This window comes from Monodon monoceros, unplaced genomic scaffold (genome assembly GCF_005190385.1).
Source record: "Monodon monoceros isolate NGI ecotype Baffin Bay Population unplaced genomic scaffold, NGI_Narwhal_1 Super_Scaffold_11, whole genome shotgun sequence".
NCBI lineage: Eukaryota > Metazoa > Chordata > Mammalia > Artiodactyla > Monodontidae > Monodon > Monodon monoceros.
In genome coordinates, this window is record NW_021703767.1 from 116,608,468 (window position 1) to 116,752,646 (window position 144,179).

Here is a 144,179-nt window from a genome sequence, read left to right on the forward strand (position 1 = left end):
GACCCCTCCTACACTGTTGGTGGGAATGTAACTGATACAGCCACTATGGAGAACAGTATGGAGGTTCCTGAAAAAACTAAGAATAGAGCTACCATATGATCCAGCAATCCCACTCCTGGGCATATATCTGGAGAAAACAATCATTTGAAAGGATACATGCACCTCAATGTTCACTGCAGTGATGCTTACAATAGCCAAGACATGGAAGCAACCTAAATGTCCATCGACAGATGAATGGATAAAGATGAGGTACATATCAATATATACAATGGAATATTACTCAGCCATTAAAAAGAATTAAATAATGCCATTTGCAGCAACATGAATGGACCTGAAGATTATCATACTAAATGAAGTAAATCAGATAGAGAAAGACAAATATCATATTATATCGCTTATATGTGGAATCTAAAACAAAAATGATACAAATGAACTTATTTACAAAACAGACTCACAAACTTAGAAAACAAATTTATGGTTACCAAAGGGAAAAGGTCGGGGGGAGGGATAAATTGGGAGTTTGGGATTGACAAAACTATATTTAAAGTAGATAACCAACAAGGACAGACTGCATTGCACAGGGAACTCTGCTCAATATTCTGTAATAACCTAAACAGGAAAAGAATTTGAAAAAGAATAGATACATGCATATGTATAACTGAATCACTTTGCTGTATACCTGAAACTAACACAACACTGTAAATCAGTTGTAGCCCTATATAAAATAAAAAAATTGTAAATATATCATTTAAACTGCTGCTACCCAAGTCAGCAGTATTCTAAATAGAATTGAACTTTGTCTTTCATGTAACATTCTAAGCTGGTACAGTGACTCTCATCATCAAAGCTGTCAGAGATCTAGGCTCCTGTTTTGTTGCTCTGCCATCCTCAACAGGCAGCTTCCATCTCATGGTCCCAGAAGGCTGTTCTGCCTCCTTGTTGCCATGGCCACATTCTAGCCAGCCAGGTGAATAAAACAGGAAATGGAATGCTGGCCCCCTCCCTTTAAAAGCACTGCCCAGAAGTTGCATACACTTCTATCTACTCCATTAGCCAGAACTTTATCATATGGTCACACCTATCTTCAGGCAAAGATAGAATATGACATATTTCTCTGTGTTTAGCAAAAATTTCTATTGCATAAAAAAAGTTGTGGCTAGATATTGGGGACAAGTTACATTTTTCTCACATATAAACAGCTTATAAAGGATTTTAAAATGCATTATCGTATTTGATAAAGAGATACCATAAGTAACCAGTAATGGATACCTTTTAATACTCATGAAATCTATTATTTATAAAGAAAAATGATGTGTCTAAGAGGTTCTTGTATTAAATACCAGTTTATTCTCTTTCACCCTGTCAATATATCTTTGTCTCACAAATTTCCTGTGAATATTAAATGCATTATTATACGTGAAGCCTGTAAAAAATGCCTTGACTCTGAGTGCTATCTGCAATTATTATTATTTAAAAAGAACCTATTTTTTTCTCAGTTTGTAGACAAATTCAAATGTATAGTTAGCAAATTGGTACTTTCCAGTCAAAAAGTATACATAAAAATAATTTTCTTCTAACAATGAAAAGGACAATGCCCTGATTCTATTGGTACAAAATATTGTTTATAATAGGTAAGGATAGAGAACATATATTTTGAAATGATATGTTCACATCTTCAGGGAAACAGCTTGTTTCCTTATTTAAAACCATGACTATGACTATTAATGAGTAGACAGCACAAAATAAAGGCTCAGAAGTTTTTAGAAACAGGTATGTAATTAATGTACATAAAATTTGTCTTTATAGAGAAAAAGTGCATATTAAGTAAATCTAATCAAACACAAGCACGGCTAAATTGTCTTACACTTGCCTAAGACAGGCACACACCTGCTTAACAGAAGGAATAAAATGTCTTGTCCCTAGGAAACTACTGCAGTTAATCAACATGTATAATATTTTTTTTAATTTAATTAATTTATTTTTTTATACAGCAGGTTCTTATTAGTTAACTATTTTATACATATTAGTGACTATTTTATTTTTGAACATTTCTTTTATCCAAATCCAGAGCAGCACCTAATTAGAATATAGAACATAGTGATACCATAGACTATTACATTTGAAATGGTTATGTCTGATCCTTATCTCAACTTTTATGTTCATATAGCTGCTTAATAATGTAGATCTTTAATAAATATATTTAAATTTTATTCTGAAATAATACTTTATGTAATGGACTAAATAAAGCCAATAATTCCCCAAAGAAAATTGTATAGTGTAAAATAGAATGAAGGTCAGTTCACTTATCTATATGTTTTACTTTAAATTATACATATGAATTTTTACAAATCCCTGATGTTACAGGTCTAAAAGTCTCATGTGTTCTGTGCATTAATGAGTGTAAATTGTTTTCATCTCAAACTAATGGGAATTAAAACCTTAATAATGTTTCCATCAATACATCACACTTTTCCCATCCTAGTTTAAGATTCTTTCCTAAATTTTATCAATCTTAATCCAATTTGGAATTATTAAATAAAAATAACATGCTAAGTAAATCTGTTTATTTGTTATGCAGTGCACTTTTAATCTAATAGTATTGCATCTTAACAGAACACATGACACCATTCTAGTGTTTCAAATTCCAAATTATACTTAATAAAATTTTATAACAGAAATGCTGAGAATAAAGAAAAATTAAGTGAATACTGATATTAGAAATAATAGGAATAAAAATGGATCAACTTCCTACAAGCAATTTATATCTAGGTTTCAAAAACTTTAAAAAGGATATTTTATTTGACCCAAGACCTCTACATTTAGGAATCTATATTATAAAAATAATCAGAGACATTGACAATGATATATGTTCAAGGTCAGTTACCTACTAGAAATTATAATAAATAAAATAACATTTTATGTATTTATAATACATATGCTTTATGTATAGTTATATATTACTATTATATAATATATAAAAGTTGAAAATAGTTTATATATCCCAAAATAGGGACTTTCTACTACAACAGTATGATGAAATATTCAGCAACCACTCAATAATGGTGAATTTGAAGAAATTTCACTGACTTATGAAAATGTTCATGAAATAAAGTGACAAAACCGTAAATATTTCCCTATTTTAATATATTCATATATTTTTATCTGCATATGTTTTTCAGTTATAGTTGTCTATAACAAATCTTTTTCTCTGAAGCCTAGGGCTCCTCAAGCAAATGTCATGTTATAATGAAATTTTTTTGGTCTCCTGTCAACAAGAGAAATTCAAGCCCAGAAGACTTAGATATTAAATTGGTTTAAGCAATTTGGTTACCACATAACCAGCTGAATTTAAAGACCAGCATAAGTTTAGAAATGTTAAGTGTATGATTGGGTTTTAGTTTTATGTTTGAGGAGGCCTGGGGGATTATTTTGCTCTGGAATCCATAGCTCCTGGACCAACTTTGATATGATCAGGAAGTGTATTTCCTATTGCCTTACCACTCTTGGCCAGTGTAAGAACTAGACCCAGCTGTCTCCATAAAACTGAAGGCCCCCTGACCAACTTTCTCTGACAGTCAAAAGTAAAAGGATCTGCACTGACCACTGGACTCAAGACACCATTTCATACCTAGACCTGCTGATATAAATGCAGCTCCTCCTTTGGTCAAACAAGACAGAAAATTGTCGGGTTCCCTCTATTCACTCTTCTATTCCATTAGTAAAGCATCCTGGAATAGTAGGAAATTGCAATTACTAACTCTCTTTGACTAGACATCTTGGTCAGTTTGATTTACTGTTACCAAATACCATAGAGTGAGTGGTTTAAACAACAGACATCTATTTCTCACAGTTCTGGAGGCTGGGAAGTCCAAGATCAGGGTGCCAGCATGGACAGGTTCTTAGTGAGGGCTCTCTTCCTGCGTTGTAGACAGCCCCCTTCTCACTGTGCCCTCACTTGGCAGAGAGACAGAGAGCTATAGTCTCTTCCTCTTCTTATAAGGATACTAACTCTATCATGGGGGCCCTACCTTTATGACCTCATCTAAACCTAATTACTTCCCAAAGCCCCACCTCTAAATACCATCACATCAGGGGTTAGGGCTTCAACATATGAATTTTGTGGGGAGGGAGGGGAACACAAACAGTCCATAAGACTAGAAATCTTCTTTTTTTCCCCCTCAGAAGAAAGCTGGGAGCTGTCAGTAAAGCTTATATATATCTTAGCAATAGACTTTTGAGTTCATTGTAAAGGCTTAGGAATTTCGAGAAAAAGAATCTGCTAGTGACTGCACTTCTGCACCTAGAAATCATGCACTTAATCATATAATACATATACACATATAGATGGATGTGGAAGTAATGGAAATAAATCACCAACATGTCTCTTGGAAGTGGGATTGTAAGTAAAGAATTCCCCTCTTATGCTTAAAAATATTATTCTGTTATTTTTTTGCAAAAACTTAATCATAAAATATATGTAGTTCTAAAGATCTGGTGTCTAGTACAGCCATCAAAGGCTGAAGATTTGGACCTAAGTCTATGGTAAAAGCAACCATGTTAAAGAAGTGATCCATTAAATAGATTATAATCCTATTGTTTCTTTGTATCTCAGGTTTTATGTGAAAACATATCAAAGAATGCACTAATTTATATCATGTTAATGCTAATTCAACTCAGAATTCTGTCTCTGACAGTGGTAATGAGTGTCACTTTCCACATTATTATAGTACCTCTAGCTTCACTTTTGTAGACAAAGTCCAACTGAAGTAAGACACATTAAAAGATGTTAGATGTGTCCATGGTATTTACCTGTCATTGAATCATTACCTGAGTATTGAATCTTCAATTCAATTTTATTCCATATTTAAATATAAAGGCTTAAATTTACTTGCAGTATGTTCAGATATATAAAGAAAAACATTTCTTTATTATGTCTTTAAGTTATTTGATCTTCCTCTTGAACCTCCTGAACTTTGGGAGAGGGGAAAAGTCTTATTCAGTAAATCACATACACTTAGCTCAATGTGGTAATGGACAGTCACTTTAAGCAAAATGCTCAATTTTCTCTTTTCACTTCTTTCCTCCTTTTCTTACCCAAGATGGCGTTTGACATATAAGAGGGGCATTGTACTAGTGGAGAAAAGTTTCTGCTGTTGCTGTTAATCATTGTGGCATTTTCTGGTCACTTTAGCCACCTCTCTCCTAGTATTTATCCAGTCACCCTGTCTGATAAGTGCTCACCTTGTTGCTCCAGTATAATGTATGGACTAGCCCACCTCTCTAGAATTTGTCAGAGCCTTCAGCACTCATAGGTGACAATCCTCTCTAATGCTCTACCACACCTTCTGTCTAGACCCTGGCCAAGAGGTCCTCTCCTCAGCCTCTCCAGTGCCTTTGGAAGGCTCCAACTGCTTCTTGTGCATACCATCCCCAAGGAGCCTGGGAGAACCTCCGAGTCCCATCATACAAGACAGAAACAAGAGGCAGTTTAGGACAGTTAAACAGTAAACCTTCCTTTCCTTAATTACACTGAGATGCCAGGTTTACTTGCTATGGAGTTGCTCTCCAAGTTCATGCAAAGGCATGGCTGGGGGGTAAGAATTGGGGGAAAAAACAAGCTAACATTAAAGGAAATGTGTCCAAATCTTAAGTCTTATACTAATACTTACACTAATCTAATACTAACACTAATCTTATATTAATCTAATGAGCAAAAGTCTCTTTCCTTTTTTGTTTCTTTCAACTCCTTTTTCTTATGCCTTCCTTCCTCTAGGCTAAAACCCCCAAAAAGTGAAGATCAGAAACTACTGGTCTTATTCTCTGCCTCTCTTTTGGATCTTATTCTTCCTATTACTATGATTTTCAGTACCTGAAGGAGCCAGAATCTCTTTTTTGATGTTTGTTTTATGCCATATCCCACTACTATTTTCTTCCCCCAGCTCTGGTCCTACTCTAGACTCCTGTATCTCAATGCATGGCAGTACTATCCATCAACTAGGCGTGCCAGAAATCTAGGAATCATCCTCGACACCTCTTTATTCTTCATTCCCTACATCCAACTCTACCAAGTAATTTTGACTCTTCATTTTAAGTATCTCTCAGTATTATCCACATCTCCATTTCTACTGCCCTCAATACCCAGCTCTGTGTAATAATAATCTCCTTCCCCCAGCATTATTGAGGTAGTCTCCTAATTGTTCTCACATCTACTTTTTTTGCCTGCCACGAATTCATTTTGTATTCTGCATCTAGAGTGTTCTTTAAAAACCTCCTGCTGTATGAGGCTTTCCATACCTAACTCCTGTCTCATCTTCTCATTTTCCCTCCTCACTCTCTGTGCTGCCCCATATTGACTTTCTTTTCCCCTCCTTGTTCTCAGGGTTTCAGAGACTAGAATGATTTCCTTCATTGCTCCTGACTCACTCTCATTCTTCAGATCTGAACTCAAATAGAATTTCTCCAAGGAAACCTTCCTTGAATTTATTAGGCTAGATCAGGTACTCTTATAGATCACTCTAACTTTTCTTCAGTGCAAAATAGAGGTTATAATTATGCAATTTTTTTCTTTGATGTCTGTCTCCTGTACTGTCTTTATTACTATATTTTTATTAGTCCTAGCATCCTACTAGAGTGATTGGATATGGTGGGTGTTAAATAACTATTTGTTAAATAAATCAAGTGATATTGACATGATTTTAAATTTGATTGGATATAGAATATAAAAAATATGGAGAAGTCAGAGATGATTGTAAGTAATAGAAGGCTTGTATGCATGATGTTCCTTTGTCATACATTAAATCCTTTGCTTTCCCAGTCATAAATATTAGAGAAAAGGGTACACTTCTTAAAATAATTTTATTTTGATCTTCACTGAGTTACAATTGGCATTTTATGAGATATTTTGAGGTTTATCATGAACTTTGTAGATTTTTTGATGATGGCCATTCTGATCTGTGTGAGATGATACCTCACTGTAGCTGTGATCTGCATTTGTCTAATAATTAGTGATGCTGAGCATCTCTTCATGTGCCTCTTGGCCATCTGTATGCCTTCTTTGGAGAAATGTCTATTTAGGTCTTCTGCCCATTTTTTGATTGGGCTGTTTGTTGTTTTGATATTAAGCTGCATGAGCTGTTTGCATATTTTGGAGATTAATCCTTTGTCAGTTTTTTTGTTTGCAAATATTTTCTCCCATTCTGAGGATAGTCTTTTCTTCTCATTTATGGTTTTCTTTGCTGTGCAAAAGCTTTTCAGTTTAATTATGTCCAATTTGTTTATTTTTTTCTTTTTATCTATTTTATTTTTTTATACAGCATGTTCTTATTATTTATCTATTTTATACATATTAGTGTACATATGTCAATCTCAATCTCCCAATTCATCCCACCACCACCATCCCCTTCCCCTGCTTCCCCCTTGGTGTCCATATGTTTGTTCATTTGTTTATTTTTGTTTTTATTTTCATTACTTTAGGAGGTGGTCAATGTTCATTGCAGCACAATTTACAATAGCCAGGACATGGAAGCCACCTAAATGTCCATCAACAGATGAATGGATAAAAAAGATGCAGTACATATATACAGTGGAATATTAGCCATAAAAAGGAACAAAACTGGGTCATTTATAGAGACGTGGATGGACCTAGAGTCTGTCATACAGAGTGAAGTAAGTCAGAAATAGAAAAACAAATATTGTATATTAACACATATATGTGGAATCTAGAAAAATGGTACAGATGAACCTATTTGCAAGGCAGGAATAGAGACGCAGACATAGAGAATGGATGTGTAGACATGGGGGAGTGGGGTGGGATGAAGTGGGAGATTGGGATTGACATATATACACCACCATGTGTAAAACAGATAGCTAGTGGGAACGTGTTGTAAAGCGCAGGGAACTAAGCTCGGTGCTCTGTGGTGACCTAGATGGGTGGGATGGGGAGGGGAGGGAGGTCCATGAGGGAGGGGATATATGTATACATATAGCTGATTCACTTCATTGTACACCAGAAACTAACACAACATTGTAAAGCCACCATACCCCAATTTACAAAAAAGTACTTGAAGAAGTATTCAAATTATTATAGCAAATCCCAATTAAGATAGATTTGACAGTTGCTAATAAACTCTTCTTTGCTTACTTTCCCCAAATTTTATGATAAATTGGCACTTCTTAAATGGTGAGACTGGGAAAAGACTGAGTGGGTAAAAATTATTTTTGTAAATGACTTTAGGATTTTATTACTAAATCATTTTCAATTTCATAAGAATTTGTTAGCCTTAATTTGGTCTGAGATTAAAATACACAATAAATGATTTTTCAGACATTCCCAAGTAACTGCAATCCACATTTATTTGTATTTTTAGTGATACTAAAATGTCAGTCTGCTAATTTTAAAAAAAGTATAGTATTTTTTTAAGCTCCAAGGAGGCAAAGATCATGTCACTCAGCATAAATTTCAGTTTTATCACTACTTAAAACATATGATTTAAAAACTTTCCAAATCACTATTAACATTTATATTTAGAATAGTAAAATCTGCCTGAACCAACTTGGTAGTATTTTTATAATTTTAGACACACACACACACCTCCCCCAAAATAAACAGATTGTATAATATTAAAATTGACCTGGGTACATTTTTCAGTTTCCAAATTACATTCTGATGAACTTTTTTTTTCCTATGGATGCTTTCATATATTTTAAAGGGTTACACATAACTCTTTCATAAGTAACGATATGAAGTTTGCCTTCTTAGGCAAAAAAAAAGTGTTTTTCCCATTAAAATCAAACCAAAAAACAGATGCACCACTGCCTGTTTCACAGCCACAGCCAATCTGAAATGGCTGATGCTAGCTCAGGGAAGTCATAAAGAGATCAAATGACTTCCAGGCCAATGGAAAGCCATACTGTCTAAATGCTTTTCAGGCCAATTTGAAGACGTAATTAGACTTACTGGAAGCTTGTGTGAATAATGCTGCAAGTACGATTATGAACTGCCCAGACATATTGCTTTCAATATAGAAGAACTTGTCTGCTTATACTGATGGTATATATGTAAAACTCAAGATCTTGATATTAGAATGGGTAAAATGATGGCAACATCATGATATATCAAAAATTGTGGTTCATTCCTGGAATTGGTTGTCATTAGGTAAAAAGCCAGCTATCAGTCAATTGAAATAAAATCAAGCTCTCCTCCTATATGTCTTTGGCACTCAGCTTTTCTTGTTCTAAATGTAGACAAGTGACTGTAAATCAAAGGAGTTTACAGATAATAATAGAAAAGGCTTCTAAGAACTGAAATCAATAAACAAATGGCAATGGCAGGATACTGTAATGTAATTAAGGAATGTTGTGTGGATGTCTCTGAAGTGTCTATAAATGAATGTGACTTCAGTACTGCTGCCAAATGAGTCCAATGTCCCACAAATGAACTGAAAACCAAGTGCATGGAATACTGTCTGTAGTGTCACTTTAAGATGACTGCCATGCTGTATTACTGTGATGATTTGCAGGAAATAGCATGGCACATATATATACACCAAGACACTGTATTTAAGCCTTATCTTATTCTAATGAAAAATGTGTTCACCATTCATGAGAGTGCATATGTCACCAGAGTTAGTATTCAGCATGACTGAAAAAAATTGAAAGGATGTTTTACTCAGAGTATTACTAGAAGCTGATTCTGACAATATTAAAGATATTTATTATAAAGTTGTAACAATGAAGAAAGCAAAAACAATATGGAATGCAACTTCAGTTTCTATTAAATTCAAACATGGAATCATAGTGTTTTATTCAGTATGTAGATATTTTCTGGGGAAGATTTTGTTTTTCTTTTTTTAATGGGAAGCTTGTAAATGTTAACCATGATCTGGCAGTTCCAACAGACAGGTATATTATTTTTTATTATCCTTACACAAACTCCTATTTTGATTAGTGCTTACTAGGTGCCAGGTACTAACTGATTTACAAATATTGATTCATTTAATACTCAAAACAACCCTGTGACATAGGTAGATCAGCCCCATTAACAGCTGATGAAACTAAGACACAGAGAGACTAAGTAATGAGCCTGGGGTCATTACTAGGGTCACAGAACTAGTGAGGGAAGGAACCCAATTTAAACCCGGGAAGTCTGCTTTAGAGTCCTGGCTTTGAATGTTGACCTGCAACATATATATACACACACACATATATATATTTATACACGCAATGAGAATCACTGCAGAGTTTTCTTAATGTTTTGGTTCACAGCTTCCACCCTCACAGATTCTGACTTAGTGAATCTGGGACCCGGCCCAGGCGTCTCCATTTCTCATAAGATTTTATAGTTGTTTTTTTGGCTACTCTTGGAAACATATTGATTTAGAGGTACCTGGTTATACAACAAGATTGGATTCCTTATTCTTGTTCCATTCTATGTTCATCCACAGTAATTTCTGTAACTAACTGACGAAAGCTACACCAGCACTCATTCTGCTCCTAAAAAGAGCAAGTTCAGAGACAAAAAGTACATATGGCTCATGCTGCCATGTTTAATTGTCACTGAGGTCTGACCCTTCACAGATCAAATGCTTTTAGGGATATTATTTATTAACCTAGAGTAATTAGTGAGCCAAAAACTATATAAATTTTTGTTAACAGAAATAGTCATGAGCATCTTTCCTTAATACGACGGAGACACATTCATCAACAGTAATTTCTGTTAACTAACTGACGAAAGCTACACCAGCACTCATTCTGGTCCTAAAAAGAGCAAGTTCAGAGACAAAAAGTGCATATGGCTCATGCTGCCTTTTTAAATTACCACTGAGGTCTGACCCTTCACAGATCAAGCACTTTTAGGGATATTATTTATTAATCTAGAGTAATTAGTGAGCCAAAAACTATATAAATTTTTGTTAACAGAAATAGTCATGAGCATCTTTCCTTAATATGACTGAGACACATGCTTCCTGAGTCTTTGTATTCTCTTATATTAAACTTTTTTTTCACTTCATCCATGATGATGTAGGCTGAAAATTTCTTTTCGTTTTTCATATGAATACTCCCTACTAGCACTACAATAGTTAATTGAGTGTTTCCATTTTATAAAATATCTTTGAGTGTAATGACTGCAAGTACTTTGTTGAATATTCATTAACTATCCTTTTCTCAAGGGCATATAAATCCTCTGCAATGCAATACATATACACTTTAAACTTTGACATAAAATACTCATATTTCTAAGATAAAGGAGTTTTCCTTCTGTAAGCACTCTCTCAAATCATATATAATCAGGAACATTGGCAACACTGCTGCTATGAGAAGGACCGAGAGAACATCAAGAAATCCAAATGAATTCAAACCCATTAAATGTAATGGTGTGGTAAATCTCAATGTACCATCTGCTGTAGAACACTGATACACTATTGGAATTCCACATCTTATTTACATAACAGATAAGAATGTGCTAGGAGATTTATATGGTGATATAACCTGGAGACAAAACTAAGTTTTTCCTGTATTCACATCTGGGGATATCCACATGTGTATAAAATTTAATCTATTTCTGGTTAGCTATTCTACTGTAAAATTTAAAATGCCACCTTATCCAAATGTTATCAGCAATACTGTCAGTAAAAACTAAATAATCAATAAAAAAGAGTTCTTATACAATGCTATGTAAAATGTGAAACGTACCCAAAGAATTCCATCTCTTCTAGACAGAAACTGAAGGAATAGGACTGTAAGACTATGGTAGATGTCTAATATATCTGTGCTTACATTTAACAAATAAATTGGTAGTAATCCTTTCTGAGAGATGTTTGACTCATATTTATTCAAAAACACTTTAGAAATCAGGGTAGTAATTAAAATTACATTAAATTTATAGAAGTATTAATAATTAGTTGCAAACACTTTGAAATCTCCAATATTTAAGTCAGTTCCTAAACAGTAAAACAAATTTTGAAAGAAACATAAAATCAAATTTTAAAGTAGAATACTCTCTTGTCCTGGAATTCAAATTAATATCCTCCTTTTCTTTATTTTTTACTTAAGGATTTCCCTCAAATATACATGAATCACAAAGTCTGTAGATGTTTCCATGAAGCATATCTGACACATAATTATAAGACCACATTATCTATGTCTGTATGTGTCTTTTTTAGCAGCTGAAATTAGTCAGCTAGGTATTTTATGAATTATTCTTACTTTCATCTGCATTCTTTCAAATGTTTTTTTAATTTAAAGGAGGTAAACAGGAAATTGATACTTTTCAGTATTGTATCTCAAAGCTCATGAGACACCACATTTCTTCTAGATCCTCTCCTGTGACTTTCCTCACCAGCAATGTTGAATAATTAAGCACTTTTGCATTTACATTCAGCAACCAGGATTTAATTAAACACAGTTCCCATCACTTCAACTGCTCTTACCAAACCTCCAGAAGTTGAAGAGTGCTGCTGTTGACAATGGCAGTCCACCAAGTGGAAAATTATGCAAAGAAAATTGAGAAAGTAGGAAAAATGCCAGGCCTGGTGCCTTAGGGAAAGTAGAGAATATGAAAGTAAATACAGTACAGAGTATTTTGGTTATTGCTGTTGGCACTCTTCTTGATTATGTAATTGACTTTGTAAATTGATATATTACATGTTTATTACTTACTATCAAATCATAGGAATAGGAAACAATTTTGTTCTTGAAAGAATGATTGCCCATTACAAAAGTCCCATCAAGAATGTATTTGGCTATGTAATTGGCCATGGTGGTATACTGAGCTAATTTCAACATAAGTTTTGTAAAGCAATATTTACCTGTGATTACCAATAGCTAGAGTCAATTTTTTAAATTATATTCACATATTTCATATCATACACAGGCCCATTTCTTTTTCATACAGTTAGAAATTTGCTAACAGGGACAATTCATTAGTATATAAGCAGAATCTTGATTCACATTGTGAATAGTGTGAAACCATGGTATTCTACTGATGTATCATTTGTTAACTTAAAAATTAGTTTAACTTCATCATTTAACAAACTTCTAGAAAAACTTTAATTACTGGTCACAGATGTGTTTCTAATTCTTGCAATATTTATTAGGTACCTATTGTGTGCACTTATGTTGCAAAATACACAATGACACAAAAGTGAAGATAGTCTTTGCCCTCAATTTGACCCTTAATTTAAATGTGTTTAATCAATAAACAGTGTATAGTGTGTTGAATGATGAGCCTCTGCCCCAAAATATATCCATGCCCTAAAATCTGTAATTATGATATTATTTAGAAAAAGGCTTTGTAGATGAAGGTTTCTAATATGAGATCATCCTGGATTTGGGTGGGCCCTAAACCCAATGAAAAGTCCTTATAAGAGAAGACGTGGAGTCTTTTAAGAAGATACTGAATCCTTAGAAGAGAAGACACAAACATTAGGCTAAGGGAAATAAACCAGACACAGAAAGACAAATACTATATGATTTCACTTACATGTGGAATCTAAAATAGTCAAACTCATAGGAACAAAGAAGAGAAGGGTGATTGCCAAAGGCAATGGGGAGGGGGAAATGGAGAAGTGATGGCCAAAGGGTACAAAGTTTCAGTTATGCAAGACAAGTAAGTTTTGGAAACATACTATTCAGCATAATGCCTATAGCTAACAATACTGTATTGTATATAGTTTTTAAATAGATCTTTATAGGAGTATAATTGCGTCACAATACTGTGTTAGTTTCTGTTTCACAACAAAGCAAATCAGCCACATGCATACACATGTCCCCATATCCCCTCCCTCTTGAGCCTCCCTCCCATCCTCCCTATCCCACTCCTCCAGGTCATCACAAAGCACTAAGCCGATCTCCCTGTGCTGTGCTGCTGCTTCCCACCAGCCAACTATTTTACATTAAGCAGTGTACATATGTCGATGCTACTCTCTCTTCGCCCCAGCTTACCCCTCCCACCCTATGTCCTCAAGTCCGTTTTCTATGTCTACCTCTTTATTCCTGCCCTGCAACTAGGTTCATCAGTACAATTTTTTTTTTTTTTAGATTCCATATATATGTGTTAGCATACAGTATTTGTTTTTCTCTTTCTGACTTACTTCACTCTGTATGACAGACTCTAGCTCATGAGACACCACAATTTACTCAATTTCGTTTCTCTTTATGGCTGAGTAATATTCCATTGTATATATGTGCCACATATTCTTTATCCATTCATCTGTCATTGGACATTTAGGTTGGTTCCATGTCCTGGCTATAGTGCTGCCATGAACATTGTGGTACATGTCTCTTTTTGAATTATGGTTTTCTCAGGGTATATGCCCAGGAGTGGGACTGCTGGGTCATATGGTAGTTCTACTTTTAGATTTTTAAGGAACCTCCATACTGTTTTCCATAGTGGTTGTATCAGTTTACATTCCCACCAATAGTGCAGGAGGGTTCCCTTTTTACCGCTTGCTTTCCAACATTTATTGTTTCTAGATTTTTTGATAATGGCCATTCCGAACAGCATATATCTCAGTGTAGTTTTGATTTTCATTTTTCTAATAATTAGTGATGTTGAGCATCATTTCATGTGTTTCTTGGCCATCTGTAAGTCTTCCTTGGTGAAATGTCTATTTAGGTCTTCCACCCATTTTTTAATGAATTGTTTGTTTTTTTGATATTGAGCTCCATGAGCTGTTTGTATATTTTGGAGATTAATCCTATGTCTGTTGATTCATTTGCAAATATTTTCTCCCATTCTGAGGGTTGTCTTTTTCTCTTGTTTATGGTTTCCCTTGCTGTCCAAAATCTTTTAAGTTTAGGGATTCCCTGGTGGCTCAGTGGTTAAGAATCTGCCTCCCAATGCAGGAGACACAGGTTGGAGCCCTGGTCCAGGGAGACCCCACATGCCACAGAGCAACTAAGCACGTGTGCCACAACTACTGAGCCTGCACTCTAGAGCCCGCGAGCCACAACTACTGCAGCCCGTGTGCCTAGAGCCCACGCTCCGCAATAAGGGAAGCCACCGCAATGAGAAGCCTGTGCACCACAGCGAAGAGTAGCCCCTGCTCACCGCAACTAGAGAAAGCCTACATGCAGCAGCAAAGACCCAATGAGGTCAAAAATAAATAAATAAATAAATATATTTTTTTAAAAAAAGCTTTTAAGTTTAATTAAGCCCCGTTTTTGTTTTTATTTCTGTTACTCTAGGAGGTGGGTCAAAATGATCTTGCTGTGGTTTATGTCAAAGACTGTTTTTCCTATATTTTCCTCTAAGAGTTTTATATTGTCTCATCTTACATTTAAGTCTTTAATCCATTTGGAGTTTATTTTTGTGTATGGTGTTCGGTAATGTTCTAATTTCATTCTTTTACATGCAGCTGTCCAATTTTCCCAGCACCACTTATTGAAGAGGCTGTCTTTTCTCCACTGTATGTTCTTGCCTCCTGTGTCGTAAATAAGGTGATCATATGTGGGTGGGTTTATCTCTGGGCATTTTATCCTGTACCATTGATCTATATCTCTGTTTTTGTGCCTGTACCATACTGTTTTGATGACTGTAGCTTTGTGGTATAGTTTGAAGTCATGGAGCCTGATTCCTCCAACTTTGTTTTTCTTTCCCAAGATTGCTTTGGCTCTTCGGGGTCTTTTGTGTTTCCGTAAGTATTTTAAAATTTTTTGTTTTAATTCTGTGAAGAATGCCATCGGTAGTTTGATAGGGATTTCATTGAATCTGTAGATAGCTTTGGGTAGTATAGTAATTTTCACAATATTGATTCTTCCAACCCAAGGAAATGGTATATTTCTAAATCTGTTTACGTCATCTTTGATTTCTTTCATCAGTGTTTTATACTTTTCTGAGTACAAGTCTTTTGCCTCCTTAAGCAGGTTTATTCCTAGGTATTTTATTCTTTTTGTTGCAATGGTAAATGGGAGTGTTTCCTTAATTTCTCTTTCTGAATTTTCATTGTTGGTGTATAAGAATGCCAGAGATTTCTGTACATTAATTTTCTATCCTGCAACCTTACCAAATTCATTGATTAGTTCTAGTAGTTTTCTGGTGGCATCTTTAGGATTTTCTATGTATAGTATCACATCATCGGCAAGCAGTGACAGTTTTACTTCTTTTCCAATTTGTATTTCTGTTTCTTCTCTGATTGCTGTGGCTAGGACTTCCAAAACTATGTTGAATAAGAGTGGAGAGAGTCGGCATCCTTGTCTTGTTCCTGATCTTAGTGGAAATGCTTTCAGTTTTCCACTATTTAGCATGATGTTTGCTGTGGGTTTGTCATATATGGCCTTCATTAGCTTGAGGTAGGTTCCCTCTATGCCCATTTTCTGGAGAATTTTTGTCAAAAATGTGTGTTGAATTTTGTCAAAAGCTTTTTCTGCATCTATTGAGATGGTCATATGGTTTTTATTCCTTAATTTGTTAATGTGGTGTATCACATTGATTGGTTTGCATATACTGAAAAATCCTTGCATCCCTGGGATAAATCCCACTTGATCATGGTGTATGATCCTTTTAATATGCTGCAGGTTTCTGTTTGCTAGTATTTTGTTTGGGATTTTTGCATCTATGTTCATCAGTGATATTGGTCTATAATTTTCTTATTTTGTGGTATCTTTGTCTGGTTTTGGTATCAGGTGATGGTGGCTTCGTAGAATGAATTTGGGAGTGTTCCTCTCTCTGCAATTTTTTGGAAGAGTTTGAGAAGAATAGGTGTCAGCTCTTCTCTAAATGTTTGATAGAATTCCCTGTGAAGCCATCTGGTCCTGGACTTTTGTTTGTTGGAAGATTTTTAATTATGGTTTCAATTTCATTACTTGTGATAGGTCTGTTTATATTTTCTAATTCTTCCTGGTCCAGTCTTGGAAAATTGTACCTTTACAAGAATTTGTCCATTTCTTCGTGCTTGTCCATTTTGTTGGCATATAGTTGTTTGTAGTAGTCTCTTATGATGCTTTGTATTTCTCCAGTGTCAGTTGTGATTTCTCCTTTTTCATTTCTAATTTTATTCATTTGCATCCTCTCCCTTTTTTTCTTGATGAGGCTGGCTAAGGGTTTATCAATTTTTTTTATCTTCTCAAAAAACAAGCTTTTAGTTTTTTTGATCTTTGCTTTTGTTTTCTTCGTTTCTATTTCATTTATTTCTGTTCTGATTTTTATGATTTCTTTCCTTCTACTGACTTTGGGTTTTCTTCGTTCTTCTATCTCTAGTTATTTTAAGTGTAGGGTTAGATTGATTATTTGAGATTTTTCTTGTTTCTTGATGTGAGATTGTATTGCTATAAAATTCCATTAGAACTGCTTTTTGCTGTGTCCCATAGGTTTTGGGTCATCGTGTTTTCATTGTCATTTGTTTCTATGTACTTTTTTATTCTTTCTTTGATTTCTTCAGTGATCTCTTGGTTATTTAGTAGCACACATTTTAGCCTCCATTTATTTGAGTTTTTTACAGTGTTTTTCCTGTCATTGATTTCCAATCTCATAGTGTTGTGGTCAGAAAAGATGCCTGATAGGATTTCAATTTTCTTAAATTTTCCAAGGCTTGATTTGTGACCCAAGATGTGATCTATCCTGGAGAATGTTCTATGTGCACTTGAGAAGAAAGTGTATTCTGCCACTTTGGGGTGGAATGTTCTGTAAATATCAATTAGATCTATCTGGTCTATTGTGTCATTTAAAGCTTGTGTTTCCTTATTTATTTTCTGTTTGGATGATCCGTCCATTGGTGTAAGTGGCGTTAAATTCCCCTACTATTATTGTGTTACTGTTGATTTCTCCTTTCATGGTTGTTAGCATTTTCTTTATGTATTGAGGTGCTCATATGTTGGGTGCATAAACATTTATAATTGTTATATCTTCTTTTTGGATTGATCCTTTGATCATTATGTAGTGTCCCTCCTTATCTCTTGCAACAGTCTTTATTTTAAAGTCTATTTTATCTGATCCGAATATTGCTACTCCAGCTTTCTTTTAATTTCCATTTACATGGAATATCTTTTTCCATCCCTTCATTTTCAGTCTGTATGTGTCCCTAGGTCTGAAGTGGGTGTCTTGTAGACAGCATATATACAGGTCTTGTTTTTGTATCCATTCATCCAGTCTGTGTCTCTTGGTTCGGGCTTTTAATCCATTTACATTCAAGGTTATTATTGATATGTATATTCCTATTACCATTTTCTTACTTGTTTTGGGGTTTTTTTGTAGGTCTTATTCTTCTCCTGTGTTTCCTGCCTAGAGAAGTTCCTTTACCATTTGTCGTAAATCTGGTTTGGTTGTGCTGAATTCTCTTAGCTTTTACTTGTCTGAAAAGCTTTTGACTTCTCCATCGAATCTGAATGAGATCCTTGCTGGGCAGAGTAATCTTGGTTGTAGGTTTTTCTCTTTCATCACTTTAAGTATATCCTGCCACTCCCTTCTGGCCTGCAGAGTTTCTGCTGAACAATCAGCTGATAACCTTATGGGGATTCCTTTGTACGATATTTGTTGTTTCTCCCTTGCTGCTTTTAATATTTTTTCTTTGAATTTAATTTTTGTTAGTTTGATTAATATGTGTCTTGGTGTGTTTTTCCTAGGGTTTATCCTGTATGGGACTCTCTGTGCTTCCTGGACTTGGGTGACTATTTCCTTTCCCATGTTAGGGAAGTTTTCAACTATAATCTCTTCAAATATATATATATTTTTTCTTCAAATATTTTCTCAGACCCTTTCTTTTTCTCTTCTTCTGGGACCCATATAACTTGAACGTTAGTGCATTTAGTGTTGTCCCAGAAGTCTCTGAGATTATCTTCAATTCTTTTCATTCTTTTTTCTTTATTCGCTCCTCGGCAGTTATTTCTACCATTTTGTCTTCCGGCTCACTGAATAAGTTCTTTTGCCTCAGTTATTCTGTTATTGATTCCTTCTAGTGTAATTTTCATTTCAGTTATTGTGTTGGTCATCTCTGTTTGTCTGTTCTTTAGTTCTTCTAGATCTTTGTTAAACATTTCTTGTATTTTCTCAATCCATGCCTCCATTCTATTTCTGAGATTCTGGATCATCTTTATTATCATTACTCTGAATTCTTTTTCAGGTAGATTGCCTATTTCCTCTTCATTTATTTGGTCTTGTAGGTTTTTAACTTGCTCCTTCATTCGTGACATATTTTTTTGCCATCTCATTTTTTTTTCTTTTTTTTTTAATGAGTGGGATTGGCTGAAGCTCCTGCGGTGGGAGCTCCAAGTCTGAACCACTGAACGAACAGAGAGCCTCAGATCCCAGGGAATATTCATCAGAGTGAGGTCTCACGGAGTTCCTCATCTCAGCACCAAGACCCAGCTCTACACAATAGCCTACAACTCCAGTGTTGGAAGCTTCAGGTCAAACAACCAGTAAGACCAGAACACAATCCCACTCATGTATTGTATACTTAGAGTTTTCTAAGAAAGTAGATTTTATGTTAAGTGTTCTTAACACACACATCATCATCATCATGCAGATGGGAGGAAACTTTGGAAGGTAATGGATATACCTATGGCCTTGATGGTAGTGATGGTTTCACCAGTATTACTGTCCTGAAATGCATTCAGTTGTGTTCATTAAATAGGTACAGCTTTTGAATGTCAATCATATCTCAATGAAGTTGTTTCAAAGAGAGAAAGAAGACACAGAGACACAGGTGGGAAGGCCTTGTGAGAGGGTAACAATGATTAGAGTTATGCAGCCCCAAACCAAGGAACTCGTGGGGCCACCAGAAGCTGGAAGGGGCAAGGAAGGGTTCTACTCTAAAGTGTTCTTAGGGAACATGGCCCTCCTGACATCTTGATTTTCAGACTTCTGTCCTCCAGAACTGTGAGGAAATTTTCTATTATTTTAAGCCTCAAAATCTGTGGTAATTTGTTATGGAAACCCTAGGAAAGTAACAGAACACGTTTAACATAAAACATTTACCACTGTGGTGTAGGAAGTCATGGGTTTTGAAGTTAGAAAGAATGGTTTTAATCAACTATTTATTACTTATGATCTTAGGCAAGTTATGTGACTCTCCCAAGCCTGGGTTTTCTAAACTATAGAATGGAAATGATAATGTTCAATTACTGTGAGGATTAAATGAAATTAGCTTGTGGTATGCCTAGCACAATAGTGCCAATATGTTCTCAGTATATTCTCCTTCCTTCATCCTCCTTCTCTCTCTTCCTTTTCTTTTTTATCCCCCTCTTCTCGCTCCCTTCCTCCCATCCAACTAATTAGTTAAAATACTAATTTGTTAGCATTCGATATTTCATTTGTTATCAATTTGTGCGAAAATGATATTGAGAAGGAAAAGATAATTTAACATTAAAGGAAAATAGAAAGACATTTAAAACTCCTGTATTCTTTTTATAATTCAACAATCATAAATAGTATTGTATAAGAGTAAGTAGAAATGATAGATAAAAAAGAAATTTTTTTTTCTATTCTCCTCAGGGGGAATAATATATTCTTTCAAAGTAATTTTTATACTATTTTAACTCATAAAAACCAAATATGAAACATAAAATATGCTTCCCTCAATTTAGTGAACTTAGTCTCAGAGAGGTGAAAATAAAAATAATTGAAAAGAGAAATACAGCTTTAGAGTCTGTGATTTGCAGAATAATGGACTCCAAGATGTCCATATCTTAATGCCCAAAGCCTGTGAATATGTTACCTTACATAGTAAAAGAGATTTTGAGATATGATAACTTTAGGGATCTTGAGATAAGATTTTCTGGGAATATCTGTGTGGGTCCAATGCAAGCACAAGGGTCCTTATAAAAGGCAGGCAGAAGGTCAGAATTAGTAAAGGCACCATGATATACAAGCAGAGATGAAAGAGTGAGACAATGGAAGATACTGTGCTACTGGCTTTGAAGATGGAGAAAGCAAGGGGTTATGAGCAGGAGTGCAGGTGACCTCTAGATGCCAGAAAAGGCAAGAACATTAATTCTCCCTTAAACATTCCAAAAGGAATGCAGCCCTGTCAACACCTTGGTTTTAAGACTTCTGACCTCTAAGACTATAAGACAATAAATTTGTATTGTTTAAGCCATTAAATTGGTGGTGACTTCTTAAAACAGCTGTAGGAAACTAATATACAGCCCATGACTGCTTTTTCATAATTACATCTATTCCCCTCTCAAAAACTGCCTCCTAATGTGATTGAAGTCACTCATTTCATCAAGTGAATAAGAGCTACATTTTCATTCAAAATTTTTCTGCCCTGAATCTCAGTTTATGAAAACAAATGAGAGGATTAAATATATGTAGACTTAAGTAGTAATTTCTGCAATTAAATTTAGAAAAAACTATATTTATCTGGCCCTTCATGGCTGAAATGAATTGACTTCAGTCACCCCTTTGCTTAATTTAACATTTTTAAACTTCTTTTTTGGAACATTAGCCCTGGGGTAAGGAGTTTGGGGTCATAGATATTTGAAAAATTCTACATATTCCCCTTGTCCCTGGGAGGTTCACAGAGAATTTCCCTGCAATGTCTTATAGGTATGAAAGACTCTGCACATGATATGACCACTTTTTCACTTCCTGTTCACCCCTGATGGCCATCTAATCTGACTTACACTCCTGCTACTCTACTGAAATTGTTCTTGTTGAGGTCGTTAAGGAAGACCATGATGTCAAGTCCAAGTAACAGCTTTTTCCTGATGTTTCTCATATTTTCAGGAGTAGTGGACTTAACCAATGATTCCCTCCATCTATTCAATAATTTATACTATATTTTCATATTTTATCTAAAGAATGAAGTTGACTTAAGATATTCTTATACTTATAGTAAATGACTACCATCAACCTATATAAAGCTCATCTCTGGCATTACTTGTGTTTATTTTCATCTTCATCTCTGAGCCCATCCCTATTCTTATTGCCACAATAGGCACCCACTCTAATATATCTGGTATATGCTCTTGGATACATATGTAATTTTGAGAAATATAGATTATCTTTGTGTATGCTCTTTAAATATATATAAATTGCATTGCGCTATAGACTCATTCTATAGCATTCATTCTGTTTCTTACTTTTTTCTTTCAACATCTGGTTTTAACATCTGTTCATGTTGTTAAATATAATTCTAGTTCATTCTTTCCAAATTATGCACACTTTTTTCTAAAGAAATCATCCACCAGTTTTCACTTATTCATTTCCCCTTTAATGGGCACCTAGGTGACCTCTAAATCTTTACTATCACAAACATAAATACCTTCACACTCCTTCCCCTGAGACCTGCACATAGGTGTCTCTGGAGTATACATCCAAGAGTGGGATAAATGTGGGGTAAATGCAGATATTTTCACTGAGAGTGGAGTGAATCTATAAATAAATCTGTGAAGAATATAAATGTTACACATATTGAGTTTTCCAATCCATGAACATGTGACATCTCTATTATATAAATTTTCTTTAATTTATCTCAAAAATAACTAGTAGGTTTTTGAAGAAGTCTAGAAAATATTTAATAGATTATACCTAGGTATTGGATAATTTTTATACTAACGTCAGTGCTTTATTTTTTAATTTCATTTTTGAATTTTTTGACTGTTATAGAGAGATGAAATCAGAGGTGGTCTATATTGTTTCCATTTTACCATCTGTCTCTTGGGAGATGGACTGGCTTATATTTCCTTCTTGTGTCCACAGGAAGGAACACATTGCATATGCTAAACAAAATTTTGTTGAATAAATAAATGAAGATTTTGGAGAAGCATAGATGCTTATGTAGTTGGGGAGCTCACTCTGGGGTTGTGCTGGTGCTCCGTCTTGTGGTTTTAACCAATAATCCTTAGCAACAGCTTCCTCTCATGCTAAAATAGAGATGATTTGGCCCAAATGCATAGTGTTAAATTATTTCATCATAAATCATAAGTCTCCACTTTCAATACCAAAGACAAGCATTATTTCCAATACTAAACCCACAAAAGAATGTAATACACAGGAGCTGCATAAAAAATCACAGCCTTGTCTACTGACTTTCAAATTCTGTCAAACTGACATCTCTGAAAATTTTTAGAGATTGTGCAAAAGCCAAAAGCACAAATAAGGCAACAATCCTCAAAGTTTAATTCTCTCAACAAAGCACTTCCTTTTTTAATGAAAGAAAACACACTGCTATACTATACACCTGTGAGAAAGCCCAAGAACAGAACTCTTGATTCCCTTCATTTAGAACCTGATAACCCATCCAAAGTTCCAACTGTTTTTAATAAACATTCTCACATAATCCAAGAAACAGAAAATGCAAGCAAGTTGGTCATGGGCATTAAAGTGAGACAGTTTCTGGGTGATTATTCAAATCAAATATCTGGCTCTGTTTCTTGGGATGAGGTATCTGCCAACTGTCAAATGTCAGGCTGGATGAGGCTGGAGGAGAGAAGAGGAAGAGCAGACTGGGAAAGAGGGGTCCTTCTGTTTACATAGTCACATTTCAGCACCATCCATGCAATGTTGTCAAGAAGCATCAGTGTCTTTCGCCTAATATTCAGTTCAATCCTACCATCTGGACAGTTCAACCCACTTCTGCAGATTAAAGCCCAATGCAGTCAATATGTTTGCTTTGCTTTTTTTTTTTTTTGGTCATTGTTTAATAGAAAGGTGAATGATTGTTACCCTTATTTCTACAATTCTCGATTTCTGCCTCAAAATAGAAAGCAATAGTCACTTGCTTTCCTTTCAGAGACAATGGACAAAAGACATCTTTTGGCATTGCATTAGATGAAATATTTTTCTAATGAGAGAAGTGTTCCTTAGTGCTATCTCATTTGACTTAAATTTTTGGAGCATGTTACCAATTGCTGTTTTGTACATAGTATTTTCTACGAAAATTCCTAACCCTCAAAATCTGTCAAGACCTTGCTTCAGTGACAAATATGCTGATTGTATGGGAAACATATTTGAAGGCAAGTCCATTGTTTAATCCTTTCCAAGATACAGAGATTTTGTAAAATAGAACTGAAACCAAAGAAAATACACTAAACTTGAATATAAACTTTATGTGTCTGACAAAATCTGTACTCATTATCAAAATTGTGATCCAAAAATAGCAAATGGGCTCTTCTGTTTAATAAATTAGATAACATGATATTGAGTAAACCAAAATGATTATTTACATTTTAATACAAGCTTCATCATTAAAGGAAGATAGTAAAATCCTCTTCAAGACTTCAGCATAAGATTTCATCTATACACATAGAAAAAACTTGAAATCCATTATTTTGCATAAGAAATTTTGTAAGAAAAATGAACTCGCCATTTGAAATGGTTCAGAACTTTTTAAATGTATGAAATGTACAGGGACACAAGATAGAACACAACAAATTGTTATAAGTTCCAGTGACAAATTTTGAGAGGTCCATTATTGGCTTGCAATCCTACAAAATACTTAGTCTTAAAAACATTTTGTTGTTGTGATGTAGACAAATGCACCAGAAGGCTTTTAATCAAATTATATTAATTAATGATTTTTAAAGATACAATCTGAAGACAATGTAGAAGAGCTTATATACTAAATTATATATTATGTGCAATATTATATACTTATATTATATATTATTATTATATATTCAATATTTATTGAAGGGGAAAGCCAATTTATCTATGAAAACTTTCCGGTACTTTTTACTTTTTTATAAAATAGCATTTACTCAATGAAACTAAAAGCTGATTCTTTGAAAAGATAAACAAAATTGATAAACCTTTAGCCAGACTCATCAAGAAAAAGAGGGAGAGGGCTCAAATCAACAAAATTAGAAGTCAAAAAGGAAAAGTTACAATAGACACCACATAAATACAAAGGATCATAAAAGACTACTACAAGCAACTATATGCCAATAAAATGGACAACCTAGAAGAAATGGACAAATTCTGAGAAAGGTACAATCCCCCAAGAATGAGACCAATCATAAATACTGAAATTGAAACTGTGATTTAAAAACTCCCAACAAACAAAAGTCCAGGACCAGATGGCCTCACAGGCAAATTATATCAAACATTCAGAAAAGAGTTAACACCTATGTTTCTGAAACTATTCCAAAAAATTGTAGAGGAAGGGACACTACCAAACATATTCTATGAGGCCACCATCACCCTGATACCAAAACCAGACAAACATACCACAAAAAAAGAAAATTACAGGCCAATAGCACTGATGAACATAGATGCAAAAATCCTCAACAAAATACTAGCAAACAGAATCCAACAATACATTAAAAGGATCATATACCATGATCAAGTGGGATGTATCCCAGGGATGCAAGGATTTTTCAGTATCTGCAAATCAATCAGTGTGATACACCACATCAACAAATTGAATAAAATCCATATGATCATCTCAATAAATGCAGAGAAAGCTTTTGACAAAATTCAACAGCCATTTATGATAACAACTCTCCAGAAAGTGGGCATAGAGGGAGTCCACCTCAACAAATAAAGGCCATATATGACAAACCTACAGCTAACATCATACTCAATGGTGAAAAGCTAAAAGCATTTCCTGTAAGATCAGGTACAAGACAAGAATGTCCACTCTCACCACCTTTATTCAACATAGTTTTGGAAGTCCCAGTATGGAAATCAGAGACGAAAAAGAAATAAAGGGAATCCAAACTGGAAAAGAAGAAGTAAAACTGTCACTATTTGCAGATGACATGATACTATACATAGAAAATCCTAAAGATGCTACTAGAAAACTACTAGAGCTCATCAATGAATTTGGTAAAGTTGCAGGATACAAAATAAATACACAGAAATCTGTTGCATTTCTATACACTTACAATAAAAGATCAGAAAGAGAAATTAAAGAAAAAATTCAACTTACCATCACATCAAAAAGAAAAAAATATCTAGGAATGAACCTACCTAAGGAGGCAAAAGACCTGTACTCAGAAAACTATGATACTGATGAAAGAAATCAAAGATTACACAAACAGATGGAGAGATATACCATGATCTTGGATTGGAAGAATCAACATTGCCAAAATGAAGGTTCCTTAAAAAACTAAAAATAGAGTTACCATATGATCCAGCAATCCCACTCCTGGCATATAACTGGAGAAAACTCTAATTCGAAAAGACACATGCACCCCAATATTCATTGCAGCACTATTTACAATAGCCAAGACATGGAAACAACCTAAATGTCCATCACAGAGGAATGGATAAAGAAGATGCGGTACAGAGAGACCTTCAAGATGGTGGAAGAGTAAGACGTGGAGATCACCTTACTCCCCACAAATATATCAGAAATACATCTACATGTGCAACAACGCCTACAGAACACCTACTGAACGCTGGCAGAAGATCTCAGACTTCCCAAAAGGCAAGAAACTCCCCACGTACCTGGGTAGGTCAAAAGAAAAAAGAAAAAGAAGAGACAAAAGAATAGGGATGGGACCTGCACCAGTGGGAGGGAGCTGTGAAGGAGGAAAGGTTTCCACACACTAGGAAGCCCCTTCACTGGCGGAGACTGTGAGTGACAGAGGGGGGAAGTTTCGGAGCCACAGAGAAGAGCACAGCAACAGAGGTGAGGAGGGCAAAGTGGAGAGATTCCCGCACAGAGGATCAGGGCCAACAACACTCACCAGCTCAAGAGGCTTGTCTGCTCACCTGACAGGTGGGACGGGTAGGGGCTGGGACCTGAGTCTCAGGCTTCTTTGGAGGTCAGATCCCAGGGATAGGACTGGGAGTGGCTGTGTGAACACAGCCTGAACGGGGCTAGTGCACCACAGCTAGCTGGGAAGGAGTCTGGGAAAAAGTCTGGACCTGCCTAAGAGGCAAGAGACCATCGTTTCGGGGTGCGCAAGGAGAGGGGATTCAGAACACTGCTTAAACGAGAAAAAGGCACGAGCCGCGGCTATCAGCAGAGACACCAGAGACCAGCATGAAACGCTAAGGCTGCTGCTGCAGCCACCAAGAAGTCTGTGTGCAAGCACAGGTCACTATCCACACTTCCCCTCCCGGGACCCTGTGCAGCCCACCACTGCCAGGGTCCCATGATCCAGACACAACTTCCCCAGTAGAATACACCCCGGGAGAACACACGGTGCACTTCAGGCCATTGCAACGTCATGCCAGGCTCTGCCGCCGCAGGCTCATCCCGCATTCCATACCCCTCCCTCCCCCTGTCCTGAGTGAGCCAGAGCCCCCTAATCAGTTGCTACTTTAACCCCATCCTGTCTGGCCAGGTAAAAGACGCCCTCAGGCGACCTACACGCAGAGGCGGGGCTAAAACCAAAGCTGAACCCCAGGAGCTGTGCGAACAAAGAAGAGAAAGGGAAATCTCTCCCAGCAGCCTCAGGAGCAGCAGATTAAATCTCTGCAATCAACCTGAGATACCCTGACTCTGTGGAATACCTGAATAGACTAATCATCCCAAAATTCAGGTGGTGGAATTTGGGAGCAACAAAATTTTTTTTTTTTCCTTTTTCTCTTTTTGTGAGTGTGTATGTGTATGCTTCTTTGACTGATTTTCTCTGTATAGCTTTTCTTTTACCATTTGTCCTAGTGTTCTGTCTCTCCATTTTTTTTTTCTCTTTTGGTGTTTTGGGTTTTTATTAAGATAGTTTTTAGCTCTTGTTATTATTGGTGGATTTGTTTTTTGGTTTGGTTGCTCTCTCCTTTCTTTCTTTCTTTCTTTCTTTTCTTCTTTCCTTCTTTTCTTCTTTCTTTCTTTCCTTCTTTCTTTTCTTTCTTTCTCCCTTTTCTTCTGAGCCATGTGGCTGACAGGGTCTTGGTGCTCTGGCCAGATGTAAGTCCTGTGCCTTTGAGGTGGGAGAGCCGAGTTCAGGACATTGGTCCAGCAGAGACCTCCCGGCTCCACACAACCAATGGCGAAAGCTCCCCCTGAGATCTCCATCTCAACGCTAACACCCAACTCCACTAAATGGCCAGCAATCTACAGTGCTGGACACCCTATGCCAAACAATTAACAAGACAGGAACACAACACCACCCATTAGCAGAGAGGCTGCCTAAAATCATAATAAGTTCACAGAAACCCCAAAACACACCACCAGACGTGGACCTGCCCACCAGAAAGACAAGATCCAGCCTCATCCACCAGAAAACAGGCACTAGTCCCCTCTACCAGGAAGCCTACAGAACCCACTGAACCAACCTTAGCCACTGGGGGCAGACACAAACACCAATGGGAACTATGAGCCTGAGGCCTGTGAAAAGGAGACCCCAAACACACTAAATTAAGCAAAATGAGAAGACAGAGAAACGCATAGCAGGTGAAGGAGCAAGGTAAAAACCAACCAGACCAAAACAAATGAAGAGGAAATAGGCAGTCTACCTGAAAAAGAATTCAGAGTAATGATAGTAAATATGATCCAAAATCTTGGAAATAGAATGGAGAAAAAACAGGAAACATTTAACAAGGACCTAGAAGAACTAAAGAGCAAACAAACAATGATGAACAACACAATAAATGAAATTAAAAATTCTCTAAAGGAATCAATAGCAGAATAAATAAAGCAGAAGAACGGATAACTGACCTGGAAGATAAAATAGTGGAAAGAACTACTGCAGAGCGGAATTTTAAAAAAAGAAATGAAAAGATTTGAGGACAGTTTCAGAGACCTCTAGGACAACATTAAACACACCAACATTTGAATTACAGGGGTCCCAGAATAAGAAGACAAAAACAAAGGTACTGAGAAAATATTTGAAGAGATTATAATTGAAAACTTCCCTAACATGGGAAAGGAAATAGTTAATCAAGTCCAGGAAGCACAGAGAGTCCCATACAGGATAAATCCAAGGAGAAACACACCAAGACACATATTAATCAAACTATCAAAAATTAAACACAAAGAAAAAATAGTAAAAGCATCAAGGGAAAAACAATAAATAACATAAAAAGGAATCCCCATAAGGTTAACACTGATCTTTCAGCAGAAATTCTGCAAGCCAGAAGGGAATGGCAGTACATATTTAAAGTGATAAAAGGGAAAAAACTACAACCAAGATTACTCTACCCAGTAAGGATATCATTCAGATACGATGGAGAAATTAAAAGCTTAACAGACAAGTAAAAGCTAAGAGAATTCAGCACCAACAAACCAGCTTTAGAACAAATGCTAAAGGAACTTCTCTAGGCAGGAAACACAAGAGAAGTAAAAGACCTACAATAACAAACACAAAACAATTGAGAAAATGGTAATAGGAATTTACATATTGATAATTACCTGAAATGTAAATGGACTAAATACTCCACCCAAAAGACATAGACTGGATGAACAGATACAAAAACAAGACCCGTATATATGCTGTCGACAAGTGACCCACTTCAGACCTAGGGACACATACAGAATGAAAGTGAGAGGATGGAAAAAGATATTCCAGGCAAACGGAAATCAAAAGAAAGCTGGAGTAGCAATTCTCATATTTAACAAAATAGACTTTAAAATAAAGACTATTACAAGGGACAAAGAAGGACATTACATAATGATCACGGTATCAATCCAAGAAGAAGATATAACAATTGTAAATATTTATGCACCCAACATAGGAGCACCTCAATACATAAGGCAAACGCTAATGTCCATAAAATGGGAAATCGACAGTAACACAACCATAGTAGGGGACTTTAACACCCCACTTTCACCAATGGACAGATCATCCAAAATGAAAACAAAGAAGGAAACACAAGCTTTAAATGATACATTAAACAAGATGGACTTAATTGATATTTATAGAACATTCCATATAAAAACAATGGAATACACATTCTTCTCAAGAGCTCATGGAATATTTTCTAGGATAGATCATAACTTGGGTCACAAATCAAGCCTCAATAAATTTAAGAAAATTGAAATCATATCAAGTATCTTTTCTGAACACAACACTATGAGACTACTTATCAATTACAGGAAAAAATCAGTAAAAAATATAAAACACATGGAGGCTAAATAATACACTACTAAATAACGAAGAGATCATTGAAGAAATCCAAGAGGAAATCAAAAAATACCTAGAAACAAATGACAATGAAAACACGATGACCCAAAACCTATGGGATGCAGCAAAAGCAGTTCTAAGAGGGAAGTTTATGGCAATACAATCCAACCTCAAGAAACAAGAAAATCTCAAATAAACAACCTAACCTTACACCTAAAGCAATTAGAGAAAGAAGAACAAAACAAAACCCAAAGTTAGCAGAAGGAAAGAAATCATAAAGATCAGATTAGAAATAAATGAAAAAGAAATGAAGGAAACAGTAGCAAAGATCAATAAAGCTAAAACTGCTTCTTTGAGAAGACAAACAAAATTGATAAACCATTAGGCAGACTCTTCAAGAAAGAAAGGGAGAAGACTCAAATCAACAGAATTAGAAACGATAAAGGACAAGTAACAACTGACACTGCAGAAATACAAAGTATCATGAGAGATTACTAAAAGCAACTATATGCCAATAAAATGGACAACCTGGAAGAAATGGACACTTTCCTAGAAAAGCACAACCTTCAGAGACTGAACCAGGAAGAGAAAGAAAATATAAACAGACCAACCATGAGCACTGAAATTGAGACTGTGATTAAAAATCTTCCAACAAACAAAAGCCCAGGACCAGATGGCTTCACAGGCAAATTGTATCAAACATTTAGAGAAGAGCTAACACCTATCCTTCTCAAACTCTTCCAAAATATAACAGAGGGAGGAACACTCCCAAACTCATTCTACGCGGCCACCATCACTCTGATACCAAAACCAGACAAAGATGTCACAAAGAAAGAAAACTACAGGCCAATATCACTGATGAACATAGATGCAAAAATCCTCAACAAAACACTAGCAAACAGAATCCAACAGCACATTAAAAGGATCATACACCGTGATCAAGTGGGGTTTATTCCAGGAATGCAAGGATTCTGCAATATACGCAAATCAATCAACGTGATACACCATATTAACAGATTGAAGGAGAAAAACCACAGGATCATCTCAATAGATGCAGAGAAAGCTTTCGACAAAATTCAACACCCATTTATGATAAAAACCCTGCAGAAAGTAGGCATAGAGGGAACTTTCCTTAACATAATAAAGGCCATATATGACAAACGCACAGCCAACATCATCCTCAATGGTGAAAAACGGAATGCATTTCCACTAAGATCAGGAACAAGACAAGGCTGCCACTCTCACCACTCTTATTTAACATAGTTTAGGAAGTTTTAGCCACAGCAATCAGAGAAGAAAAGGAAATAAAAGGAATACAAATCAGAAAAGAAGAAGTAAAGCTGTCACTGTTTGCAGATGACATGATACTATACAAACAGAATCCTGAAGATGCTACCAGAAAACTACTAGAGCTAATTAATGAATTTGGTAAAGTAGCAGGATACAAAATTAATTCACAGAAATCTCTTGCATTCCTACACACTAATGATGAAAAATCTGAAAGTGAAATTAAGAAAACACTCCCATTTACCATTGCAACAAAAAGAATAAAATATCTAGGAATAAACCTACCTAAGGAGACAAAAGACCTGTATGCAGAAAATTATAAGACACTGATGAAAGAAATTAAAGACGATACAAACAGATGGAGAGATATCTATTTGTATATAGATATCTCTATATATCTATATACAAATATATCTATGAGTCACATTCTATTGTAAATCTGAGTAACGTGTTTAGAGACTCTGCATTCTTTTATCTTCCTCTGAAGAGTGTTGGCATGTGTTCTAGCAGAGAGTAAAGTTAGACTAATCACATTGATCTTGAGGAGCCTCACTTTTATACTTTGTTACGATGAGACTATTGCCTGCATATAGATTTTCTTCTTAAACTGGAGCCTTTCTGGTATTTCAATAGACAGCCTGAGGTTTTTGTCTAATCTCTAACTTCGTGAGACTGAAATTCCAACACTTTTTTCCCTGGTAGTGGGAAGCAGTTGAAATCTCTGCCCCACTTTTTCTAATTTCCAGCTATCCCTTTCTGCTTGGCTTCTCTAAGTACTCCTTGGTCTTGCTCAGTTCAGAGGACAATTAAGGATCTGGAGAGAGTTTATATGTAGATATGGCATCCTTCCTGCTTTGGATCTCTCTCCTCTTGGATCAATGCCTGTTCAATTTTGCAGCTATTCTGGCAGTCCCAACCTCTATCTTTTGATAGTTTGTAGTACTCTGTTGCTTTGATGGCCCCCAAAGAACCATGTCCCCCTTTATTCATGTCCTTGTATAGTTCATTCTCCTTTTTTCCTAAACTAGTCCTGTTACTGCTTTGACCAATAGAATGTGGAGGAAGTGTTGTTTTGGCATCTCCAAGTCCAGGATTTAAGAAAATTTTGCCAAATTCTTCTATTTCACTTTGCAGGATGCCAGTTACCATTTGAGACGTCAACTATTCTGAGACTGTTTTACTGTGACATGACCAACCTTGTCAGATGGAGGGAAAATGGAGGAGAAACAAGATCCCAGATCAACAGCTCTAGCTGAGCTCCCGACTGAGAATGATCACTAACTTGACAGCCATGTAAAGGAGGCCATTTTAGAGGTAGATCCTTGAGTCTCAATAGTTTTCCCAGGTGACACATGGAGCAAAAATAATCTGTCTCCACAAAGCCTTCCCCAATTTGTAGAATTTATTTTCCCCTAAATATCTTCCTTAAAAAATAAGCATATATTTTTCATATAAAAATAAATATACTCACAATTTTAAAATATCAAACACTGAAATACATATATAAAAATGGAAATCACTCATATGCTGGTCACCCACAACTACTTCCCTGCCAAAATTAATTTCTAATGATACCTGGATTGTTGCATATACTTTCAAATGATCTTACATATATGTATACATTCATATAAACTCATGTATATATATATTTATATATATTTGTATTTTTATATATATTCACTTATATCATGTCAAATTACTATGAATAAAACAGATAAAAAGTACTATTTTGTCTTCTTTATATTATGTATAATATATATATCATTTTATACACCTATCAATAAAAACACATTTACCTTATTTGATTTAACTGTTGTATTATTTTATGCTATACTTTATATTAAGTATGTGACAGATTTTAAGAATAAGCATACGGGTATTTAGATTATTTTTAACTTTGGGGGTCACTAATACTGCTCTATTTAAATTTCTTGTTTGGATATGTATACATATACACACACACACGGTTATACACATACTTAGGCAAATATTTCTGTATAATAGAATCTTTCAAGTGGACCTCTTGAGTAAAGAAATTTTAGTCTTTTGAAGTTTAATTAGATATTGCAGGTTGCTTTTCATAAGACAGTAATGTGTAAGAGACTTTAATATCTCAAACCCTTATAACACTAGATACTGTGAATCTTAAATATTTTTGCCAATATTATAAGCAAAACTGACATCTCACTGCCATTTCAGTTTGTATATTCCTGACAATTAGTGAGTTATGCATTTTTTTACATTACATTGCCTTTGTGTATTTCTTCTTTTGTCACTTGGCCATACTTGAATTTTGCCCAATTTTTAAATTGTGATTATAATTTTCTATTAACTTCTAAGGGATTTTAGACAAATTATGTATCGCAATTATTTGTCTAATATATTTTTCAAGTATTTTCTCCAAATTTGTTACTTTTTGTTGATGCCACTTTGATTATTTCTCCTTTGTAGATAACCTAGGTTGTGTGTGTGTGAGAGTTTGCCTGCATGCTTGTTTTTTTCTGCAGCATTATTGTTTTTATAATTGAACCATTATCTTCTTTGTTCTGAAGTTTCACCACATTGAGTCTACTCGTCTGGTTTTTCATTAAGCGTGAAGACATGTCTTCCTTTCCTCTGAAGCATTTCATTCCTCATTTCTTGTTCCTGCCCTTTGGAATGCACACACCTTTGACACTGGGACTTCTACATCTATCAACATGTCTTCATCTACCTCTTTGGGCTTTTGTTTTACATATTGAGGTATATATTCCATCTTAATATCAAAATTCTATTCTTTTAAAAAGCGCTCTGCATAAAAATGTGAACTTGGAGGCTGACATTAGTTTTTAGTAACCTCTTTAAGCACCCAGAAAAACCAATATACTCATCCCTTTGTTGATACAGTACATACTTTAAAGTATCTACACATGATTCTGACCAGCTGCTGAATTATAATTCAAGATCTTCCCCACTTTACTTTGTTGAAAATGTTGTATTTCGGTTTCGGTAAGTAAATATACCTCTTTACTGTACAAACACCAGCCAAAGTAATACATTCTATGAAGTTTGGATATTAGAGAAACATTCTGTCCATTAGGGCTCTCATTCCTTAGCATAATCATTCCGCTCACTAATTTTATCTTCTGCTTTGACAATTTGGTTACATTTTCCATAATCGAATTTTATACTTTGATGATCAGTTTCTGATTTCTTATCCTAGCTTATTCTTGTTATCATTGCTGATGAATGTTGTTAATGAACACTGCCTTCTTTCCTCCCTTGAAGGTTACTGCTTATATTTATATTATTTTCTATTTTCCCTTTTAACTCTGTTCATTGGGAGCCATTTACTGTATTTACTCATTTGGTCCCTTTCTTTCATGGTGTTTTTTTCTCAAAAGGTAGTGATTTTAGATTAGCGGTTCTTATTTTCTGTTGAGGTTCTAATTTGAATAGACGCTTCAAGCCAAAACAGAAATTTTATTTTGTCTTTTTTGAAGCTTTACCTTGCTTATATTCTTTGTTGTGGTTTATTCAGGTCTAGCTTTTTTGTTAACTCAATTCCATCTATTTTCTATCTTACAGGAATTCCTCATAATTTCTAGTTTACTGTGTATTTATATCATAAGAGAGAAAGAGAAACTTTATGATATATCTTCTTTAGCTTTATAATACTTAAAACTTTTTAAAAATTAAATACATATTTTCATTTGGAAGAGAGACAAATTTGTACGCAATATGCCATTTTGGCCCAGTTCCTACCTGTTTTTCAACTGCTAGTATAATCATTAATGTAAGCTTTATATCTTTTCATTACACTAATATAGTTCTGACACCCAATTCCCATGTGTGGGTTTTTTTCTCACACTGCCAAACAATTCTAACACCAGCTGGGTGTCCTACAATTCAAGTCAATTCTGACACCATCTACCTGGAGATAGCATCAGATCTCACAGGTTAGGGGCTCAGTCCTACAAGACTGCCCCCCCACCATTAAGATGCCAATTGCCAATTGCCAGTCCAGGTTTTCACTTGTGCTTCTGAACAACCAGCTATAAGTTGGAAGTTCCAATGACCCTTTCCTTGGGTTCAATTAATTTGCTACAGTAGCTCACAGAACTCCGAAACATTTACTTACTAGATGACTGGTTTTCTGTAATAAAAAGCATATGACTCAGAAACAGCCAGATGGAAGAGATGCATAGGGCAAGATATGGGAAAAGGGTGAGGAACCTCCTTGCCTCTCTGAGAGAACCATGCTCTCCAAATCATCATGTGTTTACCAACCATGATTTTAGGAGCTCTACACCAGGAATGGGGATGAAGACCAAATATATATTTTTATGTATTTTATACATATCTATTATATATAACATATTATTATAAATCATAATATCACAACTAATCATTATTTTTGAAATTATACAACCATATTGATAATATGATGATCTAAGGGTAGTATTGTTGAAGTATTACTGGTCTCAGATGGTGATTTTTAATCCAAACACAATCATTTTTTTAGGTGAAAGAATTGGATGCCATCGACATTTCATTGTTTGTATTTCCAATATTGTTTGCATTTGTAAAATATAGATGCAATCTATGATAGAAGCCCAGCCCTATTTTCCTTACATCAAATAATAAATGATAATCTTCATGCCCAATGAATGACAAAATTGAAATTCTACTATAGTGTGAGATCATATATATGAAAAGTATTATTTCATTCTTTCTTGTTAAAATTAAATGTCTTCGAGGAAAAGGATGTTTTTAAATTTTTTATATGCATCTTCTATTTAATGGATGAATTACTTAGAGGTCATCAAACAGTTAACATTTTCATGTGTTCGATGTTTGTGCCTAGGATGACCCCTCTGCTTAGAGTTCTCATACTCCTCCTCTGCTTACTGACTCATATTCTTCTTCAAGGCCCAGTTAAAGGTGCGTCCCCTCATGGAATGGATCCTCTATAGCCCAACCTCCCCCAACTGTGCAACCTGCAGGTTAGATGCACTATATTCTCTCCAGAGCATAGGTTTATCACTTCATTTACTGCACTGCATTATGGGTCTCCCACCTGTGCCTGAGAGCACCTTGACGCGTACATCTTTGTATCTCCAATGCCTAGTTTGTACTAATACCTCAAAAACACCCAACTATCTTCTAAGCCAGATTATGAGCTCCTTCAGAGCAAGGACTCTGGCTCTTTTGCCTTTGATTTCCTGGCATAGTAGCAATCATTGCAATATTTGTACCATGCCATGACTCTTGTAAGTAATAATTGTATATACTTTTTATTCATCTATTAATTACAACAAACCTGTGAGATGGGTAATATTATTCTATACATTTTAAAGAGCAAGAAAATAAAGGCACAGAGAGATTAAGTAAACTCTCCAAGGTCACACAGCTAGTCAGTGTCAGAACCAATATTCAAACCCAAAGAGTTCAGTTCCAGAGTGTATGCACTTAATACTATGCCTAAGTACAAGCTTGATAACACTGATTCAATGAGTATGCATCAGAAGTGTGCAAAGCATACTGTGAATTCTCAAATTTCACAGTTTCTAAGGAACATTTACTATAAAAATTTGTATTTATAAAAGTGAACAGGATAAAGACACATAATTTATTCAAAGTTCTGCAGCAATTTTTCTATGATATTAACTAGTAAACAAGTATTTTAAACAATTTTAAATTAAACTTAAGAAAAAATTTGCAACATGTGCTGCTTATTGGGAATAAATTTTACCATATCACTATCTTTCTAAATCAATGTAAATAATCTAACAGTTGGATTTGGATAGATAGTATCTCAATATAAAGAAGTCCAGTTTAGGTACTTGCAAATGTTTTCTTAAATTTCAGGGTAAGATCCACTTATTCTTTGAATAAATAGGCATAAAAAATCAACTAGAGATTAAGATTCAAGCATCAACCAATTTTGTACTGCATTGGAAGAAATGCTTTTGTTTTTAACCCTGTATATAAATGCAGAATATGTAAATGTTTAAAAAATTGATCTTTGTTAAACTCCATATCTATGAATATTTGAGATTCATTTTTATATATGTTTTCAACTGTGTCTTGTTTGAGAATGGCAAATGGAGAAAAATGTGTACATGTCTTCTTTATTCTGACAAACATTCTGTAGAATAAGCTTTTAAAATACTGCTGATTTAAATAAATGTTAATTCAGGGTTTTTGCAACAGAAGTAAACTCATTAACTCAATAAACCAACACTTGCAAAGATCACACCCTACAACACACACTCACACACAAAGTTAAATACATGTTTCTCTGCAATGCTGAGGTATTTCATTCCAGCCGTCCTAACTCCCTGTGCATGGAAGTAATAATACTACATATCCCTAGGTTTATTTCACTTCCTTTTTTCTCTTCTCAATCACTGTCGTAAAAATAAATGAATATTGTTCCACTGTGCATGCTTTTTACACTGCTCATGATGCGAATGGATTCGTGATAACCCATTTATTTTCTTTTCTTCTAACCATCTTTGCAGCAAGAATGAGATGCCTGAATTTTAATGCCTAATATGATCTTTGGAAGACTATAAACTTTTAATAGACTTTAAACATAAAGTGAGGGAGAGGATAAATAGCAGGAAAGTCTGTGGCTTGTTCCAGGAAATCCTGATTAATAGCCTTCTGATTGTGTCAGACCACCCTGAATATTTTCTGAAAACAATCAGTTCATTTTATGGCCAAATAAATCGTAATTGAACTTATCAACTTCTAACCAAATAAAAATCTACATGAGAGGAAAGGGCAGAAGAACACACATTTCTTTATATGAGAAAGCATCTAGGACATGTCTCATTTTATCTGCACTCTGCACTATTTATTCCTGTTAATTTCATGTGATAATCACAACAGGTTTATACGACAGAGGTTTTCTTTTTAGACTTGCCCTCTCTGTGAATTGTTCTTGGGTAACTAAAAATTAACAGAAAGTCAGAAATATTCAACATTGTTTTTAAAATCTCAAGAGTAAAATATTGCCTAATTTCAGTGGTATGCAAGCACAGAATTTAAAGCCTCCTTGGAAAGAAAAATCCCTTCTGTAAGATCACCTTTAGCGATGTTTACTATGTGACTTGAAATTTTGTTCTCTGTTTCAAAAATTTTCTAAATAAATTTTAAGCATTATGATGTTTATAGCTTTTTAAAATACGTCAGGCTTTCAAGGCCTGAATGTAACAAAAATACAAGTGTGCTTTATAATCAGAAAAAAAATGGACTTAGGCACTGATAAGGTAAAGAAGGTTCAAATCACATATATCTGTTAATTTCCTTTTATTGACTCCTTTTTAAAATATAAAATGAATTTTTATTACATAAAAGAAAAGAAATGACATAATCTCTTTGAGTGATAAAATACTGTAAATGATCCTTCCAAAATTGCATCTCCCTTAAATAGATTGGAGAAGAAAAGAAAACCGTTTAAAAAAATTAGTTAGTATTGCTACAATATACACAACCCCCTGAGCTTTGCCTTTTAAATCAGCATTCTGCTGTTAAATAATAAAAGAAAAGTCCCATTATTTTCCCAGCTTCACTTTGCTTAAAGTGATTGATGTAGAATTTTACTGCCATCCAATGGCAGCCGCCTAATATAGCTCAAGTTAATGTCTAAAGCTTTTTGACCAAATTGCAGTCTAGGGAATTTAACTTATGTAGTACACTCAGAACTTACGTCAATACATCTCTGTTTGTTACACAGTGAGAAAGAAATATGACTACAGTTTCAATTTATTGTGCATTTTCCAAATTCAATTTAACAGTGAATTACTAATATTGCTGAACATAATTACCTAAATGAATAAATCAACCTAGGCTACTCACTAGAGAGAACATTCGAGCATAATATTAATTTTTACATGCACCTCATCATATTAGTTTAAAAGGTTTCTTTTTGCATTTAACAATCTTTTCCTACCAGGCAAAATGGCCTTTATTAAAAAACTATTCTCAGCTTTACTTCTGTTATTTGGAAGTCATTTGAATCTTTTTAGCTGCTACTGTACATCATATAATTTCTGATTAACATTAAATTGCACACTGTTTTAATTATAATCTCCATTCCTAAATGATTAGTTAGATCATTTCTCAAAAAGGCAAAATAAAAATTATGTCTGATTGATATGAATGAGTTTGTGCTTTAAATATCCAAGCTTAGTTATCTGAAATTCCCAGTTTGAGGTAGAAGAGTTGGTGGGTAATAAACCAATTTTATTTTTCAGTAACATTAACTAAAATATAATATGTTTGATATTATTGGTAAATTGATATTATTTGAATAACTCTTCAGGAAAAATATATTTTATAATTTATATATGAATGATCCTTTGTTAAAATATAAAAAGTTTAGTTCTGTAATTATTTTAAATATAAGGCAAATTCAGATAAATATCTAGCTCATAATTTTAAAAGTCCTGCCAATATTTTTATTCAACTGAATGTTTTAAAGTTGTGTGTGTGTGTGCATGTGTATGTGTGTAAAAACAGCCCCAGGCTTTAAATATGTTTTGGTACTCTTGAACATCTGAGACCAATAATTCAATGGAACTGAAACACAATAACATATTTATTTTAACTGATTTTGCATTAGAACATTTAATTCCAACTTTCCTTTCAGTTAAAACCTCACAATGTTATTGTTTCTCTAAAAGATTTCCAAGTTAAGTCCAAAACATTTTTTAGAAAATTCCAGGCAGACTTCAAGCTGAGAAAGATTTTGTATGGAGCTTAAAACAATTTCAGGAATTTTGGATGGAACTAGATAAATTGAAGAGCATTTTCTGATATTAGATGAAATTTGAAGATTTATTCTGTTTCCAGAATAAAGGAGGGGTGCCTCTGTGTTCGCTGGGAACCATAACGTTATAATATCTGATTGTAGAGGTATCACAAAGTTACAAATTTAAAGAAAACACTTGTGACTTTGACAGATAAGCAGTGAAGTTGGACATTTAATCCTAGAAATATCAAGCTAGTAGATACCAAAAAAAAATTATTTCTTTTTCAAATTTTCCATTTCTCTATTGGGTTTGATTTCTGTTTCACAGATTTAATAATTATACCACCTTTTAAGTCCTCCTTTCTAACCAGATGTTTTTGGTGTGGCAGCTGCAGATCTCAGTTTTAATAATGTCTGTAAAGGAAATCCAAAGTTCTCTCGACCTCAGGCACGTTATTTAGAAGATTAGAAACTAAACCTTAAAGATAATATTGTCAATAGAAAATTCAGTTGCTTAGTGTATTCTGGCATTTTAAGAAGTTTGAATAAATTTACACTAATTCCCATCAAAAGTTCCATTCTACCTGTACTATATTTTATACATTACCTATTTATATGGTGTAACTTATATACCATATATATACATAAATACAGATATATTTCTATACTAAAAACATTACCTTCAGAAATTTTTATATTTGACCTCCCTCCATTACTAAATTTTAGAAATTTGTGAATGATGTTTTAAAGGCACGAACTACAGTTTCACTTGATTCATATTACTCTACAGATTCTCTTTATAACTGAAGGGTCTTTTGCTTTGCCATCAAACAATCACCCTATCTAATAAGCACAAGTTAGTATTTTCTCCACCTGCATGTGTATTTAAGCAATTAAACCAGAGTATAAACAGCATCTGCAGTTTTACTACTTAAAACTCACTTGTGAATAAGAACATTTCCATTGATATGATTTCTATATCCCTGCCTATCATTTTCTCATCCAGTGCAACAAATAAGTGAGACAAGTTAATTTCTTTACTCTATGTAAACTACGGAGAGTTCTGAAATGTTTCAATTACTCGAAACATCGTGTTCTAAAATGATTTGAATTTCCTTTTCATTAGCAAGAATACAAAGGACTATTTAAATATTATTTACAATGTGTTCATTCACTATAACTTGCATAAATATCTGCTTTGGTTTTAACCTAAGATAATAAGGGACACAATAATCAACTCATATCCACATCTTTTGTTTAATATGGTAAAAGGACTGATATGAGAATCGGTACAGAAAAATATTTAATGAAACTGTGATCTTTAACAGTGGTATATACTACTGTATTAGTTCTTAACTCTAACTTTAGGAAACATAAATTTTAGTGTGTCAACGTATGACATACTATTAATTCACATTAAAATATACATTTGTGTACTAAATTTTTAGGCCCATAATTATCACGTATACTTATGGTGTCTTTTTCAGACGTAGAGAGTGAAGTAGGAAAAAAAAAATGCACATATGCCAAGAGACAGGAATGAGTAAATTTCTAAGCTGTACATCTTTGCTGATATAAATGTTCCAAGATGTATTTAGATGTCTACTTCTTTATGCAATATGCACCTTGTTGCCAAACCTTTGTTCTCATATTTGCATTACATTAAAAAAATATTTGGATCAAAACCTGTTTACATTAAAGCTGTAATTTGTTACAATATTCTGTTTGCTCCCTTCCTTGAAAAGAAAAATCTTACACCATGGGTAACACAGTTCCTATGCCATGACACACAAGTTCCCACAGCTTTCCAATTTCATCAGAAATGGAAGAGCCCATTATGTTTCTGCCAGACAGCATTGCTGAAGGCTTCTGCCAGCCATCTAATAAAATGATAGCTATTCTGAGTTAAGCATTCTAATATAAGGTCCTATCAAACCAAAGAATTTCAGAAGCACAGAACTTGGTCTTTCTTCCTCCAAAGACAGCATCAAAATCTGATCAAGATAAAAGCAAAAACTTCTGATGAATATACACTGCATGATTAAAACCCTAAGTCCCTATGGTTTAAACCTTGAAGACATTTTAATTATCTATTTAACATCTTGCTATTTCTGGAATTCTGACTGAGAATGTTTCTGACATAGTATTTCATGGAATGTCCTTTTCTCATACTGAGCCGCTTTTATACTCCAGATGTAAACACAAAAGCTTGCCTTTCATCTTTTTAAACTCCATCACATAAAAGGAAAGGTAAAAACCCTAAAGACCACTTTTTCACTGAGTCTCCTATACATAATATAGATTATAAAACTACTAATTTCTCTTAAATATAGAAATCTCATTATTTTCTTTAAATTTTTATGTACTTCTCAAGAGTATATTTAAAGTTCTTTGATTGCCATGATCTAATTTTATTTGTTTGAGAAGGAAAAGATATTTTAGATGTGATATGCACTGAGATGTTTGCTTCCTTCACAAATTAAGTCATTACTCAAAATTTCCACTAATTTTTAATCTTCCCAAAGTAAACAGATTATAATTTAAAAATTCCCTAAAATTTGAAAGTAGTATTTGCTAAATAAATTTTCACTTAAAACAAAGTTTACCTCAGCTAAACCAAACTCCATAAAAAACTGAAGAAAAGGTTTCTTTCAAGAAGAAAACTTGAAGTACCATGTTATTAAACATATTAGTATCAGATACTCAAAAAGTAACTTACTGATATTTTTACAAGGATAAAAGAAAAAGAAAACAAATATAAACCTTATTATATTGCTACAGTCTTTGAGTTTTCACATTTTTTGTCATTTTTTTTCTTGCCAGAAGGTTTAGTTGTATATCTCTCTATAACTCTGTATATGTCTGAAGGTTTAATTGTATGCTCTGTAATTGCATATTCATTTTACTTTTGAAAAGATGAATAGCAAACTATGATGCATTTTATATTGGCACACATATCCCAGAACACCATGGTCATGAAACTATAACTTTTTGAATTCGGTTTAAAAAATGGGTAAAGTGAAACAATACTTGTTTCTAAAATGTGTCTAATTTATAATGGAATTTGGACAAAAAAATATGTTCTCATTTGGGTTTATCGACCTTATGGCCCTGATGGTTACTCATAGGAGACAGATTTCATCTTAGAAGGGGGTATTTGCTAACTAGGATTGAAAGCGTCATGGTGGTGGCATGCTCCCAGATTACCACTTGAGATCCATTGCTGGCTGATCAACAGAGCAGCTTTGATTACAATTTCACAAAGCCAGGTTCCTGCTGTCCTGGCTGCAAGGTTTGTTTTCTTTTGTTTGGAGCAAGAGGGGAGGTGATGCTTGATTTTCTACTACCTCTAAACCTGAAAGCTTAATTTTGACCCAAGGAAAGAGGAGAGTTTCTTAAAACTACAGTGTTTCACCTAGTTTCATGAAAATGGACAATAAGAAACAGGCCTTGCTGTTTTCTTATGCATATTCCATCTACCAACGGTTGGATTGAACCTCCTTTTTAATTTCAGAAAGGCCTCTAAACCAAAAAACAAGATAGCCAAGGTCCAGAGGCCTAGAAATGGAGACAAAGCTCTCGCACAAAAAAGCAATACTGTTTTTAGTTTTTTAAGGAAACTCCATACTGTTCTCCATAGTGGCCGTATCAATTTACATTCCCACCACTAGTGCAAGAGTAATATTACCCTTTTCTCCACACTCTCTCCAGCATTTATTGTTTGTAGATTTTTTGATGATGGCCATTCTGACCAGTGTGAGGTGATACCTCATTGTTGTTCTGATTTGCATTTCTCTAATGATTAGTGATGTTGAGCACCTTTCATGTGTTTGTTGGCAATCTGTATGTCTTCTTTGGAGAAATGTCTATTTAGGTCTTCTGCCCAGTTTTGGATTGGGTTGTTTGTTTTTATGATATTGAGCTGCATGAGCTGCTTGTAAATTTTGGATATCGATCCTTTGTCAGGTGCTTCATTTGCAAATATTTTCTCCCATTCTAAGGGTTGTCTTTTTGTCTTGTTTATGGTTTCCTTTGTCATATGACTCAGCAATCTCACTACTGGGCATATATCCTGAGTTTGAAGTTTTGAATTATGAATCCATAATTCAAAAAGAGATATGCACCACAGTGTTCATTGCAGCACTATTTACAATAGCCAGGACATGGAAGCAACCTAAGTGTCCACTGACAAATGAATGGGTAAAGAAGATGTGGCACATATATTCAATGGAATATTACTCAGCCATAAAAAGAAACAAAATTGAGTTATTTGTAGTGAGGTGGATGGACCTAGAGTCTGTCATACAGAGTGAAGTAAGTCAGAAAGAGAAAAACAAATACCATATGCTAACACGTGTATATGGAATCTAAAAAAAAAAAAAAAGGTTCTGATGAACTTAGGGGCAGGACAGGAATAAAGACACAGACCTACTAGAGAATGGACTTGAGGACACGGGGAGGGGGAAGGGTAAGTTGGGACGAAGTGAAAGAGTAGCATTGACATATATACACTAGAAATGTAAAATAGATAGCTAGTAGGAAGCAGCTGCATAGCACAGGGAGATCAGCTTGGTGTTTTGTGACCACCTAGAGGGGTGGGATAGGGAGGGTGGGAGGGAGACACAAGAGGGAGGGGATATAGGGATATATGTGTACATATAGCTGATTCACTTTGTTATACAGCAGAAACTAACACACCAATGTAAAGCAATTATACTCCAATAAAGATGTTAAAAAAAAAAAAGCAATACTGAAAGAGAAAACACAGAGGTGCCAAGGTGTCCGCCAAATCAGTTCTAAGCTCCTTTGCCTGACAGTCAAGACCTTTCTGCAGTTGGTTGGTGTTTTGTTTTCCTTTCAGGACACAGTTTATGTCCCACTTCATCTGTGATTTTCTCCATCTTTTCCTTATATAACTTGACTTCCTCTGGCATGAATAAAAGCATGTAGAGGAGCAAAACATATTGAATAGGTTGTGAAATAAAATACTTGGTTGTAAGGTAATATAGAAAATAATGGAAGTTAGGATAAAAAATTTTTTAAGTGTTCCATTACTTAGAGATTTAAATGACAGCTCATGGCTAATTTAGACTTTAAAGAACCAGTAAAAGTATGCTTTGATATGATGCCTGTATTTCACACCTGTGGCATGTTTTTCAAAATGGATTACATATTTGATGTCAAAGATTATCATTTTCATATATTTTGCATCAATATTTTGATTTCCACATTCCAAATGTGCAGTACATGTTCAACAAACTCTTCTGGAACAGAATGATGAATGAATAAGACTAACTGTAATATTTAGTAAACTAACATTTTGCATTGTAACACACAACATTCTCATAAATCTTAATTGTTAATATTAAAATGTTAGTGAATGTTGGACAAGTTGGGAGATTAGGACTGACATATATACACTACCATGTGTAAAACAGATAGCTAGTGGGAACCTGCTGTATATAGCACAGGGAGCTCAGCTTCGTGCTCTGTGATGACCTAGATGGGTGGGATGGGATGGGGTGGGAGGGAGGTCCAAGAGGGAGGGCACATATGTATACATATAGCTGATTCACTTCGTTGTACAGCAGAAACTAAAACACTGTAAACCAACTTTACTACAATAAAAAAAACTAATTCACTGCAAACTCAGTCTCATTCATCTCATATAATAATTAGTTCAACAATCAAATTATTGAGAGTAGAATATTGTTTTGCTACTAGATATAAGTTATAGAAAGATAAATAGATTCTGTCCAAAATTGTCTGAGAGACTTCGTAGCAAAAGCATTTCCTACACAGAGTGTAAGATTATCTGAAACTATGGCCAACTAAACCCTGGAGAAAGCATATGAAGCATGCTTCTAGATGCTTCTAGATGGCCCACTAGAGATTATTTAATATTTCAACTTGGTCACCTTCATGGGCAGGCCAGGTTCTCCTGGGCTAATGGGGAGACAGTCTTTATGTCCAGATCAGTTCATTTTTTTAGAATAGCTGTTTCTAGAGTCACTTATGAGTCAGTCATTGTGTCTTTTCTGAAGTGGTCAGTCTGGAACATCTGCCTTTATGTATCTAGAATCATCAGAATGTTTAAGTGCCAGTGTATCTGGAATAGACAATGTGTCCAGGCCATAGGGCCTTCCTATTGGGGGTGGTCTACACAGTCTGCTGTAGGATCAGTCCATTAAGACTGGTGGACATCAATACCCATTTATGATGAAAACTCTCCAGAAAGTGGGCACAGAGGGAACCTACCTCAACATATTAAAGGCCATATATCACCAACACACAGCTAACATTATTCTCCATGGTGAAAACCTGAAAGCATTTCCTCTAAGATCAGGAGTGAGACAAGGGTGTCCACTCTCGCCACTATTATTCAAAATAGTTTTGGAAGTCTTAGCCACAGCAATCAGAGAAGAAAAATAAATAAAAGGAATACAAATTGGAAAAGAAGTAAAACTGTCACTGCTTGCAGATGACATGATACTATACATAGAAAATCCTACAGATGCCACTGGAGAATTACTAGAGCTAATCAATGAATTTGGTAAAGCTGCAGGATACAAAATTAATACACAGAAATCTCTTGCATTCCAATATACTAAGGAAAGGGCAGAAAGAGAAATTAAGGAAACAATCCCATTTACCATTGCAACAAAAAGAATAAAACACCTAGGAATAAACCTACCTAAGGAGGTAAAAGACCTGTATTCAGAAAACTATAAAACACTGATGAAAGAAATTAAAGATGACATAAAAATATGGAGAGATATAACATGTTCTTGGATTGGAAGAATAAATATTGTGAAAATGACTATACTACCTAAGCAATCTAGAGATTCAATGCAATCCCTATCAAATTACCAATGGCATTTTTTACATAACTACAACAAAAAATCTTAAAATCTGTACGGAGACACAAAAGACCCCGAATAGCCAAAGCAATCTTGAGGGAAAAAAATGGAGCTGGAGGAATCAGACTTCCTGACTTCAGACTAGACTACAAAGCTACAGTAATCAAGACAGTATGGTACTGGCACAAAGAAAGAAATATAGATCAATGGAACAGGACAGAAAGCCTAGAGATAAACCCACGCACATATGGTCACCTTACTTTTGATAAAGGAGGCAAGAATATACAGTGGAGAAAAGACAGCCTCTTCAATAAGTGGTGCTAGGAAAACTGGACAGCTACACATAAAAGAATGAAATTAGAACACTCCCTAACATCATACACAAAAATAAACTCAAAATGAATTAAAGACCTAAATGTAAGGCCAGACACTATAAAACAATTAGAAGAAAACATAGGCAGGAAACCCTTTGACATAAACCATAGCAACATCTGTTTTGACTCATCTCCTAGAGTAATGAAAATTAAAACAAAAATAAAAAAATGGGACCCAATGAAACTTAAAAGCTTTTGCACAGCAAAGGAGACCATAAACAAGACAAAAAGTCAACTCTCAGAATGGGAGAAAATATTTGCAAATGAAGCAACAGACAAAGGATTAATCTCCAAAATATACAAGCAGCTCATACAACTCAATATCAAAAAAAACCAAACCACCCAATCCAAAAACGGGCAGAAGACCTAAACAGACATTTCTCCAAAGAAGGTATACAGATGGCCAACAAACACATGAAAAGCTGCTCAACATCACGAATCATTAGAGAAATGCAAATCAAAACCACAGTGAGGTATCACCTCACACCAGTCAGAATGGCCATCATCAAAAAATCTAGAAACAATAAATGCTGGAGAGGGTGTGGAGAAAAGGGAACCCTCATACACTGTTGGTGCGAATGTAAATTGATACAGCCACTATGGAAAACAGTATGGAGGTTCCTTAAGAAACTAAAAATAGAACTACCATATGACCCAGCAATCCCACTACTGGGCATATACCCAGAGAAAACCATAATTCAAAAAAACACATGCACCCCATTGTTCATAGCAACATTATTTTCAATAGCCAGAATATGGAATCAACCTAAATGTCCATCAGCAGAGGAATGGATAAAGAAGATGTGTTACATATGTACAATGGAATATTACTCAGCCATAAAAAGGAATGAAATTGGGTCAATTGTAGAGACGTGGATGGACCTAGAGAGTGTCATACAGAGTGAAGTAAGTCAGAAAGAGAAAAGCAAATATCATATAACGCATATAGGTGGAATGTAGAAAACTAGTATAGGTGATCTTAGTTGCAAAACAGAAATAGACATACAGAGGTAGAGAACAAATGTATGGATACCTAGGTGGAAAGGGGTGGGGTGGGAGGAATTGGGAGACTGGGATTGACACATATACATTATTGATACTATGTACAAAATGGACAACTGATGGGAACATGCTGTATAGCACAGGGAACTCACCTAGTGCACCGTGGTAACCTAAAAGGGAAGGAAGTCTAAAAGGGAGGGGATAACTGTATGTGTATGGCTGATGCATTTTGTTGTGCAGTGGAGGCTAACACAACATTGTAAAGCAACCATACTCCAATAAAAATTAATTAAAAAAGAAAGACAGGTGGACATATGTTACATATTTTATTTATACATAGTACTTGGTAGAGTATATATGCTTTAAAAGATAGCCAGATAGACAAACTTCTCAGGAATGTTTCCTTAAGTTTTCAGCTGGTACAGGTTTATATGATCACAGTGTTTTCATAGGAATACCATGCTCAGTTGAACATGGGGCACATCACTGCTTCATATAATGAGGCAACGAAGTACACTGTCTACTCAATGTCTCACAGTTTTGCCAAGGTCTCCAAAATACTTGTTTATCATAGAGGGTGTATGTGTGGATCTCTATATATTTATATACTGTGAAAAGGTCTATCATAATACTAACAACAGTAATAACAATTTATCGAGAACTTAGTAGAAATCAGATGTCAAAGACAGACTTAGAGACAAAAGAACTTAGGGAAAAAAATAAGTTCACTTGCAGAAAAGTTTTCATTGGAGTGCAGATTTTAGCAAAACTAGTTAAAATTTTAAAAACAGAAAATTGGCTAGGCATTTATCAAATTTATAGTGAGTGTTCATGGTAGAAAATCAGTAACTTTCTTACATGATTATCATATTAACAAAGACTGTCACATATCTGCAGCATCACGTTAGAAAGATCAGGATGAAATTACAGAGTCAGTCACTTCCAAGAAAGCTCAAGATTTGGTTTAATTTGGGGACTAGAACTAGACAGAATGATTCTGTTTTTTTGTTGTTGTCATTACTGTTAACTCACTTTGTTTTTGTTTACCTTTTCTCTTTCCCTGATATAGAATATGATGGGAACCCTTATTCTTTAAGTGGAGCATGGCAGAGTTAGATTACATCTTCACAGACATTATGCTGGGCACCTTATTTCCCTTAAATTTAACAGTAAGCCTATGATATACATGGGGTGCTATTTACTCATTGAGTTTAAAATTACAGTACAGGTGAAGTTTAATTTCAATCAGTAATACATTAGGCTTAGTAAATAATTTAGTGAGTCCCCTTGAGAATGATCTAAAATGTCAGCACCCACTTGTACCATATGTATGGTCAATATTATTTTCTGTTAGAGCCTCATGATGAGATTACAGAGAAATTAGAAACTAATTAAGCATATAGAACCAAACTTTTCATTCCCTAGCCCATTATATGCAGCCTATTACTCCTCCAGGAGCTTCTTAAACTTCACTTTAACAAGCTGTAAAGACATTATGAAGATGAAAGTATCAACAGTTCTAATACATATTTACATATGATTAACAATGCAAAAATAAAACACACTCAGAACTATACTTGGTAGGTTGTGGTCCTTTTCCTTCTGAGATATCTCTTTCATGCCTCTTTATTGGTGAATGATAATATAACTTTGTACCTTCAACTTCCTTTAATATTATTATTGAAAGATTAGTTTAAGAAACAGTCTGAATGAAAATAGAAAACTATCTGTATTATGTCAATTTTACATTTTTAAAAGATGCAATTTACTTTTTTCTTTCAAATACATTCCATAATGAATTAGCTAACACACTAAGACCTCTTTCTGAGCTTGCGCCAATGAGCGGATCGAATTCTCGTGTCACTGGCATCTATTCATTCATCAATAATTAAAATGCTAGCATTCTTCACTTGATCTTAGTCAAAAGGCCAAGAAGCAATAAAAATGCTAGCATTCTTAAAAATAGTTTGTAAGGTAAGGTCTAGTAGAACCAGTACTGCCTTGATTATAAAATAAAAATTAACTTTTATCTTGCTCAGGTTGAACTAACACATTTTTCCTTTTCATCCCATATGGTAGAGGATCACAAAGACAGGACATGATTCTGGGCCTGGATATTAATGTTGGACTGGGGACTACAGAAAGCAAGTGGACTAAACCAGGTTGTTACGAAGTCCTGGAATTTCCACTGCCTTCCGGGATGACTCAGATTCACCTCTCTTCTCCATCCTCATAGCCTCTACTAGGATTCCAGAAGTATTAAAATAATCTCTTCTCTTCCTCACTGGTCTCTCTGTCTCTAGGTCCTCTCCACCACCATCTCTTTTCCACATTAATATCAAAGTTTATTTCTAATAAGAGATAAAATCAGATTTAACTTCCCTTTCTAAAAACTACACATTGAGTAAGTGCCTAATTTTAAAGTACCTAATCTCCATTTCCATTTTAAATTTTCACCACTAGCATCCCTCTCCACTCCCCACCGTGTGTGGCTTGGTTCACGTATGCTCTGATCTACTTTCTTTTCTTATACCTTTTTCCCTCTTCTCCAGTGGATCCCTGTATTCCACAGTACTGAACATTCCTTTCCTCTGCTTAGGACATGACTAAATCTCTCCCACATTATTAAATATTAATGTCTTTAAAACACAGAAACAATTCCTTGTTTTTGGAGATTTTTTAACGCTGAGTAAAATTAAACTTTTATTTCCCTGTCTCTGTTTCTTTATCTCTCTCTCTCTCCCCCTCCCTCCCTGTCTCTCCCTCTCAGTAGTTAATGGACAGATTGTATTACCTCTGTCTTCCTACAGTACTTAAGCAAGTCATGTTATACGCTAATGAAAGGATGATGCAATATATTCTCAAAGACCATTTTTTCCTGTTTAAAGAGTAAAGAACTGCCTAACCAAATGGTCGACAAAGATAAGAGAGTCGCAAAGGCAGAGCAATACAGCATCAAAGACAAGGAGATCATCTTTGCTGTCATTCGCCCAGAAAACCAAATTTTTCATATGAAGACAGGATTTACTCCTATGTCTACAGCGGTTCAACCACAATAAAGTATTGGCTAAACTGATTCCAGTGGGAAAGCGAGGGTCCAAATTATATGCAAACATTACATTTAAAAACCTGTAAAGCTGAAGTTTTAAGTATTCCAAATGTGAGCATCATGTCTTTTATATAAAATAAGGCAATGCAAGTAAAACACTTGCTTATGTTTTCATTGTGGCTGCTACCAAGGTCATCAGTGGATGCTGAACCTTGAACAACATAGGTTTGAACTGTGTGGGTCCACTTACACTCGGATTCTTTTTTCAATAAATACATACAGTACTACATGATTCAAGGTTGGTTGATTCCACAGATGCTGAACCACGGATACAGAGGTTGGACTATGGGACTTGAGCATCCATGGATTTTACTATTTCCTGTAGGTTCCAGAACCACTTTCCCGCAGATACCCAGGGAGGCTGTTTCTTCCCTTTACATCCACAGATCAGCTGCAGTTTGACTAATCTAAACTGGGCTTGGTTTTACCTCAGTTTGCTCCAATATGTCCTCTTTAAACCAACAGCTAACCAAGTTATTTTCTTCTCAAGAAAAAAGGTAGGATGGTAAGAGGGCAAGTCCAAGTGCCAAGCACATTTCAAGTCCCTGCTTGTGTTCCATTTGCTAATATCTCATTGAACCCTGCCCAGAGTCAAGGAGCTGGAAAATATAATTCTGCCATGGAAAGGGTGAATATTTGTCAAATAATACAATTATCGCTAATTTCATCTGATTCTAGTCAGGCAGTGAACACTCAGATTACAAGTGACTTGCACATATTTCCTCTCCTCCAAAAATCTATACCCTGAGAGCCTCTCCCTCGCTTCCGATTTTAGAGGTGGTCACTCCTCCCAACCTCTCCTAACTTATTTTAGGGTCAAAGTGAATCATGCCTTGGCTACAAAGGTTTATTGGTCTTATATCTTGTAATTATGTAATTTTAAAGGTTGCTGTATATGTTAATTGTACTTGTGACATTATTTTTATGAGAAAATATAGTACTGTGAATATATATGCATATATATACAAATATATTATATATAATTTATTTAACTAAATACTATCCATGGCTAATTTGTTATCTAGTATTATAATTTAAATAAACCATGAAAAATCGGAGAAGTTATCAACTTAAGTAGTAAGGATTTCTGGGCAAATGCAAGGTAATCTGAACTGTTAACAAGATATTTTTCTTATTGCAACCATTAATTTATGACCTATTTATGGGGAATTTTATTCTCAATGACCAGAAACAGTTGTCAAAATGATCAGTATATAATATTACACTAATTCCATATGACAAACTTTGACATTAATTTGTCTTCTAATTCTAAAATTCCTTCCTATTTTAATAGAGATACACAAGGCAACCTAATCTGTTTTCTACCTTTTTAGGACTTCTTTTAATAATGGCCCAGAAAATTAAATTAATGTATTTAATAATATTATTATAGTCTCATTTTTATAAGTAGGCTTAGTGTCCTTTAAATGATGATACATAATATGCAGGCAAGAGAATATTCTTGAGCCTTTACTAATTCTGTGTAGATGTTATGTATAGTTTCTGGTAGCTGAAGAGCCTGGGATTAATCAACACGTCATAGATTAAGAGAATTAAATATCTCAAATGAGAGGAATGTATTTCCCAGATCTGAGATCAAGTAAGTTACCATGGAAAATTATTAACAAAGGCCTCATTCAAGAGGATCCTACACTTAGTAGGATTAGTAGCATAATGTAGTACAAGGACACTGAATAAGATTTTATGATTAATGTTTTGTTGGGGGCTGCAGGTCAGCTCTTGTTTCTTGTAGAAAGAACTGTGCCCCACTCAAATGTGAATTGCAGGGAGGCACTGAAGTTTTGGAGGAAAACCTGACAAGTAGAATCAGAACACGAGGGCAGAGTCCTAGATTTGCTTGTAATTATCTATGATCTGTCACAAAGTGAATATAAAATGATGATACCAGACAGTCTATCTTTTGCTTGAAATTTGATATTTCAACTAAAAACATTACCTTAAATTTTGCTGTTCTTACTCTAATTGGTCAAGTCCAGTGTTGTTCAAGGTTTAAAATTTAATCCAAAGATTCTTTACTGTTACAAAGAAATATAAAGTTACCCTAAATTGAAATTGATTAATGGACATCAAAATAACTACAAACACCTCCAAAATTCTCCTTAACGGTGACATAAATAAAAGTATTTCAGAATTTCATTTTGGTTTGTGCTCCTCACTCCCTCAGGAGGCCCAAGACGTAAAGGAATCAATGGGTGCCAACCACACTGAAATGTTCCAAGAGACAGATTTACTTTTGCTTTAAAAAGTATGCTCTTTAACACTTTTCACTGGAGGTAATGAATTTCTGAAAGGAAAGAGCAAATGTTCTAATTCCTAAATACCTGACTAATAGTATCATTTTATATATATATATAAGCCATTTTCATTCATCATGAACTATTCATGCACCTACCTTAATTTTAATTACCAACCCAACAGACTTAAAAAATCACACGGCACCTAAAAATATAAACTATCACACTAAAGTTGGGAATGCATTATTCTTTATACATAATTGCTATCATGCTGAGGTTGGGTTGCTACCTTTTCCTGTGAAACCACAAAGAGGTTCTGTATGTATGCCTTCAACATATGCACATGTTAGTTAAAAACAGACCCTTCTGGAAACCTTCTTTCTTCTAATACTTTTCATCCTAGAAGGTTTATTAGTTTTACTTTACAGACCCATTCAGCAGTTATCGCTACGAAACAGACTTCTCACCAGATAATTGACTCAGTAATTCATAAGGAGGACAGAAACTGGGGTTCTAAGAACTCCAAATTAGAGGTCCTTCTAGGAGTTATAGTCGTTCTAAAGCTCTGGCATAGTTTGCTAGGAATGAAGTAGATCCATATGACTGTGTGTGCAGGACTGCCTCCTGGACACTCTCCCTAGCAAAGACTATTCAAGATTGACACCAGCTTCACTTATTCCATTTATATACCCATGAGCCAGGGACACAGCACTTTTAAATGGTGTAGGTTACCTTTCCATGAAACAGGGAAAGCAGGACTGCATGCTGCATTCCAAATATCCTGTATTTAACTCTCCCAAATACATTCAAACGAGTACTTATTTCTTGGTAACAGAAAATACATTTTAAACTTTAAATTCTAGTTAAAATGCAAGTATGCTATTAACCATTAAGTAAATGCCCTCTATTAAGGGCATTAATTATTAAGTAAATGACGCTATCAATAAGATAGTGTTTTTAAAAAATTGTAAATTGAGTATCGGCTCTAGCTATGTAACTATCATAACTTGAAGCACAGACGATCTAAACTAAGTAGGAATAATCATTTCAGCATTGTTAATAATAGCGGATGTTTGGGAAAATTTATGTCAAAATATATGTCAACACATATATCAGGAAGTTTTTACAAAGAATCAGGCTGCCAGGTGAAATGAATGAACTATATTACTAAGTCAGAAAAGCAAATTTCAGGGACTTCCCTGGTGGCGCAGTGGTTAAGAACACGCCTGCCAATGCAGGGGACATGGGGTCGAGCTCTGGTCCAGGAAGATCCCACTTGTCGCGGAGCAACTAAGCCCGTGCGCCACAACTACTGAGCCTGCGCTCTAGAACCCCCGAGCCACAAATACTGAAGCCGGCGTGCCTAGAGCCCATGCTCCGCAACAAGAGAAGTCACTGCAATGATAAGACCGCACACCACAAGGAAGAGTAGCCCCAGCTCATGGCAACTAGAGAAAGCCCGCGTGCAGCAACGAAGACCCAACACAGCCAAAGATAAATAAATAAATTTATTTTAAAAAATAAAAAGCAAATCTCAGAAGAGTACTTTTAGTATGGCATGATTTTTGTTAAAATATATACATTAACCCATTTAATCTTTGTAACAACCATATAGAGAAAATACTATTATTGTAATACTTATTTACAGATGTGGTAAATGAAGTACAAAAAAGTTCTTTAAAAATGGCCAAGGGGGCTTTCCTGGTGGCGCAGTGATTGAGAGTCCGCCTGCCGATGCAGGGGACACGGATTCGTGCCCCGGTCTGGGAAGATCCCACATGCCGCGGGGCGGCTAGGCCCGTGAGCCACGGCCGCTGAGCCTGCGCGTCCGGAGCCTGTGCTTCACAACGGCAGAGGCCACAAAAGTGAGAGGCCGCGTACCGCAAAAAAAAAAAAAAAAAATGGCCAAGGGACTGGGATTTCAATCCAGGCAAACTAGTATCAGAGTACAATTCTAATACAGCCACTCATTTTTATCTAGAAGCAGGTGATTTCACAGAGTTAATGAAAAGAAAAAAGAAATATATATATATATATATCAAGTTTATCAAAATGCAAAAATTTCAATATTCAACTTATAAAAACTCATTGCAAAAATTTCTCAAACTGATTTATGCCAAAATGTATCAAATTCCTCAAACTACTCCAAGTCATATATATATTTTTTGGAATATTTCTGGCTGTAGGCTCTTCTAATAAGGCTAGAAGGCTGTATCTCTTCTAATAATAAAATAAATCCTTCTTAAAACAAACCAAAAAAAAAAAAAAGATGAGAAACGTCATGAACATGTAGATTCTACCCAAACCTTGTCAAAACTAAACACATCTCTTTTTACCCATTTTTAATATAAAGATTGTACTCTTGGAGAACAGGTCCTGGATTTGTCAACACAACATGACAGTATTAAAAATATTAGTTTTGGGGTTTTTTTTTTTTTTTTTGCTTACTAATTATTTGGATGATAATTTTCATGGAACTTTGCAAAGCAGAAAATGAAACACCAATAACCTCTGTAATCAGACCCCTCTGTTCTATTCTAGAGAACCTGAAACCTTTCAGGTGCTTTATAGTTTGCATCTCTTGTCAATTCTCATGTTCCTTTTGACAATCAGATGCCAACAGCCCCAAACATGCACAGCCATCTATACATTTATTCTTAAATTCCATTGCAATTAGAAGCATCACCAGTAAGATGAACAGCTTAATTTAAATGGACAGAGTTATTTAAATGGTGAAATTACCCATTTCCTACTGTAATTTTTATTACTATATATTAGGAGTATTTAGCACATTTTTACCTTGTATTGTTGACTAAAACTGACCACCAACACTATGTTTCAATTTTGTCTAAATCTTTTAAGCTATTCTAAAAACTGAAAATTTACAGGAAAATTCCTATGCAACATAATCCAACAATGTTCTTACTAGTTTGTGAAAAGCAATAAAAAGCCTTTGAACCAAACTCCTTTTTTGTGTGTGTTTGCTAAACCATTCCAGGGAATGTCATGCCTATTGTATGTATTAGATTCCTTCCCATCATGACTTTGCAAGAAACTCATTCCATTTCAAAACACACCTGCTATAAACCGTAACTGTGCCGGTTATTTGCAACATGTCCAGAGCTGAGCTGGGGCTCACTAAATTGAGGCTTTGAGAGCTGAATTTTAAATATTCAGGAATTTTGCAAGCCTGTTCTTAAACTATTGGTAGCTTTAAATGGGCCATGGGTTACATGATGAAACTCTGCAAAGCCTACAAAATTAGACCATTTCCCCCTCTTAGAGAGTTATTTTACCAGTGTGCCGCTGGGTTTACCAGACGTGATCATTTCTTAACAATGCTATCTGTTAACCTTATTGAAACTAAGGAATTTGTGGATCACATACAGACTGTCACCCTCATGCTTTGTCACTCCTATATAAGTGGTTGAGCAAAATTATAAAGGATGATTTCCTGAAGGTTACTGGAAAAAGAAATTAATTTTCACAACTTTTCTAGGTTCCCATTGCCAAAAGGTCACTTCCTGTGAAAAAATAGGAGACAGTTCTGCTGATTTTAAAATGATCTATCAAGGTGTCTTAAATGTTTCCTTTCTATTTTAGCTGAGGTCTTATTAGTCTATGAGCAGCATATTTACCATATTGCCTTGTCTGTTCTTTCCTCCTTTATGCCACGAAAGTTATTTTTTTTAGTAGGCACTATGGAGCCAGAACAAGGTACTTTGCTGCTCAGTTAAAATTAACTGGGGCCACAAGTGGTCTTACACAAGATCTAGGGAACAGATGGGCCAGTAAAGCAGGGCCATGGTGACCAGCCATAAAAGAACTCCTCCCAGGGTGTCTTAACAACAGTCGAAGTATTAGAGGCATTTCCTCTAGAGCCATCTGGCTTTGATTTTTCTAGCTATTTTTTTTTTCTGTCAACACACAGAGCCACAAAGTTAAGGAAGCAATAATTCTTCTCTAGTTACTGTAACTGCTGATGCAAAACCACCAATTTCTCTAAAGCCACTCATCAAGTACAGGCACCCATCTCTCAGAAGAGTATTCTGTGGGTTAAAAGACTATGTTAGCTAATGGAGTAGTGGTACAAAGTGGCTATTCTGTGGTTTAAAGTCAGTGTACATATTCTTCAGGAGTTCTTACAATTATAAGTTCAAGTGATGTTCATTTATTTTATCCCAACTGTAATTGAAGACCCAGTTATTCCCTTCTACTACCTCCAAAAAATACTTTTTAAAAAGGAAGCAAAGTAATGGTTCTCTTTTGGAAAGTACTCCTTTCCCCACTCCCACCCTGATATTTATTCTGACAATAATTGAAGTCATTTTAATGGTACCTAGGTAATAAATTCAGTTATATTTACTAAAGCTTTATGAAGTTCTGATTAGACCCATCACTCAGATAAGGAAATCTCACGTACATTGTTGAAGAGGAAGATTCCCACTAGGAAAGGGGAAATGGCTGACAACGTCCAAATGTAAAAGCATTTAGAAGATGAAGAAGTCAATTAGAAGAGTGGGAAGAGGAGGTGAATGAAAATATATGGTAGTGTTTGAGAGTTTCTGATGAATAACTGGGCTCAAATCAAAGGTTACATGTGATTATAAAGACTGAGAATTGATGGTCCAAGATCAACCTTGATGCAGGAGAAAAACAAAAAGAGATGCTTGCCATTGTGATCTCTCCTAAGATACAGAGTTTGAGGAAAGAGACTGGATTCTAAAAAATAGTAAATAAGTTAAAAGGCTGAGATTGAATTGTAATCAATAAAACTAGATGTCCCTGAAGAAATAAAGCCATAAACAGAAAAATAAACCATACTTTAGAAGCTATAGAAACATGGTCAAGTATGCCATAAGGTACAAGTTGGGTCTGGTTAAAGCTATGAACAATGCATGGATAGCAGAGGTCCACTTCTATTTTGCACTTGCTTCATAGCACAAGTGCTAGCTTTCTGGTTTAATGGAGTCATATAGGAACAGAGGTGATGCTGATGGCAAGCTTTCAGTTATCTTAGGTTTTTGTAGCTCCTTGGATCTTTCTTTTGGTTTAAAATAGCAGTCCAATTGTACCATGCCTTGTGCTTATTCTGACACAAAGTACTGGCTTTATAGTGTTCCTGACTGGACCAAAATGTCAGGTGGTCAAGAGGAAGCAGTGATGGATTCAGTCTGGTTAAGTATCTCTTTGACTTGAAACTTAAGGTATTGAAATAAGATCATCTACAGCACCCTGAGTGGGAGTAATTCTGCTGAAGAACCAGATGATAATTAGCATATTAAATGATTCTAATTTAATTAACAAAATTTAATTTGGGGGGCAGTTTTAGCTTCAGAGCAAAACTGAACAAAAAGAACAGAGCTCCCATATATCCCCTGCCTGCCCTCCCCACACACACATACACTTCCCCACCATCAACAACTGCACCACAATGGTACAGTTGTTAAAACTATGAACCTACATTGTTTGGTTTGGCATTTATCGTGCTTGGTGTTCTCTGAGCCTCCTGGGTCTGTGGGTTGGTGTCTGACAATAATTTGGGAAATTCTCAGTCATTATTGCTTCAAACATTCTGTGTCTTTCTCTCTTTTTTCTCTTTCTGGTATTTCCACTGTGTGTATGCTAAACCTTTTGCAATTGTCCTGCAGCTCTTGGATTTTCTGTTCTTCTTTTTAAAATATTTTTTCTCTTTGCTTTTCAGTTTTGGAAGTTTCTATTGTCATATCCTCAAGCTTAAGAGATTCTTTCCTCAGCTGAGGACAGTCTGCTACTGAGCCCATCAAAGATATTCTTCATTTTGTTAGTGTTTTTAATCTCTAGCATTTCTTTACAATTCTTTCTTAGAATTTCCATCTCTCTGCTTACATTATCTATCTGTTCTTGCATATTGTCTACTTTTTCCATTAAGGCCCTTAGAATATTAATCATAGTTGTTTTTTCTTGAAATTCTTGGTCTTATAATTGCAACATTCTTGCCATATCCGACTCTAGTTCTGATGCTCCTTAAGTCTTTTCAAACTGTTCAAACTGAAATGCCTTTTAGTATGCACTGTAATTTTTTTGTTGAAAGACAGGTGTGAAGTACTGGGTAAAAGAACTGCAGCAAATAGGCCTTTAGTAATGCAGTGGTGAGGTGTGGGGGAGGGGAAGCATTCCGTAGTTCTGTGCTTAAAACAGTCTTTTAATCTGTGCTCCTGAAACTTCACCAGTACTTCTCACTCCCCTGCTTCCTCCAGGTGGGACAGGAACACTAGAAGAAGATGCGTGTCTCCCTTCCCCCAGGTAGAGTAGGCTCTGATAAGATCCCTGTAGCAGATTAGGCTCTGGTAAAATAGTTTCCTCCCAAGGACAGGTCTTATTAAAAAGAACAGAGTGCTCTGGTCTATTTCAAAATGTTTCCTTTTCCCCTCTGCCTGCTGGAAGCACATGGGAATTTTTCTGCTATTCACTTGATCTGGTTGAGCTTCTGGAGGTAAAACTCACAAAAGCATGAGGATACCCCTATGACTGGATTCCCCTGGAGTTTTTAACCCTCAGACTTGTTCATATTGAACCTCTAGAAATTTGTAAATCACAGTTCAGGTCTTCCTATCTAGGCACTGGTTCTTAAAGAAGGTTCTGCTCAAGGATTTCTGCTCTGGTAAATTGTGCTTTTCTGTATGTGCCTGTCTGTCTCTCCAATTTTTAGGGCAATGGTTTTCCCTGTGACATCAGTTCTCTGATGGTTCTAAGAGTCGATTTTTCAGTTTATACAGTTTTTTACTAGTTGTCAGAATAGAGTAGCAACTTCTAAGCTTCTAACATGCTGGCCTGGAAGCTGGAAGTTAGCCACTCTATTTCTAAATCTTGAAGAACTTAGCTGAAACAAAGACAGTCTATCAATAAAATGAGCTAAGACTTTGAGATCAAGCAGAGGTAACACATAGAAAATTTTGAGTTGCTAAAGCTGATATTCTGTTACTAACTTTCTCTGAGAAAATGACAGGCAGTAGGATTTATGAATATGAAGCAAGAAAGAGCTGCTTAATTCAATTAAAAAGAAGGCGGGGATCTTAACACACTGATTTAAGGTATTCTGAAATTATCTTTAATGTTACAAAAAATAAAATTACTTATAAATAAATTGATAGTTTTCTTTTTTAAAAAAAGCAATTTGTTTTCATTTTTAACATAGTATACTCCACACCCACATGTAGTTTTGTTAGTTAATGAAAAGAACACACATGCTACCTATTGATTTCGTGGCAAAATATAAAAAGGAACTAACATACCAAATTTTTTACACAAACACACATATATATTTTAAGTGACTTAGAGGGTCACCTCTGTGTAAACACTACACAAAAAATTTCCATGTGTTCTATATAAAAAATAAAAAGGCAGAACAAGGAAAAACTGAAGAAAAGGAAACCAGTTTTTAATAGAAATAAGGGATAAGTCTGAACATTGTCACTGGGAAGTCTATAAGGGCTAAACTTGAATGGATATGCATAAAATGCTGAGGAATGTGTCTTAAAGCTGTATTTGCAAAGTAAGCACTCTTTTATTTAATTTACATATGATACATTGGGTGAGGAGTGTTAGCTAAGCCACCACTTGCCCCCAACACTGATCATGTACCATATGCTGAGATATGGCTGCCAGGGGTGGTAAAATTAGACCCTGGGTGTAATGTAGAACATTCAGAGCAGGTACTCAGTTACATACTTGTAGATATCACACGGAGTGCAAAGTTCTTCTCAAGGAAGTAGCATTCTTTGAGTCATATAAAGAATACCTCCTTCCCTGGGACAGCCAGGTCTCAGGATGCTATTTGGAGTATAGTACAGTCTTCAGTCTTGTGGGACTTTGTAGAGTAGCAGAGAATGTGGGACTGAAAGGAATAGTGGAGAAGTGCCATGTTACAGGAATAGCTATTGGTTTTTAGGAAAATCAAGAAATACTGGAGAAGAGAATTCCCAAGATGGCAGAGTAGGAAGACCCTGAGCCCACTTCCTCTCATGGGCACACCAAAATGACAACTATTTACAGAAAAACTATTATGAGGAAGACTAGAACCTACCAGAAAAATTCTTCTGCAACTAAAGACATAAAGAAAGAACCACAAGACAGATAGGAGGAGCACAGTCGCTGTAGAGTTAAGACTCACACCCCTGGGTGAGCAACCCACAAATGGGAGAATAATTATAATAACAAGGGTTCTCCCAAATGAGCACAGGATCTGAGCCCCACATTGGGTTCCCCAGGCTGGGGGTCCTGCACCAGGAAGATGAGCCCCCTAGAATGTTTGGCTTTGAAGGCCAGCAGGGCTTGTATATAGGAGAGCTGGAGGACTGGAAGAGACAGATACTCCACTCATAAAAGATTCATACAAATTTTCACATGCTCTGAGACCCAGCATGTAGGCAGTAATTTGAAAGGAGCCTGACTCTGCTCACCAGTGAGCCAGCAATAGCCCCTGGGCACCTAAGGGTTCCACAGCTAGCCTCCTTATGACCCAGCCCTGCCAACTAGCAATGAGCAGCCTCTGCACAAGGCAGGGCCTGGCAACCAATCAGACTGGGGGCCAGCCCCACCTACCATAATGCCCACAGAAGTCAGCCCACCACAACAGAAGGATGCACCCAGCCCACAAAGGGGGCACCCCTAGAGTATATAGCTCTGGTGACCAGAGGGGAGTGCGCTCCTCGGACATATAGGACATTTCCTATGAGAGGCCACTTCTCCAAGGTCAGGAAACACGACCAACCTTCCAGATACCTAGAAATAAAAACAGCAAATCACACAAAATGAGGTGACAGAGGAATATGTTATAAATGAAGGAATAAGTTAAAACCCCAGAAGAACTAAGTGAAGTGGAGATAGGCAAGCTACCAGATAAAGTATTCATGGTAATGATCATAAAGACAATCAAAGAACTTGAAGAATGGATGAACAGAGTGAGAAGTTAGAAGTTTGTAGCAAAAACAGACGTAAAAACTACAAAAACTGAAATGAAAAATATACTAGAGGAAATCAACAGTAGAATAAATGATACAGAGGAATAGATCAACAAGCTGGAAGACAGAGTAGTGGAATTCACTGAAGCTGAACTAAGAAAAAGGATTAAAAGAAACGAGGGCAGTTTAAGAGACCTCTGGGACAACATCAATCATACTAGCATTCTCATTATAGGAGTCCCAGGAGGAAAAGAAAGAGAGAAACGGATGGGAAACATATTTGAAGACATAAGAGCTGAAAACTTCCCTAACCTGGGAAAAGAAACAGATTTCCAAGTCTAGGAAGCACAGAGAGTCCCAAAAAGGATCAACACAAAGAGGACCACACCAAGACACACTGGAATTAAAATGCAAAAGTTAAAGATAAAGAGAGAATATTAAAAGCAGCAAATTACATAGAAATTCACATAAGGCTATCACCTGACTTTTCAGCAGAAGCTCTGCAGGCCAGAAGGGAGTGGCATGATATATTTAAAGTGATGAAAGGGAAAAACCAAAAACCAAGAATACTCTACCTGACAATGATCTCATTCAGCTCTGATGAAGAGATCAAAAGTTTTTCAGACAAGTAAAAGATAAAACAGTTCAGCACCAGAAAACCAGCTTTAAAAGAAAATGATAAAGGAACTTATTACCTAAGCAAAATAGAAATGTCCACAGTTAGAAACATGAAAATTATAAAAGGAAAAAGCTCATCAGTAAAGGCAAATATCAGTACAGGTAGTAAACCAACCAGTACTATTGGTAAGAAGGTTAAAAAAAAAGCAGTTAAGGGATACACAAAACAAAGAGCTGTAAAATATGACGTCAAAAACAGTAATTGTGGGGGGAGTGGAATAAAAATGCAGGGTTGTTAAAATACATTTGAAATTGATCAGCTTTTGAAAGAGATCAACAACTTAAAATAATCATACACCAAACACACAAACACACACATATATAGTGCTATATCTTGTTTAAATCTCTTACTGACCACAAACCAAAAAACTATAATAGACACACACACAAAAAGAGAAAGGAATCCAAATATAACAACACTGAAGATAGTTATCAAATCACAAGGGAAGAGAACAAAAGAAGAAAGGAACCGAAAAGAACTATAAAAACAAACCAAAAATTATTAACAAACTGGCAATAAATATATACCTATCAATAATTACTTTAAATGTAAGTAGACTAAATGCTCTAATCAAAAGACATAGAGAGTTTGGTTCAAGATGGTGGAGCAGAAGGATGTGCGGTCATTCCCTCTTGCAAGAGCACCGAAATCACAACTAACTGCTGAACAATCATCAACAGGAAAACACTGGAACTCACCAAAAAAGACACCCCACATCCAAAGACAAAGGAGAAGCCACAATGAGATGGTAGGAGAGGTGCAATCACAATAAAATCAAATCCCATAAACACTGGGTGGGCGACTCACAAACTGGAGAACAATTATACCACAGAAGGCCACCCACTGGAGTGAAGGTTCTGAGCCCCACATCAGGCTTCCAAAGCAGGGGGTCCAGCAATGGGAGGAGGAATTCCCAGAGAATCAGACTTTGAAGGCTAGTTGGATTTGATTGAAGGACTGCAGGACTTTGAAAGGACTGGGGGAAACAGAGACTCCACTCTTGGAGGGCACACACAAAGTAGTGTGAGCATCAGGACCCAGGGGGAAGGAACAGTGACCCCACAGGAGACTGAACCAGATCTACCTGCTAGTGTTGGAGGGTCTCCTGCAGAGTCTGAGGGTGGCTGTGGCTCACCACAGGGACAAGGACACTGGCAACAAAAGTTCGGGGGAGTACACCTTGGCGTGAGCCCTCCCACAGTCCGCCATTAGCCCCATCAAAGAGCCTGTAGACTCCAGTGTTGGGTAGCCTCAGGCCAAACAACCAACAGGGAGGCAACTGAGCAACACCCATCAGCAGACAAGCGGATTAAAGTTTTACTGAGCTCTGCCCACCAGAGCAACACCCAGCTCTACCCACCACCAGTCCCTCCCATCAGGAAGCTTGCACAAGCCTCTTAGATAGCCTCATCCACCAGAGGACAGACAGCAGAAGCAAAAAGAACTACAATCCTGCAGCCTGTGCAATGAAAACCACATTCACAGAAAGAAAGACAAAATGAAAAGGCAGAGGACTATGTGCCAGATGAAGGAACAAGATAAAACACCAGGAAAACAACTAAATGAAGTGGAAACAGGCAACCTTCCAGAAAAAGAATTCAGAATAATGATAGTGAAGATGATCCAGGACCTTGGAAAAAGAATGGAAGCAGAGATGAAGAAGACACAAGAAATGTTTAACAAAGACCTAGAATAATTAAAGAACAAACAGAGATGAATAATAACCGAAATGAAAACTACACTAGAAGGAATCAATAGCAGAATAATAGAGGCAGAAGAACGGATAAGTGACCTGGAAGACAGAATGGTGGAAATCACTGCCATGGAACAGAATAAAGAGAAAAGAATTTAAAAAAACAAAGACAGCCTAAGAGGTCTCTAGAACAACATTAAATGGACCAACATTCGCATTATAGGGGTCCCAGAAGGAGAAGAGAGAGAGAAAGGACCCAAGAAAATATGTGAAGAGATTATAGTCAAAAACTTCCCTAACATGGGAAGGAAGTAGCCACCCAAGTTCTGGAAACACAGAGAGTCCCAGGTAGCATAAACCCAAGGAGAAACACACAGAGACACATAGTAATTGAATTGACAAGAATTAAAAACAAAGAAAAATTATTAAAAGCAACAAGGGAAAAACAAAAATAACATACAAGGGAACTCCCATAAGGTTAACAGCCGATTTCTCAGCAGAAACTACAAGTCAGAAGGGAGTGGCACGATATATTTAAAGTGATGAAAGGGAAGAACCTACAACCAAGATTACTCTACCCAGCAACAAGCTCATTCAGATTTGATGGAAAAATCAAAAGCTTTACAGACAAGCAAAAGCTAAGAGAATTCAGCACCACCAAACCAGCTCTACAAGAAATTCTAAAGGAACTTCTCTAAGTGGAATACACAAGAGAAGAAAAGGATCTAAAAAAAACAAACCCAAAACAATTAAGAAAATCGTAATAGGAACATATCGAGAATTACCTTACATGTGAATGGATTACTGCTCCAACCAAAAGACACAGAGTGGCTGAATGGATACACAAACAAGACCTGTATATATTCTGTCTACAAGAGACTCACTTCCGACTTAGGGATACATACAGACTGAAAGTGAGGGGATAGAAAAAGATATTCCACGCAAATGAATATCAAAAGAAAGTTGGAATAGCAATACTCAAAACAGATAAAATAGACTTTGAAATAAAGAATGTTACAAGAGACAAGGAAGGACACTACATAATGATAATACAATGCACGAAGCAGATATAACAATTATAAATATATATGCACCCAATGTAGGAGCACCTCATGCATAAGGCAAATGCTAACAGCTATAAAAGAGGAAATCAAAAATAACACAGTAATAGTGGGGGACTTTAACACCTCACTTACACCAATGGACAGATCATTCAGACATAAAATTTTTTTTTGAATTTTATTTTATTTATTTATTTTATACAGCAGGTTCTTATTAGTTATCCATTTTATACAGACAGAAAATTCTGTCACACAGAATATTAATAAGGAAACACAAACTTTAAGTGACACAATAGACCAGACAGATTTAATTGATATTTATAGGACATTCCATCTGAAAACAGCAGACTATACTTTCTTCTCAAGTGCACATGGAACATTCACCAGGATAGATCACATCTTGGGTCACAAATTAAACCTCAGTAAATTTAAGAAAACTGAAATCATATCAAGCATTTTTTCCAACCACAACACTAAGAGATTAGAAATAAATTACACGGAAAAAAACGTTAAAAACACAAACACATGGAGGCTAAATGATACGTTACTAAATAACCAAGAGATCACTGAAGAAATCAAAGAGGAAATAAAAAAATACCTAGAGACAAATGACAATGATCCAAAACTTATGGGATGCAGCAAAAGCAGTTCGAAGAGGGAAGTTTATGGCAATACAATCCTACCTCAAAAACAAGAAAAATCTCTAATGAACAATCTACGCTTACACCTAAAGGAACTAGAGAAAGAAAACAAACAAACCTCAAAGTTAGTAGAAGGAAAGAAATCATAAAGATCAGAGCAGAAATGAATGAACTAGAAACAAAGAAAGCAATAGCAAAGATAAATAAAACTAAAAGCTGGTTATTTGAGAAGTTAACAAAATTGATAAACTTATAGCCAGACTCAGCAAGAAAAAGAGGGAGAGGACTAAAATTAATAAAATTAGAAATGAAAAAGGAGAAGTTACAACAGACAATGCAAAAAATACAAAGCATCATAAGAGACTACTATAAGCAACTCTATGCCCATAAAATGGACAACCTAGAAGAAATGGACAAATTCGTAGAAAGGTAAAACCTTCCAAGACTGAACGAGGAAAAAATAGAAAATATGAACAGACCAATCACAAGTAATGAAATTAAAACTGTTATTAAAAATCTTCCAACAAACAAACCTCCAGGACCAGATGGCTTCAGAGGTGAATTCTATCCAACATTTAGAGAAAAGCTAACACCGATCATTCTCAAACTCTTCCAAAAAGCTGTAGAGGAAGGAACACTCCCAAACTCATTCTACAAGGTCACCATCACCCTGATACCAAAAACAGACAAAGATACTACAAAAAAAGAAAATTACAGACCAATATCACTGATGAATATAGATTCAAAAATCCTCAACAAAATACTAGCAAACAGAATCCAACAACAAACTAAAAAGATCATACACCATGATCAAGTGCGATTTATCCTAGGGATGCAAGGATTCTTCAATATACACAAATCAATCAATGTGATACACCACATTAACAAACTGAAAAAGAAAAACCATATGATCATCTCAATAGATGCAGAAAAAGCTTTTGACAAAATTCAACATCCATTTATGATAAAAACTCTCCAGAAAGCAGGCACAGAGGTAACCTACCTCAACATAAAAAAGGCCATATATGACAAACCCACAGCCAACATCGTTCTCAATGTTGAAGAACTGTGGTAAAAACTGAAACCGTTTCCTCTAAGATCAAGAACAAGACAAGGAGGTCCACTCTCATCACTATTATTCAACATAGTTTTGGAAGTCTCAGCCACAGCAATCAGGGAAGTAAAAGAAATAAAAGGAATCCAAATCGGAAAAGAAGAAGTAAAACTGTCACTGTTTGCAGATGACATGATACTATACATAGAGAATCCTAAAGATGCTACCAGAAAACTACTAGAGCTTATCAATGAATTTGGTAATGTTGCAGGTTAAAAAATTAATGCACAGAAACCTCTTGCATTCCTATACAGTAACAACAAAAGATCCGAAAGAGAAATTAAAGAAATAATCCCATACACCATTGCAACGAAAAGAATGAAATACCTAGGAATAAACCTACCTAAGGATGTAAAAGACCTGAATTCAGAAAACTGTAAGACACTGATGAAAGAAATCAAAGGTGACACAAACATATGGAGAGATATACCATGCTCTGGGTTGGAAGAATCAATACTGTGAATATGACTATACTACCCAAAGCAATCTACAAATTCAGTGCAATCCCTATAAAATTACTAATGGGATTTTTTCAGAACTAGAACAAAAAAGTCTTAAAATTTGTATGGAGACACAAAAGACCCCAAATAGCCAAAGCAACCTTGAGGGAAAAAAAACTGAGCTGGAGGAATCAGATTCCATGACTTCAGACTTTACTACAAAGCTACAGTAATCAAGACAATATGCTACTGGCACAAAAACAGAGATATAGGTCAATGGAACGGGGTAGGAAGCCCAGAGATAAATACACAAACCTACAAGTAATCTATGACAAAGGAAGCAAGGATATACAATGGAGAAAAAGCAGTCTCTTCAATAAGTGGTGCTGGGAAAACTGGACTGCTACATGTAAAAAGAATGAAATTAGAACACTCCCTAACACCATACACAAAAATAAACTCAAAATGGATTTAAGACCTAAATGTAAGACCGGACACTATAAAACTCTTAGAGGAAAACAAAGGAAGAACACTCTTTGACATAAATCACAGCAAGATCTTTTTTGAGCCACCTCCTAGAGTAATGGAAATAAAAACAAAAATAAACAAATGGGACCTAATGAAACTTAAAAGCTTTGGCACAGCAAAGGAAACCATAAACAAGACAAAAAGACAACCCTCAGAATGGGAGAAAATATTTGCAAATGAATCAACAGACAAAGGATTAACCTCCAAAATATATAAACAGCTCATGCAGCTCAATATTAAAAAAAACAAACAACCCAATGAAAAAATGGGCAGAAGACCTCAACAGACATTTCTCCAAAGAAGACATACAGGTGGCCAAGAGGCACATGAAAAGCTGCTCAACATCACTAAGTATTAGAGAAATGCAAATTAAAACTACAATGAGGTATCACCTCTCACCAGTCAGAATGGCCATCACCAGAGAATCTATGAACAACAAATGCTGGAGAGGGTGTGGAGAAAAGGGAAACCTCTTGCACTGTTGGTGGGAATGTAAATTGATACAGCCACTAAGGAGAACAGTATGGAGGTTCCTTAAAAAACTAAAAGTAGAATTAACATATGACCCAGCAATCCCACTACTGGGCATATACCCAGAGAAAACCATAATTCTAAAAGAGACATGCACCCCAGTGTTCATTTACAATAGCCAGCACTATTTACAATAGCCAGGTCATGGAAGCAACCTAAATGCCCATCGACAGACGAATGGATAAAGAAGATGTGGCGCATATATACAATGGAATATTACTCAGCCATATAAAGGAATGAAATTGGATCATCTGTAGGGACGTGGATGGACCTAGAGACTGTCATACAAAGTGAATTAAGTCAGAAAGAGAAAAACAAATATCGTATATTAACGCATATATGTGGAATCTAGAAAAATGGTACAGATGAACCAGTCTGCAAGGCAGAAATAGAGACAGATATAGACAACAAATGTATGGACAGCAAGGGGTGAAAGCAGGGGGCAGAGGGATTAGTCAGATGAATTGGGAGATTGGGATCGACATATATACATTAATATGTATAAAGTAGATAGCTAATTAAAAAAACATAAAGTTGCTGAATGGATTAAAAAAGAGGTATGTGAGCACGCACATGTGTGCGCATGCACACACACACACACACACACACACACACACACACAGTAAGTCCCCTACATTCGAACCTCCAAGCTGTGAACTTTCAAAGATATGAATGTGTGTTCACATGACCAATCATGTAAGGTAGCTCACATGACTGGCATACATTGCCATGTGTGTGCATCCTCTACAAGTGGTTGCACTTTTGTGTACTTTAATGTACAATACTGTATAGAGTACAGTAGTACAGTATCTTTGTTTCAAGCCCAGGATATCAGGAAGCAAGTGTAAAAGCAGCGGTGATGTAGCTGGTACTACTGTACTTTTCAAGGTAATGTGCTGTAACATTAAAAATGTTTTCTTTATTTTTCTTTGTTTTTTAATGTACTACTTGTGTGAAAAGTATTATAAACCTATTAGAGTACAGTACTATATAGCCAATTGTGTTAGTTGGGTACCTAGGCTAACTTTGTTGGACTTGCGAACAAACTGGACTTATGAACGCACTCTTGGAAAGAAATGTGTTCATATGTAGGGGACTTACTGTGTGTGTGTGTGTGTGTGTGTGTGTGTGTGTATGCTGTTGCCTATAAGAGACTCAATTCATATCTAAAAACACACACAGCCTGAAAGTGAGGGTATGGAAAAAGTCTTCAATGAAATGGAAATCAAAAGAAAGCTGAAGTAGCAATACTCATATCAGACGAAATAGGCTTTAAAACAAAGACTGTTAAAAGAGACAAAGAAGGACACTACATAATGATTAAGGGATCAATCCTAGAAAAAGATATAACAATTGTCAACATACATGCACCCAACATACATAAAGCAAATATTAACAGACATAATGGGAGAAATTGACAGTAACACAATAATAGAGGACTTTAATACCCCACTTACATCAGTGTACAGATCACCTACACAGAAAATCAATAAGGAAACACTGGCTTTAAATGACACATTAGAACAGATTACCTTATATGTTCATCTGTTCTATTCATACATGTGTGTGTGTGTGTGTGTGTGTGTGTGTGTGTATACGTATATGTATATAAAACATTCCATCCAAAAGCAGCAGAATACACATTCTTTTCAAGTGCATATGAAACATTCTCCAGGATAGACCATATGCTAGGCCACAAAACAAGCCCAGGCAAATTCAAGAAAACTGAAATCATACCAAGCTTCTTTCCTGACCACAGTGTCAAGAGAGTAGAAATCAACTACAGGAAAAAAAAAAAAAAACAACTGCAAAACACACAAACACGTGGATGTTAAACAATATGCTACTAAACAAAAAATGGATAACTGAAGAAATCAAAGAAGTCCAAAAATGCCTGGAGACAAATAAAAAAGAAAACCCAAAGATCCAAAATCTATGGTACTCAGTAAAAGCAGTTCTAAGAGGGAAATTTATAGCAATACAAGCAAGAAAAATCCCAAATAAACAACCTAACCTTACACCTAAAGGAACTAGAAAAGAAGAATAAACAAAACCCAAACTTAGTAGAAGGAAAGAAATCATAAAAATTAGAGCAGAAATAAATGGAACAGAGACTAAAAAAACAGTAGAACAGATCAATAAAACTAAGAGCTGGTTTTGTAAAAAGACAAAAATTGATAAGCCAGACTCATTAAGAAAAAAAGAAGGGGGCCCAAATCAGTAAAATCAGAAATGAAAAAGGAGAAATTATAACTGACACCACAGAAATACAAATGATCATAAGAGGTTACTATGAAGAACTATATGCCAATAAAATGGACAACCTAGAAGAAAGGGACAAATCCCAGAAATATACAATCTCCCAAGACTGAACCAGGAAGAAAAATAATATATAAAGAGACTAATTACCATTAACAAAATTGAATCAGAAAACAAAACAAAACTCCCAGCAAACAAGAATCTATGACCAGATGGTTTCAGGGTGAATTCTACCAAATATTTAAAGAAGAGTTAACACCCATACTTAAATTGCAGAGGAAATAACACTTCCAAACTCATTCTATGAGGCCAGCAATACTTTCTTTTCTAATTTTTATTTATTTTTGGCTGTGTTGGGTCTTCGTTTCTGTGTGAGGGCTTTCTCTAGTTGCGGCAAGCGGGGGCCACTCTTCATCGCAGTGCACAGGCCTCTCACTATCGTGGCCTCTCTTGTTGCGGAGCACAGGCTCCAGACGTGCAGGCTCAGTAGTTGTGGCTCACGGGCCTAGTTACTCCGCGGCATGTGGGATCTTCCCACACCGGGGCTCAAACCCGTGTCCCCTGCATTGGCAGGGAGATTCTCAACCACTGCACCAACAGGGAAGCTCAAGGCCAGCAATACCTTGATACAAAAACCAAACAATGATATCGCAGAAAAGCAAAATTACAGGCCAATATCAGTGATGAATGCAGATGCAAAAATCCTAAACAAAATATTTGCAAAACGAATCCAACAATAATGTGGATTGATTAGATTATATATATATAGTATATATATATAATATTATATATATACTATATATATAATATTATATACATATTGATTAGATTATATATATATGATTAGAGGGATCATATACTGTGATCAAGTTGATTTATCCCAGGGATGCAAGAATGGTTCAATATCTGCAGATCAATCAATACGGTACACCATACTAACAAATTAAAGAGTAAAGGCCATGGGGCTTCCCTGGTGGCGCAGTGGTTGGGAGTCCGCCTGCCGATGCAGGGGACACGGGTTCGTGCCCTGGTCCGGGAGGAGCCCGCGTGCCGCAGAGTGGCTGGGCCCGTGAGCCATGGCCACTGGACCTGCGTGTCCGGAGCCTCTGCTCTGGAAAAAAAAAAGAGTAAAGGCCATATGATCATCTCAATAGATGCAGACAAAGTTTTTGATAAAATTCAACATCCATTTTTGATAAAAACTCACCATAAATTGGGTACAGAGGGAACATACCTCAATATAAAAAAGACCGTATATGATAAACCCACAGGTAACATCATACTCAATGTTGAAAAGCTAAAAGCATTTTCCCTAAGATCAGGTACAAGACAAGGATGCCCACTCTCACCACTTTTATTTAACATAGTATTGGAAGTCCTAACCACAGAAATCAGAGAAGAAAACTGAATCAAAATTGCAAGGGAGGAAATACAACTGTCACCGTGGATGACATGATGCTATATATAGAAAATCCTAAAGATACCACCAAAATCTACTAGAGCTCATCAGTGAATTCAATAAAGTTGCAGTATACAAAATTAATACACAGAAATCTGTTTCATTTCTATATACTAACAATGAACTATCAGAAAAAGAAATTAAGGAAACAATCCCATTTATAATCACCTAAAAAAAATAAAATAATATACATAGGAATAGACCTACCTAAGGAGATAAAAGACTTACACTTGGAAAACTATAGGACACTAATGAAAGAAAATGGGGATGATACAAATAAATAGAAAGATATACTGTATTCATGGATTGGAAGAATTGATATTGTTAAAATGACCATACTATCCACGGCAATCTATAGATTCAATGCAATCCCTATCAAAAAAATGATAGCATTTTTCACAGAACTAGAACAAATATTTTAAAATTTGTATGGAACCACAAAAGACCTTGAAAAGCCAAAAAAATCTTGAGAAAGAAGAGCAGATCCAGAGTTGAGGTATAACAGTCCCTAACTTCCGACTATACTGCAAAGTCACAGTAATCAAAACAGTAAGATACTGGCACAAAAACAGCCACATAGATCAGTGGAACAGAATAGAGAGCCCAGAAATAAAGCCAAGCACTCATGGTCAATTAATTTATGTCAATGAGGCAAGAATATACAATGGAGCAAAGACAGTTTCTTTAGTAAGTGGTGCTGTGAAAATTGGGCAACTACATATAAAATTAGAACATTTTCTCACAGCATATACAAAAATAAACTCAAAATGGATTAAAGACCTAAATTTAAGACCAGAAACCAAAAATTCCTACAAGAAATCATAGGTAGAACATCCTTTGACATAAATTGTAGCAATATTTTTTTGGATCTGTGTCCTAAGGCAAAGAAAACAAAAGCAGAAATAAACAAATGGGACCTAATTAAACTTAAAAACTTTTGCACAGCAAAGGAAACCATCAACAAAACAAAAAGAACCTACTGAATGTGAGAAAATATTTGCAAATGAATGATATAACCAATAAGGGGTTAATATCCAAAATATATAGACAACTGATAAAACTCAATATCAAAAATAACAAACAACTGAATTAAAAATGGGCAAAGACCTGAATTAGACATTTTTTTCCAAAGAAGACATAGAGATGGCCAACAGGAACATGAAAAGATGCTCAACATCACCTATCATCACAGAAATGCAAATCAACACCACAATGATATATCACCTCACACTTGTCAGAATGACTATCATCAAAAAGACCACAAATAACAAATGTTGCCAGGATGGGGAGAAAAGGGAACACTTGTGCACTGTTGGTGGGAATGTAAATTGGTGCAGCCACTGTGGGAAACAGTATGGAGTTTCCTCAAAAAACTAAAAATAGAACTACCATGTGATCCAGCAATTCCACTTCTTGATATACATCTGAAAAACACAAAAACCCTAATTTGAAAAGACACATACACCCCAGTGTTCACAGCAGCATTATTTACAATAGCCAAGATATGGAAATAACCTAAGTGACCATTAACAGATGAATGGTTAAAGAAGATGTGGTATATATATATAATGGAATATTTTTGCCATTTGCAACAACATGGATGGACCTGGAGGGTTTTATGCTCAGTGAAATAAGTCAGACTAGAGAAAGACAAATACTGTATGCTATCACTTAACATGGAATCTAAAAACTAAAACAAATGATTGACTGTAACATAAAATAAATAACACTAGCAAACTAGGACTAGATGAGCATTTCCTTAACTAGATTAATATATCTACCACAATCTCACAGAAAATATCAAATATCACCTTAATGATGAAGCTTTAAGAACTTTCTGTGAAAAACTGTAAAAAATGAAGATTCCTAGTATCATATTTCTATTCAACATTGTTTTGAAGCTCCCTAAAAAATATGACATAAAAAGATTTTGTAAAAAGTTATAAGAAACAAAATAAACATTATTATCAGAATATATGATAATTTACATAGAAAACCCAAAAGAAAGTGAAGATAAATTAGTAGTATGAATAAGAGTTCAGTGAAGTTAAACAAGATTAATAAACAAATACTAATTGTAATTACACTATCAAGAAATAATTAGAGAAGGGAGCTTCAAGATGGCAGAAGAGTAAGACACAGAGATCACATTCCTCCCCACAAATACATCAGAAATACATCTACATGTGGAACAACTCCAACAGAACACCAACTGAACACTGGCAGAAGACCTCAGACCTCCCAAAAGGCAAGAAACTCCCCACGTACCTGGGTAGGGCAAAAAAAAAAAAGAAAAATCAGAGACAAAAGAATAGGGACAGGACCTGCACCAGTGGGAGGGAGCTGTGAAGCAGGAAAGGTTTCCACACACTAGGAAGCCCCTTCGCGGGTGGAGACGGCGGGTGGTGGATGGGGGGAGCTTCGGAGCCACGGAGGAGAGCACAGCCACAGGGGTGCAGAGGGCAAAGCGGAGAGATTCTCCCACGGAGGATCAGTGCCGACCGGCACTCACCAGCCTGAGAGGCTTGTCTGCTCAGCCGCCAGGGCGGGCGGGGGCTGGGAGACAAGGCTCCAGCTTCAGAGGTCGGATCCCAGGGAGAGGACTGGGGTTGGTGGCGTGAACACAGCCTGCAGGGGGTTAGTGCGCCACAGCTAGCCGGGAGGGAGTCCGGGAAAGTCTGGAGCTGCCGAAGAGGCAAGAGACTTTTTCTTGCCTTTTGATTCTGGTGTGCGAGGAGAGGGGATTAAGAGCACCGCTTAAAGGAGCTCCAGACCTATAACCTACAACCTATAATAAAAAACAATATAAAAAAGAATATATATGTATGTATATATGTATGTATAATTGAATCACCCTGCTGTACCCCAGACTCTAATACAACATTGTAAATCAACTATATTTCAATTAAAAAAAGGCAATAAAAGACAGCCTAGATAAATATGGAGATATGTATCATGTAATGAAGAAATCTTTATAAGACAGAAACAACTTCACTATCAAAGTTATTCTATACATTCCACACAGGCACTTAAAGCCCAGGGAAAGAAGGGGACACCTGGAAGCAGGTGAACCAAGGACACCAAGGTAAAACTTACCTATTTCACTATTTTGTTCTGACAAAAATCCATGTTGATAATTCACAGAATGATTTTAATTTTTGAAAGTTTTTCTGCAATCTCCATTTCTATGGATAAGAGTCTCAAGCTCAACAATGTTCTTAGTTGTAATATCTTGTCTGAGGGGGAAAAAGATTGAAATTCTAGGAAAAGTGAGTAGAGGACTCAGGAAAGCAATGCTATTAAGATCTCAAATTTAAGAGCTCTGAATTCTCTTACACATAATTTTCTTAAAAGCCTGCCTAATTTTACTTTTATTGTAGTCATCACCTTCAGACACTGATTATTTTGGAGAAGCAATCACAGAAACCTGAAAAATCAAAGTCTGATGAGAATCTCTAAATAAATCACATTTCGGAAGCCCAACTCTAATGAGCAAGGAGTTTTCAACATAACAACACAAATGTTGTGTTTCTTCTCTACTGAGAAGATGATGCACATATTAAAAACAGAGATGGATGGTTAAATAAAGAAAAATAATTGGGCTAAGAGAAGTCACTATCGGGTGAGTTAAAATGACATACAAATACAGATGAAAAGCAAGGGAGAAAGAGAAAACATGGGCTAATAGAATTTAAAATAATTACTTAATGTTTGCTTATAAAATCTTGCCATCAAAATAGTTTAGTTTTATATATTTATGTCCAGCATGTGAGTGGCTTCATTTTCTTACATTTGAATACTTGATCAAAGACACTCTTTATTATTATTTTCCCAATTTGCTAGCTAATAGCTAGTTGTCTCAATACCTCTTACTAAGTAGTTTGTCTTTTCCCATTAATTTTAACACAAATTTTATATGTATGTCTTTTGGCTCCTCTGTCAAATCTCTAGATATTGGAGTTGTTCAGGTCTTAATTATGGATCCTCTTCACTTTGCTTTCTAGGTGTAGGCATTTTCAGGGCTTCTATGCTGACCACTGACAAATTCACATCTCCAGGACAGATCTTTGACTGCCAGATGGGACACATCCAACTTTCTACTATACATCTCTACATATCAAAATGCAACCCCTTATTTTACCCACAGAACATCGTTCCTCCTCTGGTATTCCTCTAGTTCAGAAATTAGCAGCACCATATACTCAGTATTTCAAGCTAGAAATTGAGAGAACTCATCCTTGAGGAAACCTTTTCCCAAAGGCTCTTACTCCTTCTCATCGAGCCCTTCAGTTCAAGCCCTGTGCTCTGCCTGAGACTTATATAGACACAGTAAATAATGACTGTCTCCTAAATAACGTACAAGTATCCACTTTTTTTTTAACAAGTCATGTCATTTCTTCACATAACAGCTGGACCTCTGAAAAGTCAATGTTGGACTAAGTATCCTACTTTGCCAGAATAACTATTCTTTTCTTCACCACCAGTGAGATGTTTCTTAAAAATACCCATGCCAAGCTATACAGAGTAACTAAGTTAAATGGGGTCTTTGGTTTAGGAAAACGTACCGGGCACATATAATCAATTGACGTTATTTTCTTATATAATTTTTATAACCACCCTCTCAGGTACTAGATATTTTTAAGCCATTTCACAGACCTGAAATTTGAGACATAAAACAGTTAGCTAACTTCTCAAAGTCTGTTGTCTGACTACATAACTGGCCTTCTTCCACAATGCTGTGCTGTCTCCCCTTAAGAGCCTTCTCAAGAATCAATGAAGGGCAGGTTTTTGTTCAAGACAGTGGAGTAGTAAGAGGTGGAGATCACCTTCCTCCCCACAGATACACCAGAAATACATCTACATGTGGGACAACTCCTACAGAACACCTACTGAACGCTGGCAGAAGACCTCAGACTTCCCAAAACGCACAAAAATCCCCATGTACCTGGGTAGGGCAAAAGAAAAGAGAAAAAACAGAGACAAAAGAATAGGAATGGGACCCACACCTTGGGGAGGGAGCTGTGAAGGAGGAAAAGTTTCCACACACGAGGAAGCCCCTTCACTGGCAGGGACATGGGGTGGGTGGAGGGAAAGCTTTGGAGCCATGAAGGAGAGCGCAGCAACAGGGATGCAGAGGGCAAAGCAGAGGGATTCCTGCACAGAGGATCAGTGCCAACCAGGACTCACCAACCTGAGATAATGACCTGCTTGCTCTCCGGGGCAGGTAGGGGCTGGGAGCTGAGGCTCTGGCTTCAGAGGTCAGACCCCAGGGAGGGGACTGGGGTTAGCTGCATAAAGACAGCCTGAAGGGGGCTAGTGTACCACAGCTAGCCGGGAGGGAGTCCGGGAAAAAGTGTGGACCTGACAAAGAGGCATGAGACCATTGTTTTGAGTGCGTGAGGATAGGGATTCCTTCCCCCGTGTACCCACAGAAGGCAGAGCACCACTTAAGTGAGCTCCAGAGACGGATGTGAGCCTCGGCTACCAGCTCAGACCCCAGAGATGGGCATGAACCGCTAACTCCACCACTGCTGCCACCAAGAATCCTGTGTGCAAGCGCAGGTCACTACCCACACCCGCCTCAGGAGCCTGTGCAGCCCGCCACTGCCAGGGTCCCGTGATCCAGGGACAACTTCCCCAGGAGAAAACACGCTGTGACTCAGGCTGTTGTAATGTTACACTGGCCAGCCGCAGGCTCGCCCCAGATTCCAATTATGACTACCGTACCCCTCCCTCTCCCCAGCCTGAATGAGCAAGAGAGCCCTAATCAGCTGTTGGTCTAACCCCTCCTGTCAGGGCAGGGAACGGCTCCTGAGGATGGCCTACACGCAGAGATGGGGCCAAAACGAAAGCTGAATGGCAGTAGCTGTGCAAACAAAGAAGAGAAAGGGAAATCTCTCCCAGCAGCCTCAGGAACAGCGGATTAAATCCCCACAGTCAACTTGATAAAGGCTGCCTCTGAAGAATACCTGTTCCCCAAATTGAGGTGGTGGACTTTGGGAGCAACTGTAGACTTGGGGTTTGCTTTCTGTGTCTAATTTGTTTCTGGTTTTGTTTATCTTAGTTTAGTTTTTAGTGCTCACTATCATTGGTGGATTTGTTTATTGGTTTGTTGGCTCTCCTCTTTTATTGTTTTTAATTTCTTTTTAATTTTTTAAACGTTTTTCTTTCTTTTTTTAATTTTTAAAATTTATTCTCTTTTTTATCTTTCTGTGAGTGTGCATGTGTGTGTTTCTTTGTGTGCTTTTCTCTGTTTAGGTTTGCTTTTGCCATTTCTCCTAGGGTTCTGTCTGTTCTATTTTTTTTTTTTTTACTAACTTCCTTTTCTTCTGATCCGTGGGGTGCGCAGGGTCTTGGTGCTCCGGCTGGGTGTCAGGCCTGAGCCTCCAAGGTGGGAGGGCTGAATCCAGGACATTGAACCACCAGAAACCTCCCAGCCCCAAGAAATATCAATTGGAAAGAGCTCTCCCAGAGATCTTCATCTCAGCACTAACACTTAGTTCCACCCAATGGTCACCAAGCTCCAGTGCTGGATGCCCCATGGCAAACAACTAGCAAGACAGGAACACAATGCCACTCACTAGCAGAGAGGCTGCCTAAAGTCATACTAACTTCACAGAAAATCCAAAACACACCACCGGATGCGGCCCTGATCACCAAAGAGACAAGATCCAGCCCCACCCACTAGAACACAGGCACCAGTCCCCTCCACCAGGAAGCCTACACAACCCACTGCAACATTACCCACTGGGAGCAGACAACAAAAACAAAAGAAACTACAAACTTGCAACCTGTGAAAAGGAGACCCCAAACACAGTAAGTTAAGGAAAATGAGAAGACGGAGAAATATGCAGGAGATGAAGGAGCAAGGTAAAAACCCACCAGAACTAACAAATGAAGAGGAAATAGGCAGTCTACCTGAAAAAGAATTCAGAGTAATGATGGTAAACATGGTCGAAAATCTTGGAAACAGAATGGAGAAAATACAAGAAACGCTTAACAAGCACCTAGAAAAACTAAAGCGCAAAAAAACAATGATGAAGAACACAATAAATGAAATTAAAAGTACTCCAGAAGGAATCAATAGCAGAATAACTGAGGCAGAAAAAGAGATAAGTGATCTGGAATTTAAAATAGTAGAAATAAACACTGAGGAGCAGATTGAAGATAAAAGAATGAAAAGAATTGAGGACAGTCTCAGAAACTTCTGGGACAACATTATATACACCAACATTTGAAATATAGGGGCCCCAGAAGAAGAAGAGAAAAAGAAAGGGACTAAGAAAATATTTCAAGAGATTATAGTTGAAAACTTCCCTAACATGGGAAAGGAAATAGTCAATCAAGCCCAGGAAGTGCAGAGAGTCCCATACCGGATAAATCCAAGAAGAAAGACATCAAAACACATATTAATCAAACTATTAAAAATTAAATACAAAGAAGAAACACTAAAACCAGCAAGGGAAAAGCAACAAATAACAAACAAGGGAGTACCCATAAGGTTAACAGCTGCTCTTTCAGCAAAAACTCTGCAAGCCAGAAAGGACTGGCAGGACATATTTAAAGTGATAAAAGGGAAAAAACTACAATGAAGATTACTCTACCCAGCAAGGATCTCATTCAGATTTGATGGGGAAATTAAAACCTTTACAGAGAAGAAAATGTTAAGAGATTCAGCAACACGAAAACAGCTTTACAACAAATGCTAAAGGAACTTCTCTAGGCAGGAAACAAAACAGAAGGAAAAGACCTATAATAACAAACCCTAAATAATTAAGAAAAATTTAATAGGAACATACATATTGATCATTACCTTAAATGTAAATGGATTAAATGCTCCATCCAAAAGACACAGACTGGCTGAATGGATACAAAAATAAGACCCATACATATGCTGTCTACAAGAGATCCACTTCAGACCTAAGGACAGGTATAGCCTTAAAGCAAGGGAATGGAAAAGATATTCCATGCAAATGGAAATCAAAAGAAAGCTGAAGTAGCAATTCTCATATCAGACAAAATAGACTTTAAAATAAAGACTTTTACAAGAGACAAAGAAGGACACTACATAATGATCAAGGGATCAATCCAAGAAGAAGATATAACAATTGTAAATATTTATGCACTCAACATAGGAGCTCCCCAATACATAAGGCAAATGCTAACAGCCATAAAAGGGGAAATCGACAGTAACACAATAATAGTAGGGGACTTTAACACCTCACTTTCACCAATGGACAGATCATCCAAAATGAAAACAAAGAAGGAAACACAGGCTTTAAAAGACACATTAGACCACATAGACTTAATTGATATTTATAGGACATTCCATCCCAAAACAACAGAAAACACTTTCTTCTCCAGTGCTCATGGAACATTCTCCAGGACAGATCATATCTTGGGTCACAACTCAAGCCTTGGTAAATTTAAGAAAATTGAAATCATATCAAGTATCTTTTCCAACCACAGTGCTATGAGACTAGATATCAATTACAGGAAAAAAATCTGTAAAAAATACAAACCCATGAAGCCTAAACAACACACTACTAAATAACCAAGAGCTGACTGAAGAAATCCAAGAGGAAGTCAAAAAATACCTAGAAACAAATGACAATGAAAACACAACAACCCAAAACCTATGGGATGCAGCAAAAGCAGTTCTAAGAGGGAAGTTTATGGCAATACAATCCAACCTCAAGAAACAAGAAAAATCTCAAATAAACAACCTAACCTTACACTTAAAGCAATTAGAGAAAGAAGAACAAAACAAAACCCAAAGTTAGCAGAAGGAGAGAAATCATAAAGATCAGATTAGAAAGAAATGAAGGAAACAGTAGCAAAGATCAATAAAACTAAAAGCTGTTTCTTTGAGAAGACAAACAAAATTGATAAACCATTAGGCAGACTCTTCAAGAAAGAAAGGGAGAATACAAATCAACAGAATTAGAAATGATAAAGGAGAAGTAACAACTGACACTGCAGAAATACAAAGGATCATGAGAGACTACTACAGGCAACTATATGACAATAAAATGGACAACCTGGGAGAAATGGACAAATTCTTAGGAAAGTACAACCTCCCAGCTGTTGCAGGGAGAAAAAGAAAATATGAACAGAACAATCACAAGCACTGAAATTGAACTGTGATTAAAAATCTTCCAACAAAAAAAAGCCCAGGACCAGATGGCTTCACAGGTGAATTCCATCCAACATTTAGAGAAGAGCTAACACCAATCCTTCTCAAACTCTCCCAAAATATAGTACTGGGAGGAACACTCCCAAACTCATTCTACAAGGCCACATTCACCCATATACCAAAACCAGACAATGAGGTCAAAAGAAAGAAAACTACAAGCCAATATCACTGATGAATACAGATGCAAAAATCCTCAACAAAATACTAGCAAACAGAATCCAACAACATATAAAAAGGATCATACACCATGCTCAAGTGGGATTTATCCCAGGAATGCAAGGATTCTTCAATATATGCAAATCAATCAATGTGATACACCATATTAACAAATTGAAGCATAAAAACCATATGATCATCTCAATAGATGCAGAGAAAGCTTTCAGCAAAATTCAACGATTTATGATAAAAACTCTCCAGAAAGTAGGCACAGTGGGAACCTACCTCAACATAATAAACGCCATATGTGACAAACCCACTGCCAACGTAGTTCTCAATGGTGAAAAACTGAAACCATTTCCTCTAAGATAAGGAAGAAGACAAGGTTGACCACCCTCACCACTATTATTCAAAATACTTTTGGAAGTATTATCCATGGTAATCAGAGAAGAAAAAGAAATAAAAGGAATCCAAATCGGAAAAGAAGAAGTAAAACTGTCACTGTTTGCAGATGACATACTATACATAGAGAATCCTAAAGATGCTACCAGAAAGCTACTAGAGCTAATCAATGAATTTGGTAAACTAGCAGGATACAAAATTAATGCACAGAAATCTCTCGCATTCCTATACACTAATGACGAAAAATCTGAAAGAGAAATTAAGGAAACACTCCCATTTACCATTGCAACAAAAAGAATAAAATACCTAGGAATAAACCTTCCTAAGGAGACAAAAGACCTGTATGCAGGAAACAATAAGACACTGATGAAAGAAATTAAAGATGATACAAACAGATGGAGAGATAAGCCACATTCTTGGATTGGAAGAATCAACATTGTGAAAGTGACTATACTAGCCAAAGTAATCTACAGATTCAATGCAATCCCTATCAAACTATGAATGGCATTTTTCACAGAACTAGAACAAAAAATTTCAGTTTGTATGGAAATACAAAACACCACAAATAGCCAAAGCAATCTTGAGAAAGAAAAACGGAACTGGAGGAATGAGACTCCCTGACTTCAGACTATACTACAAAGCTACAGTAATCAAGACAGTATGATAAGGGCAAAAAACAGAAATACAGATCAAGGAACAGGATAGAAAGCCCAAAGATAAACCCATGCACATATGGTCACCTTATTTTTGATAAAGGAGGCAAGAATATACAATGGAGAAAAGACAGCCTCTTTAATAAGTGGTGCTGGGAAAACTGGACTGCTACGTGGAAAAGATTGAAATTAGAACACTCCCTAAAACCATACACAAAAATAAACTCAAAATGGATTAAAGATCTAAATGTAAGGCCAAACACTATAAAACTCTTAGAGGAAAACATAGGCAAAACACTCTATGACATAAATCACAGCAAAATCCTTTTTGACCCACCTCCTAAAGAAATGGAAATAAAAACAAAAATAAACAAATGGGATCTAATGAAACTTCAAAGCTTTTGCACAGCAAAGGAAACCATAAACCAGATGAAAAGACAACTCTTAGAATGGGAGAAAATATTGGCAAATGAAGCAACTCACAAAGGATTAATCTCTAAATTATACAAGCAGCTCATGTAGCTCAGTATCAAAAAAACAAAAAACCCAATCTAAAAATGGGCGGAAGACCTAAATAAACATTTCTCCAAATAAGATATACAGATTACCAATAAACACGTGAAAGGGTGTTCAACATCACTAATGATTAGAGAAATGCAAATCAAAACCACAATGAGGTATCACCTCACACTGGTCAGAATGGCCATCAACAAAAAATCTACAAACAATAAATGCTGGAGAGGTATGTAGAAAGGGGAACCCTCTTGCACTGTTGGTGGGAATGTGAATTGACACAGACCCTATGGAGAACAGTATGGAGTTTCCTTAAAAAACTAAAAATAGAACCACCGTATTACCCAGCAATCTCACTACTGGGCATATACCCTGAGAAAACCATAATTCAAAAAGAGACATGCACCACAATGTTCACTGCAGCACTATTTACAATAGCTATGACATGGAAGCAACCTTAGTGTCCACTGACAGATGAATGGATAAAGAAGATGTGGCACATATATACAGTGGAATATTACTCAGCCATAAAAAGAAACGAAATTGAGTTATTTGTAGTGAGGTTGATGGACCTCAAGTCTGTCATACAAGGTGAAGTAAGTCAGAAAGAGAAAAACAAATACCATATGCTAACACATATATTTGGAATCTAAAAAAAAAATGGTTCTTATGAACCTAGGGACAGGACAGGAATAAAGATGCAGTCGTAGAGAATGGACTTGAGGACATGAGGAGGGAGAAGGGTAAGCTGGGACCAAGTGAGAGAGTGGCATTGACATAAATACACCAGCAAATGTAAAACAGAAAGCTAGTGGGAAGCAGCTGCATAGCAAAGGGAGATCAGCTCAGTGCTTTGTGATCACCTAGATGAGTGGGATAGGGATGAAGGGAGGGAGGCCCAAGAGCAAGGGGACATGGGGATATATGTACACATATAGCTGATTCACTTTATTATACAGCAGAAACTAACACACCATTGTAAAGCAATTATACTCCAATAAAGATGTTAAAAAATAAAAAAAAGAAGAATCAGTGAAGAATTAGAAATATCCTTTCTTCAAAATCTCCCGGCTGAGCCAAGGTCTAAATTTCCTGTGGAGATCTTACCTCGGGCAATGTCACCAAAGCTTTCACAACTTTAACTACTGCTTCAGTGAACTACCTGCTCATCCAATTCCTGCACATCTACTTTAACACAAAACAATTCAGAAGTTAATAAAGATAAGAAATCTTCTCATTATAGTCTCTGTTGTCTCAAGCTGCTTTCCCATAGTTCATGAATATGTGAAATTCAAAATGCCAGTCTCCAAGTTTTCAATATAATTTTAATGGCAGTGGAACTTTTACAGAGGTTGTTTTGCCACAGTGGTTACACATTTTTGTTAAATACTGCCATTTTACAGCAAGAAATAAGCATTAACTGACATATGAGTATGGAGCCTGAAATTTTATGTACCCAAGGAAAATGTTCAGAAATAGTTTTCTTATTCTTTGCTAAATTGCAAACCTACAGATTCCTGACCCTTGTGAAATGCTGGAGAGATGGAGCATTATTTACCAAGATGGAGAAAGAAAATGAAGGCAGAAGATTTGGGAAGGTGGGGTGGTGGGATGAAGATAAGGTTTTCTTTTCTGACTCTAACTTGCTTTCCACTGCTTTTGCTGTTTTCGCTAGTGTGTCAGAGCACAGTTTCCCAAAATTTCCCAAAATAAGAACGACTTGGGTCTTTTTAAAAATCCAGAGTTCTAGGTATTTTCCTTGGAAATTCTGACTCTGTGTTCTGAAATGGGACTTGAAGAACCTGTATTTTTAACAGCATGTTGAGAGGTTATTTATTACCAAAAAGACAATTGTGAAATATTTAGTAGACCATCCAGGAGCTACATAATTAACATTAATAAGTAGGTTATTTCTGTAAGGGTAGGGGATTTTTTTGAAAGCTAGTTAAATGTATCCTCTATTAAAAGGATAGAATTTAGTGCTTTAGAGCTTTTTAATGAATATTTTAAAATATATTTTGCTGAAATGGCAAAAATACCTTAATTCATTTAGAGTTAGCATTATAGTCTCAGAATGACTTCTGAGTTGGCTTTTTAGAAACCTTCAGATCATATGTTCCAAAATTTACCTTTGATGTCTATGAAACTTCAGAAAAGCACTATTAAAATATACATGGAAAAAGTAATAATATCAAAAAATATCAAAGTAACTCTTACAAATAAACAAGAAAAAAAGATAAACAATCTAACCTAATAAAAAAAAAGAGGGTATATAGATAAAAAGAGGAAAATTTAATGACCACTACAAATGAAAAGATGTCCTAATGCATTAGTAACTAAAGAGATGCAACTTAAAATCACATGAAGTTCCAATTTTCATTCATTTGCTTGGCAACTTTAAAGTAATAATACCAACTGTTGACAAGGAATAAATTTGTTGTACCAATCCACAGAGTAATTCAATGATATCCAGTAAGGTTAGGGTGACTTATAAATTATATTATCAAACTGTGACTTTTTAAAAGTAAAACAGTATACTAAAACATATAAAATTATGTAATATTTAGTATACTTATTTACTGACTAACAAATTGTTTTTTCTTACATTGATGGACCTATAAATAGTTCTGTTCAAAATTGTTTTCAAAAATGAAATTCTTCAAAAATTTTAAACTGTAATTGAAGCAAAATGGAAAAATAACTTATTTATATTTCTTATTTACACATTAAAAATAGCAAGGGGACTCCCCTGGTGGTGCAGAGGTTAAGAATGCACCTGCCAATGCAAGGGACACTGGTTCGAGCCCTGGTCTGGGAAGATCCCACATGCTGTGGAGCAACTAAGCCTGTGAGCCACAACTACTGAAGCCCGCACCCCTACAGCCCGTGCTCCACAACAAGAGAAGCCCCCACAGTGAGAACTCCATGCACTGCAAAGAAGAGTAGCTCCCGCTCGCTGCAACTAGAGAAGGCCCGCACGCAGCAACAAAGACCCAATGCAGCCATAAATAAATAAATAAATAAAAATAGCAAGCAGTATAATTATTCTGGGAAGTATTTATATACTTAAAGCAGTTTGTTAGTCATAATTATGTCTGGTTATTTTCTGAAAAATGTACTTCTCATAATAAAGTTGATTATTGATTTTTAATAAAATTATCTGCAATCTTTTCCAAAGTTGATTCCAAAGGTGTTGTCACCACCAACAGTTATCATCAGCGCTTAGCTTTTTGACTGAATTTTATAAAACATTCATAACATTGCCAAATGTTTAATTTCTAGCAGAATAAACTTCCAAAAGCTTTATCTTGGTTCCATTAATTGGATGCTCGATTGAACCATATTTAGATCTAATTTTCTACATGAAACATCTAAATGGCATTATTCAACTGTTTGTGATTTTTCTCTGCTGCTAATGGAGCTAACATATTAACAGCTCTTGCTGCATATTTCGTTAAGTACTGAAAAGATCTGGAATAAAAAACGAATACAATTTATTTAAGAAAGCAGTAATTTGATCTAAATGAAAAGCCATGCTTCTCAGACTGGTATGCTTGCATACTTTCTCCACATTCACAAATGAAACATGTGAAAAGGACATCTTCAGGCAGTTTTCTTAGTGTAACTGTTAACTTTTGAAGTACCAGCTAATATTTTGTCCTCAGATTTGTATTTCAAGAGATCAGTGTTAACCTTTATGAGCCCAATAGTGGACAGAAAACACCAATGGATATATTGTACAGGTTTTATGGTTGCCATAATCTTTCTTGAGAGGGAAATTCAGTACTTACTTTTTAATTAAACACACTTTTATAAACTCACTGCTGATGCATTATTTCAAAGTAAGTGATCAATAAATACATAGCTGCAGGTGTCTGAGAGATGACAAAACCACTCTAGCAGGACCAAGTAACCACTCTCTGTGTGCTCAGCTTCTATTCTCTGCACATTATTCACATGTACCTAAGCTCTTATTTCCTTCGTTTTCTCCAACCTCAACATATGGTGGCCTGCCAGTTTCATTTAAGTGGACAGGATGAAAAATCGTGTCCAACGCTTACCCCACCATCAGGCAAGACTGGAAGGAGTTAGCTGTCCCTAGCCACTGCTGACCCATTACATATTGTTTTATCAATCATCAACACTGCATGCTACCCTTGAAAGGGAGGTACTAGCCATGTTTTGTTTGAAGTGGGTCAGGAAAATAAAGTCAATTTTCAGATTTAACCCCCTATTGACATTAAACTCTTAACATTTCATTTGTCTCACATTTTTGTACAGCCATGACTAAAGCTGGAGGTATTAGACAAAATGGACATTTAACAAACCCATGCTAGTTTTTAATCGATTCAATTGATTATAATACTTCATTAAAAAGAAAAATTCAGGACAGATGCTAAATCAATCAGGATGTATGGACAAGAATAGTACAGTGGCACTCATGGGAACAAATGAGGATGTCTGGTCTCCCCAGGATTGAAACTGTACACACACTGCAACCCAGTTATTTCCCTTCTATATATTCATTAGAAACTCTTACACATGTGTACCTAAAGTATAGAGAAGGGTTTTCATTATAGCATTTGGATAAATACATTATGGAACATGACAGAATACAGCAGACTGGGATCTATAGTATCAATGTGGGTAACTCTCAACAAGAGTAAGTGGGAAAAAATAATATTCACATGAATATTAAAAACTCACAGTAGGGCTTCCCTGGTGGCGCAGTGGTTGAGAGTTCACCTGCCGGTGCAGGGGACGCAGGTTCATGCCCCGGTCTGGGAGGATCCCACGTGCCGCGGAGCGGCTGGGCCCGTGAGCCATGGCAGCTAAGCCTGTGCGTCCGGAGCCTGTGCTCCGCAGCGGGAGAGGCTGCAGCGGTGAGAGGCCCACGTACTGAAAAAAAAAAAAAAAACTCACAGTACACTAGTAAGTGTTATATATAAACATATATATTCTAATGAAACTTTAAAATCATAAAGGTAAACATCAGGCTCATAATAATTGCACCCCTGTACAGGGAGAAAAGGAAATGAACCTGAGATGTACTCCAATTATAAGGGAGTGTAATATAAATGGAACAGGGTATGCGTTAATAGTGATCATTTCTGGTTGGAGTTAAATAGGTATTTCTTATTTTATTTAGTATATTATTTTTTTCAAATTTCACTCAAAAACAAAATAATATCATAAGGAACAATATTCAGTTTAACTTGGAATCACCTTGTTACATACTTACTTTGCCTACAAAATTCCCTGCCTCCCTCCTTGCCACCTCTAAGGGATTCAAAAAAGGAAGTATGATTTCTATGTGTAAAATAGATAGCTAATGAGAACCTACTGTATAGCACAGGGAACTCTACTCGGTACTCTGTGGTGACCTAAATGGGAAGGAAATCCAAAAAAGAGGGGATATATCTATACGTATGGCTGATTCACTTTGCTGTACAACAGAAACTGACACAACAGTGTAAAGCAACTATATTCCAATAAAAAACTAATAAGAAAAGGAAGTATGGAAAATGTGGTACTTTATTAAAATTTTTATAAATATACAATCAAATATATAACCAGCACATCACTGTTCTTGACACATTATCCATATACAATCACAGAGTATGAGGACAGAGAAGAATATGTGTGGAATTTGACTTCTGAATAAAGGAAATCATGCTCATGTTTAACTATCTACAATATATATTCTTAAAAGAGATAAATAACATTTCAGAACTGACATTATTACAATGAGAAATGATTGAAACATGCTAATAAAATCTATATAAGCTTTATGGAAACAATGAATACTTGTCTTTTAATGTATAAAAGATGGGAACAGCTACCTTCATGCAAATTAACTAGACTTTAGTTGCACTAATTAAGAAAACTACAGCTTAGTCAATCAAGGGGTGGTAGATTAGTTACAATGGATGTCAAAATCATTCTTTATTAAATTAGGTTTAGAATCATATCTAGTTTGAAAAACATTACTAAATACACAGAAAAAAGTTTGGTTGTGCAGATTAGTATGATTTCAGTGGAACATGTATCATCTTAAAAATCTGATAAGGGGCTTCCCTGGTGGCGCAGTGGTTGAGAGTCTGCCTGCCGATGCAGGGGACATGGGTTCGTGCCCCGGTCCAGGAAGATCCCACATGCCGCGGAGCGGCTGGGCCCGTGAGCCACGGCCGCTGAGCCTGCGCGTCCGGAGCCTGTGCTCCGCAACGGGAGAGGCCACAACAGTGAGAGGCCCGCAAAAAAAACCAAAAACAAACAAAAACAAAAAAATCTGATAAGAACTTTCCAATCCATAAAACACTGTAAGAGAAATCTGTGAGTCAGGCTAGACACACATTTCAAAGGGCTGATGAGATTGCAAATCACTTATGCCTCACTCTCGAATTACTTCGATAATGTTCAGCACTTGCAGAGTGTTTTCTAGCTTCAAAGAGCCTACAAACTTTAACTAATTAATCCTTACACTACCCAGTGAGATAGTGATAAGACACCCCTTGAAGAGAGCATCTAACTATATAATTCACACTTGCATATACAGAATTCAGCATATATGTCGTGTGTTTTCCTATCTCTCTCTTTCAGTAAATCGTAAGAGAGATGATATCCATATGTGAATACATGATGCATGGCTGTCTATTGTGTATAAAATTATGTACACTGCACTCAATCTGCAACTAAAAGCTAACAAAGAAAGATATATGTACAGCCAATACATGAAAACATCTGGTACATTCTGCTGTATTTTCTTTTCTCATTCATTTTACATCTTGTTCTTGGCCATTCCAGAGTGGACTTGACTTGAATAAGCTAAAACTCTTCCATGGAGGATATACAATTCTCTTGTTAATGTTTAAATTATTTTTATTTGTTCTGAAATAAAGGGTTTTTAAATTAAAAACCTATAAATTATGCTGAACATAAGAGAATACCATATGGGAACGCTTCACCCAAATGAAACAATATTTAACTACTGTATTAAGAATTCTCTCTAGCAGGATTCCCTTCTCTCTGCAGGTAGCTGGCTACAGCAGTCTACCAAAACAAATCTATTCCTGCAGTAAAGGCCAACACTAGGTCACTCAGAGAGAGCACTTTCTGTCTGCAAAGGGCTCTACATCTTTTTGCTGAAATAGGGGAAATCCTTATCCAGTTTTCCTGTTTAACTAAAAATTCATTTAAAAATTAATCTTATTCTTTATCATTTCAAAGAAATTCTGCTTTCCTTCAAATTGCTTGGCCCTTATCTAATCTCTATAAATATCTAAAATTACACAGACATACACAAAAGAAACAGTACAATTGGATGACCATCCAAAGTGTCCACACGTTCTGTTTAAAAAATTCTCTCATGTACTATTTGCATTAAAGTTGTAGTTATCATTCAATGGATGATCTATTTTACCAACCTCCCCATTGAAGTCAGTACGTACAATGTGAGCAACAAGATTTCTATTTGCACACACTTTATTTATAATTAAACTTATACAGTTAAAATGATCAGCTTTGTTGTCAAAGACGGACACTGCTTAAACTTTAATTTTTAAAATATTTTTCTTTTCAAGGTCCAAGCATTTTTCCACTTAAGTTGATCCAAAACAGACTGTTGAACATTTAAATGGAATGAAAAAAGTAAGCTGAAAATATTTTATTTCTTAGTGTAAAAAACAGAGTCATTTCAGTTCTTCCTTAATTAATTACATAGGACTGTGAAAGAACTAATGTGCCATATTGATTTATTACTTGAGTCTCTAGAGACAATAAGACTTAATTCATTAGCAAGGGGAAATAAATTAAGGGTTTTTACACGGATCTACCTTAAAACAACTGAGACTTTTACAAACACTAAGCTCATATTCTTTCCAGTTACAATTAAATTGATCATTTCTTTCTTCTTCTCCTCTATGCTTTTCAATCTTACTAGAGATGTAAAAAGTTAGGATTGGAACATGGAACAAAGAGAGTTTTCCTATAGAAAGAGTCATAAAGATTTTTCACAGGAGACTGAGGTCTCAGATGAAGAGTAGAAATGATATGGGAATGTAAATTGGTACAGCCACTACGGAAAAGAGTATGGAGGTCCCTCAAATATTAAAAATAGAGCTAGCGTATGTTCCAAAAGTTACATTTCTGCGTATATATCTGAAGGAAATGAAACCACTACCTTGAAGTGATATCTATATCCCAATGTTCACTGCAGCATTATTCATAATAGCCAACATATGGAAACAACCTAAGTATCTGTTGATGGTAAATGAACAGCCTAAGTGTCCACTGACAGTAATTTCCTGATAAAGAAAATACGGTGTGTATATGTGTGTGTGTGTGTATATGTATATAATGGAATACTATTCAGCCATAAAGAGAAGGAAATCCTGCCATTTGTAACATTATGGATGGACCTTAAAGGTACTGAGCTAAATGAAATCAGACAGACAGAGAAAGAACAAATCCTGTATTTTCTCATCTATATGTAGAATCTTAAAAAAGCCACTCACAGAAATAGAGGGTAGAATGGTGGTTTCCAGAGGCTGGGGGTTTGGGGAAATGGGGAGATTTGGTCAAAGGGTACAAACTCCCAGTTTTAAGATGAGTAAGTTCTGAGGATCTAATGTACAGCATGGTGACTATAGTTACCAATACTGTATTTTATGCTTGAAACTTACTGAGAGAATAGATCTTAAATGTTCTCACTGCACCTGACCCCCGAAAGATGGTTAACTACCATGTGAGGTGATGAATGTGTTAAGTAACCTTACTGTGGTAATCATTTTGTAGTACACGCAAGTATTAAATCTTCACATTGTACACCTTTAACTTGTACAATGTTATGTTTCAATTATATCTCAATAAAGCTGGAGGGTGAGAATATCAAGGGATTTTTTAAAAGAGTAGAAATGATAAAAGCTTTGGCAGTAATATTAATCAGGGTTCTCCAGAGAAATAGAACCAACAAGATATGTGTATATATATATATATATATATATATGTCAAAAGCGAGAGATTTATTAAGGATTTGGCTCACATGACAGTGGAGATTTGGCAGGTTCAAAATCTGCAGGGTGGGCCAGCAGGCTGGAAACCCAGGAAAGTGTTGCATTTCAAGTCCAAAGGCAGACTTCTGGCAGAATTCCCTCTTCTTCTAGGGAAGTCAGTCTTTTTCTGTCCAGGCCCTCAACTGATTGGATGAGGTCTACCCACCATTATGAAAGATCGTCTGCTTAACTCATAGTTTATTGATTTAAATGTTAACCTCATCTTAATAAATACTTTCACAGAAACCTCTCAAATAATGTTTGACCAAATATCTAGGCACTGTGACCTAGCCAATTTGACACATAAAATTAACCATTACAGCAGAGAAAGAAATTTTGTAAGATCTAATATGCATTGAAATATCTTTCATATATTTAGTCTGATTCCATCTGGATATAGACAGCCAAGGAAAGATGGAGAAATATTTATTCTCATAATAGAGACAAGGTCATGACCTTCCTAACTCACTCCCAGGATTGTCATAGAAAAGGAGAAACACATCTACTGCTCATACTTTATGAGCAGTCTCTCTACCAATAGATCACAAACTTGAAAACATCTGCCTACATAGAGCCACTTGTCTGGGGAAGACATCATCAGAATTTGAGCTTGAACTCTAATGATTAGCCTTGGGATCTTTGACCTTAGTTGAACGAATTTCAAAGTAGTTCTCTTTTGCAAGAGAAGTTGACTCTTCAAACACCCTATCCTGGAAAAATCTAACCTAGCAGAACATTTGGTTATGAGATGATTAAAACAAACAAACAAACAAAAAAACCTAACAAGGAAAAAAACCTGACTGTAGACAGCCAGTTCAACGGGCATCAAGAAAAAGTACTTTGTATACTAATATCAAAGTTTGTCAGAATTATAAACAAGTCAGCATGTCCACAAATTGTCTCCTGTTTTGAAATCCTTCATTTTTGAGTGTGGATTTATCTTTACAAATTATTATTGTTTTTTATGACTGTATGCATGTATGGGTCCTGCAACATTTGCATATGAGAGGTCACACATGGAGAACCTATACATATAAGGCCAATAATGAGACTGGTATCTGGGTCTCGTGAAATGACTTAGCCTAGAATGAGAGAAGACATTTTTCTTCTCTATGGGTCTCTCATTTGTAAGAAGGCAAACTACGAAATGATTACAAATAAGGTCTAAACAAAGAAGGACACAGTCTCTAGTGTCCAACTTGTTGTTATCTTTCCTGTAAATCCCTCATGCCATCTCAAAGACTAACATTAGATCCTGGTCTTGCATACCTAAATGGGGAGGACTCATGCAGTAGCTTCCTGGGGAGATTTGGTCTAAACATAGAAATAAATGACATGCAGATAAGTGGGCAGTGGTCCAGGGCCAGATTTCCTGACTGAGGCATGTATAAACCTATCAGGGATTCCTAGAAATATTTGGGGAAATGAAACTGGTTAATAACGCTCTTATAAAATTAAGCAAAAAGGACATCACAGACTACAGTGTACTGAGCAGAAAAGTGAGACTGCACATAGCAATTCAATCTGGGTTTTGGGTAAATCCCCCAATATCCCAAATTAATGTTATATCATAAAACATGTTTGAAATGGGTTATATAAAAACCATTTGATTTCTAGTTGCTTTTCATTATTAAAGGGAAGGTAAACCTCATGAAATCTAACCTTAAATTGTAAGACTATTTTAACTTCAATAAAACTTACTTAACTTGGGATAAACAAATGTGAATTTTCCTGTTTTTTGATGTTAAGATGATAGGATTAAACCAGAACCTCCTTGGGATTTTTACTGTCTGGTGTCATGGCCACCACGCTAAATGATAAACACTGTGCAAGATTAACAACAGAATGTTTGTATCACGATTTCCCCTCTTCAGAATAAGGTTTTAAATTATGACCATGAAATGTGTCTTCCAACATCAAGAGCCAAGCAATATTATTTAACAATAACAACAACAAAACTTTGGCAAGAGTAATATTACCAAAAGATACTACCACATTTTTATTGGCATGTGGAAAGGAAGTAGAAAATTCTCACTTCAGTAATATTCAGAGACTCTTAATCATATTTTTGACACGTGTCAAGATGTGCCCCGAGCACTAATTCCAGCTTTTAAAATCCTCTTTTATAAGTTTTTTGTTTTAACTTTACTTACGAGTTGGGTCAAACAAAGTCCCACACAACTTCAATCACTATCCTGACATTGTGTCTGCTTCTGAACTTTGTGCAGAAACAAAAAACTGAATAGCATTATAGATTGACCAAAAAAATACATGGATAAATGTATAACATATGTTGACTCTCCATTTCTACAATCCTCTTGATCAATATTTGTTTTTTACCTTGAACATTAACATTAAATTTTTTAAGGTACATTTTCTTTAAACAGGGATACCAATTATGTTTTCTTTCCCTTTTGTTAAAAAACAATTTTGAATCTTTTCTGTTTTTTAAAAGTTCAAGTATATCATTATTCTAGTAAATAGAAATTATACTTATTCAAGCATATATTTGCTGCTCATTTTATCTTACTCTCTATGCTGCCAGCATAATCCCTTTATGGACGAATATATTTTTTTCTCTCAGTTTATTCTATGAAGATTGAATAAAAAGGATTTTAGTGACTTTATAACTCTTTTGGAAAGAGATCTCAAAACTAAGTCCTTCCATTCTTCCATTCTTCATTTTCAACTCAACTGTATGACCAAATGTGTTCCAAAGGTAACTGGAATTGTTCATAATTCATGTCCTCCTGGATCTAAGAATCTTTAAAAATATTAGCTAGAAACTTCTCTGAATTATGGTAATGTTAATAGAGATTATTCTGAAGGTTTCTTGGAGTTGAGTAGGGTTTCTAAATACATAAAATTAATGAAAATATAAAGGTTGAAAAATATGATAACCAGAAGAAATCTTAACTACAAGAATTAGTGAAATATATACAGTGCCTTTTTCATGCAAATTACATACAGTCAGCCCTCCATATCCATTGGTTCACACCTGCAGATTCAACCAACTGCAAATTGAAAATATATTTTTTTTAATTCCAGAAAGTTCCATAAAGCAAAAGTTGAATTTGCCATGCCGAGCAATGATTTACATAGCATTTACATTATCAGGTATTATAAGTAATCTACAGATGATTTCAAGTATATAGGAGGATGTACATAGGTTATATGCAAACACTATGCCATGTTGCATAAGGGACCTGAGCATTGGCAAATTTGGGTATTTGCAGGGAGGTCCTGGAACCCATCCCCCACGGAAACTGAGGGGCAACTGTATATCTTTTTAAAAGGAACAGCTCCTAATGCACTTATTTGGTTCTTTCTCTGCAATTATGCTAACAAGTATCATGCTGAGAAAGGATTAGCCCTGATGGACAATCAAAGACAATGCTTCCTTCCTGGTAAAAAGGTGAGAAAGGATGTCAGCATCTGAGCTGCAGTTATTAGGCATTGCAGCAGGAGGTCCATATGACCAGTTAGTGAGCATGATCAGAGTTTGCTAAAGTAGAGAAACTGCCTAGTCACGAGGCAGCCTCCTCTGTGCCATCATATATGTAACATCTCTGATTTGGTAGGTGGAAACCGCACCACACACATCTCCCTGACAGTTTGACTTAGCGTCCTTCTCTCAGCTTGGCAGCCATGACACCTGGCCAGGTAAAAACTCCTGGTGAGATGAAGCATTTGCCATAGCAGCAGGACATGTGTACCTGCAAAATCTGAAGGAACAGAAAACATTCCTTAAAGGAAGAACCAGGAAGGACCAACCTATTTAGTTCTATATTAACAACAATAAAACATGAGAAAGCAAGATTTTAAACACGATTAAAGTGTGTTCATTGTATCCTCATAATGGTAACTAATGAGATGAAAAGAGAACAAAATCTCCTGATAATTTTAATGATGTTGCTGAGTGATTATGATACGTTTTCATATATTTGTATATTTCAGTTTGTATTTTATTCAATATGACCTCCTGAAAATATTTTCCTTAATATCAAAGTTTGAAACCTAAAAATCAGGTAAGATTTATTTTCTCTTTACTGTTAATTGTTGACATTATGTCAAAACTCAATTCCAACATTTTTGAGATCTTCGTTTAAGTAGCATAATAGCGTATGTGTTAGCTTGCCCTATATATATTGTATAGACTACTGATATTAGCATGAGAAAACCATAGGTCTCCAAATGAACTAATCATATAATACTAAGTAAACATGGCTTGTCTAAAAAATATGGGTTAGGTTACATTCCAAATGGACAACGTGGAATAAAAACATGGTATCTTAGAAATGGGTGTCTAATACAATCATTTTGAATGTACCTCCCAGAGACTGCTTTAAGGCAAAGGTGACCACAAGGCCAGTGGTAGATGGTTACAAGCTGTCTTTCCCAACATCTGTGTAAATAGATTCAAAGAACCAAAGGCTGCAGTTTCAAAAATTAAACTACAAAAGGCCATATCTATAACTGTACACAAAATCGCCTTGTCTACCCCTTCTTCTTACCCCCTACTACTTCTGGTGCTGTTAAAGAAAAAGAATGTCTGAGGACCACCAAGGAGAAAAAGGGCAGAAAGAGGACATGGGAATAATTATTTTCAAGGGTGCCTTGAAAAAGTCATTAGTCCTTCTTTCTGTATTCTAGAGAAGCAATATCTGTGCATATAAATCAAGGCAGTGTGCTTAAGATATATGTGTTTGTAAAAATGGGCAGTTTCGATTGATACTTTTCTTTCTATTTTACTATTGTCTTAAGCTATAGCAAGATTTTTAAATATGGCACATAGGAATGATATGCTACCATGGTGGCATTTGTGAACACTGACACAAGAATTATGGCTACCCCACTTCTCAGCAAGAAGGCTCAAGGAGTCCTTCTCTGTATCCTTAACCCACCAATCTAATATGATCATCTACAGTCAAGGGAATAGAATACAGATTTTGATCAAAAGAGAAAAAATATAAGTCAGTTTGAGGTTGTGGAGAGGGGTAGGGGAGTGATGGTGGTGGTGGTGTACTTCAGTTTTTAAAAACTTAGCCTTTAACCTGTACGGAACCCTATGTGTCAGATGCGCAGTACTCAGTTAAACCACTTCAAGGTAAAGATGAAAAATTTAGACTTTGAGAGTTTCCTAAGGATAGTAGAGTTCACACATGGCAGTGCTGAGACCAAATTTATCTCACTCCAAAATCCCTTTTCTTTCCTCCAAACCCTATTATATTTCTTCCACAATTATCAATTCATAGATGAGAAATTTGCTGACATTGCAGTAATTTAAAATTAAGATTCAGAAAAAAACTTAAAATATACACTAGCTTCCCTAAGTAACTAGCATGCTACTTTCTTTCTGATTGGGAAGGCTGTGCCTTCTTTTGTTTACTAATTGCTCAAAACCCAGTCTATTCTCTACCCAAATAATACCACAGTGAATAGCATTTTTATTTACTCCATTCCATGGTCCTTACTTCCTTCTTCTGTAGCTTTATTACATACCATCTTTTCTGAAGCAGCTAAAGTCCTTTTTGTCTTAGAATCAGCTAGGAAATAAGAAGAAATATGTTGTATAATGTACTATATCTCTATGATCTGAGACCACATTTTCACATTCCCATTTTATTTTTCATTGCTTCTTTTTTTGTTTGTTTGTCCATTTAATGGAATGATAAAATGAGACCTTGTGTGAAACGGTCAGTTTTGTTTTCAGACCTTCAACAATGCCTGTAGGCCTTCTGTGTAAAGCATCGGTTCCTCGAACTGGCAGAAATAATCCTCACGATCCTGCTTCTTTCTGGCTTCTCTACCTTGCACTTTAAGCACTAGAAATGCAGCCGCTAATTGTTCACCACCCTTTATTTTACATTGTTTGAGATAGTCCTCTAAAGAACTGTAGTGCCTCCTTGCTTATTAGAGATTGAAGTGAACACAAGCTGAGGTCTGAGAGTATGGTCTCTTAAAACGGCAGCTCCACAGTGGCATGAAAACCAGAAAACTGAGCTATATCAGAAAAATGTCACGAAAACTACCTATAAAAGTGACAGACCTGCCACATGCTTTTTTCTCCACTCTCCCTTCTGATACCCATATTAATATCATAAGTAATAGTTAATAGTAAAAAGAAAGAAAACATTAATACTTCTAATGACAAACAACCTGGATGTCATAAAGCACATGGAGAAAGCCACCTACAGGACAGTTAAGACCACAGCCTAGGCAATGTCTGAAGGGAATCCAGCCAAGGAGGAAGCTCAAATCTGCAAAATCCCCAGGAGCCTCTAGACTAGGAAACAGGATTTGCCTGAGAACAGGAATAAGGTCTGGATGACTCATACATTGAACAGTTCAGCCCTTACCTTTCCCCCGACTCTGGGAGAAGAATCTCTGAAATCAAGCGTGTCTCCCCCACCTTTCCCCAAAGCGTATAATAGAATTGTTCTATTCAATTGAATGCCTGCACCTGTATCCAACCTCCGCCCATTTCTAAGAGATAAGTCCTATACCCTCTTTCATTTAGAAGAATCTCAGTTTACCAGCTGATTTGGTCATATGGTAATTCTATTTTTAATCTGAAATTGAAAACACCTACAGATAGAAAAGCCAACATACTTCTCACTTCAGGCATTCAGGCAAAAATGGGAGAGTCAACTTTCCATAATAAATGCAGTAGACAGTATTAATCAAAGAATGTTAAATTGATATAGATTATAATTTCTTACAATTTAAACTTTCAATGCTTTTAAAATAAAGTTTATCTAACTTGCCTCTAAAAATGTACTGTATTGATGGGAGAGACGTACCTAGGAAGCATGCACTGGTGGTTAACAGGGAGGTGCGTGGGAAACAAAATATCAAGCAGACGGAGAAAGAATCCATTTGAGGAGGGGTAAGCAAGTCTCTGTTCTGGGTTAGATATCAGACTGTATACTATAGAGGACATAAAGTTGAATGAAAATGGGATATTTGTGTACTTTTAACTAAGCAGAATGAGCAAAATACTAGTTACATCTACTATACTGTTTCATTGCAGAAGTACTTAGAATTCATCAGTTATGTATAGTGCATTTAGAAGGCATAAACGATACCAATTCAGTGCAAAAATATCTCTAAAGGGTAAAGTGACCCAAGGTATGAACACAGACTATGTTATTATTAAACTACCTTGAGATTTGCTCTATGATTAAAATCTATTTTTTGTGGTATGTACAACACAGTATCATCCCTAAAAGATCTGGGTCTTAGGGAAAACTAAACTCTTATTATTTTACTTTCTATAAACACTTCATAGAAATGACATAATATTTTTTTTAAATGTAAAGAACAGCTTTGAAGTACAAAAGTCATTGTGAGGCCTATAGGGGTGGGGGAATGATAAAAAGTCTATGAAAAAAAAGTCTATGAATTGGTTGTACACATATTTGAACCTTGGGAATCCCTTAGTAGCAGCTAACATATCATATCATGGCTATACAGGATAGTAGAAAGCTTGAAGGCACTGGAGTTTAAACAAAGGTAGTCCTGAAAACTGGCAATGCCATTTACCAGCTGCATTAACTTGGACAATTTATTCACCTTCTCTGAGCCTCAGTTTCCACATATGAAAATATCTCTGCTAACTTGTATTTTGTCCAATGCTTTTCAGCTTCAATTGTCCCAAACCAGAACACTAGCCCAGTTATTTTCTTAAGATCAATTTTTGGTCAACAACACCATTTACCTCTCTCAAAGCTGACATTTGCTCACCCATTTGCAGTTAAAATGGCGCCCTTTTTCTTCCGCTGGCTGGTGAATTCATCACCCACTCTCAATCTACTTCTTAGCTGCAGCCTCCACTAAGGAGGCTGGAAAATCTAAAGCTTGATTTTCTCAGCCTCCATTGTAACTGTGTGGTTATGTGACATACTTTTAGTTAAGATTTAATAAGATTTAAATGAAGTCCACTGAGAATTCTAGGAAAGCTTTTGCTTTCAAGATAAAAATGGATCCACTTGACTTAGGAGTTCCTTATCCCCTTCTTCCCTCTTTGAACATGGACATAATACCCAAAATTACATGTTCCATGGAGAAAGCAACAAGAGAATCACTGAGATGCTATCACCATGTAGTGGAGCAACTGAGCCAAAGGCAGTAATTGCCTACCTCTGATTGGTTCACATGTGAGAAAAAAATCCCTGTTTGTTTAATCCATGTTAGTTTTCTGGTATGTGAAGTCAAAAACATTCCTTTCTGGCACAATGTTTCTTTTGTTCCATATTCCCCAACTTTTTTTTTTTTTTTTGTCTTCTGACACTAATTAGTTGTAACACGTAATTTCTTTGTCAAATACATTCAATGAGGTAACACTGTAGTACTGTCAAAAGAACACTGCATGGGAAATCAAAGAACTGGGTTTACTCGGTTTTAATCTCTATCAAGACATAAAACTTTGCTAAACTAATTTAATATTTCTTTTTTTAAATTATTTATTTTTGGCTGTGTTGGGTCTTCGCTACTGCTCACGGGCTTTCTCTAGTTGCAGCGAGCGGGGGCTACTCTTTGTTGCAGTGCACAGGCTTCTCATTGCAGTGGCTTCTCTTGCTGCAGAGCACGGGCTCTAGGCGTACAGGCTTCAGTAGTTGTGGCATGCGGGCTCAATAATTTTGGTGCATGGGCTTAGTTGCTCCGCAGCATGTGGGATCTTCCCAGACCAGGGCTCGAACCCATGTGCCATGCATTGGCAGGTGGATTCTTAACCACTGCACCACCAGGGAAGCCCAGTAATTTAATATTTCTTACCTTCACTTTCATCTTATGTATGATAATTGAACTAGATAGTATGTATTTTATATTTAAATCTCAAAAAATAATCTCAAAATCTTCTCAAGGACACAACTGGAGGAAATGGTATATTGGAGTCCTGGTTCAAATCACCACATGGAAGATAGAAGCATGATAAGCCTACCTGGGAGGATATGGAATCATGTGAAGGTATAACTCCTGCAAAGGCAAGGGGGAGACATGCTCGGGTTGCTCTCATCTTCTTGCCCTCTAATCTCTCCAGTGTCACCCCTTGGCTGAACTCAACCAAAAAGTAATTTATAGGGAGCCTAGGAACCACACTGCACAACCCTAAGACAGAGCAAGGCCAGGGAGGGTTGAAGGGTACACCTGGACACACAGGACCACACACAAATGAATATCAGAAATAAATTAAACATCAGGGGATTAAAAGAGGGATGGACTCAGGAAGCACTTATGGATGACATTTGTGAAAGAATCCAAAGAGTGAAACAGAACTTGTGAAATAGAAAAAAAAAAAATCACCAAAATGTAGACAAAAATAGGCAAAATTATAAAGACAAAGGTGTTTACCTTCCCTTCTTAAAATCCCTTTTTATCCCTTCCAGGACCTTTCTCCACTTTCTTTCATTAAGTGATTTATTCATTGATGGATTCATTCAACAAATATTTTTTGAGCACCTACAATTTTCCAGGGACTAGGCACATGACCATATGCACTCTTATTACTCTATTCATTTACACACCATGCTTCTTCTTCCTGGACTGCTTTTTTCCTAAACACTGCTCTAGTAAATTCTTATCCTTCAAGGCCCAGTCAACTGGCCCTGACCTAAGGATTCTAAAACCCCTCTAAACCCAGTGAAGAACTTCCTTCCTAACTACTTCAGATGCTAATTTTGTACATATTTTAGCACTGGTCACAGCACTTTGCAATTATTGGTCTTATCTTTATTCTCCAACAGAGCTATAAATATTTTTAGAGGAAAGACTACGAAGACCACATCTTGACCTTTGTCAGAGTTTATTTTACAAAAGCTTATTAAATATCCATATATAAGTTTTAGTAAATTTATACTGCTTTTTAGAAAATAAAATGTGCTAAATGATTGTCTCCTGCCAATTCCCTCTGAACTGCTTGACTATAAACACCGTCAATGCTTTTGAATCAATTACACAAAGTTGCAGAAAACATCTCAAAGTGAAAATTTTCAATTTTGTAATGCTGCGATACATTGGACTTAATTTTTCCTTCAAGTTTGTCGGTGGTGCCAATGGGGCTTGGGAGTAACTACTTATCAACGGTGACAACATGCAGTTTCTTATATCTAATCGCCCACTTTTGAATCTTTATTCCATTTACTTAAACCGTGAGAATTGACAGGTAGCTTAGCTGAAAACTAACTACATGGGTGTTTTTGTTTTTAATTTACAAAGAGTAATGTAGAGAGATATTAAGAATCAAAAGGACATTTATTTTTATACATAAAACTTTTACCTTCATACAATGGCAACATATTGAGGGATTATGATATGAAACATTATGAGGAACATTGTTTATTCCTTAATATATCCCATACACTATTTAGCCACTCTATATTCCTAGCGTCATGTTACCCACAGTACAGCTTTATGAGCTAAGTAAATTATTTTCCCAGTTACAGATAAAGAAACTAAAGGTTACCTAAGAAGTCACAGTTAATATGAAGATTCAAACAAGTCAATAAAAAACGTAAGATGCACAGCTCAGACTGAGAACTCATTCTTCACTCATAAGCACTGAAACTTTTGTTTGTTTTAAATAAAAGAGGTACTGGGGTAGCTAAAAATTGTAATGTTATAGACCATTTAAATTGTCTGCCGAGAAGCACAAATGTGTACTTGAGCACACGGCTAGAACGCCATATTGCCGGTATAATTTAGATTACCTTGCTTTGAAACATTTACGCTGGAGCTTTAACATTACAGCTGAGGCATCCTACATGACATGAATAATGTTATATAACACCCTGAAATACATATCTCGGTGATCAATTCAGCACTTGCAATTTCCCAAACTTTATTTTAATCGGGAGTTAATGATGTATGGCACTTCTAGTAAGTAAATGAATGTTTGAATTGCTCTGTTATTTTAATAATTGCTCAGCTAACCATTTAAATTATCAAAGATCTTTACTTGTGCAATGTCATATAAATGCTGGAAATTAAAAATTAATCAGCTCGATTTACGTAACTAAAAGCCACCAGCTAATGGGATATTTTTCAATAAGATGACAGTAGTAATTATGCTGAAAAATATTCATTCCTGTAGTTTGAAAGATTATAGCAATTTCCACCAGGGGATTTCGCAGTCAGGTTCTAGTTCTGGGCAACAGTGATTAATATAATGGTTATTAATGAGAAGTCATTTTGATACTTCTAGCGGTGTTCAGGTGTCAATGCCTTGAATGCAGTGTGTTTAGCATATTAATAGTAAAGATTGCATTGGAATAAGTAATTTTATTGATTTTTTTCCTTATCTTCTATAATGTGGAAAGTCAATTAGATGTATAGAAACAATGGAACTTTTCACAGCAGGACCTACCATTTCTCTGTGCTGACATCTTTTAACTATGTACAAAGTTCATTAAATGTGCAAAGGTAGTACAGTTACAGGAAGAAAGTGGCAGGGTCAGAGGTCACAATCCACAGAAAGGTGACAATCTCTTTCCGATGGCGCCTTGGGAGCTGAGTTAGAGTGAGAACTGCCTTTCAGGTTGCCAACAGGGAATGGAGAGAATAAAGCCCCCAGCAGTTATTATTATTGAATTAATTAAAATGAATACTGACAGAGATTTTGTTGGCTTTATATCAAATTGAGTACAGATGAGGTGGTCCCTCATCAAATTCTGCATAAATACAAAACTGTGGATTAATAAAATGATTACACAATATACATGTTTTAGGTAAAACCATATAAATACAGATATACATTTACAAACTCACAGTCTGCAAAAATATGTATATATTTAAATGCATCCAAATCCATTGACCCAGAGTCAGAAAAGAAAGAAATTATTCTTCTACTTTATGGTTCCCTTTCCTAGAATTTTGTCAAACATGTTATTTCACCATCTATTGGAACTCTACTCTTTGGAGGCACATAATATATGAATACAGTAAAACTATGTCATAGAGTTTGTGGCAGGGAAAAGGATAAAATTGTGTTATAGAAGTTCAATATTATGAAGAGAGAGTTAAACTAGGTATTACTATGGATAAAAGAAGAATGATCTCACCTAAAGCACAAATTAGTCCATGAAATATATTTCTAACATTTTATTAAAAATACATAATCTAAAGAGATTTCAAGTAGAATAACACTATTGGCAAAATCAATGTAATCTGTTACTCATTCCAAATGTAAGTAACATATTAAAAATTACTGTATAATAGAGTTACAAGAAGAATTCTTTTTGGGGTCATAAAATTAATAATCTCAGTGGTATTATTTCTTGAGACTAAGAAATTCCTGTTTTCATTTTATGGTACTTTTTTTTTTTTTTTGGTTCTTTGGGTGTTATTACTGACTGAAAAAAAATTATTTATATATATTAAACTTCAATTTTGTTTATATTTCTTAGTGACTTAAAATCACCAATAATGTTAATTTTACTGGGAGTTTTTATTTGCTTGAAGTGGTTAACTTTCTTTTTCTTGAAGTCTCATATTGCAGTAGAGATCTGACATGGAGCTGAGTGCGATCACTCTTTGATTTCACAACGAGTGCTGAGCTCTTCACGTAGTGTTAGGGAACAGACTTCCAAACTTACTATCTTCTCCCTGGTCTCCACCTCTCTTTGTATTTGTAGATCGGATTTCTACAGTAATACATGCATCACTGTCTGGCATAAGGTGGGTGTAAAATGCAAGCACGAATATGACTCTATTTTCTGACTCAGAACAGACAAAATAAAACTAAAAGATAATTGTGCTATGAACATAAGTCAGTGATTTCATAGAGGAGCTCTGGAGCATGAAAATAACTAAATAGGTAGGTACGTACATACATAGATAGATAGATAGATAGATATAGATAAATATTCCATCCCAAACACGAGGGATCAAAACAAATTTAACATAAAATACATTTTAAGAATTTATGATTATTTCTGGTAAGAGCAAGTGGTACCGAAAATTCTATTTCATTATTTTATCATATGGAAATATCACTGTATCTTCAGGCTTTATGATTAAAGTTAACACTAACTTAAGCAATAGTTGTACAGCCATTTCAGATGTATCTGCAGCATTGTAGAATTTCTAAGAAAATTTCTGGGATTGATATAATTTAGGCTTTGAATATTTAATTCACTTTAACAAAATTATTATGACTGTAGTCTTATAATTGTCCCCTTTTTAGTGTTTTTTCTTTTTAAAATATAAATGTCCCTCAAAAAACATGTATAAATAATAATGACTAAAACCAGTGCAAAATAAAAATCGTGCTGTACAGATATTTTCAAGGTTTCTATTATGAGAATTCCACATTAACCACATGTCAAGTATCTGCCAGAGATAACTGTAAGAGTAATGACTAACATTTGTGCAGTATACTTGACAGTATACACAGAGATATCAAATATTTGACCTTCAAAAGGATTTTAAACCTCTGTTTCATAAATGGGAGAAATAAGAGTCAGTAATACAGAGCAGAGCTGTTACATCTTATGATCATGTCAGCCAATGAAGCAGGGCATTTGTTCTCTTTTGGAAGAGGGAAAAAGGAAAAACCCAGTAAAATCATGAATCCCTTTTTTTTTTTCCAGTTTCAATAGTTTATTAATGTTAAATTTTTGAAAATTGTTGCTGTTGCCTTTGGTTATATGTTTCCTGTATTGGCTCATGACGGCAGTTATCACACTTTACTGCTATTTCTCATTATCTCTCTGTTTGCTGGAACTGTGTTCAGTAAGGATGGGCCTTGCACTCTGCTTTTCTGAGTATCTCACAGAGTGCAAGACCCATCTTGGCACTGAGGCTATCTGATGAATATTTGTAATGTTTGCATGTAAGTATACACTATAAGTTATTGGAAAATAAGTTTATCTAGTACTTGGGTTTGGGGAGCTCTTTTTCTTATTTGTATTTTTAAAAGTATACTTTAAGAAATATGTTTATCCTCAGGTTATAAAGAGAACCACTAAGGTATTCTTCAAAGTTATCTGATACCATTTTAGTTGTGATTGCTTCTTTTTGACATGTTAGTTGCATTTTCCCTAATATTTCATTTCTTTTTAAGTGATATCTATTCTAATTTAGGCAATAAAGTATTTTAATTTTAGAAACATTGAGTAATGTAGTCTCATTGGTAATAATCTCATAATGAATTATTTGTAATTTTGGTAATACCCCTAAAATAGCTTTAATAACTACATATTTGGATATAAATATATATTTTACTTTTCTCTGTTTATCTTTTTAAAATTTTTCTTTTTTCCTTCTTTCCCTCCTCCCCCCCCCCCTTATTCCTTCCTTCTTTCTTTTTTAAAGTAAACAGTTACTGAGCTCTACAATATACTCATTCTTCCAGGAATCTCAGACAGAGACAAGAACAGGTGCTACCCACCTGGAACTTACATTCTAGTACTAGTATCAAGTACAAACCCATTTTTAGAAAAGTGTTGCAAATACACAAATCTAAAGACCAAGAGTCAGGAATTTCAACAGCTGCTTTGATAAGATTATAGAGTTAATAATATGTATAATTTTAACTGAAAGCATCTATGATAGAGTGTTCATGAATTAATTATAATTGAAGATCAGTTGCTTGAGCAAAATAAGTGAAAATTCCTTATTTTTTCTCAATTGACAGTATCTGCAATACACATTTGAGTATTTTTTTCAATTTAAATATACCCAACACCATAGCATTTGTAAATTTCATAAGAAAACCCTATCTGTAAAATACTGGTATCAGAATAATTTTCAACGAAATTCTGTCAATGTCAAAGTTGAGAAATGTATTTTAAAAGTAGATGATGAATCAGATTCTGATTTAGAAAATCAAAACATTCTACATAGCAACATAACAATCACATACAGATTCATTAATCAGTTTTTTCTTTATTAAATCCATATTTCAGCTAATAGTTCCAACACCCTCAGAGAAGGGAAAGTTATGTACAAATGATCCCAGTCTGAGAAAAGCTGTGATCTGAATGATAGTGAAAAGTGCACAAGATTCCATTGAAATGAACACAGCAGTTGTTCCTCCTTTGTATGTTATTATAAAGAGAACTGGGGGTCAAATTGCATGAATGATAAATGGAAGGTGCTTGAATTGGGTTGGTTCTTTTATGAACATTATACATTGACCTTGGCAGTTTTGACAATTACATCCATCATTTCTAGGAATCCATTCCAACACCCAGCCTGCTCTCTAATGTGACCAAATAAACAGGGTTTGTGAATATAAGAATCAAAGATTGATCTTCTGTGCCATTGCACTGATTAACAGTTTGTTACTTACGTTTTCATTCCATGGGTTATGCGAGGATCATAATTCACTATGGCACACCTGTAGATAGCATGTGAGAATGCTTTAATCTTCACTTACAGCCTTCAAAAGGATGAATATTAGACTTCTAAGTTTGATAATCAAAATGAAATAAAACCTTTAAGGTGCTCTTCACACACTTTTAATGTGCATTTTGTTATTTCCTCGTTGCTTCAACAGGAACAGCTGGCTGAAGATTGAAGTATACCAAGCTTTCTAATTTTTACACCATTTTGACTTGTGGGTAACCTAAGTACCAATTTTCAGGTTTAAAAGCACTTTTCCACCTCAAGTATCTTTGATATGAACAGAATTATGTGTAGCTTGAGAATCAGGTCTTCCCCCCAACCAACAATCTAAATGCAACATTATTTGAAGTCATAAAATTTTTCCCAGAAAGTATATTATCACCTATATATCAGAGTATCTTAAAAGGCTGGGGTAATATATATGTGTGTGTGTGTGTGTGTGTGTGTGTGTGTGTGTGTGTGTGTGTGTGATCATTGAGGAATTCTAAATTATCTGCTGTTTTCAAATCCAAGAACTTATCAAATTGAGTTATTTAATAATGACTTAGTTTTCTTTAAAATGATATGGTGATAATTGCTCCATGTCAGAGCTAGTTGGGTTGTCTCACTGACAAAAGCTTCATATTATGATTGCCAAGTAAATTCTCAAGAGTCAGGCATGTAGCGTGTATTTACAAGCCCCCATTTCACCTTGGTTTCAAACATATAATCTTCATCTTATCAGGCAGTCAGTCCAATTAAATAATTTCTGGATTCAATGTAAAGTTTGTTCATCGGTCAACCTCTTCCAAGATTCAAACTTCTTCTACTTGTAGGTGTTTCCTTTATCCCTTTCCTGGTCCAGCTTCCAATCTCTAGATGGAACCGTCCCAAAGTCAGTTGTATCAGGAAGCTGGTATAGGAAGTCCATATAAATGTATCCTTAGCATCCATCCCATCCATCCGTTGCACGCCTCCTTGCCCTGCTGAGCAGATCCTAGCTCCAGCTCACCTGTGTGTCTGCCCTGGATTTGTGGGAATATTAACATCTCTTCTAAATTCACAGCCAGCACACAAACATGACAGGACCACTTCTGGTGCCCAGCCTTCCTTAAGGATGCAATTCTGAGTCTGCTCCTATAGGTGGAACACAGAGCACATGACTTTCACTCTTCTAAAGCTCCTATTTCTCATTCCACTTTTCCTTGCTTAGTGGGGGCAACAGAGAAAGTGTCTAAACATCACATTTCCTCTAAAAAGATTTTATTTCCTCCAAGTTCTACTACTTCCTAGCACTGTTTCCTATCTAATCTAAGCTAGGAGGAAATCATATTTGTGTGCAAGGTTTTATGCCAGTAGCAGTGTCCTTTTTACTTATTTAATAGTTGTCTTTGCTTTCACTGGTGCATCAGTGATAGATTATTTCCACAGCAGTTAATGTACCTTCAATTAAGACAAGACAAGGGGATGGGTGACAAATTAAGACTTTGTTCAATTAAGACAAAGTAGTGGGTGGTGGTAGGGGTCTGGTGGGCTTGTGGAAATCCAGTAGAGAAGTCTTGTAGTGCCTCCTGTCTCTTCATTCAATATAAATTTACTGGAGATATACTATATATCAGGCACTGTACCATGTCAGGAGAACAGCATAATGGAAAAAAGATGTACGATTTTAAAGCACTGGGAGGAGAGCTAAAAAATGTGAATGATTGCCATACAGTTCAGTACTTCCCATACAGTACAGCAAGTAACACAGATCCAGGGATTACAAAAATTGCACTCAGTCTCAGCTAGGAGGACGTGTTTTTGTAAAGATGTTAGGGATAAACAAGTTTAAGGTTGCTTTGAGAAAGTGACACTTAGGTTGAAATATGAAAAAGTAACATTGCAGTTGAAACCTGAAGGATGTATATGGAATTACCCAGGAGATGAGGTGGAAGATGGGGTAAGGCAAGTGTTTCAGGCACAAGTAATGGCATATTCAAGTCCAGAAATGAAAGCATGACACTCTGGTTTCACCATTTATCTTGGCATTGTTATGTATTCTCTTGCCCATTTTGGTTTCTTCTACCAATGGACCCATAAATTACGATATTTATCTTTTAAGAAAAGATTCCAAACATATTTAAATGCTTAGCAATAAAAGACTTTTTGAACACCACCCCAATATACACATTCTAATATTTTATTCCCCTATGAATTACATATTAATTTATAACTGTATTATGTATCTTACAAAAATATACAAAATATAAAGCAATCTAAAAATGAAATAATTTTTAACATATTATTAAACTACGTTACTAATTGTTATAATTAATATATTGATGTTATTATATATTATTATATTACAAAATATTAATTATTTTATTTCTATTTTCTAATTATCAACACATTTCTTTTTCTAAATGAAAATAATATTATGAGCTCTAATTATATATTTTCTTTTGAGCCTTTTAATTATATGTTTCATGTTTTTCAAAAACACTGTTTAATATTTTTGGATAAATAAATTTCAACAACAGGTTCTAAATCTAGTTTATTTCTATATTTGGTAGTCATGATGGTAATATATGAAAATGATACATCCATCATTGTACAATATGTACAACATAAAATATACACAGGAGATGAGCCTCGGTGTTTATAATAATTGATACAAATCCATATTTCAAAGAGTCTTGATACTTTAAACTTGTTTTTGCTCACTTCTTGTCAGGCATTGTTTCAGCATGCATTGTAGCAGAAAGACTTGTTCAGGGAGTGAAAGCACTGTTCCTCTGCCATTTTCTTGGCTGCTCATGTTTATTTTATTTGTGTCATCTTCATTATGATAGTCATTTTAATTCATTTGTTAATTTTGTGGGGGCTAGGTTAGTTCCAATTAAATAAAATAGTCAATAAATTCCCTTACTTGATTAGACACACAGGATATCACACTGAAATCCTATGAAGCCAAACAGATGTACTGTGGATCTTCCTCTCTACCCCTTCCCTCTCATCTTTCCCCACCCATCTCCTTGTCCTCTTCTTGACCTCATGCAGAGAGTATTGGCATAGGTCATGAGGATAAACAGAAGACTCCAGAGCAAAATCTCCAAAATCTACTTATGACTTAAAGCAGCAAATATATGTAATTACACGTTCATATGACTACACCACCTCACTGCATCACATCTACATTAGATAACACGTCGAAAACAAGCTCCAGCTCCTACCCGAAATCTTTTAAAAATGCTTTTGATTTTATAGAGCCCCTAACATTATCACTTTCTCAAAATTTTCTGAAATATATTGTTTCTTCAGAAAGATCCCTGTCAACAGCTGTCCAGGCTAAATCATGGTCATTTCCTTCTGTCTCATTGTGACTTCTATGACCTTATAACCTTAGATTTTAGCTCTTTCAAATAACCACGAGGATTGAACTAGAACTGATAATCACCTCTTTTTGATGACTTCACGTGTCATCAATTCTCAAGGATTATTTGATTTGTTTATATGAAATTCTTTTTAAAGGCATCAGTCATATTATCAGCATACTGTCAACAAAGAACACACTGAATTCAAATAATATTTTTAATAAAAGTTTGAGTGATAATAATCATATTATATATATATATTAATGCATAACCTAGCTTTCCACATATGGTTCCTGCTTTAATTCCGTAAATTAGGAATATATTCATGCTTTAAGATTATAAAGTATTAAAAGAATAATGATTCTCCATTTTTCTTTCATCTGCTCCTCTTCTAGTGAGTGTATTATTAAAAGAACAAAAATAATTGCCTAGTGGAAATAAGAATTAAATAATTACTGAAAGTGGTACTAGGTAAAAATCCTCTGAATGTGAATTAAAATTAAATTGGAGAAAACACAGTAATAAATTGCCCTCAAGCATGGATCATATTACACACAAGATTATTATTAAAGGCCAGCTGTGATTTTCTTTGAAGTAGTAGGTTTATCTGTTTTTAAAAATTGAATGCCATTGGTTAATTTGATACAAAAAATTTTGTGATTTCCAGATAGCAAAAAAGTACTCATTAAAAATATTAAAATAATTAAAGTGTCCTTTTTCTATTCCAAGATGATGTTATTGAACTCGTGTTTTCATATTGGCTCTTGGCTTGAATTAGAGGACATGTCCCCTGCCCTGCTCCCTCACGGTCAAGAGTTTTTGAAACAGCAAGCTCTCGTTAAGGGGCAGAATGCATTTTACAAAGGTTTGACATCATGGCCTTTGCTATATCAGCAAAGAGATTATAGTATGGACTTGAATAATAAAGTCATCACATTGTATATATAATGGATGTCATAAAATGCATATCTTACTTAAAGATGGAAAGAAAAACAATTTAAGTGGTAAAGGAAATTCAGCCCACCATTCTATTCAATGAGTATATGTGCCATTATGAGTGTAAAATTGGAGGCACAACTCAGCTCTTCTCTTGATCCATATCAAATTAATATGTTTTTCTCATTCTGTTAGTATACTTTTTTTTTTTTCATGCAAAATGATCCCTAATGAAGATCAAATTCTTTAACCAGCATTCAAGTAAAGAAACAGCAATGTAGCCTAATGTGAGAATATTAGCTTGGCTGAAAATACTGAGAGATCGCATGTTGAGCTCCAAGGTAGCATCTTTATAAGGGATTTTCAAGGTTAATTTTGATCATAGTAATCCTCAATTAGCCTGAAGACCTCATACCAAAATCCTCCAGAGATGCACTACCACTACAGTTGACACAATTTAAATATGAATTTCATTGTCCCCTCCAAGTCTATCCTATTACAATGAACTTTTGCGCTGTCATGTATTCATGGAGCTTTCATTATTTTATCCTCCGTTTTAGATTAGTTCACATGGGAAATCATGGCTGTCTGGTGCTTCTAGTATTCTCTTAGCCAGAATCTCCCATTCCATCTGTACCCTTCAGATGGTTGTCAAAAATTTTATGGCTTCAAGATCTCCTGTACCTGCCCAAGAAGCTAATATTGAAATTCACTTTTGAAATACACAATATATTCTTAAATAAAACATATGAGCTGAGGCCCGAATTCCATATGGCTTCTGTATCATAGAAAATTATCTGAACTATATCCAACCATAAGTATTCATCCTTAAATTCCAGCAGACTTTTCAGAATTCTTTTTACAACAAATTTCAGTCAAAATACACGAAAGTACTTATCTCCCAAAGGAAATCTCTTCTCTCTCAACTAAGATTTCCAGTTGTCAGTCTCCTATTACAGCAACCAGCAAAAACTACTTATGAAAAACATGTGTAAGAGAATACAATATTTAATTTTTTTTGAAGGCTTCTTATTGATTAGTCCTGAGGGTACAAGGATGAATGATATTTATACCCTGCTCTCCAGAAGTCATAATAGGAAAGAGTAAAGTAGATTGTAAAAGTTAATTTTAATCCTTTAAGTGATGTAATGGAGGTATGGGAAAGGTACCCTGGGAGTCTCGACAAGAAAGGAACCTATAGTGTCTAAAGGAATTTTGTGGTAACATAGCAGAGATACAGCGAGCAGGATCTTGAAGGAGGAGGATAACTTTTGCCAAACAAGGAGAGAAGAGCATCTGTGCAGAGGGAAGAGACAAAAGTGTGGAGATGTGAACAAGCATGTATATTGGAAGATTAGCACAAAGCAGGGTGAGACTGAAACCTGAGTGTGAGAGACAGAAGAGTGGCAGGAATTAATCCTGACCACATAGATTATAAGATACAGATCACCTAAAACTGTAGAGTCTTTATCCAAAAGGCAATGATATCTGAGGGGTTTTAAAACAGAAAAAAAGATGTAATGATGAGTATTGTGGCAGAAATGTGCAGGATGAATCCAGTAGGAGAATCAAGATGATCTGTTTCTACAATCCAAATAAGAGATATGAACAGCTTTTACTAAAGTAATTAGTAGACAAAACAGAAATAGAGTCACAGATGTAGAAAACAAACTTATGGTTCCCAAGGGGGAAGGTGGGGGAGAGATAAATTGGGAGATTGGGATTGACATATACACACTACTATATATAAAATAGATAACTAATAAGAACCTACTGTATAGCACAGGGAACTCTACTCAGTACTCTGTAATGACCTATATGGGAATAGTATCTAAAAAAGAGTAGATATATGTATACGTATAACTGATTCACTTTGCTGTACAGCAGAAACTAATGTAACATTGTAAACCAACTATACTCCAATAAAAATTAATTTTAAAAAAAGTAATTACTAGAGAGATTATGGAGAAGGATCAACAGAACTTTAGAACCAATTTTATTTAGGGAGTGAAAGGAATAAGTGAATTTATGATTACTTAAATGTTTCTCAGAAGGTAGGCACTGTAAACAATACTTCGCTTCCTAATAATGGAGAAGAATGCGGCTGGGAGGGAACGAAATGAAAGCAGTAAGATGAAGAGATGGATTCTGACTTTTAGGTCATCCAGGTAAAGATATAGATCCAGTACATAGCTGGAGTAATCTCATAAGGCTATTTTCAATATCATACAATACAGGTATTAGAAAAATACTGTGTTGGAATTTAAATGCTCACTTATGTTTTCCACAGAAAATACTCTCCATAAATCAGCCTGTGTAAATTATTCATGACAACTGTTGCTATACCATTTCAAACAGAAAAACATCTGAAAAGTTTATATATAAGTAGAGTTGCTCTTTCCTTAAAAGGGCATATTATATTTTTTAAAGTCTTATTCCATAAATCAGTGGTAACTTTATAAGTGTCCAGGGCAATCAGTAAGCAGTTAGGAGACTAATTGTCTTGAATCAAGTAAAAGCCCCAGAAATTTTGATCAGTTTACCCTAAATGTAAGATGAATAGGATAAACCTAAGCAACTATACAAAATCATTAACATTTTCAATACTGGTAGGGCTCTCTACATTTTATGTCTTTGCTAAATTTATTTCCATTTTCTAAAGGGTAATATGACAGGAAAGCTGTAATACAGAGGTTTTATGAGTCAAGGTGAGCTAAGTTATGCTGTGGTTAAAAATAGAATATTCTTAAATCTTAGTTGCTTATAGCACAGCTAAAGTTGTTTTCTCACTCATACAAAGTCCATTTTGGGTAGATAGGGATTGTCCTCCCTTTGAGGACACAAAAACCCATGCCAATTAAATCACTGTGAAATATCACCTGAGGTAGAAAGTTTACTTCTAGAATTTACCCTTAGGATGTAACATGGGGCAAGCTCAGTAACCTAGATACAATGATGTACTTCTTAACTTCATTTATAACATGAAAAAAATGTGGTATATTTACGTGATGGAATTCTATACAGCCACCTAAAATAATTTCATTAAAACTATTTTATGCCTTGGAAAAATATTCTTGATTTGTGTTGTAGTTAACAAAAACATATTAATATTATAAGGAATATATGCAATTTGATTACATTTAAAAAATATATAGACATAAACATACATGCCTGAAAAGAGAAGCATCAAAACTTTAATAGTGTGAATTTCGGGATGAAAGATTACATTTATTCTTAATTTTGTTTTTTGTACATTTATATTAGAAATATGCAGTATATCTGCATTGAAAAAAAAACTAATTCATAAAAATGGAACTTTACAAAACATATACTTCAGATTTAATGTTGGGGTAATATTTATAGAACTATGACATAAAATATATGTCATAAAGTAAAAAATATAGCAACTAAAATAAAAATTATTGAAAAATGTTAGAAAAGTGAAAAAAAACTCTTAAAAAGATTTTTCAAAATGAATACTATTGGCACATTGGATGGTACGCTTCTTCCAGGGGCTGAAGTATCCCAGGGATTGTAGGACATGTAGCATTCCTGGCTCCCATTCACCAAATGCCAGTAGCAGACTCCAATCGCTGAGATTAAATAAAATGCCTTCACTATTTCTAAATGCTCAAGTGTTAAGAACCATGGCTAGAAGGTGACTGTGTCAATGAAAGACAGCCACTGGCCATATTTATGAAAGGGTTCGCCAGTAAGCTGCCTGCATAATACGGTAGTAGGTACTAAAGATAAAAAATAACTCCCAACTGATCTTTCTTATGTCTAATGTCCTTGGGTTAAAGCATCATTCCAAGAAAACTTGTACATGCCTACTACCCTAAATCTCAGTTAGTTCTGAGCCTTAGCTTTTCATTAAATCACTTCCTCCAACTCCCTCTGTGACCTTGGGTGTCTCTTTGCTTCACTCTCCTGGCATCACTTTACTTTGCTGAATCTTTTCAAAATTAAGCTAATGAAAATTCCAGCTCTAAAATTCCAATGTTAATTGATTTATAGACTCATTCATGAATATATTCATAACTTTTACTAGGAGCTACACATACAGTGGCAAAAGAAGCAACAACCTGCATCATCAAGGTCACATAAGAGGTTATGAATTTAGCTTATCTAAGAGAGTTCATAAAGTAAGTTCTTAACTGCCTTTCTGCCGTTAATATCAGAACAATTACATAAAGCATGGTTGATGAGCAGAGATCATAACTTTAAGAAAATTGGACTCAGAGATGTGGGAGAAAAAAAAAGATCCAGGAGATAGAAAAATCATGATACATTCAAATCAATTGGTTTAGCACAAATTGAACTTCTAAAAAACTAAAGTCTCCAATGACAATCCATTTTCTAAACTACATTGCCCCAGATGTCTTTAGATTCGTGTCCTTGCCGTATGTGCCCTTAGTATTTCTATCACTATACTCAACACTATTATTTTTTAACTGGTTTCCTTCCTCACTAAATTGGAAGTGCTGATAGGGAAGCTTGGATCTGTAAGGAAGATGGTTATAAACTCCGTATCTCAACAGCTCTTAGGTACTTTTTCTTGCCAACAATCTTGATCGTTTCATTGCGGCCCACTTTTTACGTATGATCTGTTTACAACCTCCTCTTACACCCTTGCTTTCCACTTTACTTTAGGATTCTTTGTACAGGCATTGATAGTGAAGAATTGCTAAGACAGGGAAGCAAGTCTCATATGTAAAAATAGTAGCAATGTGCTGGCCATGATTTCCACGTTCACACTGGTTCTCTATGTAGGGCAGTCCTATTCTGTGCCATTCCACATGTGGGACTTATTGCTGCTTCTACCCTGTCTTCCGGCTGAGTGGGATGTGACTGGAAACTCGAAAGTAGTGCAGTCTTGCTGAATCCTTCTCTACCCCACCCTCTCCAAAAAAGTTCACAGCTTGATGCTAATACCTTTGTTTTTATCTATCTTAATTATACATAAATGTTACCATAATCCCTTTTTAAACAAAATACTTTGTCATACCAGAATAATTTTTTTCATCTTGAGGTCATTTTTTTTTGAAGCACATTTTTTTTTTTACTTACTAAGGATTTTTGTTATTTATTTTACTTTCCTAAGTAGAATAAATTTTAATTATTAAATAAGTAAAGTTTTATTTGCTAAAGGTTTCTAATGTATGAGGGATTTTTAAAAATTAGAAAATCTTGATATAATAAGGACTTATTTTTTACATATCAGTTCTCTATTACAAAATTTCACTTTTCTCACATTAAAGTGTGTTGTTCTTTTAATCAACCCTTTAAAAATTTTGGTTCCTATAAAGATGTTTTACAACGTATCGATCAGTGATTTTTATTATAAAAGATATACTTTGGGCTTCCCTGGTGGCGCAGTGTTTGAGAGTCCGCCTGCCGATGCAGGGGACACGGGTTCGTGCCCCGGTCCGGGAAGATCCCACATGCCGCGGAGCAGCTGGGCCCGTGAGCCATGGCCACTGGGCCTGCGCGTCCGGAGCCTGTACTCCACAACGGGAGAGGCCACAACAGTGAGAGGCCCGCGTACCGAAAAAAAAAAAAGATATATACTTTTCAGGTAGCTTATTCTCAAATAAAATTACCCATGGAATTATTGGAATTTGGAGTAAATGGAAGAATAATTTGATGTTGCTTTGAATTATCAAAAAGGAAATCAGAATATACTTCTGGATACGTTTTGAGACACCAGAATAACTCAGAAAATCAAAAATAAAATAAAGAACCTATCTGAGAGAACCGCTCACATTAGTCTTGACTTTTCTGTTAGTTAGAATGATAGAAATGTATCACAAAGAGACAGCAAATAGCAAATATCTATATTTCCATCAGTATCCCACTCATTGTGCATTTATGTAATTTATGTTAGGCAGTCTTTATAAACACACCATATCAAAAATTGTGCCAAAATTAATACAGGAGATATTAAACAAAATGAGCAGAAAAAATATGTATTCCATTGAAAGCTGACACTCATTTGTAGCAACCAAGGATGAGGACATTGAACCATCTCTTTCCTAACAATTTGCTGCCTTAGTTTTAGAAATGCAGCTGAGGGAAATGGAGTTTGATGTTCAGGCTGCATTCCTCAGTGTAACGTGGGTAGAGAGCACCCTCTACTTTCTCCGGATTAAATAGCACCCCTAGCCAGGAAGAAAGGAGATGCTGGTTCTTTGCGGATATTTTGCTCAGAAAATCAGAAGGGATTTGTCTATAAGGTTCATTACCTCTTGGCCTCTATTGCCAATAACCCATATTCAGGAGGCCACCATTGTGACACCCTCAAAGGAACTCCCTGAAGGAGGCAAATTCTAGAAGGAGAATACCTGCTCTGAAGCTTCCCACCTTCCCCGAACTGAATCCGCACAGCCCCGCCAGGAGGGGAGAATGCAGCTTTGAAAAATAACACCTTTGTTATTCCAAGTGTTAGAGATGAAGCTGAGTTTTCAGATGGCCTCAAGGTTTGTGCACCCTTCACCAAACACAGATGGAAAGTGGACTCTTTGAACTGCTTTGAAAATCTGTTACTAAGTATTGCTGTGGGTCTGGGAAGCAGCCATTGCTAACTTCTGACTGCCTGCAATTTTTATGGCTGTGTGATGACAAGGGATAAAATAGCTTCATTTTACAAATAAATCGCTTATATGCTAGGGAGGGAAAACTCACTGTCTAATCAAGATTTAATCTTAACTATGGTAATTTGAAATGGTCTTTTTTTATTTTAAAGACTGACTTGAATATTGGCGTTATAATCAAGTCATGGAATATGCAGATAACATTAACTCATTCACACTGTTCTACTGACGATTTTGACTTTTTGTGGTTTCAGTACTTTTCTCTGAAGGCATTAAAAAATATATATATATAAAGATGGATATCACCTATTTACATAGCAGTGATTGGCATTACAGTTCTTTAGCGCTTTGTAAGTTACATTAGAATATACTGACTCTTTGAATCTAAAATCAGAAATATTTGCTGTAGTAAGTCAATGCCATGCTCTGGGTTACACAATGGTTTCATTAAAAATATTTGAGATGTTTAATGCCACAGTTTTCATTTGCCTATATTAGGAACAACCATTCAATATAAACCACTGCAAACTGACAATCTTACTAAAGTCAGATTTAAGCCAGCAGAATTTACAATGTACCATCCATCAGAGCCTCTTACACATGCAGCACATAACCAGTTAGATTGTTCTTGTTGTTTTCCCTTCAAAGAAGATTGAGCCACTGGGTAGGAATCAAGACATTCCTACAAACTGGCAGAAGGCTGTGAGAACTTCAGTTGTACTGTCCTTAATGGTAAACCAAGGTTTGGCCCACGCAATTGACAGCACTAAACTCTATGTTCTCAATGTAGTTTATTATGATTTTACAAACACTAAAAATTGCACATGTACACACAGTGTATGTTTGTGTCTGGGCCAAAAAACAACTATCCCTTAGGTTGATATCACATTCAGCAAGTTTTAATGCTAAGGTTTCTATGGAAACATTAACTTAGCTGTGTTGTTTATGTGCAACATTTTTATGGTAGGAGTTTAACAATATCAACAGAGGTACATTATGATATATATTTAATAAGAACACATGCTTTAGCCACAGTAGGCTGCCTCCTTGGAGCATGGCAAGGATAGCTGTGTGACCCTCTATCCCATCTCAGCAGGCACACAACAGCAGGACTGAGCAGACTCAGTAATCTCTTCCCCGGACCTATTGAACTTTTTCTTTTCAAAAAAAATTGATGTATATATAAAGAGACCAGGAATCTGAGCTTCCTTGCAACTTCCACCCCCCAGGGTTCACTGAGTGACTGTAAAATTCTGGCATGCACAATATTCTTTATTCCATCCTTCCTGCCACAGGTATTAATCATGGTGAAAGGAAGAACCTCACATCATGAGAATTTACAATCTCTCCATCTTCCTTGAGTTTAAAATGCTTGTATAATTCAAAAGTGGCACTAAAATTTCAATGATGTTTCAAGAAGGGTCTACTGGAACTATTACCAGTGTCTGATAATAACTACCTGATGGAAAAAAAAAGAAAGATATCCTGGAACTAAAGGGAAGAGAGGGCAGGAAAGGAAGAAAGCCTTGTCACCTGGTTTCCTTCCATCTATTATTTCGCTGACAAAGAAGCCAGGAAGATGTGTAAAATCTCATTCACGTTCTTGAGAGAAAAAGACAATTGAATGAAAAAAAATTATATGACTGCTTTGCTGATGCCCCTGCATCATTCTTAAAAATACTCTCAGAAAGAGTAAGGGCAAGAATCATGATACACAGTTGATGAGATCTTCAAGTGACTAGACTTGCATAATAACTCGAGACTGCTATAAATTCAATCTATGTTCATTAGTTTAGAACTGCAAATTATGCTAAGGGCTAGAAGTAAAATGATTAAAGTGGAGTTCTTGCCAGGGCCACCATGTGTGATCATGCTGCTTGTGAATGACCCTGAGAAACCCAAGCAGAGGACAGAAGTGGGGCTGTAATAAGGCCACGCTCTGCTCACCAAGCCACAGACTCACAGGGTGCCGTCTGCCCAGTGGAGATGGGATGGGGGATACGTTTTTTAAAAAACATTCACATACAAAAAGGGGACACCTTTTTAAATTTACACACTGTTGTATCGCAAATGTTCTCTGGCCTCAGTGTAGCTCAAAGAATATTGACTAGTATGCCAGGCCTAAAAACTGTATTGGATACTTACTTGTCCATGTAAGAGGCAAGGTATCTGCCAAGCTTGTTCTTATTCCTCATCTGCCCTCACTCTCCCTTGTGCCTCGTCTGCTCCTCTCTGTGTCCAGAGTCCTTTGCACTTGCTAGCGCCTCTGCCTGGAACACTTCCTCCACATGCTGCCCTGTGGTTCATTTCTTCACTCTGGGCAGATGCTTGACCGTCCCCTTATCAGGAAATCCTTGCTGGCATGTCTACCTTTCTGGGAGCCACCTCTCTGCCAACCCCCAAGCACTTTGGACTGGTGGTCCACCCTTACGCATCCTAATTTTTCTTCATTTAACTTACCATTCCCTTCCTATATTACATATTTAATTGATAGTCTATTTAGAGTCCACCTCTCAAAACTAGAACCTAAGTTTCAGGAATGCAGGAGTTTTTGCTTGCTTTGCTTTTCACATCATCCCCACCTCTGCCAACTTGGGGATGTCACTTGTGACCTAATCCAACATCAGCCCATCTGGGTAGACTTTTCCTAGGGTTTACCCCTTTTATCTCCACTCCAGATATACCAAAGAATAGCCAACATGAACCCCACTCCCATCATTTAATCAAAATTAAGATATTTAAGTAATGTATTCTTTTCTGAAGATATCTTACTGGAATATATTATGTAAAACATGAAAAAAGTTCCTTAGAAAGTAATTTATAATGGTACAGGAGTTTCTTTCTGTCCCCTGCAAAAATCAAGGTTCTAATTGTCCCTGCATCAGTTAGCAATTCTCTTAGGCTACATGTAACAGCAACATTATGGAACAGTTTTTAATATACCAGAAACTACTTTTTTCCTCTAGCAAAAGAAATTTTGAAGTTGACAGTCTAGGACAAATGCAGCCCCTCCACAATACCTTCGGTACTTCAGGTACTTTTATTATTCTTCTCCTCATTCTCAGGTATATCTTTCACCCTCATGGTCGTAACACAGTGCATTCCACATCATCCTCCATCATTGAGGTCATGTTTTAGGCAGGAAGGATAAGTGTGGTGAGGATCAAAAACACATTCCGGTAAAGTCTGACCCCTCTTATAAAGATTTTCCAGGATTCTACCCAGCAACTCCTACTTATATCCCACTGGGGAGCATTGTGTTACACGATTGCCCATACTTCAAAGAGAGCCAAAACAGTGTAGCTTTCTAGAGGAATGCATTTCCACCTCCATTTAAACCAGGTTTTGCTGGTCAGAAAGAAATAAGAATGAATAATGAGAAGACAACTAGTACATGATCCATCACTGTCCCTACAAGAAGGTAGTGGATATCAGGCTATCAACCAACAGTGCCTGAAACATTGGAAAAAAGGAGAATATCTTCTCCATAAAATTTCTCCCAATCTTCATTTGGTCTTATAATACAGTTAATGTAATTTTTGCAGAAGTTTCATTCATAAAGAATTATTCTAAATCATTAATAAAAAGACAAATATCCTAACAGAATAAAGGATCAAGGGATATGAGACTTGCTCAAAATAGCCAAGAGAAAACAAAAGAGGTTCAACCTCACCTGTAATCAGGAAATGCAAATTACAACGAGATATTATTTCACATCTTTAGACTGGTAGAAATAAAAAGGCTGCATAATATCAAACATTTGAAAAGATGTAAGAAAATGACAGCTCCTACACTGCTGGTGAGTGTAAATCGGTGCAACGATTTTGAGAGCAATTTGGTGATACTTAGTAAAGCTGAAGATGCTAGCATTCTGCCATTGTCATATACCCCAGAATGCCCTTGCACAGCAAGCCCAAAAAAATGTGCATACATATATAAATTTAGTCATTGTTTGTGATACCAATTGGCTGGTTTGGGTGGGCAGGGCTTTACTATACCCATTTTATGGTTTGCTCCTTCCTAAAATGAGCAGAAAGAGGACAGATACTGAGATACTACACTGTTTGACTTGGACTGGTCCTAATATTTTAATACATATGGAACCAATTCTCCACATATCAAACAATGCTGACAGGGGGGACATTTACAAATAGCCCTTTTGGTGTCCACATTTCTATTTTGTAATGGAGTCAAGACTAAATGTTCTCTGATTTTGTTATGGTTTTGTAAACTGCAATCCCTATGACACTTAAGCCTACTTGATCTCTACCCCATCACAGAATGAAAACCTGGTGGAGATAAACTAAATATTTAGTAAATATTTAGGTAACTAAAAACTAACTTCAGGAGTGATATCAGCAACATGGCCAAATAAGGCATCCTTTGCTTATATCCCCCCTCAACAACAACAATTTGGCATCCATCCACAGACAAAAGAGCCTTGCTGGGAGCTATGGGATCCAGCACCATATGCCAAAGGATCCAGGAGGAGTCTTGCCTACCTCTGCATCAGGTAATGGGCATACAGACCCTGGTCCTGGCTACATCCCCTCTCACAGTCTGGGAGCCCACGGAGGTCACTGTCTTAGACAATCACACACAAATGAGAGAGCCTTTGTGGAAGTGCAGGTTTTTAGCAGAAAAGTTTCAGCACACTGTTGGAGCAAAAAATATCAGTTTGGATGCACTGGAGAGAGTAAAAGAAACAGTTAGACTTTACACCTATGTCACCTCTCCCCCAAGGCAGAATAGCTCAGGGCAAGGAAAGACCTTTTTGGCCCATGATTTCTCCCACAGGGGAAGTGAGAGCAAGCATATGAGTGAGTGCTCAGCTTCGCCAGCTATGCAGGAAGCTGCCAAAGAGGCCCATTTCTCTCTCACCCCACCCAGAGTACTGAGTCATGAGCTATATGACTGCAAAGTGGGAAGAAACTGAGAGAGCAGCAGATAAGACTCCTGGAAGGCATTAAAGGGAATCAGATCCTACTGTGTCGCAAACTTCATCAAGAAGTCCACCCATAAGTGCCAAGAATGCTTCCCCTGCAGATCCCCCCAGTTGGCCCATGGGTACCACCAGCACTCCATGTACCTAACTCACATACCCCCAACCCTGTGGCTAGCTCCCTGAGTGCACTCCGTATGGTGGTGACACTGAGCTTTGGAAAATGGCTAGCAAACACTTGAAAAAAGCTGGTCCAAATCTACAAGACAGGGAGAGACCTCAAACTTGAGCTTTAGCTCTACCCTTGGGAAAGCAAAAGAGAGACTCAGCACCTGGCTGAGTGCATTGCAGGACCGACAGAAAGGAATATAAGTTTAAAAATTCTGCCCCAAGAGCGAGCAAGAAATGTGGAGCAGGTGTATCCACAGAAGGTCTGAGAATGCCACAGATTACTAGGAGGGCTGACAGAGGCATTTCTCTCCAGAGTCGGTCAGTAGAGACTAGAGGAGGATACCGTTACTACAAATGGAAAGATAGCAACTCAAGACTTCAAGGAACATGAAAAATCAGGGAAACATGATACCACCAAGGATCACAATATTCTTCCAGTAACCAACCCCAAAGACATGGATATCTGCAATTCACCCTGTAAAGAATTCAAAATAACTATTTAAGGAAGCCCAATGAGCTACAAGGAAACACAGGAAGACAATTCAATGAAACCAGGAAAACAACATACAAACGAAATAGGAAGTTTAATAAAGAGATAGAAATAAGAAAAAAAAAAAAAAAAAAAGATAGAAATAAGAATAAGAAAGAACCAAACAGAAGTTCTAGAGCTGAAGAATACAATGAATGAAAGAAAAAAAATTCAATATAAAGAACTGATAGAAGAATGGATCAAGCAAAAGAAAGAATCTGTGAATTAGAAGGCAGGACCTTTGAAATTATTCAGTCAGAGGAGAACAAAAAAGAAAAAAAAAAAAGAGTGAAGAAAGTCTACATGATCTATGGGATACCAGCAAAAGAAATAATCTGCTAATTATTTGAGTCCCAGAAGCAGAAGAGAGGGAAAAGGGGACAGAAAGCTTATTTTTTTAAATGACTGAAAACTTCCCAAATGTCAGAAAATATTTGGACATCCAAGTTCATGAAGCTCATAAGTCAAACAAACTTAACTTTAAAATGTCTTCTTCAAGATATATTATAATAAAACTGCCAAAAAGCAAAGACAGAAAAAAAATCTTGAAAGTAGCAATGGAAAAAAAGGTTGTAACTCACAATGGAACTCCCATAAGGTTATTAGCAGATTTCTCAGCAGAAACCTCATAGGCCAGGAGACAGTAAATATGATATACTCAAAGTACTGAAAGAAAAAAAAAAAGAACCTACCAACCAAGACGACTCTATCTGGGAAAGTTGTCTTTCGGAAACAAAAGAGAGAAAAAGAATGCCCCATACAAACAAAGCTGATAGAGTTCATCACCACTAGACCTGCCTTATGAGAAATCCTGAAAGGAGTTCTTCAGGTTGAAATGAAAGGACACTGATTAATAACATGAAAACATATGAAAATATACAACACACTGACAAAGGTAAGTATACAGTCAAATTCAGAATACTCTAATACTATAATATGGTTGTATATTAACCACTTACTCTAGTATAAGGGTTAAAGGACAAGAGTATTAAAATTAACTATAGCTACAATCATTTGTTAATGAATACACATTATAAAAGAGAGAAATTATGACAGCAAAAACATAAAAGTGGTAGTAAAAGGGTAGAGTTTTTGTATGTGATTGAAGTTAAATTATTATCAGTGCAAAATAGATTGCTATATATATATATATATATATATATATATATATATATATAATGTTTTATGTAAGCTACCTGGTAACCACAAAGCAAAAGCCTACACTAGATACACAAAAGATAGAAAGAGGAAATCAAAGCATGTCACTATGAAAAATTCTTAATTTTCAAAGGAAGAGAGCGAGAAAGAATAAAACAAGGGGACTGTAAAACAGCCAGAATAATGAATAAGATGGCATTAGTAAGTCCCTACTAATTAGTAATTACTCTAAATGTAAACTGATTAAATTATCCAATCAAAAGACACTGAGTGGCTGGATGGGTAAAAAAGACCCAACTAAATCCTAAAATTTTTATGGAGCCACTGAGGACCCTAGATAGCCAAAGCAATCCTGAGAATGAAGAACAAAGCTGGAGGTACCATGCTTCTGCTTTCAAACTATATTACAAAGCTAGAGCAATCAAAACAGCAGGACACTGGCATAGAAGTAGACACATAGGCCAATGGAACAGAATCAAGAGCCCAGAAATAAACCCTCAACCACTATCTGACAAGGGAGTCAAGAATACTCAATGGGGAAAGGAGTCTCTTCAATAAACAATGTTGAGAAAACTGGATAATTACATGCAAAAGAATGAAACTGGACCCCTGTCTTACACCACTCACAAAAATTAACTCAAAATGGATTAAAGACTTAAACATAAGACCTAAAATGCCTAGAAGAAAACATAGGGAGAAGCTCCTTGACATCCTGACAATGACTTTTTTTGGATATGACACTAAAAGCACAAGTAACAAAAGCAAAAATAAATAAATGGACTACATCAAACTAAAAAGCTTCTTCACAGCAAAAGAAACAATCAACAAAATAAAAAGGCAAGCTAATGAATAGGAAAAATATTTGCAAATCATATATCCAATAAAGGGTTAATAACCAAAATATATAAAGAACTTGTACCATACTATTTAGTCAATAGTTAAAAAAAAAATCCTATTAAAAAATGGGCAGAGGAACTGAAAGATACTTTTCCAAGGACAATATACAAATGGCCAACAGGTACATGAAAAGATACTGAACATCACTAATCATCAGGGAAATGCAAATCAAAACAACATGTCACTTCACATCTATTAGAATAGATTTTATCAAAAGAAGAGAGACAGGGCTTCCCTGATGGCACAGTGGTTAAGAATATGCCTGCCAATGCAGGGGACATGGGTTTGAGCCCTGGTCTGGGAAGATCCCACATGCCACGGAACAACTAAGCCCATGCACCACAACTACTGACCTGCGATGTAGAGCTCGTGAGCCACATCTACTGAGCCTGTATGCCACAACTACTGAAGCCCATGCACCTAGAGCCTGTGCTCCACAACAAGAGAAGCCACCACAGTGAGAAGCCTGAGCACCACAATGAAGAGTAGCCACCACTCGCCTCAACTAGAGAAAGCCTGCGCGCAGCAATGAAGACTCAATGCAGCCAAATATAAACAAATAAAATTAATTAATTAAAAAAAAAGAAGAAGAGCGATAACAAGCAAGGATGTGAAGAAAAGGGAATCCTTATGCACTGCTGGTAGCAATGTAAATTGGTATAGCCACCCTGGAAAATAGTATGGAGGTTCTTAAAAATTAAAAACAGAGCTACCATATAATCTAGCAATCCACTTCTGGGTAGGCATCCAAAGTAAATAAAATCAGGATATTGAAGAGAAATCTGTACCCCCATATTCTTGCAGCATTATTCACAGCTGCCAATATAGAAACAACCTAAGCGTCTGTCTACAGATGAATGGATAAAGAAGATATGGTGTGTGTGTGTGTGTGTGTGTGTGTGTGTGAATATTATTTAGCCATGAGAAAGAAGGGAATCCTGCCATTTCTGACAACATGGATAGCCCTACATGGCATTATGCTAGGTGCAATAAATCAAACAGATAAAGACAAACACTGTATGATATCACTTATATGTGGAATCTTAAAAAGCTGTATTCATGGAAACAGAGTAGAACGGTGGTTGCCAGGGGCCGGGAGATGGGGGAAATGAGGGATGTTGGTCAAGGGTCCAAACTTCCAGTTATAAGATGAATAAGTTCTGAGGATCTAATGTACAGTATGGTGACTATAGTTAACAATACTGCATTATATACTTGAAAGTTGCTAGGAGAGTAGGTCTTAAATGTTCTCACCATAAAAAATAAGTGGTAATTATGTGATGTGATGGAGATGTTAACTAACACTACTGTGGTAAACATTTTGCAAAGTATAAGTGTACCAAATCATCACAGTGTACACAGTAAATTTATACAGTGTTTTATGTCAATTACATCTCAATAGACTCAGAACAGAAAACTGACTTCTAATCAAGGAGGCAAATACTGCCCTAAATATCCTGGCCCTAAAAAAGAAAATCAGTATCATTAAGCAAATATGCAAAGAATATATAATTATGCAATAAATATATACTCTGCGTATTCATGCTTTTGTCATTAACAAGTCATATTATTTTGAAAACTATAAAGAAAAAATATTTTCTCTGAAAAGTATTTGTGAATGTTTTGATGCAGCAATCACTGTGTCATTGAAGTCATCTTTAAGAACAATGATTCCATTCTTTCAGAAAAATTAAGAACAAATTCAGGAGTACTATGTGACAAATTCCTGGTTTGCCTAGAGAGGGTTTTATTGGCATTTCTTACTCCATTTCTATGAGTTTCACTTTCTGGTTCTATCATTCTGAAGAGATGGGGTAAAAAAAGCTTGATATTTCTTATTAAATGTCACATGCAAATTGTTACTTAAATTTTTCTTAAGTTTAAGGGTTATTTTTCTTCTATTTTTTCATTTCTGTATAATTTCTCATGATTTTAGAAATTACATATACTTCAACCATAATATAAGCAATGGATACATGTATACATATACATATATATTAAAGTGTTCACACATAATTTCTTCTAGTATATTCAATATGGTAAGAAATATAAAATTATTTTTAGAAAATAAATGGGAAATATTTTGTCATATTGTGGTCACATGAATAATGTATTACATTTTAATTGAGAAGTTATATTTCGTAAATCATTAATTTATTTTCTTAGTTCACTTCAATATTTAGTGTATTTACTTTCTCAGGGGGTGTTTTGTTTTCTCTTTCATGCTCCACAGGCCTCTATTAAAGTTAAAATATACCACTCTCTCACTTTGTCCCAGCTTACTCTCTCACTTACGAAGTGAGAGAGTGGCATGGACTTATATACACTACCAAATGTAAAATAGATAGCTAGTGGGAAGCAGATGCATAGCACAGGGAGATCAGCTCCGTGCTCTGTGACCACCTAGAGGGGTGGAATAGGGAGGGTGGGAGGGAGACGCAAGAGAGAAGTGAGATGGGGATATATGCATATGTATAGCAGATTCACTTTGTTATAAAGCAGAAATTAACACACCATTGTAAAGCAACTATACTTCAATAAAGATGTTAAAAATAATAATAAAGTATACCAATAGATCACTAAAGAGTCATTTATTAAAGCATCCCTTTGCCTTTAGTATTTGTGACTAGTGTCCTTTAATGTAAAGTGAACAGAATACATATTATACAAGTTATAGTTCTTCATTCAGTGGCTACATAATACAGGCATGAATATTTTAAAGGTATACTAAAATATATGAAATCTATACATGTGATATTTTCATTCTCATGTAACTTTCATTCTGATATCAGTTTGAAATCATATATTTCTAAATACTACATAAAGATTCAGAGGTTAGTTTAGACTTACTTCTTTCCCTATTCTGCCAAAAAACAAAAATGGAGGAAAAAAGGCTTAGCATTAATCACTAGTGTTAAATAAACACAACAAGATAAATGAATAGAACCAAATGTGAAGAAAATGGCCAAATTAAAATGTGACATAGTGATTAGAGTCCCTTAAGACCATTAATGCATATTTATGGCTACATTTTCATAATTGGCTAACAAAAATTATTTGTCCCCCAAGAACTTGAAAAGAAATAAGATGTTCATCCAAGAATTAAGCTTTAAAAATAATGCATAATAAATCTTCTCAAAAAGGCAGGATGAGTCTCAGGTCAAGTATACATGACTATATAATAATCTAATTGACAGTTTTACTAAAACATGAGGAATAATGTGTGAAAGCCAGTTTGGTTAATATGAAAGCAAAGAAGAAAAACAGAATTTATGCCCAACTGAGGCAGGTAGCCTCCAAGATGGTCTCCAATAATTCCTGCCTCCTGATATTCAAATCCCATATGATCTCTCCCATATTGTAACAGCATTAGTCGGAATGACCAATAAAAAATGGCAAAAATGTCCATAGATGAATGGATAAAGGTGTGGTACCTATATACAATGGAATACTACTCAGCCATAGAAAAGAATGAAATAACGCCATTTGCAGCAACATGGATGGACCTAGAGATTATCATAACTAAGTGAAGTAAATTAGACAGAGAAAGACCATATGATATTATTTATATGTGGGATCTAAAATACGACACAAATGAACTTATCTGCAAAACAGAAACAGACTCACACATGTAGAGAACAGACTTGTGGTTGACAAGGGATGGAGGGGAGGGGGGGGATGGATTGGGAGTTTGGGGTTAGCAGATGCAAACTAGTATATTTAGAATGGATAAACAATAAGGCCCAACTGTATAGCAAAGGAAACTGTATTCAATATCCTGTGATAAACCATTATGAAAAAGAAAATGAAAAAGAATGTGTGTGTGTGTATATATATAACTGAACCACTTTGCTGTACAGGAGAAATTAGCACAACATACAGATAAGTAACACAAAATCTAAGCACAACAGCAGAGAGAGAGAGACCAGTGGGCACTAAATTTTTATTTTCAGACTCACTAATAAAGGTTTTCCCTTAAATGTATATAAATGGGAAGACTTTCCACCAATAACTTCCAAGACATATTTGACATGAATGACCCCATGTGCTTTACATGTATCATGCAATCTAGACTGCCATTAAGCAATTCATCAATATAATTCCTCTTTTCCTGGTTTTAATATTCACTAAGCAACCCTCTGACTGATTTGACTTTCCAAGAAATCTGACTACAAAGAGAAACTGCACTGATCATGCTGGCATGAGTATTCAGATCACTGGGAAAGGTGCTCTCCCTTCTAGATTAAATTGGCGATCCGATTTTAGACATTGTGTTGAGAGACTAGTTACTATGAATCTGCCACTGACAGTGTGCTTTTGATGGGTTGTGAAACTTGGGATTCTGAGTCTAAAAGAATAGAGACAGGTCATCAATGCACAAAACTTAGTCTATTTACAAAAGTAGTATCTTCTTGGGAGGACAGACCATAATCCTTCTGCAGATGACACTTCCCTTAAAACCAACATTTCTTTGTGAGAGTACCACATGGCTTAATAGCAACATGACAAAAGAAATACCCTATCTCTGAAATCAAGTGAGAATTCACATCACAGTCACATTTCATACCATGGAAGCTCCATGAGGAGAGGCGTTCTGTCCTGTTCATTCATTGATATATCTTGTGCCGGGTGCAGTAGGTATTCAGTAAATTTTCATCAAATGAACATAAACTTAAATACTACTCAAACACTCTTGTGTGTTTCACTACTCAGTTCCTTCCCTCAATCCTCACAAAAGCCATCGTATATCTTTCTTAATTTCTTCATACGTCTAAAAGTGAAACATCTCCTATTAGTAAATGACTTACCTCTTAGTTCACAATTAAAATATGAATTTTCAAGGGAAGATATCTCTTAACTCCCAGCCACAAAATCTGTATCAATTTGTATCAACAATAAGACATACTAACATATCCTAAAGACCATTCCATATTCACACATACATATATACCTAATTTGGTGAATTTTTGACTTGATCCTAATTTTCTAATTGAGTTATAATTAACATACAATATTATATTAGTTTCAGGTGTACAACATAGCGATTCAATATTTTTATACATAATGAAATGATCACTATAACCAGTTATCACCCATCATCAAAAATGTTGTTACAGTATTACTGACTACATTTCCTATGTGTACATTACATCCCCATGACTTATTTATTTCACAGCTGGAAATTTATACCTTTCAATCCCCTTCACCTCTTTTGTCTGTTCCCCCACCTCCTTCCCCTCTGGCAACTACCAGTTCTCTGTATCTATGAATCTTCTGTTTTGTTTTGTTCACTTGTTTTAGATGCCACTTATAAGTGAACTCATACAGTATTTGTTTATCCCTGTCTGACTTATTTCACTTAGCATAATACCCTCCGGGTCCATCCATGTAATTTGAAAAGATATATGTTCCCCTACCTGCACCACTATTTACAATAGCCAAGATATGGAAGCAACCTAAGTGTCCATCAACAGAAGAATGGATAAAGAAGATGTGGTATATATATAAAACGGACTATTATTCAGCAATAAAAAAGAATGAAATCTTGCCATTTGCGGCAACATGGATGGAACTAGAGGGTATTAAGGTAAGTGATTTGTTCCTAATTTTAGTGAAAAATCTACAATGTCACCATTTAGCACAACACTGACTTTGGCTTTGTAGATATAAATGTAAAGGATGTAGATATAAATGTAAATGTATCTCTAGCCCTCCTCTACCAAAAATTTTAATCAAAGAACAGATGCATCACAAATTGTATAACATCATTTCTAAGTTTTAGAATAATATTCTGGCTAATAAATTCCTAGGTCAAAGGGTACATATCTTTACATTATGAAGTATATTGTCCTATTATTCTCAGTAATTTTACCACTATTATTTGTTTTCTGTTTTTGTTTTCTGTGTTCTTTTTCTTTTTTTGGCAGTGCCACACAGCTTGCAGGATCTTAGTTCCCCAACCAGGACTGGCAGTGAAAGCTCAGAGTCCTAACCACTGGACTGCCAGGGAATTCCCTTTACCACTACTTTATGGGAGATTCTATATCCACATCTACTAGATATTATAAAATGTTGACTAATTTCTTAGAGAAAATTGTTTTTTGCATGAATCCTTTATTTTGCATATCTTTCAATTAAATGTGAGCTTGGTCACTTTTTTTTGTATGTGTTTAAGCCATTTGAATATTTTTCCAGTATGATGCCTGTTTCTTTTAAGATTTTAAAAAATATTTTTCTATACATCTCTTACTTACTGATATGTGTGAACTCATTTCATAAAATTAATCTTTTTAATTTTAAAAATACTTTGTTATTACTCATTTGACACATTTATATTATATCCCTAGTTTTTTGATAGTTTTATTACTATTTGATATATATATAACATATATATTAAAGAGTTACAAAATATATGAATAAAATGAACACCCAACTTCATAACTACCTTGCATCTACCCATGAGGTCTATAAAACAATTTGGGGAAAACTGAGTTTTCCAATTCATTCAGACTACCTGGTCCTCCATTTCTTTACTCTTAGATTTATTCCTGTGTTTGTTGGTATGGATGCTATTGTAAATGTATTACTTTTTAAAATTCTACATTCTAGTTTGGTTTTTAATCACTTCATTCCCTTGCTAAATTCACTGTCTAAATCTAGTAGTTTATATTTTTTAGAATTTTTCTATCCTACACACCATGCTGTGTGTGAATAATATCAGAGTTTTATTTCTTGTACTCTAGGCCTTATGTTTTTCTTCTCGCTTCATTGTAATAGCTATGACATCTAGGACAATGACAGATAAACATGGTAAGTGTGGGTGTCCTTGCCTTATTCCCAGTCTCTGAGGGAAACTTTAATATTCACAGCCAGTTAGCATGCTATTTGCTATATTTTGGGTAGATATCTTTAAAATAATTTAAGCATATTCTTAGCTTACAAATATTTCTATCATAAAAAGGTGTTATATTTTACCAAATGCTATTTCTGCATCTATTGAAAAGATTACCTGATTTTCTCCCTTATTTTGTTATGGTGGGGAATTATACTAAGTAATTTAAAAATATTAAACCCAACCTCAAATTTCTTAGAATAACCCCAACTTCTTCTCAAGTCTAATCTTTGTATACATTGCTTTATGAATTTGATAATAGTTTGCTTTGAATCATCACATCCTTGTTTATGAGATATTTTTTAAATTTCTGTTCACGCTTTTTCATCAAAATTTTGCATAAAACAAGGTAGGGAATTTTCCCTTTTTTTCTATTCTCTTTAATGTTATTTCTATTATAAAAGCTTCATATGCTCAACAGTAAATCACCTAAACCTGTTATTTTTTAAATGCAGGTGTAAGTATATGCATGTGAAGGATTTAATTATGGATCCAATATCTTTGATAGGTATAGGCCTATTCAGATTTTCTATTTCCTCCTGTATTGGTTTTAGTGACTTGTGCTTTTAAAAATTCGCTAGCAAGTATCTGTTCATAATTTCAGCTTTATTATCTTTTTAAATCCTGCAGAAACTGTACTATTGTTTCCTTTTTCACTTCTGATATTGGTAAATTTTATTTTTTCTCTTTCCCCTGACAGAGGTTGATATGTTTTATTAGTGATTTCAAGGATGGTACCTTTGACTTGGCTGATTATCTCAATTGTACATTTATTTTCTATTTTACTATTTTTTCTTGTTTTATTCTTTTGTCTATTTTTAGGTTAAATTTATGTTTTTCTTCTAATTTCCTGAGATACATTTAGAAATTCACTTTCAGTCTTAATTTTTGTCTAATAGATTCACCAACTACATCATTCTGTTTCTGCTTAGATGTAGAAAATAAGAGTACATTACTTCCACACAGTGAGAAAAATCCAGAAAATCTCCAAACCATAACTTTTTTTTAGCCAGTAAGAGAACTGAGGTCAAAAGGCAACCAGGTGAACTGAATTTCAAAGGGTTATAAAGACCTCTGAGGCGATACAAACGCAAACTGTTTTACCTTTTACAGAGCACTGGAGGAAGAGGCGGCCACCATACAGGAGTAAGAAGTAACAATTTCACAAATCCAGAGTAGCCGGCATAGTGTGAACTTTAGGATCCATGGGAGCCCCAGACAAAAGCGGAGCCTGAACTCACCTGAATCACTTTTTCCAGCCTCTAAACCCCGTGCTTCTGGGCGCAGAACTGGAGACCTGAGCGAACCCTCCTCTCCAGCCAGCCTGAAACACCGCCCACTTCCGGGAACCTGCTCTCAGCCAGCAAAAGCCTTCAGCTGTGCAGACAGAACGCTCGCCCCTAGGGTTCAAGAAAAGGTCTACTCACTCTGATGAAGGGGTGGAAAGGTAACACCCTTGCCCCTGTTTTGGGGAAAGAGAAACGGCTGCTGGGGGGAAGCTGAGAGGTAAAAGCTGCCCGCACTTAAGTGGGAAACAGGAATATCCACCTGCCCACACCGGAGAGCCTTGAACACAGAAACAATAATCCCTCCCACCACCAGTCCCAGGCCAGGGTATACTGCTACCGAGAGAGCAGTAAAGCAGAAGCCCCCAGCCCCTGGAGGTAGGGCAGGAAACCTGATTGAGCAGGGAATCCCGCCCTGCGCTAATACAAAGCACAGTGTGCTGTCACTGGGGGTGGGGGTGGGGGTGGGGGGAGGCCGCGGAGCTCTCTCCAGCAGGCCTAGAAGGAAATTTAGAGATGAGTGTTTATATTGGAAAAAAAGAAAGGTTTCAAATCAATGAATTCAGCTTCCTCAAAAAAAAAAAGAAACAAACAGAGAAAGGAAAGCAAATAAGCCTATTAAGAGAAAGAGAGGAATAATGAAGATACAAGCAGAAATCAGTGAAATAGTAAACAGGAGGAAAAAACAGAGAAAACTCTAAGAAATCCAAAATTGGCTCTTTGAAGGGATCAATAAAATTGATAAATCTCTAGTCAGACTAACCAAGAAAAAAAGAGAGAAGACAAAATTACTATCTTCAGGAGTAAAAGCAGGGAGGTTGCTACAAATCCTACAGATAGTAAAGGATAATAGGAGAATATTATACACAGCTGTATGCAAATACATTCAAAGACAATCTAGCAAAGCTCACTCAAGAAGAAATAAACTATATACAAATCTATTTCTCAGGTTCCTTGAACCCATAATTCTATCCATATCTACTTCTAAATTCTAAATTCTTTCAAAGATATATATTTTAAATAACAGAAATAGACATAAGTAATACAACATGATTCTGGGTAAATAATATAAAGCTCTAATCAAAGGACAACAATTTTATGAAATAAATGCACCATGTCAAAGACAGATATTAAATCCAAGATACATGGGGCTTCTAAATAGGAAATCTTTGAATAACTATAAAACAACACATTCATATTAGAACAGAGTAACTGATTTGCAGTCTTGGGAAAAACAGATAGGAATAAATCATATCAAGAATGTAAGCATTTTCTTTGAGAAGAACACAGTTTACTAGATATATTGCCCAGAAAGTAAAGTTCTCCTTAGGTGGCTGCATTAATGCTCATTTATCCAAACAATTAAAATGAATTTTTATATTATAAACTATTAATGAAGTAATTTTCAAAACAAAAATTCATTAAGCATACTAGTTTCATGTTGCTATACTGGAACAAACTGCCACAAATTTAATGGCTTAAAGCAATATAAATATTTTCTGTTACAGTCCTGGAGGCCAGAAGTCTGAAGTCAGCTTTACTGGACCAAAGTTGAGGTGTCGACAAAATTGCATTTCCTTCTGGAGGCTCTAAGGGACAATCCATTTCTTTGTCTTTTTAGCTTCTGGAAGTTGTCTGCATTCCTTGGCTGGTGACTGCTTCCTCACAGCACTCCAATTTCTTGCTTCCATCATTACATCATCCACTTCCTACCTCTGACCTTCTTGTGCCCTCATAAGGACTCATATGATGATACTTATGGCCCATCAAGATTATCTAGGATAGTTATGTATTGAATTGTGCCCCCCCCCAAATTCACATGTCGGTTGAGTTCTAAACCCCCATACCTTAGAATATGACTTTATTTAGAAATCAGGCCATTGCATATGTAGTTAATAAAGATGAGATCATTAAGGTAGGCCCTAATGCAATATTACTGATGACATAAAACGGGGAAATCTGGACACAAGCACCAGGCACACATGGAGAACACCGTGTGCAGATGAAGGCAATGTTTGGGGTGATGCTTCTTCAAGTCAAGGGACACCTAAGATTGCCAGCAAACCACCAGAAGCTAGGGGAGAGGCATGAAATAGATTCTCCCTCAGAGCCCACAGAAGGAACCAACTCTGCCAAGATCTCCAACTTTTAGACTTCAGGATCTGCCAACATCTTTATCGCCAACTTCCAGACTTCAGAACTATGACACAATGAATTTCTGTGTCTAAGCCACCCAGTTTGTGGTACTTTATTACATCAGCCTTAGCAAACTAATACAATGATAATTTCCCATCTCAAGATGGGAAATTATCTTAACTTAATCATATTTGCAAAGTCCCTTTGCCATATAAGGTAACATTCATAAATTCCAGGGATTAGGGAATGGGTATCTTTGGAGAGTCATTATTCAGCTTACCACAGCATGCGAATTGACAAATCATTTTAAACATTGGAGGATAGAGGTTAAATAAAACGTATTCCCTTCCCTCAAGATTCAGTGTTATTTATAGTCTAAAAAATCCAAGTGTCAAGTGGATTATTTGCAGGGACTTCTATGGACTCTAGCAATGTGCTTGATATTTTATAAAGGAAAATTGAGGAAAATGCAGCCTTGAGGGAAGTAAGTTTTCTGTAGCACAAAACTATTCCTAAAACTATTCCCTGACAAAAATACTGGTACTTTGGCTTAATCTATTTTCCAGATTGAATACATTGCATGAACAAATGAGTTTAAGAATAATAAGTAGGATAATGTATTTGATTGCATTCCAGTAATAATAATCACTTATAACTGACTATGTTTCAATAAGTCACTCAGAATTTTGCATAGAAAGTAAAACCACTTATTGTTTTATTATAATATTGCATGATTGTTATATTCCCAGATAGATATAATCTTTGCACATTTTTATATTATATACATAGAGAGCTTGCATACGTTTACAGAAATACCAGGGAAGATCAATTCAAGAAATATAAACCTAACAGTAACTTCACAATGTGGCAGTTTATTTTTTTCAGATCATATTTAACATACAATATGTTTATTGTATGTTGTTCTTATTATTATTTTCTTCTCTCTTAACTTCCTTTCCCAAAAGTCAGAATCGATAATCCCCAAAGTCATTTGCGCAAGAAGAAAGAAAATAAAAACCACTGTAGTTATTTCAAGCAGAAAGGCATTTAGTGTAGAGAAGTAGGTAAAATTATTGGAAGGACTGGAGAATCAGAAATCACACTGTCTCCATGGCATTTCAGTAGGCAGGAGGCTGCTGTTCTTACTGCTAAAGACACTCACTACTCAAACTTCCTTTCATCCACAACAAACTGAACATTAGATGCTGAATGCAAAGTCAGACCATTGCCCTCCTTTCTAAGTATTCATACCTCCACGCTCTTGCTTGCCAACTGCAACAGCAGCAAAAATATACCCTCCACTTTATTTCCACCTTCCGTCTCTCATATAAGGTTAAATCATGACCAGAATCTAATCTGCATGTAGTCGTCTAACTTCAAGGGAGGGACTTTTTACCCTTTCCACCTAGAATGAAGTTGAGATATAACCTATAGGAAGTATCAAATTCTTCCAGCCATTGAAGCAGAGAGATAGAAAATGTATAAAAACTGAGAAGAGAAAGAACAGAACCTGAGGCTTTAATGAGAAGAGACCAGCCATTCCCAGATTAACAGGGAACAGACCTCTTATCCAGCAAGAATTAATACTTATAGCTTTTGCATGAAATTATAAATACTATGTTCATCAAATCTAGAAATACCTTAAAGGAAATAGTCACAATTTTAGTCTATTGCACTCTAAAAAGTTCACAAAATTAGTGTAAATGATCCAGTCCCAAGACACACTGCATCCACCATAAACTAGTACGGAATGAGGAAAAGCTTAAAGTATCCCTCATCTATGAAAATCGTAAGGTGTCAAAAGAGAAAATGCACCTGTTAGTCACGTGAAATGCCAATATAATTGGCAATAATCTTGTACCTTCCATCTTAGGAGGTACAAGTTTTTTTAAAGGCACATAAATTACCATTCAACCTGGGAATTTAAAAAGAAATGTTTATGCATTAGAAAAGCTCAACTCTATCTGGCTTTATATATGAGTTGATTTGGGAATTCAATTAAACTACCAGAATCTGATTTGTCTTGGTTTCTTGGTTCATTCCTCGGCTGAGATGGCTTCATATCCAGGCTCATGCGGCTCATTTCATATCCATGAAATGGCTTTTGTTAATTCCAAACTCATGCGTTCCCCACATCTTATAGATTCATGTCCATCCAAATATTAGGCTGAGTCACTCTTCCAACAGTCTCATGAAAACTTCAATGTCTTTTTTGGGTGAGTGGGGGTCACTTGTTCATCTCCGAATCAATTATTAGGTAAGGGAAATTTGATGTTCTGATTGGCTAGGTCTAAACCACATGCTTGTGCCTATGGGTAGAAAAGAAGTTCACCCAAAATACAAAAGCTGGTATGGAGAAGGGGTGGTTCCTCAGAAAAAAAATACTAGATACTATTAGCAAATGAATAGGAAATGTATTAGATAGACAAAAACATTTGAGTTGACTACAGCTCCAAGCCCACAATTGGCCCTTGCTGCCTTCCACCGATTATGGAGGGATATATACAAAGGACATGCCGGATAAAAGTTACATTTCACTACACATGGACTTTGGCCTCATGTCCTACGTGGAGTACTAGTGAGATAGATAGGCAATCGATATGTGGAAAGGACTCCTTTCACTCAGGTTGGTTGTAGATCTTGGGCCTAAAGCAAGCTGCTGTGACCCTTGGGCCTTCTCCCAAAGGCTCACACACTAACAGCACCATGTTGATGGCTATAAAGGACAAGGGTAGACAAACCTCTGGAAGAGCACATCACTGAGAGGGATAAAAGATATATGCCTAAAGACAGGTTTATTTCTACTTCGCTCATTAGAGCTGCATCCCTAAAAACACAATCTCATTTTCCCCCTGACCTGTGTGAAAACTGAGTGTTTCTTCAAAGGTACAGTACAAGATGGACTCAGACAGAACCTGGAGGTCTGACAAGAGGCCCATCAGCAGATGGAATGGGGCACAGATTTCCCCACGTAAGCTTTTAGCTAAGAAGTGATTCTTGTTTCTCAATGAGGAAGAAACATGAATTCAGATGAGAACTTCTCACATTTTTAAATTCAGGTCTCCTTTGAATAAAAATAAAACCTCATTCTCTTAATGTTATCTGGATTTTTCACAAATCAGTACCAAAATCAATGCAAAGATAATTTTCAAAAGTAACAAGGCACATCTTTAATTTTGAATATGGACATTTAAACTGGCTGGTTTGCTTGACAGAAGTGTACCAGATCTATAAACTCTGAATAATGGAGCACAGCCTTACCTTAATTCCCTTTGAAACCAAGCCTATTGTGCTACCAATTTGTAAATGATCTCAATGTAAATGACATGTTAATAAACCTAGCTGGTTAATTTGAATATGCTCTTTAAATCTAAGCTTGTACTCAAGGTTGTCTTAGTGTCCCTTCCCTGAGGGAGTGGGAGGAAATGGGCAAAAGCGAGCTTCTGCCCCATCTGAGGACCACAGCCTCATATTATTTGTTACTATATTATTATTAGCCTTGTACTATTATTGTTAAAGATAATGCACATATCATTATCTTTATTTTTTTAGCAAATGATATACATTTATTTTGTGTTGTGTTTGGAGCTAATTATTCTCAAATATAGTGTATTGTTTAATAAGCAAATGATTCAGCCAGGATGCTTCCATATATCTGTAGCAGTTGGAGGTGGCTGCTGTCTTTTCTAATTGGTCGGTGCCTGGAGTGGTTAGTACCTGTACCAAATTGCTATTAAATATTTTTAGAATTGCCTTGGCCCCAGATATTTAGGCTGATCAATGAAGCTTAAAATGAAGAATAGAAATAATTCATCAAAGTTCACAGAGGAATTTTGAAAATGGTGAAAGTGACATTTTAAAACCGTGTGGCTAGATGAACTATTGAATCTGTAGTGCTGGGGCAAGTGATTAATCTTTTTTAAAAAATAAAACAGAGGAACTACGTATTGCTTATGGCTTACTAAAATCCAGATGAATAAATGCTTCTAATGTAAAAATCTGAAACCATAAAAGTACCAGAGGAAAGGATGATAAATTGTATTCATAATCTTAAGGATAGATAAGGCTGTTCTAAGTTTATCACAGACTACAGAAGCTATAAAAAAAAAGAAAATATCAACAAGTTTGACTACCTAAAATTTCTACATAAAGAAAAATAAAATGCTACATCCAAAGAGAGAAGAAAATTTATTGAATGTTTGAACTAATATTCAAATAAAAATAACATTTGCTAATCAAAATCGAATAAAATTATAAATACAAATAACCTGGTGTAAAAAATATAAAAAGGAAATGGAGAAACTAAAATTAACAATAATTATATTAGAAAATTATTAGTAATTTACAACACCAGATTTCAAATAATTATTCTTCTTTTGTCACGACAAGATTAAACAGAGACTGTATTGGAAAATGTGTGGAGGAGTAGATATTTTTTAAAACTTTTGGAAAGTGTTTAATTAATCATTTTGGAGGGCAATTTGGACATATTTATCAAAATTTTAAATGCATATCATCTTTGACCCAGCTTTTTCTACTTTTAAAAATTTCTGGGAGATATACTCAAATAGGCATGTGTGCGCACATGCGCGCACGCGCATACACACACACACACACACACACACACACACACACAATTGTTATTTGTGGAAGGGAACGTGAAAGAAACCTAAGTGTCAATGAACTGGGTACTAGTTAAATAAGTCACAATAAATCAATGTAATATCTTATTCGGTTGCCAAGAGAAAGAACAAAGTAACCTTATATGTATTTTCAAAAAAGGTAATCAAATAATTTAGGTGGAAATAAGACACATGATTAATATCACATGATCCATTTTAGTAGAAATAGGTTTATATATAGATATTGTTAACAGTAGTTACCTGTAGGAGATTCAATTTTTTTTTACTTTATTCATGACCTTATTTTATGACTTATATTTGTTTATAAAAATTGAGTGTAACTTCAACTTTAAAAATTCTTTAAATCATTTTATAAAGGATATAAGTTTTGGCAACACACTGGCCTTTATTCAAATCCTATTTCCCACACAGATTAACTATGAAATCTTGGACAAGTTACTTATATTTAAGCTTCAGGTTTTTCATCTGAAAATCTATGCACTGCTTCTTTGGAGTTTGGGGGAGAATGAAATGTGATAATGTACTTAAAGTGCCGATCCCAGTGCCTGAAACAGAAAGTATTCAAAGAATGATCGCTGTTATTATAGTATTATCATCAATTCTATGATGCTGTTATAAAATCTAAGGGTAACAATGTTATTTCAAGTTTGTTATAAGTAAATACATGAACAGAGGAACCCAAATTATAATTGCCATTAATATTTTGAGAAAATAAACAGCGCTAGTACCATTTATTGGATACTTTCTCAACTAAGCTTATTTATTTCTAATGGGTTTTTCTCCATATTCTTAACAGATTTAAGGCAGACTTTATAAAATTATTAAATTTTTTAATAATTGGCCATTACCTGGGGAACTGAAATTATACAGGCAGTTAAATTGAAGAATCCTGACTGCAAAAGTTTGCATTCCCATCTACACTGAAATTGTCTAAATTTGCTATAGAGAAATATAAATCACTAATAATGGTCAGCTTTGTTTTATTTTTGGATGAACTGATACAGCTAGCTATATCAATACCTATACTGGCACACAAAGCAACAAATCAAGATTCCCTCTTAGCATCTATATCTAAGATACTGCTGCTCCATGAGAAAATTATTGAAGATAATTTCTATGAAAAGAAAATTTATGTGCAATTATGTGCTTCTTGTTCAGAAAACTGATCAAAAATCTCTAAACGCAAATACACCCTAATCAGGATTTTTGAGAAATTAAAATCCTCAAATCTTTCTCATTTGGAACTTTAAAATTTAAGAAAGGTTTGGCAAAATAAACAAGTTTTGGCAAAATAAACTGTTTCTCTGATGAAAAAAATGTTTTTATTTCCATCCATGTCCCATTATGCTGTTAAAATACCTATGAATTTCAAGTGCAATATAATTGGCTTTATAATAAACAATCTGCAAAGTGCTGTGGAACAGTTAAGAATACAGAGATATTATGTCCCATCGCTACTATGAATAAAACCACCCAGACACCAATTAACATCTCATTGCTATGATTACTTGTTACTGTTCTTGTTGCACCAATCAAACTTACATCTTTTTTAGTTCATATTTTGATTTCAAAGTTATGCTAAGAAAAGATTAAATTTATCATAAATGCAAATAAATGTGAAAATACAAAGCTAATTATGTTTATAACCACCGAGAATAATATGAAAAGGAAAATTAAACTGCTTTGCTTCAAGGAAAATCTTTTAGGAAACATTTGTTGAATAAACATGAAAGAAACTTTTAAAATGTTTTCTTACACAGTTGATATTTGGCTTATATTTTTACATATGATAATGTCTTAGTATTGTGTGTTGGTGGTGGGAGGGAGGGAAGAAATATATTTACCAAATATTTAAATAGAGCTCCCACAATTTTTAAAGTTTGTAGTAGAAAGATAACACCACTTAACAGTGGCAAATAAATTTCAGAAACAAGCAAAGTGACAATTTATGGGAAACACAGAGATACACTGAAAGTTTTGGTGATAAGGTAACATTAATTAAATAATGTTTTGACATTCATGACGCTATAATGATTTAATCTGTTATGTCTTTTAAAGATATTCTCTTTAATTATATCTCTGCTATTCCCTACATTCTAAAATATTCAGTAGCCAATATTTTCTATGCAAGTATTTCAGTTATTACGGAATTGGATTTCAACTTTGAAATGCATCTGTGATAATTTATTGATTAGTTTTAAGTCCTATGTAAAAACAAAAAGAGTATTGAAGGGAAGTCTGTCTCCAGTAATAATTTTTTTGTACCCCAGCTGACAGGTTTACAGGATTCAGCTTTTAGAGTGTTTGCCGGCATCCCCAGGACGCCTTTCCAGAGTGGAGCAGAGTTTAGATCGACTCTGGGGTATTAGCACATCATGAAGGTAATCTGTTTCCTTAGCTGAAGCTCACAAACAAAGCAGTTAAATCCCCATCACAAATGGCCAAACTGGGACTCATTACACTTTTCATAG